The sequence below is a fragment of the Vanellus vanellus genome (assembly GCF_965231255.1).
Source record: "Vanellus vanellus genome assembly, chromosome: 2".
NCBI lineage: Eukaryota > Metazoa > Chordata > Aves > Charadriiformes > Charadriidae > Vanellus > Vanellus vanellus.
The window spans coordinates 144,308,804-144,452,982 of record NC_138906.1 but is presented as its reverse complement, the minus strand read 5'-3'; the positions used below and the strand labels follow the sequence as shown (position 1 = coordinate 144,452,982).

The 144,179-nt window shown below is 43.8% G+C and overlaps 3 protein-coding genes and 1 long non-coding RNA gene across 4 annotated transcripts; 3 read left to right on the top strand and 1 right to left on the bottom strand.

Moving 5' to 3' along the window:
• The first annotated feature begins 9,327 nt into the window (after positions 1-9,327).
• LOC309668604 lies at positions 9,328-10,994 on the top strand. Its single transcript, XR_014268856.1, has 2 exons — positions 9,328-9,411; positions 10,882-10,994. It is a non-coding gene; the product is annotated as an uncharacterized lncRNA (long non-coding RNA).
• A 37,760-nt stretch (positions 10,995-48,754) lies between these two features.
• Positions 48,755-50,432, top strand: LOC309668745 (GSK-3-binding protein-like). Its single transcript, XM_082479232.1, has one exon. The coding sequence runs from the start codon at positions 48,855-48,857 to the stop codon at positions 49,455-49,457; it is 603 nt and encodes a 200-aa protein (XP_082335358.1). The 5' UTR covers positions 48,755-48,854; the 3' UTR covers positions 49,458-50,432.
• Positions 50,433-74,374: 23,942 nt separating this feature from the next.
• On the bottom strand, positions 74,375-108,892 carry ESRP1 (epithelial splicing regulatory protein 1; the record flags this gene model as incomplete). The annotated part of the gene is made up of 14 exons (XM_082479095.1): positions 74,375-74,465; positions 85,793-85,961; positions 87,821-88,019; positions 90,048-90,266; positions 91,864-92,165; positions 93,667-93,709; positions 93,793-93,925; positions 94,016-94,126; positions 96,262-96,316; positions 96,420-96,518; positions 104,844-104,958; positions 107,464-107,577; positions 108,427-108,555; positions 108,761-108,892. 14 exons carry the CDS (start codon positions 108,890-108,892, stop codon positions 74,375-74,377), a joined length of 1,911 nt encoding a protein of 636 aa, XP_082335221.1.
• Positions 108,893-115,168: 6,276 nt separating this feature from the next.
• On the top strand, positions 115,169-143,942 carry VIRMA (vir like m6A methyltransferase associated; the record flags this gene model as incomplete). The annotated part of the gene is made up of 24 exons (XM_082479100.1): positions 115,169-115,231; positions 117,935-118,050; positions 118,293-118,379; positions 118,780-118,828; positions 119,456-119,624; positions 120,345-120,467; positions 121,009-121,293; positions 122,028-123,180; positions 124,233-124,724; positions 125,472-125,626; positions 127,032-127,114; positions 127,575-127,668; positions 127,805-128,349; positions 128,937-129,172; positions 129,948-130,200; positions 134,922-135,139; positions 136,304-136,436; positions 137,040-137,192; positions 139,647-139,807; positions 140,049-140,145; positions 141,223-141,389; positions 141,550-141,881; positions 142,692-142,835; positions 143,297-143,942. The coding sequence occupies 24 exons, from the start codon at positions 115,169-115,171 to the stop codon at positions 143,452-143,454; spliced, it is 5,466 nt and encodes a 1,821-aa protein (XP_082335226.1). The 3' UTR covers positions 143,455-143,942.
• Positions 143,943-144,179: the final 237 nt, after the last annotated feature.

Here is a 144,179-nt window from a genome sequence, read left to right as displayed (position 1 = left end):
GCTCGGCAGTATATAATCTAGGATGCATGCAAGTTGATTTCACATGGGAATTAGAGAGGATGGAAGAGATTTGTCACAAGACATTTGTGACCCTTGTTACATCAGCCTTTGGGAACACAGTATATCAGCCAAGATAAAGACTTGCCCCTCGAAATAGGTCGTTAGCATTGATAAACAAGGCTTCAAGAAAGAGGGAGTTGAGGGTCAGGGTAGTAGCCTGAAATACTGAAGTCATTTGGGACGTTGAATTACTGTATTTACCCACAAAGAGGTTCGGGGTGGAGAAAGGCAGGGCAGCCTTTTGCACTTAGCAAACGCCATGCCCCATCTGATGCCAACCATTGTGGGAGAACTTTGACCTTCTTTGAATCCTTGTTAGCCCTCAAATTGCCACTTAATTTGTACTAAGTTGATCAGTGCAGAATTTAGCCAGTCTTGTGCTCTTTTCTGTTTGATTCCCAATAGCACTGCCCTTTGGTTTCCTAATGATTTATTGATTTAATGGCTCTTGTCATACCTGATCCGATGCCCCATGGCAGTCAACATTAAATGTGTTCCCTGTGGAAGCTCTGCTGTCTGAAGGGCAGCAGACCCCTTCACTTTTACACTGCTTTATAAATGTGGGTTACTCAAAATGAGGCACAAATTAATATTTCCTCCCCATTTCTAGAGCTCGGATTAAATGCTTTTCATAGGCAGCTCCCGGTGGAATCAGATTTCTTCTTTGGTTATTCTGGTTCCTCCTTTTCCTCCCAGGGCTGAACAGTTCAGTGCTGTGTAATCCTGGGAAAACCAGGAAATGAGCTACTGGGAAGAGGGCTGGGATTCCTCTCCCCTCTCTTGAGCCACCCGAATGCCCAGCATGCCGCTACGGCTCATCATCCCAGCTCCGCCTGAGGTAATGGGACAGAGGGAGATACCTCCCACGGGCCGTTCATCCCATCCTGAGAGAGCTGGCTCCAAGAGGTGTGAGGGATCACACCCGGCAAGTGCCATCCCTGGAGCCCGAGCTGTGCCGGAGCAGCACAACTGTGGGGCTTAAAAACAGGGAAAAAGATTTAACATCAAGAAGTACAAACTGAAGGTAATGGATACATAGGATGAGCCGCGGAGAAAAGGGAGATTTTGGAATGTGGATTGGCTAGTACGTCATTAATAAAAAGGTCTACAAAACTTCTACTATCTCAGTAATTTATTTTTAAGATATTAGTTACATTTTACATATTTTTACAATATATTTTTCATTTAATATAGAATGTAAATAAATGTAAACTTTTAATATTTTTCTTTTCTTTAAGCTAATATTGGTATAATTTGACACCCTTTCATTTTTTTCCACAAAACCTCTTTTTTTTTTGTATTTTCAACTAAGCATAAGGTCAATCATAACTTTACCAACAAGCCCCAGAAAAACTTTCCAGGAAAGCTAACAGTTAAATCTGTGTGACTCCCTTTGCATCTCAAAAGTTTTCAGCAACCAGAGGCCAATACTTCCACCTCCACCTGTAGCACCCTTCATGCATTATTAACTCTCGTCCTTTTCAAAACACATCACTGCACATTTACTGTATGTAAATACAGAGTTTGATTTTTGTTTACTCCACACAGTACCGCAGAGTTAAAGAGCTTTTAAAGCGTGTGTATATTAAATATAGTATATCAGAAAATTATTTAGTTTATATTTAAAAATCTGGACCAAACCTAGAACTTTTTACAGTGTATATCATCTGTCACAATCATTATTTGCTGTGTGACCTCAGAGTTTATTTACTTGTGTAATGCAATGAATGCCACGCAAAAATTAGTTTTTGCAGTGGTTCTGCTTCTCATGACTTCTAGAGCTTTATATTTGTTTTATGTTTTGTTTTTAACTCACATTCCAGAAGTCACATGCCTGGGGAAGAATCTCAGTTATCTTTCTGTTTTGCTTTCTGTTATTTTTTTTTTTTAAAAGCAAATTCCCAACTTTCATGATTAGATGAAAGAAAGACTCTTGGAAAGACTCAAAACCATGAAGGCAAAAGTGTCTCCGATATATTACTCTCATGACTTCTAAGTTAATCCCCTGATGTGAGGTTTGTTAGTGCACGGGTGGCTCCGTGCTACGCTGTAATTTATGAAACCCGTAACTGCTGCATGAGTAAGCACAGAAACAACAATCACAGTCAGGATTTGGAGTAGAGGTGGCAGGTTGCTTTCTATGAAGGCTGCGAGGTTGTTTTAACTGGTGAAAAGGGAAAGAAGGATGCAGAAGTCAAGAAACAGAACTGATTAAGAGAATACAGGTTGGAAAGAGGCTCCTGATTTTCCTTTTGCAGTGCGTTCAGCAGATAGTAACCTTAACTTGGGGCCCGCCTCGGATTTGTGGAGAAGGACGCTCAGGGCTTGTCAGCGGGTGAAGTGCTGACCGGTACAACCACGAGGTAGTCCTGTGCGTGTTCCTACCTCACTCCAGGAAAGGTACTGGTAAAGCAGTGAGAGTCCCATTGCACATCGAAGGGGTGTTTAAATCCTCTGATCACATCTGAAGCGTCGGTAGCTGCTTTGTTATTGGAAAGAAGAAAATGAAAACAATAACATTCAAGCTGTAAATTAAAAGCCCACTGCAGATGTAGACTTCATGAGCAAAGTTATTAAGAGAATCGGTATGCATATTAGAAGTAATTAAAAACAAGCAAACAGGAAGAATGCCAGGTGAGAACACGCAGGTCGGAGGAGAATTCTCCACTCAATTACACAAGTGTGAATAAATCCACCATCATTTCCATGGGTGAAGATACAGTCATGCTGTTTATAAGTAGCTTAACCATAAGTGCTGGAAACCAAAACAACAGCATGCCATTTGCAATAACAAGAAGACAAAAACGAAATGGAAGACAAAACCAACTTGTCTGGTTGTTCTCAGCAGTGCCCTGGAAATGAGGTTATCCTCTCTGAGGATGCTGATAATTTGCTGAGGCCTTTGCAGGACTGGGACCTGTCTGATTTTTTTCTTAGTAATGTCATAATTGGTCAGTTGCTTGAAGATATTTGTCTGAGAAGCCTTCTCTAATACTGTTGCTGTTTTTTAAAATGTTGTTTGCAGTTATAGTTGCTCATACTAGTTCATTGAGGAACTTCTTCCTTTCTGAGTAGGCATAGTGGTCCCTATTTTCTCTACATAAATTCCTTACTTGTGAGTGTTCTGCAAATAATTCAGGGAATAACTTCTCATTTCATATGATGTTTGGAAGTTCTTTATGACTTGTGTTTTATAGTTCAGCTGTAAAATGCATCATTGTACTTGCTCCTCACCAGAAAATGAGAAGCTTTTAAAACCAGGTATAATCAACAACAATGCTCTTTTGATTAAAATAAGTAAAGGGTTTAGAAGTATTTTCCAGAAGTATTTTCAGTATTTTAATATCTGAAAGTTGTCCAACTAGTCAAATAAAAGTTGACTCATAGATCCCACTAAGAAAAAAAAATATCCACCTTGTTTGCCCACAGGCCAGCCAGTCCTTTAATCCTCTTCAGATTAGTTTACTTATGTGAAATCGATATTTCAAGGTGCTGCGGTACCTGCCAGAGCAAATAAGTTACTAACCAAGCTGGGCTCTATAGAGCCTCTGCATTCCATCAGGTCCCACAAGGAGCCTCGATGGGTCTGTGCTGACTGGGGGAATTAAGGCCAGGTGAAATGCCAAGCTCCTTAGCTCATCTGCTGCAGAGCACGGGTCTGCAGTGTGCCTGCTCAAGTCTTGTTATGGGAATAAACCCGACGTGCCTCTCTTACTAGGTCAGAGAGAGTCTGCAGTGTTTTGATACACAGCATGCCACGATATCGTATGCATCACAGAAGCTGAAAATGCGATTGGGTTGCAAAGGCAAACACTTGGAAGTTAAGAAATGCTGGAATTAAGGGTCCTTACTCAACTGTCGTTTGTCTCCCAGTGGCAAATGATTTATGATACAATCTCTAGCCCCACAATCGCCCACTGGTGTCTTCCCCTCCTGCGCAGCTCAGGATGAGCAGTTTGTTTATTGAGTGTGCCCAGCCCGTGTTTACTGTACACTCTTCTGCTTTGAAAACAGAGCTATTTATTCTTACGTGGGTTTTTTTTCATATGATCGTATCGCTGGAGTAGCTCAGAAAAACAGAAGATGTGTAGGGAGTCGCAGGCATTTTCCATCTGTGGATGTTTGACCTGGCAATTGCAATAACGCTGCTGAGGAGGAGGAGGGTGAGGGCTTCACCCGCGCAGGGGAGTGGGGAAAACACTCCCTCAGGTGTTTCGCCATGAAGCCCACTCAACTCACCAGCAAAACTGAAAGCCTCCTGTACAGACACTCCATCTCCATCCACAATTCCTTGCCCTGGTGTAAACCTCCTCTCCCTCCTTCCCGCAATTTATCCTGCCTGTGTCCTATAAATCAGGCCTTAAATTTTCCACAGCTCTACATTCACATTGGGCGACTTCTTCTTCACAGCTGCATTCACAGGTTGCGTTAGGGACCTAAAATCACCGTTTCCCCTTACTTCTGGCATCTAGCCCTCACTGGACCAATAGGGCTTCCCATTTGTAACTGCAGGTAAAGTCATGGCCACCTTGGGCTGGAGCACCCCAGGGAAGTCGGGTGTGATGCCTCAGCATCTTGATTGGGTACATGCTGATTTATTTTTCTCCCAGACAACATAATTGACCAGATTTCTCTAATTTTCCTATGAAACTGCAAAAAGTAGCTAAAACAAAATAACGCTGCCATGACAGACTTCTAAGTATAGAGAAATTAGGCTTCCTCAAAGAAAAAGTCACCAGTGTCTTATTTTAACACAGGCAGAATGATGTCTTTTCCTCTAGCCTCACAGCTGGACACAGCTGCGCTGATCTGCCTGAAATTTTCTGCAGTAATTCAACAGGAGACAGAGATTTGGAGTGAAAAATTTGGGTTCAAGTTTGACAAAATCACAAGCAACAGAAAACAAGGCTCCTAATGGGACATGCTGGAGACCTTAATAACAGGTCCTGTCAGCAGCTCTGCATATAATAAGCTGTGGGAATTGATGGTGTTCATTTTAAAATCATTTTCGCATTTAAATTTTGATGAGACTCATTGGTCAGATGCTGTGTGCAGGGCAGATAAAGCAAATAGTGTTGCTAAGTCATCGGCAGTCCTGCAGGAGTATTTCAGACAAAACTCCCTTTGCATTTAAGAAGAAGATGGGGTTTGTCTCCATCACAGCTGCAGATTCAGGACACATAGGTCTGACCATTTTAGTACCTTGCTGAGAACGGCCCCTGGTGCTGTCCCACATGTGATGCACTCCCGTGCTCCGTACTTGCCCTTTCAGAGATCGGTTCCCGCATGGTATAGGCTTACTCTATAGGCTCAGGCTTTCTCAGGATGCCAGTCAGTAAAGTGCTGGTTAGGCAGCCCCAGTACCCCAACTGGAGTGACTGATGGGCATTTTCAGTTGCCTGGCTGGGTAAACCCAGGCTTCTCTTCAATGGTTAGAAGAGAGTTATAAACTATTAGGAAGTGACCTCAGCTGACAACTGTATCATGTTCTTTCATTCTATTCACTTACAGCATTTACAACATCTCCCCATTATCGTTTAGACTTTTACAACTCTTAATGACTCTTTTATCAGAGCAGCAATAACCAATAAATCCCCTTTGGCATTTATTGCCCTGTCTGTAATACATAAAAGCCCCAATTTATAACATCTCATGAATGCCGAAGATTATTTTTTGAACAGCTAGTACTGTAAAACTTCTTCAAATCTCGCTACAAAAATAAATTTGCACTGATAAAGGCCCTGTTTCTGCGGTTCGCACAGCATCAGCCTTAAATGAAATTCAGCCACAGCCTGCAATAAACTCTGTGGACGGGATGCTGTATGGCACAGGAAAACCAGAAAGCCAAAATGCCTTCTGTGGGGGGAGTTGTCCCATCCAGGACCCATCTCCTGCCAGCAGCGGTTTTGTCCTTAGCTGCCAGGAGGGGTTTCATGCGGGGCACATTCAGCAGGAGGTCTGGGAGACAGGGGACACAGCTTTCATTGCCAACAGCCATCACAGACAGTACTCCTGTGGGACCTGACATAGTCCACTCAGGAGTCAGGTAACTGGAATTAGTTGGCTGGGCTTTGAAAATGGTGGAGAGAAACAGGCACCACCAGGAGAGGCTTCATCCCACCCTACATGAGATGCCCAAAAGGGACACCTCTGAGGCACACGGTCCCAGCTGCCCTCCTCCCTTCGACACAAGTGGAGCTACGCCCCTGGCTGACAACAGTCATCTAACTTCAAAACAATTAAAATTAGATGTCACGAATCTCTAGGTCTTCATTTGCAGTGATGACAACATAACTTTGAAGTTATCTCTCTGTTGTCACAGGCAGGGAGTAGACTCCAAAGGTACCTTGTTTATTCCTTGTTGTAATTTTGGCCCAACACCCAGTAATGCCCTGCACTCCCTGTAGGACACTGAATGAATTACCATTAGTACCATTTGAAAATGTGCCTTGGCTTGATTTATCTGCAGGTACAGCTCACACAACTCATCCGGGACCCTGCAGAAAGTAGCAGGATCTCCACTCGCCCCTTGCTGAAACCCTCCCCTGCGCTTCCAAACCCCAGCAATCAGAGCACAGCAAATTAGTCCTGAGGAATCACTTCAAATTGAACTGTTAATGAAGGCAACCTAAGGATACTGTGTTCCTGGCAACGGTTTCAGTTTTGCTAACTATTTCTAGACGCCAGACTTGGGCTTGATTCAAAGCCCAGTGCCGGGAAGACTTGACGTCAGCAGATTTTGGACAGGCCTGTAGATATTTCTATGTGGCGAGACTGCAACACTGTGTAAAGGTGCCCAGGCTAGGTCCAAGTGAGCTGCTGCCAGGGCTGGAGGTCAGTATTGCTGCGCTGGGGAGACACCATATCCCAGCTAATTAGCCTTGACGAGAAATTGCCTATTTTGACCTGGACAGAGAGCTCAGTTAAGGTCGCGATTTTCCTCCTGATGTGAGCTATCCCAAGCATCTCTGTGCCATGTGAAGATGATTTCAGTGGCCAGTGCAGTTGGGTCTGTGCCGGAGAGAGCAGGCATTCCCCATCTCCTCGGCCTCCCGTTCGTTGCTCTTCCCTGCTCTACTCAGGTCTGTTGCCAGGTCCTCTCACTACCCACTCTCTCATTTTTCTCCTGGCTCCTGCTGATCCTCTTCTCCTTTGCAGAACTATAAACCCAACAGGTCCCTAAAGAACTTTTCATTAATGTAATTTATTAGTTAAATCATTCCTCTGACCTATTTCCCGTTCAACTAGCATGTCTCCCCGTCCACTCAATATAATTGGTACAGCACCTGAACTCCACTGCTGGGGTTTAAATGGCCTGACATATATCACTGTGTCACAGGATATTAAGAGAAAGGTGAGAGGATTATTGGTGCGCTGCCACTGGGATCAGATTGGATTTCTTGTCCAACCACTGCAACCAACATGCAGTTGTATAAAGAGGGTTCGCGCAGGTTTGGTTTAGTCCTTACTCAAAGCTTGTCTGCCTGAAAACAACATGGGGGTTTCAGTAGGGACTGGGGGCTTGGCCATGTAAGGAAGCCCTCCTTATGTACAATGTCCTGTTGGTTTTTGGAAGGGGACAGTCTGCGCCAGCCTCTGCGGGATGGGGCTGGCAAGGAGAGCTGTGCCCACCTGCTTGATCTGGAGCTGGAGTGGCATCGATGTTCTTCCACTGCCTGGCCGTGCTGGCCCGTTGTAGGTGCCGGTACAGGCAGCCTGGCCTCGCCTGCCAGCCCCCACGTGGCCCCACGTGCTCCCATCGCTGTGATTTCTCCTTTTGCATCTTTGTTCTCTCCCCACTGATCCTCTTGTTTCTGAGTTTGAGGAAGTATTAAACACTGGGCTGCAGGTTTTCAACGGTGATTAATTTTGTTGCACAGTCTTCTCCCCCTTTGGAATTATAAAACATCAAAGGGTGTAAAACATAGCCACTGTCTTTGCTTACAGATATCCATTCTGCCTTTTTGTTCTTTTTCCTGGGACAAAAAGACTGCCAATGTCATCTGCTTTGTTCAACATCTTTGCAATTGGCTCCCATCTTTTTTGGGCTCCTTCTTCTCTCCCCTCATCTTCCCTCATCCCCCACCCCATACCAAGGGGTAACCAGGGAAACCAGGAACCATGGCAACCCAAAGCCGCACAATTTGTCTCTGAGGAAAATAAAAATATAAGCATACAAAAAGCCTTTAATGTTTATAGCAGGCAACTGGGCCCAAGTCTTGTCTTTTCCCTCCTCTTTGGAGCAAGGAAGCGATGGGCCTGCCTCCTCTTTGCTGGGGCTGCTGCTGCCGGGAGCCCCGGGTGATGCTCACCTCCTGCCACCCGCTTCACCCAGCCAAAGCCCTCTGCTCCTTGTGCCCCCCAAAGCCAATGTGGCAGCGGGGCCTCAGTTTTCATCACCCCTCAAAACCCCCATGACCGCTCCCATCTCCAAAGGGAATGCTGTTCTTGGTGGGGTACAGGAGGTTTTTGGTATAAGCTGTGGAAGCGTCGGGCAGTATTGCCCAGCCAAGAAATAATTGGCAGGTTTTGCTACTCTGAAGGAGCACAAGAGACAAACTGCTTGACTTCTAGCTTATTTCCAAAATAGAACGCTGGCTATAAGTTGCCTTCTTTAGGAGAAGAACGATGACAGTAGTAATAAATTGTACACGTTTATTTTTGAGTTTGCAGATGGGGTAATGTCGAGCGATGGTTGGGAAGAAAACAAACAAACCCTGGCAAGCAGCTATTTTTATAGGATAGTTTTGTGTTGAAATTTCTATAAGTTGGCAACAGAGTTGTCATGAGACCTTTTATCCAGATAAGACCATGCCAAAATCTTCAGGAAACATCTTGCGCGTTTAATTTTTTATTTACAAAAACAGGGGGAGGGAAGGGAACGAAGGCTCAGGGGAATGTGTGCAGACGTACAGTGTCTGCTCTGTAAGGCACCAAATACTTTTTATTCTGTGGATGTAAATGGGACTTTTTCCAAACCTGCCACTTGCTAAGTTCAAATGTGGGGTAGTTCCAAGTCAGGCCTTGCCCGGATTTGCTTGCAGGCTGGGGAGGGAGATGTCACCAGGCAGAGTAAGCAAAGCTCACAAACCTTAAGGTCCAGTCTGCGATACCTCACCTTCAAGGTCAATGAGCCTGTTGAGAGAAGACTGGCTCTCCAGTCTCTCCAAGCACAGTCGTTTGAAAGAAGAGAAGTCAAAACTCTGCCAGTCATGTTGTCCCTGCCTCCTGCCTCCCTGCCAGCACCCAAACAAGGTCTGTTCATGAGAAACATTGAGCCAAGAGGATGTCTGCTGCCTCCGTGACTGCAGCTCCAGGCCCAGTCCTCTGGGAAGTGACTTCTTTATCAAGGTTTGCTATTTGTGTTTAATGTCTAGGAAATGTCTGGACTTTCTTAGACTTCGCTCTATGTCATGAAAGTGTTGCTGTGTGCATGCATCCCTAAAATCTGCACCATGAAGAAAACATTTTAGAATTAAATGTTGGCTCATAAAGAAAAAATATTTTAGACTAAAAAAAAAAAATCTAGAGCCCTTGTTGCTGCCCCAGATAGTTTCTGGTTAATAAGACATGTCAAAATTGTGTTCATTAGAGTTGTTCTGTTGAAATCTGTCATTTAGTCTGCCTGCAGAGGGGAGGAAAGGGTTACCTACTCTGCGAGAACAGAAATCTAAGACGGGACCTTTATAACTGGCTGTGTGATGTGAACATTAGATAGTAATGTCTCAAAACTAAACTATTTAAGCAGCTCCAGTTTCTGTGATAAATTGACTTTAGCATGTTTGTAACCAAAGGGACAGTTGCTGCCCAAAGAGCCTTTCTTAATGTTTATAAGGATTAACTGGTTTTGTGTTGAGATTATTGAGATCGTCTCAATGCATTTATTTGATTTTGATTTGTTGTCTCATTTTCTTTGTAATGTTAATAACTTAGCTTTAGGAGCATCTTTTCCTTGATTGTACTCCCTTGGTTAAACTCAGTTTCTTTTAGTAAATAAGGGTCAGAGGGAAGGTCAGAAATGGATGGCAAATCTGAAAGCTTGACCACGTTCTCCAAATTTGCCCACAGTTCCCTCTCTAAAGATTCACAGTGAATTCCACAATTTTCATGCACGTGTGCAGTTGCAAGTTGCTCGCTGATGTGCCCTATGGTATTTGCTGCAAGTCCGAGCACTGAGGTAAATTTTCAAAACAGTTTGTGAGTAGCACACAGTAAGTCTTCTGAATATTTCAGAGGTTGTTTGTAGAGGTCACACCTGGGCCTGGGCAGCAGGTTGGTCTCCACTGAAGAGCTCTCGAAGGACCCTACAAAAGCACGTGCCTTATTTACATTCATGACATGGCTGCACCATGAGGTTCAAATTAAAACCCTGAGGCATCAGTCACTAATTAGCTTCTGTGCTCATTGCATGCCGGTGGAGCCCACCCTAGGCAGATGAAAGACAAGCCCTTCAGAGAATGAGGGAGAGAGAATAGAGAACAAACGTTGGGGCAAGGCAGGAAGAAGGAACATCATTTATAGCCAGGTTGAGGATGGGGAGGGGTCAGAAGCCCTGAGGGAGGAAAAAAGACTGTCTGAAATGATAAGCAACCACTAACAACCACCATAACCCTGTCCACCATGAAGGGCCATAGAGGACAGGTGAAGAAAAAGAGGAGAAGTCAAAGAGCCTTAGGAGATGCCTGTGTGCTCCGCCAAGAAGCCAAAGAGGGTCCTACTTGAGCTTGGTGCTAGGGAGTCTTGCAGTATGGCTCCATGCTAGACAACAAGGTTCACATGCAAGGCACTGCGGTAGCACTCATCCTGTCTCCTTCTTCTCAGGAGAAGAGGACTTCTTCGAGAACCTGACTTCCAGCCTTCACAATGGATCTTCAGATGAAGTTTCACAGCTCTAGCGGAACAACACCAAGAGATGATAAATTCATTTTGTGACACAGCTGCCTCTGATGGACTTGTGTTTTAGCATGATATGCATCCTCCTAAGTACCTCTGCTCTTTTTCTTCAGGATGTCTGAACTTCTTCCTTTGAGGCTCCATTTCCCTTACAACCTCCTAATTCCATTATAAAATACATCTAATCATTCCTGAAGCTGCTGATACCGCTTGCAACCAGGGATAATGTATCTGTGTTATCACAGTATCACAGTATCACAGTATGCTAGGGATTGGAAGGGACCTCAAAAGATCATCTAGTCCAATCCCCCTGTCGGAGCAGGAACACCTAGACGAGGTTGCACAGGAAGGTGTCCAGGCGAGTTTTGAATGTCTCCAGAGAAGGAGACTCCACAACCTCCCTGGGCAGCCTGTTCCAGTGCTCTGTCACCCTCACTGAGAAGAAGTTTCTTCTCAAATTTAAGTGGAACCTCTTGTGTTCCAGCTTGAATCCATTACCCCTTGTCCTATCACTGGTCGCCACTGAGAAGAGCCTGGCTCCATCCTCATGACATTCCCCCTTTATATATTTATAAACGCTAATAAGATCACCCCTCAGTCTCCTCTTCTCCAAACTAAAGAGACCCAGCTCCCTCAGTCTTTCCTCATAAGGGAGATGCTCCACTCCCTTAATCATCTTAGTTGCCCTACGCTGGACTCTCTCCAGCAGCTCTCTGTCCTTCTTGAACTGAGGGGCCCAGAACTGGACACAATATTCCAGATGCGGTCTCACCAGGGCAGAGTAGAGGGGAAGGAGGACCTCTCTCGATCTGCTAACCACCCCCCTTCTAATACAGCCCAGGATGCCATTGGCCTTCTTGGCCACAAGGGCACAGTGCTGGCTCATGGTCATCCTGCTGTCCACCAGGACCCCCAGGTCCCTTTCCTCTACACTGCTCTCTAACAGGTAGCTCCCCATCCTATACTGGAACCTGGGGTTGTTTCTGCCCAGATGTAGGACCCTACACTTTCCCTTGTTGTATTTCATTAAGTTATTCCCTGCCCAAATCTCCAGCCTGTCCAAGTCTCTCTGGATGGCAGCACAGCCCTCTGGCGTGTCAGCCACTCCTCCTAGCTTAGTGTCATCAGCAAACTTGCTGATAGTACACTCAATTCCCTCATCTAAATCATTAATGAATATATTGAATAATATGGGCCCCAGTACCGACCCTTGAGGCACTCCGCTGGTTACCGGCCTCCAACTGGACTCTGCCCCATTGACTACGACTCTCTGGCTTCTCTCCTTCAGCCAGTTCGCAGTCCACCTAATTATCCGGTCATCCAGTCCACACTTCCTCAGTTTAGCCATGAGGATGCTGTGGGAGACCGTGTCAAATGCTTTACTGAAGTCAAGGTAGACCACATCCACCGCTCTGCCATCATCCAACCACCTCGTTATTTCCTCATAAAAGGCTATGAGGTTGGTCAAGCATGACTTCCCCTTGGAAAAGCCATGCTGACTGCCCCTAATAACCCTCTTATCCTTGATATGCCTTGAGAGGGCACCAAGGATAAGCTGCTCCATCAGTTTCCCAGGGATGGAGGTGAGGCTGACCGGTCTATAGTTACCCGGGTCATCCTTCTTGCCCTTTTTGAAGACTGGAGTGACATTTGCTTTCCTCCAGTCCTCAGGCACCTCGCCCGTTTCCCAAGACTTGGTAAAGATGGTGGAGAGTGGTCCAGCAATGACTTCAGACAGCTCCTTCAGCACCCGCGGGTGCATCCCATCTGGACCCATGGATTTATGGATGTCCAGGTTGCTTAACTGGTTTCTGACCCAGTCCTCATCAACTAAGGCAAACCCATCCATTGTCTTGACTTCATCTTCACCTGGGGTCTCAGCAGAACAGGACTCCTCAGGACAGCCCCCGACAGAGTAGACAGAGACAAAGAAGGCATTCAATAGTTCTGCCTTCTCTGTATCTTCTGTCACCAGGGCACCCACCCCATTCAGTAGTGGGCCTACATTGCCTCTGGTGTTAGTTTTATCTGCCATGTATTTGAAAAAGCTCTTCCTGTTGTCTTTGACCCCTCTTGCCAGGTTTAACTCTAAGGAGGCCTTAGCTTTCCTAGTTGCCTCTCTACATCCCCTGACAGCAGCCCTGTACTCCTCCCAAGCGGTCAGCCCCTCCTTCCATGATCTATAAACTCTCTTCTTCCACTTGAGCTTGCCAAGCAGTTCCCTGTTTAGCCACACAGGTCTCCTGGCTCCCTTCCTTGACTTCCTACGTGTCGGGATGCTCTGATCTTGAGCTTGGTAGAAGCAGTCCCTGAATGCTGACCAGCTATCCTGGGCACCTTTACCTTCAAACAGCTTAGTCCACAGGATTTCCCCTAGTAATTGTTTGAAAAGGCCAAAGTTTGCCCTGCTGAAGTCCAGGGTTGCAATTCTGCTTGCTATTCTGCTTCCACCAGCCGAGATCATGAACTCCACCATCTCATGGTCGCTGCAGCCAAGGCAGCCTTCAACCTTTACTCCTTGCACCAGACCGTCCTTGTTAGTGAGGACGAGATCCAGCAGTGCACCTCTCCTAGTCGGCTCCTCCACCATTTGCATCAGAAAGTTGTCATCAATGCATTGGAGGAACCTCCTAGACTGAGGCTGGCTGGCTGTGTAGTCCTTCCAGCAAACATCCGGAAAGTTAAAATCCCCCACGACAACCAGGGCCTGTGACTGTGAGGCCACTCTCAGCTGCCCATAGAAGGCCTCATCAACTTCCTCCCCCTGATCTGGTGGCCTGTAATAGACACCCACAACAGTGTCACCCCTGCCAGCCTGTCCCTTAATCCTCACCCACAGACTCTCAACTTGCTCCTCAACTGCACGTGGACAGTACTCGGTACATTGTAGTTGCTTTCTCACGTAAAGGGCAACTCCACCACCTCGCCTGGCTGGCCTGTCTTTCCTGAAAAGGACATAGCCACCCATGACCACATTCCAGTCATGTGAGCTGTCCCACCATGTCTCTGTAATTGCCACCAGATCATAATCTCCTGACCGAACAAGAGTTTCTAACTCTTCCTGCTTATTCCCCATGCTGCGTGCATTGGTGTACAGGCATTTCAGGGAGCGGGCTGAGCACACCGATTTCACCCTATGGGTGTGGGAGTGCTGCCCCACCAATGCAAGCTCAGTAACAACCCCACCCCCCTTCGAATCTAGTTTAAAGCCCTCCAAATGAGCCCTGCTAGCTCCTGCCCCAGCATCCTTTTGCCCCTGTGAGATAAACCTTTCCCACATGTCACTGTCCAGACCGGTGTCCTATAAAACCAGCTGTTATCAAAGAAACCAAAGCCCTGCCTGTAGCACCAGTCCTGAAGCCAATCATTTATTGACTTAATTTTTCCATTCCATCCCACATCATCACGTGAAGATGGAAGGAGAGAAGAGAAAATAACTTGGGCCCCAGAGTCCTTCACCATCCGCCCCAAGGCCTTGAAATCTTGCTTCATTCCCCTCAGGCTACGGGATGCAGCTTCCTGCCCATCCATCTGGAATACCAGCAGTGGATAGTAGTCTGTCGGGTGCACCAGGGTGGGAAGTACCCTGGTGATGTCCCTGATCCGGGCTCCGGGTAGACTACACACTTCCCTGTGGTGAGGGTCAGCTCTGCATATCGGGCCCTCTGTCCCTCTCAGAAGGGAATTGCCTACTACAATTACCCTTCGTTCTTTTTTATCAGAGGTAGTCTTGAGGCGTGGAGTCAAGCGCCTCTTCCTATATGACCTTGCAGGCGGGGTTTGCACCACATCCTCACCTACATCTTCTTCAAGATCCAGGGCCTCAAACCTATTACGGAGGGGCACCTGGGGAGGCTGAGCAGGTAGAGAGGGGGGTCGCCCATGACACCTAGCTGGAACTCGCCTCCACCCCTCATGATCTTTTTGGATCCCTACCTCTGCCCGAGAGGGCAGGGGGTCCATCACCCTCTGGGGGGTATCCCCTTGGGGCCTTTCTGTTTGGCACATCAAGGAGTTGCTCCACCAGTCGATCTCCCTTTCACACTCTCTGATGGTCCTCAGTGTCTCTAGCTCCTCCTTTAGCTTTACAACCATGCTGAGCAGATCTTGCACCTGCTCACACCTCACACAGGTGGAATCCTGGTCTCCCTCACCAGGCAGCCGCAGGCTCTGACACTCCCTGCAGCCGGAGACCTGAACGGCCACGGTTCGGGGCAGTTGCTCTGTCTGTGTTGACACAGTCTTTCTGAAACAAGCTCTCTTTCTGGTGGAGACCATGATCAATGGTAGTCAGGGACACTGACAAGAAATGGGAGGGTCTAACAAGTGAGGAGTGCTAACCTCTGCACCTGACTAGACAAGCTAGCACAGCTGCTGCTGAAGCACAGTGTGACTGGTACTCACCCCTTCACAAGATGGTTGCCCTCCTCAGAGCTCGGTGAGCAGCGATCTCACCGCGGTGACGCCCTGCGTGACGCCCACCAGCTGCCCGCGTGCTGGGTGCGCAGCGGTAGCCGTATGTATCTAGGTAGATATGTATCGGTATGATATGTATTCGGTAGATATGTAACGGTAGCGTTATGTATCTAGGTAGAACCTAGGGATACACGTGTCCATCCGTTAGCTGGTGTGTATAATCCTTGACTCAAGTGTTTCTGCCACATGGAGAAGACATGGGTGTTTCCCATGCAGAAAGCTCAAATGCATGCTCCTGAGGAGGAGGAGGAGGAGGAATTCATCCCTCAATGAGAACTCCTGGAGGTTTTGTGCTGGAGCTGGAAGGCGTGAGAAATGATAAGATATTGATTAGGTCTCTTAGTCAGCGGCAGACGCACCCTCGCCACACTGCCAACTGGCCTATTCACTCTCCCACTTGTTTGTTCCCTAACTTATCTCCTTAACTCATCCCAAATCCAGCCGATACCAGAGACAGGCAAACTATGCACCACAGTCCCTTTGCCAGCCTGTGGTGCACCTTCTGTAGCCATAACTCTCACATCAAGAACACCAACACAGCAATGGACTTCTGTTTGCTAAATGGGAAGAAAAAGGAGCTGAAAATATAGGGAGTATAGTGAGAAGAAGGGATCCTGGAGAGGAAAAGTGAGTTATGAGAGCTCCTGGGAGTCAAAGAGTTTTTTTTAAAAAAGAGGGTGTTCTTTCTTGCACTTCTGCTAAAAATGTGTCACATTGGCACCAGTCCCACATTTCAGTGAAGGTGATGTACACATCATGAGTGAAGCAGCAACCTCAGTAGCAGCAAGGACATAATATGTGGTACAGTCTTTCAGCTGTCTTTCTGGATATGACAGGATTCCATCAATGCTTGGGGTTTTTGTTTTGTTTTAATGCCATGTTGATATTTCACAGTGCCTGCTTAGAGCAAAAGGACCAGCATGGTGCCCACAGGCACCCCAGTCCTGGAGATCCACGAGCATCACCATTGCAGCCAGTTCCTGCTCCTTGCTGGTTCTGAGCTCAGCCATTTGGACCCAAAGTAGACTCCTAAGCTCCTTTGCAACATTTACATTTTAACTAACGTGCTGTGAGGTTGGTGCAGCTGTAGTGGACACTGAGATAAAAAGGAACTTGGGGAAGGGTGCAGAACACTTCCCTTTTCTTCCCTGGGTAGCCTCTAGTAGTTATGAGTCAGTCACCTTTGAAAAATCAATTTCTTTCTTTCCTTGAATTTGGAAAAAGAAAACATGAGAGGCACCATGTGCTGCTGGTTGAGAGTAACACGCGGAGCAGATCTCACCTCCCAGCACATGCTGCAGGAGTCCAGTGGGAACCTGATCAGATCCAGGAAGGCCACGAAAGGAGACAGCATGGGCTTGGGTGGTACATGACAGCAGATGGAGGTGGCCATGGGGTTGATCCAGGTTTGATGTGCATGAGGGGGCTGAACCTGGGACAGAAGTGTCCTAGGTTAGATGAATAGTAGGAGAACAGGAGTTATGGAGCTGGGATCCTGCACTGGCAATGAGGATGTGGTGGGAAGATAGGGGTAGGGGACTGAGATATTTGCAAGGGAGTGGAAGGCAAAGACATAGTAAAGAAGGGTGAGATGGACAATGTGGGTGTACCTCCTCCTATGCGCATGCACACTGACTTGCAAAGAGACAGCCAGAACCCCTGCTTTTGCTCCAAGGGACCCTGAGCTTTCCTTCCCACCTTGATGTGAGGACCCCTGGTGCAGTGCCACCTCTCATGGACCCACTAGATCTCCTGGAAAGTATGTCTTTGCTGTGGTGCCCTACCTGTAATGAAGCCAGGAGAGAACTGATGTGGTCCAGGACATTGTCTTGGTGGGGACGAGTCAGGCCGTTTGCAGGCTGTTGGGTGCTAGGTGGAACCTGCTGCATGGTCACTAGTCCTGCCCACACTCACCTGCTGGTGTCACACACACATCATCAGCAAAATGCCTACTGCTAATAACACCTAATCCCAAATAACCTTAATCCCAAATAATGCCTTGCAGTCTCTACTTGCTAAGCCAAATCCAGTATCTCAGCCTTGTGCTGCCTCCAGTCCTCACTTAGGGTAGCGTCATGCACAGCCACCAAGACTTCTTCTGACTGATGGTCTCTTCTGCCTTCAGATAGGTATGAGGGGTGAGTCTCTTCTCCAGGAGGGTGACAGCCTCTGCTGGATGGGCTGCAGAGGTGCATCATCCCATAAACAAAGGAGTATTAAAGCTCTGGCTTGTGGATGTGGATTATATCTACTCTGCCTGTTTAATGTCCAGGTTAGTCTTGCTGCTTGTTGTAAATTCAGCAGCTCCAGGTTTTAATTCTCAGTGCAGTGCTCCCACCTGCTTTGTGAAGTCCCAGTAGCCTGTCTGAGAAAGGCATCCGGTGATCTCCAAAATGGCATCCTAGTGCTTACGAGGAGCTTTGCTGGTGGCTGAGGTGTTCGTTCAGCAGCACTTGCTCTCGGAAGCAAGGAGGGCTGCCAGAGCGGACCTCCCTCTTCTAATTAGCAACCCCCAGCATTTTACAGAAGGCATAGCATGGATAGTCTGTTCCTTCTGGTCTTCATTTTTCTTGCCTGGGGACAAATGCCCACGATTCTCCTTTCATGTTGGAATTTTGACAAGGACACCCTCAGCAGCATCTCTTTGAGGCAGATCCCCTTTCCTGTGGCTCTGACGATTTGGGTGCGGACATGAGGTACACATGAAAGGCCCAGCCTGAGAGTATGTGCTGCTCCTATTGCAGGTTTGGGAGCTGAACTCCTTGCAAAGCTCAGAGGCTCATGGAGAAAGATACCCACTTTCATTTTTGCCCCCCGCTGCTGCTCTCGGAGGCAGAGACATTCACCTGAGTTGAATGAGCTGGAGGACGTGTAGCAGGAAGGCTGCGGACTTTCCTGCTTACCAACTCACAAACACAGGGACGGGCTTTCGTGTCACAGGCTCTGCCTGAGCTGGCAGAAGCTGGTGCTGGCTGGGCACAGGTGAAATTTCAGCTTCACCTGCTGTTAAGGCACATGAGTTCTGCCTTATGTTTTGTGGCTTCAGAAAATGAAGGGAAATCTCTTGTTTTTCAATGTCATTCCTGGTGCAGTCAGTGGAGGTTTGAGACCCCTGATTAAAAACTGCTGGAAGGCTATTGTAGGTGTGTGATCCCGGATCCTCGACTTTACCACACTGGACTTACAGACTTTATCTTTACCTTTGTTTTTTGCTTTCTTTACATTTCCAGCCATATTAGAAAGCCCTATTTTTCCACTACCTCTACAGCTGAAGGGACATAGGAATTCCTATGCATAAATATTCAGGACACTATTTAAATAGGCAGCTATATCTTGTAGATCATTTGCTTTGCTATGTTGCAGATGTTGCATTTTGTATTGTGTAGTGTGTGTTGTGGATATGTGTTGCATAGAGGCTGGGATAGGCCCCTGCTTGTCATAGATAGCAAGATATAATCGCACTGGACCAGATTTACTTCTCTCAATTTCTCAGCAGGGCTGGATTTGTTTGTGAAAGCGGTAAACTTCAACATTATTCTCAATTACAGGGATATCTGACTTAAAGACAGAAAAGAGGGAGTTGTCAGGATGATTGTTAAAATTCAAACTCAGTCTTTATTGATAATGAGGTTGAAAGAGAAGCACTTAGGTGGCTGTAGCCCACCCTGTTCTTCATCACCCGCTCAGCTGTATTGGCAAGTTAACCAGCTGGATCCAAACTATTCTACAGCCTAGCATGAAGGAACATGCAAAACTCCAAATCCAGATTCCAATCTGTTTGCAAATGACAAGTTTATTTAGTAAAATGCCTAACTAAACCCTTGTATTCAAACTACCGTTCTACTTGGACATTCAAAATCTGGGTCCATACTGAAGCTGAGTACTGGGGCACTGAACAGCACTGCGGTATTTCCAGAAGTTGCTCAAGGAAGCTTCCTCCAGAGAGTGAACCCATTAGGTGCCAGAAGATGCTGGGAGCCACATCTGTTTGCCCAACCCCTGGTGTGAACCCCTGCTTGGCAGGATGAATTAGGACCTTAATGGCTACAGAAAGGCTTTGGAAAGAAAAGTTTGTATTTACGTAGTACATTTCATCCCAAAGGACCCTAAATCACACTGCACAAACTTTACATAAATAACAGAACTGAAATGAAGCTGCGTCAGGAATGGAGGGTGGCAGCCAGCTGGCATACGTTAGCAGGACAAAAATAAGAGAAGTGGCTATTTTTGGCCAAGGACACCAGGGCAAACCCCTCTATTGCGAAAGTGCCTTCAAAACATCAAAGTGCAGTTTTACTCTAAATAGTGATTGTGGATAAATAGATCTTTTGTAGTCAATCGACTTGTTCCCAGGCACATCTGGGGAATTCACTCTCTAAAATAAGGTTTTGCTACATTTTGTGCCTGCTAAGGCTGCAGAACTTCCTCACCCAAGATAGCACATTTCTACTCAAACTCCAGCCGTATTTGCTGTCTTGTAAGCCTTTCTTCCGCCTCCCTCACTGCTGAGGGTGGGAGACCCAGAAAAAGCTGCTCTGGCTTTCACAGCCGATCTTACCCTGAACTGGCAAGTCTAGAAATGCACATTTTCAGTCGTCAGCTGGGCGAATCTGTGAGTTGATTAGAAAGACAAATTTCCACCATGCCCGTCAAGGTAACTTTTTGGTATACAACTGGCCTTTAAATATCAGCACGGAGTGGCCAGGACAGTCGAAGGTCTTGCCCCAAAGCCGCTTGCAGAACAGCATCTCTTGGGTTTCTTTGGGCTACGCAAACACTTCACAACACTGAAAGGCACAGTTCCTTACGGCAACGCCACTGGTGAACTGCACGGTATTTTTACAGACACAATTTACTTTGGGGCCAGGGGATGGCTATACTTACAGAGCGCATCGCATCTCAGAGGACCCTGAATAACCCTTCAGGATAAGCTGCTGTGTGGCGGTTGGTGGCTCCCTGGGGGTCTCCTCCCATATCTCCACGTTGTGTCCTTGGCAGCTGGATCCTTGCATGTGAGCCATCCCCTGCTCCGGCATCCACTCTCCCGAGCTACCCCATCACACTGTCACGCCATTTAAGTGCTACTAGAGCACCCCCTGGCATGATTTTGGCTCCAGACTACAGTCCAGCCCAGTCTGGGAGATGTGAATAATAGAGGGACATTTCCCAAGAAGCAGGAGGGATGAGGAGAGTTTAGCCATGTCACTTGCCCTTAGGGCCAAGGAAGAAGCCCACAGCCATTTGATTTAGTAACATACCTGTGGCCTTTGAGAGCAGAGCACCCCTTTGGCAGCACACTGCACATTGGATGGGCAAGGAAGGAAGAAGCCAGCCAGGAGGCAGATGTCTTTCAAGGAGCCGTCCAAGCTGGGGCACAACTCTGCTGGACCTCAATTTGAGATAATTGTGGGCTGCAGCCATCCCCCCTGTCTCCTGCCCCTGGCACCAGCACTGGCACCAGTACAACCATACAGTGACTGGGTAAGGGAGCTGGTTTGTCTGAAGACTCATCATTTTTTCCCCATGGTGTTAGCTTTCAGCTGGCTCAGCTCCCTGCACTGGGTCCCTGCCAGCCCTGGTTGTGCAAGGCCAGTACAGCTATGGCTAGAGAGGAGGATGAACGCCATGGCAGCCCCATTTTAGACTGGTTTATGCTGCATTATATTATATTATTATGCACATTATAATCTCCCTCCCTGCATATGCGGGATGCAAGAGGGAGCCTGCCTGCCTCAGAGCCAGCTCCCCATCCTCTTCCCCACCTCCCTCTCCCACCACCCCGCTGCTGTCCTCCTACAGCCCGTTTGCCTGCCAGCCAGCCCACCTTTGCCAGTGCAAAACCATATAAAACTCAAAAGACCATTTCCTATTGCTAACAATTTTGAAGTGGCATTTCTCTGTCAGAACAACTGTAGGAAGTCTGAGCAGGACATACACCGCACAGTGCTATTATGAAGGCTTTGATATGGTTGATTCCCCCAGTCTTCAAATTCATCACAAAGCAGCATTAAAGGCCCTGTGGGCTCAGAGCAGGGCTGCAAGGGAGGTAGATGGCATTTCAGATGCCCAAAGTGTGGACCTCCTGGCTGCCTTCCCCGGGATCCCGAATTCATGGCTGTCTCCTACCAGCTGAGCAGAACGTCAGCCAAGCCCTCCTCATGATCTAACAGAACTACGGATCTCAGTTGGTTTCCCCCAACCTTTGTAGAAACCCGCTTTGCTTGTCCTCTCATGATTTGTTTGTCCTGCAGCACAGTGTGTACCGCAGCCCCGCGCAGCTGGACTGCAGCCAGCACGTCCCCTATGGCAGAGGCAGCTGCCTCTTCCTCACGATGGCTGTGGATTCCTGCTCTGAGATCCGAAATCATGTGGGAGGAGAGGTGGGAAGGGTTCACCATTTCATGAGTCTCCCAAAAGTGGGGCAAGGCTCCAAGGATGGCACCTGAAAGTGGGGCAGCGAGTCCTTTCCCTTAACTCGGCTGCTGTGGGGAAGGGACAAAGTCTGCCCATGACTTCTCTGGATCTACAAGATGTGTGCCTGAAGCATCCTGAGAGTGAAGAAAGAGAAAAACCAAGAAGGAAATGTTTGCTGACCTCATTTGAGCTCTGAGAAATGCGGAAATGTGCAGGACAGGAGCGTGATGCTCTGGGAGGAGCAGAGGCTGGGGAATGCGAGACAGATCTCTTCCTGATCAAAGAACCGGTGCAAAAATGGTTCGTGGAGGTGGATCCACCTTTGATGTTGTGAGCAGATTACAAAGCCATGCCACACCAGTTCCCAAGATTCCTAGATAGGGAAAGCTGGTCATACACACTGGAAGACTCTCCACAATGTGCCAAGAGCTCCCAGCTCTGTATACTGAAATCTCCCATGTCCTTTAATTTAGCCCCCTTGCCTTTGCTCTGTTTGCACAGCATTAAAGCACTGCACTTTCCAGGGGGGAAAGGGGTTTGTCTAATATTTGCCTTCATTTTAAAGCTGAATTATTTTTTTTAATGCACCAGCATTATCCAACATGTAGTCTAATATATAAAATTGATTACAACCTAGAAAAGGCCTACAAAGCTTGTGGAACGATGCTGCAGGCAAGGAGGGATGCCCCACAGGCCAGGACTTGGGCACTCAAACTGGTTATGCACAAGTTCCACAGTTTTATACATTCATCAGCATACTCAGGCACTCAGAGCAGTAATACAGAGCCTCCTGCTCTTCTCCACCCCCTGCCTCCCAACACAGGACCCTGCAGGGAAATGCACTGTGCTACTGGTGATGTTTCCCCCGAGCAGACTCGCATCCATGACGGTATGAAAAATTAATAAAGGAGTACAGAGGGTATTAACAAACACTGACATATCTCCCACGGTTAATCACATCCACCATTCTATTTAAAATTAATAAAGGCTTGCCGAGCACGCAGAACTCACACCTCATAGCAAAGGAAATGTCCTACACAGCTCAGCAGGTCATGTCACCATATCAGTGGTGCTATGTACCACAAATCATGGCAAATATTCCTAGTATTATGTCAGGCCTGTGCCCAAGGTGTTGCTCTCAGCACCAGTGTAGGAGGGCTGTCTGATGCATGCTCTGGAAATCGCCACCCTAGTGGGCGCCTGACAAGGGCTGCTAAGACAGCCTAGAAGCGTCTGAGCCTCTGCTTTCCATCTGAGGCAAGTCCCTCTTTCTTTCTGGTGCAGCGAGGGGGCAGCTGTAGCTGTGGACCGATTGCACTTAGCTCATGAAGCCCGGTTGATGTCTCCATGCAGCTTGTGACAATGGGGACCTGCTAATGTCTCCATGCAGCTTGTGATGGTGGGGAGCTGCACTACACTGCTGTCCTGTTGCTGCTCCTGCAGTCCCTAAATGGACTTTTCTGTCATCCAGATGTCCCACCAACATCTTACTCAGCCATGCAGACAGGGTGCAGACAGGACCTTATAGAAACTAAAGGAGAAACCCTGGCACAGCTAGTAACACTCTTAAGTGGGATGGCAGTCCTCTTTTTTTTTTTTCCCAGCAGTGGAGGCAGGTGACAACCTGATGAATTGCAAACACCCTAAAGACCAAGACCTCCTTAAGCTTTTCACAAGGCGTGAAGTAGAGTAGACAACCCCTAGGTGAAGTTTTGCCGGAAAGCTTTGGGGCTTGAGGTACCACCAGTGGTGTAGCACGAGATGGGACTGACCCAGGTGAGCAGGGGTGATCCTGCACTTGTGCGGTCTGCCCCATCGAGGCGAGGGCTGCACCCTGTGATGGGTACCTGGTTGTATTCATTAACTCGGAGCCTTGGCTCAGGGATAACAACAGCAAGGGCTGCGCTGCCAGCCCAGCCAGTGAAATTAGGGACCCTCACAGGTGACACTAACCACACCCCAGGATCTGGGGACTTTCACATGCTGCCCTGACAACACCTTTCAGGATGGTGGTGGCTGCCTGCTTTTGAGTGGGCAGTCTGAGCTCTCAGGTAAATCACATGTGAAAAAGTGCCTCTTCTCACCTTGAAGCAGGTCCTGTGGGGCAGTGGTGGCCCTCAGCATACTCCTCTCCCACCAGGGATGGAAAGCGCGTGATGAAGAGGGAAGACATTTGAAAGGCATTTCTTCCAGGAGAGCGCCTTGCTCAGCCATATTGAGCTCCTTCTGCTCCTCCTCTGCATCCTTGTTCTTCTGGCACTGCTGCCGGCGAGGAAGAGGAAGCCGGAAAAATGGCAGCCAAAATCGCGTGGGTGAGTTGTGCTTGGTTGGAAAACTTGCAGCTGTCCAGCACTGACATGCCAAATATCCCCACACCGATTGCCACCTACGCCCAGTTACCAGCCCAGTTACCTCAGGGAGAGCTGGTTTGTTTGTAGTGATTTGTTGGGAACTTGAACAATGCTACCACCCAAAAGGTGAATCACAGGGGTTTGATGGTGTGAACATCTGGGTGGAAATCAGTGACTTCTGGCTACACTCTGTCACCTGCCCCACCTGGTGCCATGGGAGCCATCCCGCAGCCCAGCAGCTCCACCAGGGACCGTGGGGTCCCAGCTCACTGTACGGGCTGAAATATCCTCCCTCCCTTTCTCCAAGTGGAAGGGACGACTCGGGAAGTAAAAGCTGTGTCTTCGTTTGGAGACTGCTCCTGCATACTAGTTTATATGAAGCAATTACATTGCAACACCACACTTCAAAGTGAACTCCTTTGTGTAGCCAGCTCTGAGAAGAGAAAAGAACTTCTCCCTATATCTCATCTGAGATTTGGACCCGTGCTTCTGAGGGAGCTACCAGCTCTTTTCATTTAGGCCATGGAGCTGCCTCCTTGAAAAAGGTACCAAGGCCCACTTTGATTTTCAGTTTCTAGTCTCTACACAGGGGCTGAATCAAAGTAACTTAAATCGTGGCTTTGATTCACGTTCCCAGAGCTGGCTTAAGATGTAGTTTCATGGGCTTCCTGCTATTTGTTATCATCTGCTTGCTGGAGATTCATACCTCCCTGGCAGAGCTGGTGGACCTGGATGTGTGTGCGTGCGCATCTCCGGGCTTTGATGTTCACAGCTTCCCAAGACAGTACTGAAACGCGAGCACTTGTGATCAGGAATAATGGTGAGAGCTGATGAATTAACATATGCCTTGAAATACTCTCATTCTGTTCTCCAGGATAACATGCTCAGTGTTCTGGTTTAGCAGTGTTTACACACACCCCTATCCAGTTGTTTACATCATGGTTGGTAACTACCTTCACAGAGCTGTTTGGTTGTTTCTGGGGATGATGTAATCTTTGCTTGTACTGCTTTGCCCACACAGTTTGCTGAATTGAAGGGCTTTGGAATACTTCCCCTGGTGATTTTATTTCCCTAGCTCCTTAGAAAAAGCTATAGCTATTTTCTCATCTAGCAGTGCCCAGAACTTTTGTCTCGGGGAAGAATATGGGGACAGCCAACTTCCTGCCATTAAAGAAGCCTCTCATTGTATAACTGGAGTTGAGACAGATTAATTCAATCTATGGTTGCTACAAAATAGGTTGGATCTTCAGCTGTGCTAATGCACTACTTAGTCTGAAAAAGTGAGGGGACAAAGGCTTAAACAAGTCTCTAAGCCCCCCCTTCAGCTATCTTATTTCTCAGAGGTCATGGGGGCTTCCGTTGTAGCCCCTGTGTAATGTTGCATCAGTTTAACCGAAGATGCCATGTTAGCCTGGTGTGTCCCGAAGCTTGGGTGCATCCCATCACACTCCTCTGGGGTGGGTGTACGGATGCAAGCGGGGTCATACCGGGCCCCTTGTGCATGATCTGCTTGGTGGAAGGGGACCTAGGCAGGGATAGGACAGGTTTGGTTCGAATCTGATGCCTGGCCAGGGCATGGGAGGAAGATGCAAGCATTTAACTATGGTCTGTCTCTGCCAGAGAGGCTCTTAGTTGCAGGCACTGTTGTAAAGTGAGTGGGTCACTGGAAAAGGTGACATTTTTTCCCAGTTCTGTCATTTGCTTGCTAGGTGACCTTCAGCAAATCAACCACCTACTCAATGCTATTGGTGCGGTGTCTATGCAACAGGTGTAAAACTATCTACCTCCAAAACCACTTTGAGATCCACCAGTAGGACATCTAAGGCCTCCCTTTGCTCCTTCTGCCTGAATCTTGATTTCTTTCTTATCAGCAGATAATAAATCCTGGGATAAGACAGAGCGCGTCCCCTTCTCCTCCAGCTATCCCACAGCCATGTGGCTTGGGCATGCTGCTGCGGTGTGGGAGAGGAAGGTTTGAAATCCCTGGGGCTGTGGAAGCAGCTGTGCTGACTGACAAAGGCTGACAACCCTCTCTGCTACGTTCCAGGAGTCCCCACCCCAGGGGTTTACTTAACACTTGTTCTACTCATCATCATCCCACAGTGAGCTGGCAGAACCAAACCTCCCCATGCCCCAGCTCCTCTGGGACGAAAGTCCAGCGTCCTTCCACAAGTGGCTGATGGAGGCAGGTACGTGGGAAAATGCCCAGGTTTTGCACCAAAGCAGCCAAGATGAGCACCCACGGCGAGGGCCACCAGCTCCCCTGGGAGGGACAGACCTCTGGCAGAGGGATGGGAACAGAGAGCTAGGAACCTGTGAAACTACACCTTGAACTGGCTCTGGGAATGCAAATCAAAGCCATGCTATAAGTTAAATTGGTGCAGCTTCTGTGTTCAGATGAACCCTCTAATCCTGGAGTTGCCAAAGGCCTTGAGGGACCATTATGTTAGGTAAAGGTTACTGAAGGGCAGGTTGCTTCAGCCTCTTCTTGCCCTCGGCAGGCAGGGAGAGACTGCGTGGGGATGGCAGGGATGTCTCTGGCTCCCTTGTATGAGGAGCACCTTCGGACGAACCATGGAGGCAGCTTTCTGACCCTTTTCTTCCATCAAAATGGCACAGAGGAGCTCCATGGGGACCAAAAGCTCACCTGGGCTTTTTTTAACTTTTAGAAGGATTAACACAGATTTACGTTTGAGTAATCAGGCTAATTCCAGTCTAAAGTGCAGGACAATTCCCCTCCTGGTTCCCATGAGGGTAACATCATAACCCATTATTAGCTGTGCCAGTTACAGTTATTTCCTTCCCACATTTCCTTTCAGGTGTCAGACTAGAATGCGATTGCTTTTCTTCCTGAGAGCACTATTTTTAAAACTGAAGAATTGAATGTTATTAATATAGTAGGTGTTGTACTGTGCAGCCCATTCTATAATGGGGTGTTTATAGCGCCGATGCTCTTACCCAGTCCATTCGTAATCAGAAGTAATAGTACCACTTCACCACTTGCTCTGCTTGAGGATGCTGCAATAAATCCCGATGAGGCATAGCTTGGCTGCAGCTGGCGGGTGATGTAGAAGCTTTGTGCATTTTTATTTCTTTAATGTTTATAGCTCTTTTACATTATATGAATATTGCCAGTCCCAAGGATTCAGCCGTCATGAATCAAGCTTGAAAAAATAATGAGATTGTACAAAATGTGTACATTTGAAGCGTGTTTTATGGGCCTTCGAATGCTTCAGCCTTTGTGTCATGCTGTCAGGCTTCCCTCGTTTTCCTGCCATGAGCTTACCTTAAGAAAGGAAAAAAGAAAGCTGAGATTCACATATGATCGTCTGATTCTAACAGCTGGCCCCTACCACCATCACCTGCTATTGTGAAACCGGAGATAATGTTGTATGAGCAGTCAGCACAGTCAAACAGATCCTCGTCTGGGTGACGGGCCAATGTAGCTCAGCTCAAACCACGTCAGGCAGAGCTCATACACCCCTGGTTTTCTGTGGGAATAAAAGCTTTCACCTCCAGCCACTTGCTGCCTTGAACTTCCCCGTGTGGAAGGAGGAACAAAGGGCGCATTTTTGAGGTGTTAGCAACAGAAGCCTCTGGCCAGCATGTCACGTCACATGTCTATGCCACCCTTGTCCTGTTGGCAAGGACGGTTCAGCAGCACACACCCGCCGGCCACCAGCTCATTGCCGTTGCCTGCTCCACTGGTGCAAGGGTCTATGAGGCTGCAGCATGAAGTGGGTAAGGGAATCGATCCAGGTCAAAAATAACCATGCCTCTCCCTCCCTCCCCTTCTCCCAATTTCAAAGCGTTACTTTAAACCTGGGTCTTTTTCCTGCTCCTGCTCGGCCGTTGGCACTGCAGCAGCAGCGATGACGCGGCTGAAGGGGTAGTGTGGCTGCAGAGCGTTGTGAGTGGGAGGCAACACTCTGAGTATCAAAGAAAGAGCTTTCTTTGGACCATTACAGACCGAAGGGTTGCACCCTTGTGCATGGGAAATGGAAAGACAGGAGTTAAATATCAGAGAAGGGGTGATGTGAAGGGTGATGTCTAGTGCAAGTGGGGAAGAAACTAGGAGTCGGGAGTGGTGTTTGTTGGAAAGGCAAGCTTGGCTTTCTTGCAGTGCTCAGGGAGACATGACTTTGAAGAGCTTTTTTGTAAATGAGGAAGACTGCACCTAAGAAACGCCTGACCCTGGCATCAGTTCCTCTTAAAACCCAAACATAGCCCCAAATTAAGTTCGGGACTTCACTGAAATGAATGACAACTCCAAATGGATTTGATTCTGTATTTTGCACATTTCTTAGCACCTGGGTGCAGGACTGCTCGGATCGAGACTGGTGGGCTTTGGAGCAACTACTCCAAGAGCAGACCTAACAAAAGGGTGCAGACAGGGAAGCAGCATGGGAGGAGGCAGCAGCATCCTCTTCTGTCCTTGCTTGGGTAGCATCCCTGCCTCAGTCCCAGTGGTCACCGGTTCCTTTCTGATGCCTCTTAGAGCTCCTAAGCCCAACATTTACACATTTAAAACTTCAGCTATTTTTCACTCTTTTCCTAAATTACCAATGACAGTTGTCACTGCTTTATGCTGCTCTTCTCCTGACTCCGCACCCTGTCATCTCCCCGTGCTAGCATTCTCCATTGATATGTTTTTCCATTCCTATTGCACACACCTTCATTCTTTCTGTTCCTTCTTTATCCCCATCTCCCTTAGTTTTCTTATCCCCTTATTGATTAGCCCTTTCTCCCTCCTCTATCATTTCTACTCTGATGAGCCTTTCCTGACTCAAAAACTGGATTTCTAAACAAAACACAACCAAGCAGGAAAGATAAGATTAACAGTTCTGCTACAAGTGTATTTCCCTGGATGTGATCTATAAGTGTGTGCAAGGGCTCTAATCATTACCTTGGTGTGTGCTTGTAAGACAGAGTATTACTTTCCCCCAGGCTCCATCTCCTTTATCTTTTTAAAAGTGTCCCCTAGTGACAGAGACTATATTTCCCTATCAGTATGTACAATTTCTAGCACATCTGATCGCTCCTGCAATGTAAATGCTGTGTAATCATCAAAATAATACATAAAGCCCTCATTGCCAGCAATCTTAGGATGTCTGGAGTTGTGCTGCTCATAAGCATCTCTCTCTAATGATCGCCCACTTACCTAGCACTAAGAAACTCAGCATCCTCCAGAGGTGACAAGGTGCTGTTATCCTCATACCACACATGAGCAACAGTGACATGCCACAGGGCACGTAACGCGTCCCCATGGACAGGGTGAGGGGACAACCAACGTCTGCTGAACCCTTGTGCTATGCTTTGAACATTTGGCCTCATTCTCCTTCCCTCACAGTGGTGGGAAACAGGACGTGACTTCAGAGAGGAGTGGAACCAGAGCCTCCACGGGCCAAATGATTTTATGAGTCCCCTGAACGCAGCCACAGCACTCAGTAGATTGGAAAAGGGAAAATGAGAAGGGAATAATATAAAGTCCACTCTGTTTGCTGACATCCTTTATTTCTTTTGTAAATAATGCTCTCAGCCAGTGTTTCCCAAAGGGGGATCTGGAGGGAATCACCATCTCCACATGGACTCATGTAAGAAAGGAAGCAGCTGGTCCCTGACATTTATTGCTGTGCTTCAGCTCGGAAACTTTGGTGGAAACACTGCACAAAATTATGTTTCTCTGGGTTATTTTCATCTTCCCTCATTTTGTTCAATTAAGCAATTAATACTTCAAGAAAAAAAAAATCCTCTGGGAGTTCATTTCACCCAGGATGGGGAGTGCCAGAGCATAAGTGGAGGGAAGGTTGAGATGCTGTCAGACGCAGGTTTATTCCTGTTCTTATTTTAGCTGAACCAGTTCACCCTCCCCGGTAAACAGGCGATAAGGCAGTGTGTTTATAGTGAGCATCCTGCGCGGCACAGCTGTACTACGGATTAGGTAACATCACTGACTCACCGCAGAGTTATTGGGCCACCTAGTCCCTTCCCTTGCCAGGGCACCAGTCTTCACCGTGAACACACCAATGGGCTTTGCACACACTAATTAACCTTCACAGCTTTTCTGTGAGGTTAGGTGTAATTATAAGCATTTTTTCAGATGTTGGGACTGAGAAACAAATCTTCCTCCCAGAGACATCAAGTTGTTTCCTCTGATTTTTTCTAGATGTGCTGAAAGCTCCTTTGACAGAGCCAAACCCTCTCAGGTTCAAGCAGGAATTATCATTTGGTATCACCACACCTAGGGAGTTCCTGGCCAAAATTTCAATACTTACACTGGATATTGGGCACCTAGATCCAAACCAAGCCAAAAATAAGTGAGGTTTTAGTAATTCCACTGTAAGCATGAGCTGCATGCCTAAAGGGCCCGTTGTGTTAATCCCCAGGTGTTGGACCTCCTTCTATGGTTTTGGAGAGTCGTTCTCCATTCTGGTTTAATGCAAGTGGGCTTTTAATGGAGGTACTGACCTACCCAGATGGGTAAGTCCATGGTGGGAACCAGCATGGGACTTTCTCTGCACAACTGCTAAAGCTACACAAGCATAGCATTCGTGGCCAAGCACAGGGAAGAGGAGGGCTGGATGCTCACTTTCAGCAGACATGTCCCAGGCATCCAGTGCTTTTTTCCCAGCCTGTGTTCTCAGCTGAGCTGGACACACAGGAGCCTCTATCAGCTACAGATTATTTTTTTTTCCTTTGGTGCAGATTGAAGAGACATACTTTCATATTAGTTTACATCATCCCTAGTCACAGCAGAGACAAATAGCTGCTCTTGTAGAATATCAATAATCACATAAAGCTGGGGAATAAACAAGGCAATGGGAAAAACTCTATGGGTTGCTACCCAAATGGCTTTTTGGTACCTTCTCTAAATGCCCACAGTTGGAAGCTTCATAAACAACATCAAAACTCAGATGAGTTTTTTACTCTAAACAAAATTCCGTTGAAATCATGGGGAAAAAATGCTCACTGATCACACTCACGCTGAGATTTGGGGTTGCAATAGGGGGACTAACTATTGTTCACTGAAGCCAATGGAAAGAACTGTAATAACTTGAGCCTGCAGTTTGGCTTCTGGTGCCAGTACCGCTTCGGACTGGCTAAAGCAGTTGCTGTTTACCCTGGCCCCATCAGCTGATCACGATATACGTTCCCCATCGCAGTTCACCACCTGGCTGCACAAACAACTGGGCCAGCCCGACAGAGAGGTGGCACGGGGTCCAGGATGAGCCGGGAGAAGCAGCTGCTCAATGCTGCTACTGAGAAGATGTCCCCCTTGGAAGATGCTTCCAGGTTGGTCATGCAAAGGGATTGAGCTACATCAACAGGCGCTGTGAAGAGGGTCTTTGCTCCGGCCATTTTGCTTGCATTGGCTCTAGCATTTGGAGGCTTCACTGGAGTGACTGAGCTCACTAACCTGGCAGAAAACTAGGCTGGCTGGGAAAAAAAAGAGACTAGTTTTCTACCGGGCTGTTAGACGGCTTAGCTGTCTTGTATGATCTCAACCTCAGCGATCAGATCCTTGATCTCTGTTACTTATACAAGGACACATGGTCATATCCGCGGCTCTCCCCGTGCTCGATGGAGACAATCCACGTTTATAGTGGAAATACCAGAGAGCAGAAGTCAAGAGCGTGGTGACTAATTGTATTCCTTCAGCATTACTATATTGGTATTTTGTTTATTGAGCTTTTCCATTCCAGTTCAAGATTCAACACACAAGCCTGTTCCCTGGCTTTTTCCAGGACTGCTGCCCTGTGCAGCACTTCTGCTGAGACGGCATTGTACGTCCTCCACTTGTTAATCCAAAGCTTTTATTGAGTTGAACATACCCGTCCCATGCAACACTCCCAGCAGTTTCACTTTTATATCGTTCAAAAGCAGCGTAGCCAGGGGTGGGGTTTTTTTGCTGGTTTCTCCCTTGTGACTTTGAATGCTGAGTTTCAGCCTGAAAAAATATTTACAGCTGTGTTATATAAACTAATGAAAACCAGTGTTTAAAATGAAAGTGCTGGCACGACTTTATGGAGAACAGCAGTGGAAATAACCATACGGTAATAAACAGGCTACCTGATATCGTTTATTGTTTAACTCCTTGCTTGCTTTTAGAAAACTTAGGCTTATGTTTTCAAATGCCTGAGTCCTCTGAGGCACGTGCATGTGTTGGGCTGGTAACCCAAACCTGAATCTGGGTTCCCCTGTGAACATGTAGCCTTGGAGCAGCTCAGCGAGAAATGAGCCTTCTCAAGCAGGGACTGCCCGTATTTCCATACGCTTCACAGCACAGAACACACTGTAAACAAAGCCTCAGTATCTAAGGTGAACAACAAGCAATTCTGTTTTAAAAAAATAGGGCCAGAAAACATCTGGACATTAGCAGGTTTTCCTTCTTGCAGCTCTCCATCAGGAAAACAAAAGAGAGTGAGAGATTTTATATTACTGCAGTGTTGCCTTTCTCATGTGTAGCTGTGATAGTTTCCTAGCCCGTGATTGCAATGGCACGATGAGATATTTATAACATGCTAGGAAAAATGTTTCCTTTTTAAAGCCCATCACAGTAGCATAGTAACAAGCCTTGAAATCTGTCTTTCCTTTATCCCCAAATCACTCGATGGAAATGATTTTTATATGCCGACTGTTGGTGTGCATATTAAAGCCATTTCTAAGGAAAAGCTGTAAACCAGACCGGTACGCTGCGCTATGCACACATGACTGCACAACCAGATTAGGCCACGCGGCAGTAAAAATGCCCCTGCCTGGTCGAACATGAGCTTCTGCAGTTGTTACTGCAACTGCAGCCGCTCTGGTACGGGAGCAAGGGCGGGAACAGTGCGAGTGCAGATAAGCTTTGACGGTAAATCAGCTATAACATGGTTTGGCTGCAGGCCCAAGTAATAACTAACCAGTTTTATGTTAATTATTTGCTATCCTTTTACATATAGCAACGGTTACAAGCCAGTACTAAGCATAAATGACTGCAGTGCGTGGTTGGCTTTCATAAAGTCTCTACTTTTTTGATGTACTGCATCGCTTTCTAATTGACAGTTGTGAATGATTCTGATTTTTCCTTTTGCTCTGGCTTCTTTCTTGCAGCCTCTCATGAAGCAGTATTTTAGAGTGTGTTTGTAAGGATAAACAGAGGTGCTCATTTGTTTGGATATTCCATTTCATAGTTGCTGTGCATGTTGTATGGTAATTCACCCTTACGCACTGACTGCAAAACAGTCATTCTGTCCTGAGTGCCCCAGTAAATCTGTTCCAGTTAGAATATATTTCCATATCTGGAATGTAACCACCAAGAACATGGACAGCAAAACCACAGAACCCCCTCCGTCCTCCTCCGTTCGTCCTGCCCACAAGTCCCCAGTCCCAAAATCCCAATGCATGACTCCATCGGGGAAGCCAACCCAGCTCTTTGTGGGAATGATTGAGAAACTGGTCCAGCTTTGAAAAGTCAGCACATTTTTTCCCCCAGGGTTACTTTTTTAAGCTGACATACCAAAGGGGCAGCTTGCAGCAGCACTGGCAGGGGCAGAGACAAATGCCAAAGAAAGGAATACTTGTAATTAGTAGTGCCTTGAAGCTTCCCTTAGTGGAGCCATGGTCTGAGACCTGTCTCCATCACAAAAAGATCACAGTGGGAACCCACTGGCTATGAAGTGCGCTCACTCCCTCTGCGATTCCACCAAGGGACTCTCTGCCCCCTTCGAAATCTCAACCTAAGTAGTCCTTTACGGAGACTTAAACGTGTAAACTTTTCTGAAGTGCTTGTGGAAGTGTTGCTCTAGGTTTTACCAGCTTGGTCTCCACGGGTACGAATTGTGACTCTCCGTCGTGACTTGTCCAGTCCTTCAGGGCTGGTGTACACTTGGAAGGGTGACCAGCATAGTTCTATGCTGCTGGCATCCCAGTGACCCCTGTAAGTGGGAACACACCAAAAGACATCTTTGGCCAGAAGTATGGTATTGCTGGCATGACTTTTGGGTCACTGTAGGTTTTTGCAGATGAAGATAAAATGCTACTGAATCCCAAATATACACTCCTCCTAATATTTGATGTACACCTTGCACAAGTATAAATGGCTAACAAGAGACAAAGACAAAAGAGAATTAGGCTCAAGGGACATAAGCTTTAATAAGTCTGCAGCCTTCCCTGGGAGGTAATCTGTGCAGCTGTTAAATAAAGCAAACACTATTGGAATTTCACAAATAGCACGGATTAATAACAGGAGGAACCATTTCCATTATCTGGGTGGGACACACATTGCTTCATTGATATTGCTATACAGTGCAGAGAGATTGAAAAAAAAAATGGTGCTTAAATTAAAATAAAATGCAAACAATGGAAGGCAAAAAATCGCTAAGGTTCTTCCAGACTGCTCCAGAAAGTGCTACTCTTGATAACGATGGGCAGAGCTCATTGGGGAAAAATAAAAGACGGACAAGTCAGAGGACATAAAGTTAAAAACTGAATGAAAACTGCTTTGAGTCAGGCTGACAGCTTGGTTAATAGAGTTCTATGCTAAGAAATATTAGCACGTATGTGGGTCCACCTAGGCGTTGAAGTGTTTGGGGTGTGGAGGGATGGTTGACAGCTTTGCTGCCATTACCACGGATCTGGCTCCCTGGAAGCCCGGGTTCCCCATGAACAGCAGGCACTGCTGTAGTATCAGATCGCATCCAAAGCAGGAACAGAACAGGACTTGGGAGAAATTATTCTACAAATCAAACCCTAGTGTTGGAGAAACACAGGGGCAGTGCTGAATGCTCCGAGCTCTCACAAGTTTCAATGACAGAGGAGCTCTCAGGCTCTGAAAATGAACCCCCCGGCGCATGAATGGCAGCAGCCGCCCACCGAAGAGCCCCAAATGTACTCGGAGAATTGCTGTGTCCTGACCCCACCAGCCCAACTCATGGACTGTAACAGGATTGTACCTGAGACTTTCAGCAAACTAGATCACAAGAAGCAACAGGACAGAAAATCGAGCACGTGTCGGGCTGTGGAAAGGGCAGCGCCGAGAGCTACAACTTGCATTACCATACAAATGAAATGATGACTTTGTAAAAAAAATAGGAAGAGAGTTTGGAAAGAGCCCAGCTCTCGCAGCCCTCATTTTTCTGAATGCGTTTATTTGTTTTATTCTATTTACGGCCTCTAGTTTTCGAGTGTGTCCGATTACGTTTCACCTTGGAGCTCCCCAGCCTACAAACGCCGGAGTCGGGCGCTGGCTGCCGCCCAGCTGGCCTCTGCCCTACTTACTCTCCGTACGGCAGCCAGGGCTGGAGTATCATTCCTTTTCAGGGCTGAACCACACCACCGGCTTTTGATCATTAAAGGAAATGAACTTGAAATTACATTAAAATAAGTAAATAAGACTCGCGTACAAGGGCAATAAGATCACAAAGCAGGCGGTCTCACAGGTTGGGAGACGCAGCGTGCGGTGCCGCTGATTCAGTAGTGTTCTTTGGCAGGAATATAAATGACGGCGAAAGGTGTGAGGCAGCAAAGAATAAAAACCTGAGTATTCCGCTTTCAAGGAAATTTGCAAAAGCCACTGTCTCAACAGCCAAGATTTACATGCGTCTTCTGAGGAAGAATTACTTTTCTATGGGAAAGTAATCGTCCCCTGCACTGCTGAGCTAATGATGTATAAAATAACTCTGACAAGCCCAAGTCCCACGGTGGCACTAGCCATCAGCGAAGAGAAAAGGGAATCCAAACAAACTACCGGTGACCAGAAAACAACTCGAAGCAGATCGCGAGCAATAAATCTTAACATGACATGGAAGCTGGGCTCATCTTACAAAGAGCAAAGAGTAGAGAGAGAGAATTGCTCAGGGCAGATGGCAGTGCCTTTCCCGGTGATATAAACATAGATGAATGCGTATCGTTTCTGAGTACTGTATGTGGTCCCGCCTATCTCAACAGCATAAATAACTGGAAAGAACATTACCACATTTCTAGGGACTGGCTTTTAATTCTTCTGTGGTTTACAACCGTCAGTTGTGCCTTGTTCTATTTAACATGGCTATAGCTTCAAATATTCCACATTATGGAAATTACGAAGTTCAACTGGAAACCTTTTAGCTGCCAAGATCAGAATTTGATATTAGCGGTTATCCTGCAGTAGGTGGTGGCAGAACAAACCTACTGCAACATAACAGGAGGTTACATCCCTTACATGGTTATATTTAATCTCTTCTGATGCTTATCTGAATTGTAGCTGAGTACAAGGAAATACAGATTCTGAATTCAAATTGTTGCAAGTTTGAATAGTAGTGACAACAGCCATAATAATAATAATGCATAATTATTGCATCTTCCTGTCCAAGGAACCCAGGAGAGTTTTATATTTTATATGTAGATCACCCTTTGTTCAAATATTTTCCACAAAAGTTGTTGTGTGAAGAATCCACAAAAATCAGGAAATCTGCCAGGAATACTGGAAGAACTAACTGTGAGCCTGGTCATACTGAACATATGATCACATGCATGAAATGAACAAGCTAAAAACTACAGTATGTATTATTTCTTTTATATAACTTGCTTACAATTCCTTTTGGGTTATCTGAAGCAATAGGATCGAAAAAAAAATCAGATAATAGAGTGACTTGCCAAAAAAATATCTCCATACCATTACACACGAATAAAACTTTTTTTTCTATACTATTTATGGGTACATTTGTTTGTAAACCTTTTAAAAATGTTCTTTTCCACTTTGTGAGATTTACTTACACCATTTCATAGTTCTTCTGTAGAACAAAGCTGACATCTCCAGATGGCAAATATAAACATCAAAAGATGGACTGCCACTCAAAGACACGTGGGAAACATTTGCCAAAGCTAAATACAGTCTTAGAAGAATTTCAAGAGTAGAGTAAAAAAAGTTCTTCTGGATATGCCATTAATAGTGGCACAATAGATCTAGCTGACACGCTGGAGGTGGTGAGCTGCACTCAAATACTTGCTACCCACAAAACGGCACTTATTTCAGGATTGTTATATACTCAGAAAATCGTACAGTACATCAAAGTGATGAATTACACAAACTGTGCTATAAAGTGCAGCACACATTAAGGGACATACAAGAAACATGCACATGTGCATGGCTAGGAAAGTGTATCTGGGATTCAACCTTTTTGCTGAATAAATATTTGGGAGTTTTACAGTTCTTCAGCATCTTCTTTTATGTAATCAGATAACTGCAACTACAAATTCAACTTGAGGACTGACATTTTTACATTACAATGGCTTCTTTGTTGCTCCAAGCAGCAATATATATACAACAAATCAGTTCAGAAAGAAAATGCTTTCCATCACACTTGTGTGTTTGCCTTATTATCATGATGAGAAACTATGTGCGGGAAGTTCTTTATAATTTTTTTACCAGCAGTATTAGGCTCCTTTACAGTTTGGCAGGGGTGGGAGGGGCTCTGCCAAAATCCATTACACATTTTGTCTTGACTGTAGTAAGAGAAAGTGTTCACTGTGAGCTGGACAGTTCAAACACCTAAGGATGGGGGAAAGAGTTCATTCAAAATGGTGAATAATTAGTTTGAACTTTGCCATACTCTCCAAGCAGAAACAGTTTTATAAGCAAAATATTTTATAAAGTTTTCTCAGCAGGAGAGGTCCGAAAAGCTCACTCTTCCCTTACACCAGCCTCAACAGAGATAGCTCTCTGTGGTGACTGGTCCTTGCCTCAGACACCAGTTCTGCAAGTCACATGGTTGCATCAGAATCACACCTTATTTGGAGGCTTGTCTGCACACAAACTCCCAGTGAAACACTGAGATTGCCTGTGAAGACCACACCTTCAAGCACTTCTGCCCAAGTCTAAATATAGGCACTCTTAAGGTTGGGTGTATTTTTTCCGCAACATGAACTATGGTTTCTTGTCAGCTTGGAAGAAATCAAATTTTTGTTTATTCCTAAATCATGATTAAAGCAATGGACTTTGAAGGGCTCTACAAAAACTAATGAGTCTATATTGAGCAAATCTGCACGTCTGCATTCTGCAAAGGAGCAAGCCCTAAGAACTGTTGTGCGATTGTATTAGGGTCCTCTCTCCAATGCCTGTCTGTGCTGCAAGACTGAATGATGTACAACCAAGGTGCACATGCAAGCCCCAAATAGATATAACAATGCTATGCTGCGATAGCTATGAGTTAATTTGTTCCCCCAGTAGTACATTTTCTCTGGAGAAACCTGAATCCACTATTGTAGCTGGCACACGGAGCATTTTCTTTAATAGATAAGCACAGAGGAACTGCAAGTGCTGATGAGTTCAAGGAATGTGATCCACTGAGAACCTTCCAACTGTAGTTTCATGTGAGACTGGCTCCAGCAACCACAGTGGTTAATGAAGTTCCTGCCCTATGACCTGCAGCTCACTCCTGGTCTTACGCCACAGCTCCTCACCCCTGCTGTTGTGTGAGAAGTTATGTACCTTGAGCCACAGCCCAATTTATAGTCTAGCCCTACAGAGGATGATTGCACGGGCCCATCGGAGGAGGCTGTGAACTTCAGCATGGAGGCAGGAACAATCAGCTGGGCACGGAGCGGGGCAGGCACTTCTTGAAAGAGCTGCACTGCCAAAGTCAGTGTCTCGGGGAAACTCCACCTGCAGGTTTATGATTCACTTTAGCCAAGTTTACAGCTGAGAGGAAAAGTCCCACTCCCCCTCCAGCCTGCCAGCCATGCTTTCTGTCAGCTCTTTCCCAGGGTTCTACATCAAATCGTAAATAATCCAGTGCAGGAAGCTAAACGGATACAAAACTCATTGCTTTTTTGCAGGCTTAGTTTTGCGCTGGCTGAGCCCTCTGATCAGACTGGCTGTGGCTCCAAAGAGCACCAGGGCCGGCACAAGAGATGTGTTAGAAACACAGAGAGGGGTGCAGGTGGGGAAGGGCTTTCAAAGGCAACTCGCCATTATGTTGGCTTAGCCAGGTTAGGCTATTATCAAATGGCATCTCCACGATGAGGTGCCGGCCAGACTACCCACAAGTTACACAAGTCACCTTACAACACGCCCGCGAAGGCTGGGGTACCTCAGCACAGGAAATATTCATGTGGTCACTCCCTTCTGCTCATCATTGTCAAAGGGTTTCTTATTGAGCAATGCAACACTCTTCCTCTTTTGGGATTTTGGGACTGCGCAGTTCTTCCAGAAGCATTTTATGAAAGAAGAACTATTTAGATTCACATTATCTTCAAGAAATTTCTTCGGTTTAATATCTTACCTTCTTCAATTGCAGAGGCATCAATGAGCACAGCATGGAGAGTTCAGCAGCTGAATGATGGCAGCAGTGATAATAAGAGTGCATATGGGAATCCCAGGAAAACCTTAATCATCATCATTAACATTTTATTTTCTGCAGTGCAATCCCTGCTCTGATGTACCACAATTTGCTGTACCAGACTATGCAATGCCCAGTGCTGATAAGAATCTGCATCAATATGAAGAGTAGGAAAGCCGTGTGGAAGAAAGTCATAACAAAGCTGGAACTGCCACTGGAGTTTTTAATTTTGATATTTTAAAATTATTTTTGTTCTGCTGTGTGGGAATCTTTCAGGTCAGGTATGATTTTGAGGTAGAAGGAAGATAGTCTCATATAGACAGACCATGTCTAGCTTCTCTGGTTCCTAGCTTTGTTGCTCATTTCTAAGTTGGCTTCTTCACAAACGATCTCGCAACTTCTGGTTTTAGTGCTGTTCTGCCCAATTTACTATCTCATTCAACTGAACGTTAAATGAAAGTAGTAAAACCCACCAGGCTGCAACAACAACGAATCTGGGCAAATGCAGCAGAGAGTTTTCCTCTTGCAGCTTGACATTCAGTAAGAGACACAAACTTAAAGTAGGGACCATTTTAAAATGGATCATGCAGTGAAATTTGTGAAAAGAGCATAGGAGGGAACTTTTGAAATATATGAACTCATAACACCAATGATACATAACCTGAGTGATGACTTCCTAGCTGAAGATGGTGACCTAATGTGCATTTTATAGGAAAGTTATAATGAAAGTTAATATTATTAAGTGCTTTATAAAATGGTTCATTAACTGAAAAGGGGTGTTTCTTCCTTGGACAAATTGCCTTAGAAATGTTGGCCTTCGGGGTCCTGTCTTCATTGCTAAAACAGAATTGTGCCAGCAGATCTACTTTATACAGGTTTAAATCAATTTTGCAATCAAGGTTTCTGTTTATAAGCTCTTTAGGCTTAATTTCGCTGCAAAGCTAACCTGAATTATAACTTATTCCAGTTATAACTGGAATCCTTCCTACATAATATATACAAAGTCTGGGCCTGCGGTTGCTTTTGATTTGAGGCAGTGAGTTTAACGGGAAGATATTAAAGTGTCTATCTTGTCAGCTTCTCTGTACTGTGAGCACAGTTTTGCACCATTTGAATGCTGTTGGCCTTCCAATGCTTTCCCATTCCTCCTTTCTTACTGCCAGAGGGCTCCTGCTCGCGCCTGGGCCAGAATTAATAGCGCAGCCAGCTCGCCATGCTGCTACGAACCACTAAGGTTGGCAGAAATCTCGGTCCGTGGTTTTATGGTGTGAAGTTTTTATGGGTAAAACTGACTTTCAGTGCTCCTGTCCCATCATCCTTCCTCAGCCCTGCGCTCCTCTGTCCTCACAGCATTGTTCATTTCTGCTGATCCAGCATTTTTAGAGTCCTGGAAAAGATATATTTTTAAAGAACAGCTCGCTGGCTCCCAGCGTGGCTTAACACACAGCTCTGCTAGCACAACGGCGAGGGCTGCAGCACGGGCATGGCAGCAGGCACATGCGGTCAGAAACCTTAAATCAATATTGTTACTAAACATTTCGCGGTGTGCAGCTGTGGCTGCTGCAGCAGGCACAAGAGAAGGTATAAAGACATGCTCCTCGGGGCAGAGGCTGTGAATGTCCCTTTATACACGAGCAAGGGGCTTGAAGCAGCTACCGCAAGAGCGCATAGATCACTTGTAAATCCCCCAAAAATGCAGTCAGTGCTCAGGGAGTATCAGGGAGGGCTACTTGTAATTTTCTTGACAAAAAAGCACTTGAATTGCCACCACTCGCCTCTCTGAAATACAGTCATGTCTTTCAGCACAAAGGGCGTAATGTGGGAATCAAAATGTCCAGTAGCAATGGGAGGAAGAGGAAACACAGACTGAGGCAGGAAAGTTATTGCTATTTGGCTTTAAAGTATTGAAAAGGCTTCTTCATAATCGGCAGGAATTCTTTTTTTTGCCGCTCTTAATTCAAATACTATCAAGAGGGAAGAGGGGAGAATTATTCCAAAATGCAGAATGTCTTACAGGAGAGGAGAGCACATTTCTCGATAGCAACAGTTGAGAGTCCAATAAGAACAATTCAGACCAAGTGAAAAGCAGGGGCTCCCATAGGACTTTACCTGTAAAGTTTCATTCTCCAGCTCTCCGCTCAACCCCAGCACAATGCTCTGACCCAGTGGGAAGGCAATGCTTGCACTGGGACGGCTGCAAGAGCTTCTCCCACTCACCTCCCCGCTGCCTGCTCTTCCCGCTTCAGGGGCAACTCAGCCCGCTCCTCTGCAGCTACAGGACTGCCACAAAGCCCAGCCTTGCTATAAAGGAAAATTGAAAACATGTCCGGTTTATGTGGGTGCCCTTGGCTGGGAACAGTGGCAGTTCAGCAGGAACCTGAAGAGGGGAAAAGTGAATGAGGCGGGAACCTCTCCATGTCTCCTACTGTAAGCCAGAGCTTTTTTTTTTTCTTTATCCCAAAGTCTTGAGAGCCCTACATCAGAAGGAGGTAAGCAACGTGACCTGCGATACTTACTCTAAATTATGCATGTATAATAGCACCCAAGGATCTCATGAAATCTGTTATGTTGGACATTGTATGCTGAAAGGTTTGCAAGCTAAAGGGCTGTTTTTCATTATCCACTGAGGGTGAATTTAGCTCTAAACAAAATATACAGGAAAACACGGTTGCTAATGTGATGGAAATTATTACTGTGTGATAATTTATGGATCTTGTTTGTTAACTCTGCTATTGGGAAATTCACTGTCTAAATATATTGGCTCAATTTAATAAGGGAAAATCAGGCTGACCTAATAGGTGGCTGGAATAAAAAATAAACAGACAAGGTAAAAAAAAAAAGCTTGAAATAAGCCACTTCTTCACCAATGCATGTGGATTTTTAAAAGTTAATGGGAAAAAAAAAACCACACAAAAAAAAGAATTGCAATCAAATCAAAAGGACTATGTTAGGTAAAAAAGGGGGTGGTGCAGTGGAATCAGGCTGTCACACACATAATTTTTTTAGAGAGAAGAAGTGAAAGTATTTTAAGAAGGTAGACTTACCTGTCTTGTTCTGAGGGACTAATAAGACGTTAGAAAAATGGATATGAAGTTTGTTGGTTTTAAAATCTTTTGCTAACCACAAACTCTTGCAGAGAAAAATGGCAGGGATAAAACTTCAGACTGACTAAATACCACTAATGGACATCATGGTGCTGTGCAGGACTAGAATAAGCAGGAAACCTGAGGAATTCATGATGAGTAACACCACCAAAAAAAAAAAAAAAAAGATGAGCTGTGGTCAGGGAGCAGAAAGGAGGAAATGTAACCATATCTATAACTGCAGCAGCTGCCACAAGTTGTTTCTCATCTGAGGCTCCTGTGAGGGGCAAGTCCGGGCCCTAAATTACGCAAATACCACAGTTCAGATTCAAAACAAGAAGGGGTTATCAGATCTCAGGTGGCGCCTGGTTTTCTTTTTTCTTTTTAAGTAACAGTCATCTTTTTCTAATGGCTTAGTGTCAAAAGTATGCTTGAAGGAGAGATTTCAATGAAGAAAGCTGGCAGTCGTGCCCAGGTTCCATTGATTCAGTGGAATTGGCTCTGGTCCTTGTGGGACAAGTGGTCCCTTAATTTTAGACAAGTCTACTTCAAACACAATTAGACAAGAGGCTTTTTTTTTTTTTTGGCCTACATGCTGAGTGAGACGCATTACTTGTAATCATTATATAGTAGTTTATTGATTGTGGCTTTTCAGTATTCACTGTAGATAGACTTGTTTTAACAGAACTGTCAAGAGACGTGTCTGGTTAACAAACAATTACCAATTGAAGGTAAAACAGCAAGCATGGGGATTTTGTCAGGATGTATATAAATGTGCAGGGAATTTTGATAGAACATGAACGGGATTTTCTTTCAAATCTCTGGTATTTTTCAAGAGGTGTTGCAAAAGTCTATTTTCATGGGATTTTGAGGGCAGTTCAATATTTCGTTTTCATCTCTGCTTCCTATAATTTAATATTTGAAAAGATCAGACAAATAGAAATTATTCACAGGAATTGCATATATGGAAAATCTATAAGAGCCCACACGACAGACTACACCGGCACATTGCTTATAATATAATGTTGCCATGAAAATGGATTCCGGTTATTAGGAAAGCTGGAAGTGAGTCAATTATTTGAATAAACAAAGACCTGGTTGCCCCGTAGTTTAGTGCATCCCTGAGACGTCTGCAGGCTCCTTTCCCACGCCTGCTGTCTCATTCCTAAACTAGCAGAGGCTGTTGTGCAAGGCAACCTGACAACTCCTCATAAACAGGTAGCTTAACACACTCTTCTGAGGCAATCCCTGCACACCGGGTACCTTTGCACATTTGGGGCAGGTCCAGGGAATCTGCAGCATCTTCTGTGTATCAGAGGAGGGAGAAGAGGTTTTACAGCTTGGGGAAAGGGAAGGAACGGTTTATCAGGCCACAGGAAAGTTTCTGTGGTCCCTTCAAAGGGGACATGTGTCCTGAGTGCATGGACAAGCTGGGATACAGCAGTTTGGTGTGTCAGACACTAGAAGAAGGTGCCAGCTTTAGCTTTTCCCCAAAGGCCATTTTTTTGTGTCTAAAAGTGTAAGAAACAGTGATAACTTCAGCAAAAAGAAGTAACGTGGCCTCACAACTGATGATGTAGTTCCCAGCCTTGCTAGGGAGCAGTATCCCTACATGCAAACTCTTAGGTAATTGACAGGGATAAACAGAAACAATACCTGAAAGAAACAAATCCCATACATCTGAATTCATGTTCTTGTGTTGGGGCAAAATATGCATATTTGACTTTCTTAAGGATGAAAGCCTACATTTGCAAGAGCAACTTGCCTCCATTAAGGTCTCAGACTGGGCATCCAAAACCGCGTAAAACTGTTGGCCAACAGGTTTATATTTACCCTGGGAGCCAGGGTTAGACTCACGACATTTCTGCTCATTAGTTCCCCTGTTATAATGTGTTTGGCTTTTGCAAGTTATGACACAGTAAATACATTTGTGTCACTTAGCAACCTCAGCTGTTTCTAAAGGAATGTCTTTTGTTCTTGGAAATCTATTATAAATGCAGGTTACAAAACAATTATTAGGGAATCTAAACTCGTCTTATTTGGGTGGTGCGCTGGCCTGTCCCCATTCTGCATTTAAAGTGTACTTTGCACAAGCATCCTTCATTGACACTATTGTGTTGCATATTTCATAGACACGACAGAAGTTTCTGTTGAAAATCAACGACATGAGAAATGCCTGGAAAAAGAAAGGACAAGGAAGGACTTCCTAGTCACTGGGTTCACCCAGTTCAAAGTCCTCTTACTGTTTGGTAAACAACACTATAAATACTTTACCATTGTGATGCAACACTACATAGTCTCTGTCACAAATTTATCAATCTGATTTACTTCAATACACAACGCTGAAGTCTGAGATCACAGATCATGCAGCTCTGGCATAAGAAAATGTAAACACCTGCGCAAATGAAATATTATTTGTCATTTCACATCGATTGGGTTACTGGGTTTCTGTAACAGGTTGGAACATGTGCACAATCCTGAACACATACATGTAGTGGAAGGATTGAGATTACACTGGATTGCGGACTTCAGAGGATTTAAGTGTTTTCTTTCTTTGTCCTTAATAGGTTTAAAGCTCAGAAGTCACATCCAGTTGTCCACCTTGGCAGGATCAGTACAAAAGGTAAGATATATAAATCGACCTTTATATTTTGAAAATGAAACGTATCCTCAGGAAACGCTATAAAATTATTTCAGAATTACATAGATGGCTACATAATTAATACAGTTAGTACTTGTTTATAAAGCTCAGACTTCATCCTCTGCTAGGGATATCTGAAAGTCAAGTATTACTAAAAATACCTTAAAGACTGTTCTCTAAAAATGTGAACAGATAAAGTGAGAGCACAGATGAACAATAATAATATAAAGGAACCAATTATTGTTTGCAACTGTAACATCTTGCTAATAGAATGACTTAGGCAACAATTTGCAGTGGGAATTTTGGCAATCCCAGAACAGAAGCAGACAATACAGAGAAATGTATCAGAAAAAAAACCCAAACAATTGCGGCAATGCTCATTGTCAAACTACTGCTCAGAAAAATGTTGTCGGTGGTCAGAAAAATCTTGTCAACAGTTTTGCAACTCTTCTCATCCTTTTATTTTTAAAAGAATCTGTCCCTATCTGTAATGGTTTGGGTTTGTGGGTTTTTTTTTAATTGAAATTATTGTGGTAAACTGCTAAAGTAAAAGCAGTGCTGCAGAACTCATCACCCGCAGTAGAAGACAAAGTATGATAACCAGGCTGTGATTCTCCCAATCTAAACGAGAATACCTTGCTATAACTAACTCGGGACATGGCCGAACGACCTGATGGCTACAACTGAAGAAGCCCCAGCCTCTTCCTGGCAGCTAACCCTGCTGCTTACGCTCACAAACTCTGCATTGGGGCACCTGCATGTACGACAGCCACTTTACTGCAAAACCCACTCTTGAAGTTGTTCTCATTTCTACGGACAGGCATTAGCAAACAACTGACAGTTCATAAATCACTGTAGTGATTTCTGCTGGGAACATCTGATGGTGGCTGCAGACAGTTTAGACCTGCTCCCAGAACTAACTGACTGGGGTTTAACTCCAGAAAGGACATGCTGAGATCCTCTCCACAGATGTGAGCACAATGAAAATTCACACTGAGCTCACTTTAGTGCAGTTTTTTTCCCACACAAACAAATCTTTGAGGGAGAACTTCACACCTGACATAGGATATATGGTCTTTTCCAACATTTAAGCTTTTCTCTTGCCTTTGACTCATACTATGAAGAGAGCAGTTAAGACTACCAAAGTAATGGCTGAGGTTCCCGATTCCTCTAGGAGAACATAATCTGAAACGCCCTTCTTCTGATAACTCCTTAAGATACACAAATCTACAACACTAATTTTGTTGAGGTGGTAAAACTATTAACCCTGATTAGTAGCATTCAGTAGGTTTAGCCCTGAAATCTTCAGCAGGTACTTCCTCAGTCGATTGTCAGTCTGTCATCACTGAAGTTTTGCATTAAAAAAGATCTGAGGACATCAAGATTCTGCTAATGACTGCGCTCTGAGCTCCCTATCTGTGGCACTGATCTGCCCTATCCTGCAAACTTTTCCCAGCGCTGCTGCTGGTTAGGGATGCAATGAAGCGCGATTTGTGATTATCATTGCTGGGCTCAAGAAAGCCCCAGGTGTAGATGTAATCACAGGCAGCACTGAGCTTTTGCTGGTATAGCTTATTTTGCTTTTGTGGGAGGAGAAGAAAAGGCTGGAATAAGCTGTACTGGTTTATTGCAGTTTTGCTCGTACAGAATACCAGATTACCTACTCAGAAGTGCTCTGAATATAGATCTCCCTGGGAGTTGAAGTAGATCCATCCACTGCATCTATGTAGGCCCGCCTTTATTCCACTTGAAAAGATACTGCGTAATTAGGGAACAAGGGTAGAAGTGTTTCCTTAAAAATGTTTTGGCGTGGGGAAGCAAGATCCCACTTTTTCATTACCTGTCGAACAATTCAATCTGAGTTTTAATGGCCAGTTAACAAGGTGGTGCTGAAAATAAGAAAGTACCAGTACGTTAAATATATATATGAATAAATAATATGCAATTAGGTAGGAAATGTAGTAATGGACTTGGATACCTAGGCTGGAGGTACCAGTAACCTGTTCAGGTGACAGGCACATTCACAAACACGTGCACATACGCACAGGGTCTCTCATTTTGTACAGCAAGTGAAACTAGCTCAGGAAAACACGGGCTAACAGACCAAAGGACATGCCCTCTCCTTTCCCAACCAGCCACTGATCAATCAAGGGCATGGAGCTGATGGCAGTTACGTGTGTGAACAACATCTTACTAGCGGTTCCCCGGCAGTGGTGCCCGCATGCCCAGTTACATGAACGAGCATCTTCTGGACTATGACCCCAGTGTTTTGATGTTCAGAAAATGTCGTTTAAAGCTCATCATAGAAACTTTAGCACTCGCTTAGAGGACATGCTGATGGATTCGAGGGAAGGAATGGGACAGGGACAGGAAGAGGCAGGACAGAGCCTTGCTCCGGGTGATGGAAGTAAACCGCCAGCAGGCAGAAAACCGGGTGGCGCGCCCGCACAGCCTTGCTTCACGCCTGCTAAATGGAAAATAAGACCCCAAAGGCGTTTCTACGCCGAGGAATTAAACCCCCAAATCAGGGCGCTGCCGGCTGCGGGGACACGGCCGGCGTTCCCGGCGGAAGAGCCGCGGTGGCCGGCTGCGAGGTGGCGGCGCGGCGCGGCGCGGCGGGACGGAGGGACCGGGCGCTGCCGTAGGAACCTGCTGCCACCTCGAAACCCGCCCCGTCTTGCGGGGGTTGCCGTAGAGGGAATCGCGGCGTTGCGGTCCGCTCGGGGAGGCACCAGCGCATCGCGTTAGCACTCTTTGGGGAAACGCAGGCATCGCTCCCGGTGCGGCGTTACAGAAAAGGCAGAGGCCCGTACCGCTGCCCTCCGGCCGGTGCAGCGGCTACAGAGGCACCGGCATACACTGCCCTTCAGACCGTTAACGGTTTCCCGGGGCAGTACCCGCCAAGCCGGCGGGGCTGGGGCGGACACGGTACCGACCGGAGGGGAGGGAGGCGGGCCGGGCGCCCGGAGGAAGCCCCTCGCAGGGCGGCAGGCAGCCGGCCACCCTTCCCTCTGCGCCCGGGCGTCATTCGCCCTCCTCGGTTTCCCCCCGGCCTCTCCTCCGGGTACTTGCCCTGAGGCGACAGGACGGCGAAGGGCTCTCCCCCCCGCATCGGCAGCGCCTTCCCGCGGGCCGGCGCCGCCGCCTCCCCTCAGCCGGGCCGCCCGCCCCGCCCCGCCCCCTCACACCCCTCCTGCCAATCATCCGGGCCCCGCCTCCGAGACCCGAGGTGCGGGGTTTGAAAGCGGGCCGGTCCACGCGGCGCGCAGACAGGGGGGGAGAGGCGGCGGTGCGGCCGGCCGTTGCGGGGCGGCCTCGCCCGGTTCGGCGGTCTCCCGCCGCGGCAGCACCCCTCGCGACGGCGGCGAGGGGTCGCTCCCACCCGCCGTGGAGGGGTGTCGGCGCCGGGAGCGCGTCGGTCTGTCAGTGGCGGGGATTTCCCCCCCCGCCCAGCGCAGTGGGAGGCGCCCGGGATCCCGCGTCACCCATTGTTTACAAACCAACCCCAGCGGGCCGAGCTCCAGCTTCAACCGCAGCCGCTGGAGCCGCGTGTGCTCGCGTGCGCGCGGGGCGGCGGGCGGGCGGCGGCCCCGGTCCCGGTCCCGCTGCGGCGCGGCACGGCAGGGCGCCGGACGAGATGCCGTGCCGCCCAGGCGAGCGCTTCCTGCTGCTGGAGCGCTCGGTGGCGGTGGGGCAGGCGGGCTCCAAGGAGGTGGACGCGCTGGTGGCCAAGCTGGGCGAGGTGCTGCAGCTGAGCGCTCAGCGGGCGCCGCCGCCGCTCCGCGGCCCCAAGCACCTGGGGCCGGGCAGCGCCCGCGACCGCGCCGCCCCCTACTCGCCGCGCTGCAGCGGCGGCGGCCTGCTGGCGCCGCGGGGGGCGGCCCCGCCGCAAGCCCACTCGCAACACGCCGAACCCCCGCGGCCGGACAGGAGCGGGCAGCAGCGGGTGACCAAGCAGCTGTGCGGCCGGGGCTGGCTGCGGAGCGCCGCCCGCCGGAGGAAGCAACCGCCGCCGGGACCGGGCGACGGGCCGGCGGAGGAGGAGGACCCCCACCGGCTGCTGCAGCAGCTCATCCTCTCCGGCAACCTCATCAAAGAAGCCGTCCGGCGGCTGCAGCTAGCGGCAGCGGCGGCGGCGGCGGCAGCCTCTACGGCCTCCAGCGGCAGCGCTTCGGCGGGGAGCAGCGGCGCGGACGGCGAGGCGGCCGAAGCGGCGGCGGCGGTGCAGCCCCTGCAGTAGCCGGCGGGGACGAGCGGCGGCGGCGGCGGCCGGGGCAGAGGAGCGCGGCTGGGGCGGCGGCGGCGGTGGGGCCCCCCGCCGAGCGGACTGCGGGAGCGCGGTGCTGGCTCCGCCGCGATGTAAGTCTCCCCCCCGCCGCGGCGGGGTGGCGGCGGCGACGGCTGTCCCCCCTCCCCCCCCCCCCCCACCTCTCGCTACCGGGCGGGGTTGGTGTCGGTTGGGGTGGGGCGGGTGTCGTGTCTCCCCCCGTTCCCCCCTCCAAGGTCACCCCCGGCGCCGCACCGGGCCCCGCCGCTCCCCAACCGGCGGAGGCCGTGCACGCCGCCCGCTCGAGCCGTTGTTGTTGTCGTGTCCCGTTTCCCCCCCCCCCCTTCCCCCCGCCGCCTCCTCTGCCTTCCCCGGGAGCTCCTCCTCCTCCTCGGCCCTCGGGGCAGCCCGGCCGGGGCCGCGGACCCCTCCGCCGCCGGTGCCCCGGCCACCGCGGGGCTGCTCCGCCGCCGGGCTCCGTCTCCCAGGAGCCATTTGCAATAATTCTGGCTGACCCCGGCGGGAGGTGTTTCCTTTCCCCTCCCGGGCAGGCTTGTGTTTTGTTTTGTTTTTTGTTTGGGTTTTTTTATTATTATTTTAACGTTTATTTTTTTTCCCGTTGTGACTGTATGAAGCAGTTTAAAAAAAATGTGAATATCAAAGCTGGAAGGCAGCTGGACTTATAATTGTAAAGCCTGATGAGTGAATGGAGCCTGAGACGCATTGTTCACATAAGGTAGCCGAAACAAGTTTTTTCTACCAAAAAGAGAAAAAAACAGCCCTTGAATCCACCCGTCCCCGACAAACTCAATGGCTCGACCACAAGATGCAGCTGTTGATTTTAAATATATGCACTTCGTACCGGAGTGTTTGAAATGTGTTCCTGATTTACAGGACTTACTGTCTTAATTAACCTGTCTGTATTGAATAAACGTGGTCTTGTTTTTATTTTCGGGTCTGTGTCTCATTGTTAAGGGGAAGTGAATTTTGGTTCATTAGAACAAAACTACGTGGATGATGTTCCAGTAGGCACGTTCCTCTTATCTTCTTTCAGTTGCGAGATCTCCATTTTGCAGACAAAAAAAAAAAAAAATCCCCACAACAATCCGCATAGTCTGATGCAGTGGGACACCGGTTATTAATGCACGGAGATGCAACTGAGCCCCTTTGTTTGCCAGCAGTGTTCATTCGTAAGCCGCGAGACGCCCCTTTGAGCAGCCAAGAATGTGGCTGCTGGAATTTAGAAGTCAAATCATACTGAAAGCAAAATTCGGTATCTTGTATTGGGGAAGGAACAGAGCTTGTGTTGGTTACTTGTTTGGGTTTTTTTTCTTTCTCCAGGGAGAGGGAGGGGAAAAAAAGAGACTCTAGAAAGGAGGGGAGAGAGGTCTAGGCAGCAATTAAAAAAAAAAAAAAAAAATTGTAAGACATAGAGTTTGATGCTGGTGATGATTAAATTCTAATACCTATTCTGAATAGCTTCCTTGGTGAAATCCTATGTTAGGTTTTCAGAAGTCAAAGAATGAGCTTCAAGATCAGAACTGAACACATCAGACAGACTGGAGCATAACAATCTCCCAGCCCCCACTCAGTTTGAGGTAAAAAGCTGCTCCTTTGAAGAAGGTAGCAATCCCACATGAAAGAAAATGGAAGATGTTTGCCTTTGTCCAAGAGAGCAATTTGAGCAGCTACGTTTACTTGTGTGATTAGTTCTTTCAAGAATACATTAAATCTACAAAATATTTTAGATTTCTTTCTCTGCTACCAGCTACTGATAGAAACTGATGCTGGAGGTTTTTATAATGTCTTACTGAATTCCTCATGCGCTAGGAACAGTATGTGATGTTATTATTAGCTTTATCTTGATTAATTTATAAGTAGAATGCAGTTTTTCCATATCAAAGCATGTAGAATGCAAAGGAAGAAGTTCAGTGCATTTTAGAACCTCCTTAATTACTAACATCTGAAGTCCTTTTTCTCATAACTTATGCTGCTTTTGTGGCATTTTGTACAACTTGGAAGGGATTCGGATCTGCCATTAGTTCTTATCCTCTAGTACAATAATGTAATGTGTAGGTTGTTCTTACTTCAAAGGAATTTTTATTTGAAATTTTCTTGTTTCTTTCTTCATCCAGGAAAAAAGTTCAATAGAATGTAAAAAGAAATCTTAGCTTCAAATATAACCACTAGCCAACAACTAAAAAACTAGTTGTTCTCGTATTTGTCCTTTAGATGCTCAGGGAGATAGGTATTTGCTGTGCCGATGAGTAGTTTAATTATCTTTACTAAAAGAGCTGGAGGAAACAAGCTAAAAACCCAGCATAGTCGATGGAGCCCGAGTTGTTACACAACTACGGTTAAAAGTATATGTGCGTCTGTCAGCTGAAATTCGGAAAGCTGGCATGGTCGACTTGAATTTTTCACCACTGATAATTATGCATCGATTCCGCATCCCCCTTCTTCCCCCCTCCTTCCTCCCTCCCTAAATCCTAGCCTCTGTATACTAATGAGAACAGCTAACTTTACAAGTGTCCTTTGTAGTCATTGAAAGCCTCGAGACATTCCTTTTAAGGATTTTACTAGAATAACACTTTTCAATAAACTGGCAGTTGAAGTGAGGCTTAGAAAAGATGCTAATAAATTTCACAGTGACTGGCTGGTTTTTAAGCTTCCTAAATTACTTCTAAAATAGCTTTTACTTTCTCCTTTGTGTGAGGCTGGGGGGAGATGTATATATGAAAAGGGTTATAGTGAGCTAAGTGTTATGTAGAGTGTGTGATGATTTGGTAAAAGGGTTTTTGGCACTTATTTCAGATAACTCGCATAACTCACCAACGCGTCTTCATCACTCAACGTGAACGTCCTAAGCTCATGCCAGCAATCTTTATCATCACGTCTTCCCTATAAGCCTTTAAAATAATCTTCTTCAAAATAGAGCACATGTCACGTCTTCATAAGGGAACGGATCGAACGTGGCTTATTTTGGTTTTGGAAGCCAAGTTTTACAAGATGTTCGACCAGTTGAAATATTGCCAGAAGTTTTCCATTGATTCATTGCAAATTCTCTTTTTCAAATACTGCCTTGTGCTATGCTATTGTGGGCATAAAAACCAGAAAGGAACTTTGATGTAAAAGTCACTGTCTACTTTGTTTCCCAAACAAGGATAAAAAAAGTTTGAACAGTGAAGTAAACATTTTTGTAAGGTTTAAATACCTGTGTTTTAGAGGTAGGATTTCTTGAATACATTTAGCCAGTACTGGTCCTCAGATACCAGTTGTTGGTTTCTGGAGAAACAGAAAGCAAATTTGGCCTTCGCGGTATGCTTACACCGTCTTCATTTGCAAGCAAAAATATAGTTTACTTCAGCTTTGAATTTAGAATAAAATTATATTTTCATAATAGGCATTTAGCTAGGTTTTATCTCTTTTTTCCATCTTGTGAGGAAAAAAATCATTCAAAACACAAGATCTTGCAGTGGATCACGTAAACTGTAGGCTCAAAAATAAGCCATTTGGATATTTGTAACAAGTGATATTGCAATGCATTGGGGAAGAAGTTTGTTTTTCATTATATTTATGGGGGGCTATGTTTTGGGGGTAAACTTTATTTTAAATAATTTTGTAAACAAATGCACAGAAGACTCGCAACCTCATCTTTCAATGCGCCTCACTGTGGTGTTGCATTAGCATGGCACAAGGCTGCCACGGCTTTTTCATTCGTAGTCTACGTTGCAGCTTAACTCCTCCTGCGTTTTCTCTGTATGACTGAACAAGTGTTTTCCTGACCCCTTGCCCAAAACTCAGCTTTGCAACCTTGTTATATCCTGCTCTTTCTATTCTCACGTTCCCTGAGCCCTTGAAAGTAACTCCAGAAGTCTGGCAGGCAGGATAATTTTTGTCTGCTATTCCCCTTGTGTCTCCGGTCTCCCTTTTAGCTTACTATTGTGTGTTGCACCAGCACTTAGAGACTCCTGTAAAAATTATTTGGGTATAGTAGTCGACATAATAAACATGGCAGGAAAGTAGGGGCTTTGCCCTAAGTCCTTAAAATCAGGTTTTAAAGAAGGCTTTAATGAAAATAGCAAGTGCATCTCATGGAAGGCATAAGGGAGAAGGTTGAAGGCTGGTTAATGTACAACTTAAGTTCTGGCCAGCCAGGGCAAGTCCCAGTGTCAGCGGCTTCTCCATCTCCATCTCCATCTCCATCTCCATCTCCATCTCCATCTCCATCTCCATCTCCATCTCCATCTCCATCTCCATCTCCATCTCCATCTCCATCTCCATCTCCATCTCCATCTGAAGAGCATCCCTCGTGCCCTCCTAGTGCCTGGCCCCATGATTTTCCTCTCCTCACCATGCCATCCCCCCTTGCCTAGGCCATTATTTTCAGCTTGTGGTTGTAATTTTTCACTTTTACATGTCTTTTGTCCATGTCACATTGCTCTTCCCAAGTATTAAGTAGCTCTGTTCTCCTCAGTTGCTTTTTGGTAGGTACTTTTGACTTGCTTGTTCATTTGTCTTCAAATACTGTAGCTCAGTCACTTCGTGGTAGCCAAGATCTGTTTTACTTCTTATAAACCTTGCAGTGTATGAGTTGGAGGGCAAATTACAACTGTCTGTCATCTTCAGTTTGTACAACATAGGGCAGAAATCAGAAGTGAAATCCTAGCTGCAATTAAATGAACAGATGAAGTTAACAGAAAAACTCCTCCCAACTTCTGTGGGAATTTCCTCCTGGTTTTGTTTTTGTTCGTTTTTGTTTTTGTTTTTTTTTAAGTAGCTGGAAAATACCACTTAAAGTGCTGTGATAACTACATAAATGCCTTTGCAGCAACACAAAAATGACATCAGCAAACTCGTTTCCTGAGTCAATGAGGTTGGTTCACTTTTTCTCTTCCCAAAATGATGCTTTACCTGTGTGACTAATGCCAATCACCTTTGTCAAAGCTGCAGAACTGCCCTTCTGCAATTTCCGTGACAAAAGGCAGCTGCTGGAGAAGAAGGAATTGGTGCCCTTAGAAAGAGAAAGGCTGCAGTGTGCCCAAGCTGCACTCGTGGACGCTGTAGACTCCACAACAGAGGGAGCTACAGGAAATCAGGCACCATAAATTCAGAGGCGTGCAGCATTAGCTGTTCCTTATGCAACATCCTGTATCTAAATTGTATTATTTTTGCTTCCCATGATCTAATCTGGTGGTGTCTGGTAGAGTAATACAGCCAGCTAAGGGTGCTCTTCATCGCTGTAGGCACTAGGACATCAGCAATCAAAAGAAATTGTAAAAACACCTTGTCTCTGTGTCCCTCTGGTAATCACTGACTTGGCAGGACTTTCATGGAGAGGTGCTAAAGAAAGGCTGTAAGCTCCTGACCTATATGAAGAAGTTTAATACGTCCAATTCCAACCCCAAGTACAGGTTTTATAGCAGCAACAATTGTAAAGCTAGGAAAAAAAAAAAAACCAAACCTGCTGGAGTTTTTACAGTTGGAAGCCAAGTGGTAAGTTAGAGAATAAATAGACCTGCTTTCATTTTCCTCCCAGGTAGGTATTGTCAGTCCTCATCCGAGGAACTTCACTGCTCCCCAGCACGCTATGGGGCTTGTGCCATCAGCTGCCCCTCAGAAGGTGGTCTCCAATACATTTTACAGTCCAGAGAGGTTGTAGTGTTCCAGCTCAATGGGATCACTTTTAGGAGCAGCACTGAAATAAAGACATACATTTTTCATTTGGTGGTATGTGATGAAACAGCACCAGGATGAAAATGTTTTAATTAGAGGAAATGGATCCTGGCTGGCTTAATACTAAATATTTGCTGCTCTAAGCATTTTAGCACAAGAGGTCGAGGCTTATTCAATCTGTATCACAATTGTCCTAGTTTCAAGACTTAAATCTACAGAAGCATGGGCTCCAAGTTAAGGTGCAAATGCGGGTACTTAGTGTTTTTAAATCCACGTTGTGATGCCTTTTCGTTTTTACAAGACTAGTAATTTTCCACAGGAAACCAAGCCGTGCTGAAGCAGGTGACTACATGTATGTATGTACATCCCCAGCTTCTCCTGAATGGGAAATGAGGGGGATGTCTAATCCTCTCCTGGTGATAGCAGGCAGCATTGGCAGTTGCTGTTCTGGCAATACCAGGTTGTCAGTCAGTACACAGGTATGCCCCACCGATGTGGTCTCTCATCTGTACATTGCTGTGGAAGGTAAAAAAAGCAGATATTTATACTTTTCATCTTGCTGCTCTTCTCTTCTGTTAGCTGCCACCAGGCTGCTTTGACAGCTGATTTCCTCCAAGGTGTCCGATGCAAACTTCCTCGGCTGCTTTCGGCTCTGTCTTGAACAGTGGCTGGATCCTGGGTCACAGGACACAGAAATCTTATTCCCATAAAAAAGGAGTATGTCAGCCTGGAGTGTGCCGGACTGGTAGCAGAATGGAAATAAGAGACAGAAATTCTCACCTCTGCATCTGTATAGATCTGTTCTTCTCCCCTTTTTTCTTTTAAGAGAGGCTACGGATGTCAAGTGCCTCTGAAAGTCAAATTGCCTACCTCAGCAGGGATTTGGAAGTGATCCACAGCCCCATTTTTCACTTTTCCCATTGTTTTGCTGGAGACCCTTTCGCGGCACATTTGGTTTGCGTTGATCCTGTTCTCCAGCCTGCAGTAAGACAGAGATGCTGCAGGGCTAGAGAGCAGACATGCGTAGCGTGAGTGCTGGGGATGCGCACACACGAGCGTGGGGTCAAGTGTGAGTCGCTGAAACAGTACTTGCGCACAGGATCAAAGGTGCAGATGTGTTATTGACACTAAGAATAAAAGACAGTCCTACACAAAGGACATGTGCTATTAATTAGCTTTAAAATTAAATTGTTAGGAAAAATTTTAGTATACAGCAACAAATACAGCAGAACCATTGTGCTTTTTGCCTCGTAGTCAAAGTGAAGGCAAATGTATTTTAGTGCAATACTGCATATGTCCTGTGTGTGCGTTGCCCTGATAGCTGCTCCTGAACAGGTCTTATCTTAGTAAAAGCAGATCAGACCCTATCAGAACTACCAAATTATTGAAAAAAATAGAATTTCAAATGAATTTTGGTTCATCTGCTTCCTCCTAAACAAAACAAAAATCCTTATTGTCAGGTATATATCAATGCTGAATAACTCTTTCAAGGATGTGAACTCTTTCATTAACTCTTTCATGCAGGAGTGACTTGAAGTTTGCAGCCAGCACAATACAGATCTTCCTTATGATCGCAATGGCTTTCACTTATCTATTATTAAAAGTCTCAATTCTTTTTTAAATGTGGTTGCAATGTTTTTTCTCATTCGCAAAAGTGGAGATTTTTCTCATATTTTCTAGAGTCAGAAAAGTCACCCTTTTCTTTCAGGGTGAGGAGGGAAAAATAAAGAAAAGAAAAATTCAGCTCAAAATCCGATTGTGAAAAACATTTAATGGTTTCAGATTGTATCTGCTTGGGGAAATTATATTACAAACTGATCTTCATCTTTAAGTACAATAAGCACAGACACCTAGAAGTTGAAATTGTGTTATCCAGGAGGCACTACCTTTAAGTCCATAAACTTTAGAAACTTTTAAATTGGAGAGGGGAAGTTAACCGGAATGTTAGAACTAAATAGAAAGAGCAAAGAATTTCAGTGGGCGATTCAACTTCACAAGCAGTCCAGTCCAATTTATTTGAACTCCTGTGACTCAGCAGAGGATATTCGTGGATTGACATCAAAGGTGAGCTTTCATAAGTGACAGTCCCACATAATTAAATCTTGAAAACTCTAGGGATTGTCATACTAGGTCAGCCCTGAGCTCTAGGTAGCTCAGTATCTTGGATGCTGGTCAGCTGCTTCATACCAGCTGATGCATGGTGGAAGAGCCCCAGCAGTTCTCATCCTGATGTCTGGCAGTTTGGCTCCCTCTTGGTTATGTAGCTGACTATCCCTTCTGTACTGTTGTGTTTGGGGGCTTTAGTCATGGTTACAGTTGATTTTCTTGATAGCTGTGCATGATGGTATGGCTGGTCCAGTGCTTTCAGAGCCAGGAGACCTGACCTGCTGTGGTCACAGAATCACAGAATTATCAGAGTTGGAAGGGACCTCTAGAGATCATCTAGTCCAACTCCCCTGCTAAAGCAGGATTGCCCAGAGCACATTACTCAGGACTGCATCCAGGCGGGTCTTGAAAATCTCCAGAGAAGGGGACTCCACAACCTCCCTGGGCAGCCTGTGCCAGTGCTCTGTCACCCTCACCGTAAAGAACTGTTTCCGTGTGTTTGAACGGAACTTCCTGCGTTCTAACTTGTGCCCATTACCCCTCGTCCTGTCACTGGGAACCCTTGAAAAGAGCCTGGCTCCATCCTCCTTCAACCCACCCTTTAGATACTTGTACGCCATAATAAGGTCTCCCCTCAGCCTTCTCTTCTCCAGGCTAAAGAGTCCCAGCTCTCTCAGCCTTTCCTCATAAGGCAGATGCTCCAAGCCCTTAATCATCTTAGTTGCCCTTTGCTGCAAACTTGCTGAGGATACACTCTGTCCCCTCATCCAGGTCATTAATGAATATATTAAACAATATTGGACCGAGTATTGACCCCTGGGGGACACCACTGGTTACAGGCCTCCAACTAGACTCTGTGCCGCTGATCACAACCCTCTGAGTTCTGTCCCGCAGCCAACTCTCAATCCACCTCACTGTCACCTCATCTAGCCCATACTTCCTCAGCTTCCTAATGAGGATGTCATGGGAGACAGTGTCAAAAGCCTTGCTAAAGTCAAGGTAGATGACATCCACGACTTTCCCCTCATCCAGCCAACCAGTTATAACATCACAGAAAGCTATTAGATTGGTCAAGCATGATTTACCCTTGGTAAATCCATGTTGACCACTTCCAATAACTTCCTGTTCCTCAGGTCAGTTGCCCTGTGTATGCTCAGAAGGTGGTTGGAGTGGTCAGGGAAGCAAAGGTGTCTCTGTGAGAAGCATAGAGCCTGGCCAGCCCATCTGACATGCCTGGTGACTGCCATGGCTTCCGAGTGTAATGCTGAGGGCTGACGATGAAACAGCAGGAATGGTTGTTGCCTGTGGAAGCTGCTTCTGGAGAGGGGTGTGGGACTGGAAGTTGGGCTCCATAAGAAGAGACTCCTCAGGAAAGGTTGGAGCTTACCAGGAAGAGAAACAGAAGATGACCAAGAGAAAATACTCCCCAAAGAGGTGAGATTTGAACCAACACAAGGATGTGAAGAACTCTGAGGAAAACACAATTTCAGCCACTCTAGACCAAAGGATCCACACTGAAACCCAGAGCTGTGCATGTCTCATTTCCCCTTACTAACTCCTGGAGAAGGAGATTACTAAAGATTTGAGAGCAGATTATGGAGCTCCATCATGACAGGGAAGACTGTTAGAGACCCATCTGGACAACTGTAGGTAGAAACAGGCTTCCTGATGAGGAAAAACAGTAGCATGGCAGAGAAAACTAAGACAGGCTCAAGAAGCTTCCCCTGACAGGCTACAAAAGGGTGCTGGCACATGGACACTGACCTTGGGCAGCACTGACCCAGCTCTTCCTTCTGTTCTGGCAGATTCAGCTTCTGCACCTGCCTGGGTCTCACTGGGATTTTGCCCTTTTCCTATCACCATCTGCGTCCAGGACTGTGGGTCTGCACTGGCAGGACAGACATTATCTGGGGTCTTGACGATATTTATTTCTGCATCGGTACTCCTTGACACCCCAGCTCTTGAGATCTGAGTCTTTTGTCTAATGCCACCCATAGAAGCCTCAGCCTCCTCCATCTGCCTGAGCGAGAGGGGGGAATATGGCAGTGTCTGAGTCTTATCTCCATAGTCACAGCTATAAAACAGAACTGGGAGATGTGTCCTGCCTGGTTATCGACTCGGTTATTGCAAAGCTTGTGATTTTGAAAGCAGTGAAGCTGTAGCAGTTGCACCTTCCTCTTTGAGTTACCTTTTTTTTTTTTTTGGTTTAAGTTAGTTGCTGCTGCACTTTAATTCATATGACAGTGAGAAAAATAATGTACAAAACGGTATCTATTATTGTCTTGCTGTTCTTCTGACTGTACATTCAGCAACGATGACAAAACTTTTGTCAAGACCAAAGACCTCAGCACTTATGTTGTCAGCATGGACTACCTTTGCAGTTCTGCACATGGTACTGAGAGTCTCACAGCTGAGATTCGTGGCCCCAGGCGATCCCTGTATGAACCACTACCCTCGAATAACTGCTCTTATTCAGTTGTTAACACTGTTGCTGTGTTTGATGATGTTTCTGAGCCACAGAGAAGCTGATTAAATAATTTACCACATTCTTATGTCCTGGATATAAGGACAAACGTCTTCCCCATGAGGACAGTCAGGCATTGGAACAGGTTGCCCAGAGGTTGCAGTCTCCATCATTGGCAGTTTTTAAGATCAGACTGGACAAAAAGCTGAGCAACATCGTCTGACCTCAGAGCTGTCCCTGCTTTTGACAGGCAGTTGGACTAGGGACCTCTTGAGATTCTTCTGACCTGAATTATCCTACAATCCTACAAAGTTGGCACATCCACTCGTGACAAAATATTCCGTTCTAATGCAGTGCATGGAATTCACCCACTGTTTCCCTAAATCTCAGCTAGGAATAAGGAATCTAGGGTACGTGAATGTAAAGCATATAATTTCAAAACTTTTTCCTGCTGTAGCTTCATTCACCCCGATTCACCTCGAGTACTATTCTCATTTAGAGTCCTATGGTTGACAAGACTGTTCTCCTCAGTTTCTTCTAGGTCTAGATTCGGCCCTTTCTCACTGAGATCTGTGAGGGCTCAAAAGTAGTAACAGCCATTCCCCAGCCACCAATTGCTCATCTACAGCAGGGAGAACATCCACTGCTCAGCTGATACTGCTCAGGCAGACACATGCACCTTTTCCTCCAGCACTGGAGAAGGCAGACAGAAAGGACCAGTTGTCATCCTTGTGGTTCAGGCATTCTTACTTTCCCCCCATGGCTCACATCTGGATCATCTGTTGTTACCTTTGGACTCAGGAGGGAGCAAACCAGTGCAATGCTAAGGTGTGCCCAAGGGTAAGGGTTATTCCAAAGAGAGCAAGAAAAAAGCCCTTTCCCAGATTTGAAGGACCCCATCCCTTGAGTTCTTAGGATTGTGTCCATAATGGCAGCTCTTGTCTCAGTAGACCTACTGCCTTGGGACTCGACAAGAGCTGACAACACCCTCCCTATCAGGAAGCAGTTTGTTGTGAACCAGTGACTTCTCAGAAAATGTTCTAGTCCAGTGCCCACATTGGGGGTTTCAGATCACTGTGCCTGGACAACAAAAAAACTCCAATTTTGATTGTTCAAACTGAAAAATGAATGTGAGGTCAAGTTTCTGTTTTTACAGAATTAAATTCACATCCTTTGCTTCAGATAAGCCACAAGCCTGAGACCGCCTCTCAGACATGTCTGTGATCTCCATACGCCTCTGGTCTGCAGTGCATATCATCCTGTTCTTCTTTTAGCGAAGGGCATTGGGAAATTCAGACGAGAGCCCAACATGTATGATCTTACCAAGGCAGGGCCAGCCCGGGCAGTTCAGCTATCCAGGTCTTCTGAAGCTCACAGGTTAATCTTCAGTAGTGTGTCCAAGTTGTTCAGACAGTCTTTCTGAACGTGAGCATCTCGGAACCTCACCTGGAATATCAGCTGGCTGGCTTCCACAGGGACAGCTTCTTCGAAGTGAAACAGAACATCCCCAAGCCCCAAGAAAAAAGGGTGGGAGAACACTATGGTATTTCTTAGCAGAGTCAGACATTTGTAACAGAGGCACGTACACTCCAAGAGCAGAGTGTATATGGCCAACACATCTCCAAGAGCCAACTCTGAGGAACTAACCGTTCTTTTCTAACTAAATATCAAAAATGGGAAATGAAGGATGGTTTAATCGAGCCCCTTTACATAATTTACTCTGGGATAGAAGATCATTCCGTTTTTGTTTTTTTTTTCAGAAGCGTCTCAGCACAAGGTCTCTTCTCGATCCTTAAGTCAAGAAGATTCTCTCTCTTATCTGAAATGCCATTATTTTCCCCGTTGGTCTCCGTGGGAGGTGTGACTGGTGCCTCACGCGGCCGTACAGGCGGGGAGCACAGCTGCCTGCTATGCACCACTGCAGTCCTCTCTGTTGTCTCCATCCCTGCTTTTCAGAAACTTGAAGAGCTTGTTTGGTTTTTGAACAAAACTGCTGAACTGTCTCCTGTAATGCCCTATTATCCTACCCGGCTGTAAAGTACTGCTTTTGATTTTTGCTTGGCTGGTTTGCTAGCAAACTCTGTTTGCATGTATATGTACTGCAATGGCATGCCAAGAGGCGAGCAGAGATATGTCTATCCAGCTACGTGTTTGGCAAAAAAAACCCCAATCCTTTTATCATCAAATGAGATGTCATTATAGCCACCCTCTGGCCTCTCCCTCAGCAAAATTAGGCTATTAAAAAAAAAAAAAAAAAAAAAAGCGCAGGTTTCCAGCCTGTCCTATTAGAGTTAATGAGAAAAACCCAGTGAAAGTCAGCGGTGCAGAGGCCTTAACATTTCTTAAATTGGCGGCACAATTTGCGTGGCTGACGGTGTGGTGAGTCAGCGTGGATGGGATGAGTTGATGGGTGGTTAGCAAGCACTCCACCGCTTGGCACCGATACGGCTGCCGTTATGTCATTGCTGGGGGTGTGTTAACACCTTGCCTAATCTGTCTGCTTTCTTCGAGGGGGTTATCCTCGCACCTCCCTCAAGTGAGAAATAGAGGGAGAGCGCTGACAAACTCAGCCTTTGAGTGCAGAGATTCAGGATCCGTGCCGGCAGCTCGTGGCAGCTTTGAGCCTCCCTGTCCCCATGTCGTGGGGCTGTGACAGCGCAGACGGGCGCTTCCCGTTAGATACTCACAGGCACCGAAAATAGACACTCCATTACTGTAGCACATTAGCTGACGGTAATGATAGGGCTCTGCTTACTAGTTCAGTTACATACCGGCAATCTGGCCACTTTGCATGTTTTATTTATCAGGTATTAATTGCAACTTCCACTTAGCACCCCCAGCCTAAATTGCTGCATCGTCCGTCGCAGCGATCAGACATTTATTTATTGTTGCTTTTGTTATTAGCATCAGAAAACTCAATTACAGGCGAGCAGGCATGCATACACAAACACACAGTAGTAGGTTTGTGCTGATGTTTTTAAAGATACACATCTGCTGATACTAAAAATAGGTCCTTGTCAGCAGCTTGGTAATTTTAGGCTCAATGAGAATTCATCCCCATGGTAACTGTACAGTTGTTGAATCATTTATTATTTGAGCTTCAAAATCACAACAGTGCTGGCAATTTTCATCCTCTGAACATTTTTAAGGACCTTTTGCAGTGTTGCAGTACTCCTCGCTCCACACCATCAATATTTATCAAGCAAACAGCGCTAGCCCTTGAACTGACTACCTGCTTCTCCTCGGCCGTATCGGGACTGGGATACTCGATAGCAGGATGGCAGTTTAAATAGGTTTCACTTTTGTGACAACGGCAGTCCCGCTGGCGTGGCTGCTTGGCTGGGGATGGTACGCACCAAGCCCTGCAAACTCCCGATTGGCAAAAAGAAACTTAAAACTGTGGACCTAAGCCTCGGGTTTTGTCTTGAGAGCCATAAAGCAAGATATCGCAGGTCTCTCTGTTGCAAGAGGTTTTGCAGATAAGGAGCTGGTACTTTTTAACCATGTGGGTAGATGCGGTTGACTCCAAGCTGGCAGGGGGGACACACTGCCTGGCTTCATGGAGATAAAAGCTGTTTGTACTTTCCCTCTCTTACAGATAATGCTCATTAGCCATCTTGTGCTAAAACCAAGAGGTCAGACGACTTGGCTAGCAAAGCGTAAGGTGAAACTCAGGTCCCCTGAGCCCAGGGGTCGCTCAGACTCCGTTCTCATGGAGCCTCCAGAGAGTGGGAACAGGGGAAGTTCTGCAGGATGGGGTTGGGGGGCTGTGACCACCGTCAGGCTTGAAACAACAGAAATAACTCAGCAGCAGAAATGCTTCCATAGCATACAAATTGGATTGAAATGGGGTGCCTGAGACTGATTTGGGGATGAATTTAATCACGGTCATCAACTCCCTCACCAGCTGCCCGTTTTATTTTTGTCACACCATTGCTGGCCATTAGATTTACTCGAGTGCGCAATACGGAGGGCTGTTACGCTTTAGGTATAAGAGGTTCAGTCCCTTTTAGTCTGACAAACTGGGATCTGAAAGACTGACCCAGAAACACAGACGCTATTCCCAGGTGCCAGCAGTTGTAAAGTGATACGCTTAACAGCTCTGATTCCTCCTGGGTTAAACATTATAGCTATTATATACTGTCATGACTGATGCCGTATTTTTAGCTCAAATGCACTTTCATTGTGTGAGCTTTTAAGAAGCTCTTGGACAAGGTAATCTGCAAGGCGCTTTTAAATTGCCTTTTGTCTTATTAGTTCAGTTGAGTTGAACACAGTGGAAGAAGGATGTGCAAGTGCCTCATACAGCCACCGCGCAGCTGCTTTCCACCTTAAGCAGCTTTCTGTAAATCTGTCAGTACCCAAAGTGTGTTGTGTATCACCCGTACGGGATTTGTCAGGTGATCCTGGTGTGCACTGCAGGGAGAGCCAGTGTCTGCTGTCAAGGTTTCCCTTCTTATGCAAGTGTATGACCACCGCTGATGTCAGTCCAGGTCACCTACGTGCAAAGGGACAATACAGTGCTTTCCCCAATGGCAGGAGCAGGAGAAAGTGGCCCGTCCGTGAACCAGCCCCCAGCACCAAAGTTCTCTCCCGGACAAACGGCAGCTATTCTTTATTCTTTGTTCAAGCATCTGGTTGCTCAGTCTGTTCATTTAATTAAACCAGAAATTTTCTTCCCTGCAGTTGGTTCAGCCACTATACATTTATCCCAGAGCGCATACAGAGACAGATTTGGAAGATGCTGCCTTTTTTTATTTCCAACTACCAGCCTCCATCTTCCCGGGCTGGAAAGCGTGCTCTATGGCCACGGGCTCAGCTGGCGGAGGTGATGCTGGGTCTCGCCCCGCCGCAGCCAGAACATTTCAATAGGAGAATTACTCGCCTGTAGCATCCAGAAGGCTGGTCACAGCTCACAGGTTTTATAATGAGTTGGGAGGGGGAGAAAATCACCTGCACAATAGACCAGAAGCAGCGTTTATTTCCAAACCCGTTGTGGCCAAGAGCTTGTTTAAAAGTAGGTTTTTTTGACTTGCCACGCAGTGCTGGGCAGGCGCTCAGCTCTGCCCCACAGCCTGCTGCCCGCGGAGATGCAGTGGCCGTGCCAGAGCCCCCCAAGCTCTTCCCAAACACTGTTTGCCCCTTGTCATGAAGAACGAAGACCTGAGTAATGACCTCAAATACACTGTTACTGCCCTGTGGCATACAGTTAACCACAGCACCTAGTTTTACATTGTCGTTATTTATTCATTTTTACCTTGTTATACTTTTTTGATCCTGCTTGTTGGGGGGGGAGGGGAGGAAGACAAACAGAGTGATGTTGTGTGATGCCCCAGCAACTTTGCTGACCATGGACCCCTGCAGCCCATGAGTTCCTGGGGTGGCTGTAACCCAGTGTACCCCTAGAGGTGTAACCCAGGGTACTGGCACAGTCGGAAGCCTTCATCAGGCGCCGACGAGGACGTTATTGAACCTTCAGAGCAGCCGCAATTGGTGACAGTGCACGGAAAGGAGACCTAACCCACCTGAGCCCTGGAGACCAGGCTGGGTGTGAAACTTTGGGTGCAGTCTGCTCCAACACAGGATGCATTTTTATCTGAAGTCAGAGAGAAATAATGAACATGTGATTCCATCATACTATTTTTGCAGTTGCTGTCTGTAAAATAATCAAGTGTAAAAGCCCATCTATCAGCTCTTTCTTATGAGCTTTTTCCATCCAATTTACACCGCATTTTCCATCTGAGATGTTAGTTAGTAAAAATAGTTCATCTACAATTTGTATTAGAATAGTGACAAGGGTCCTTTAACCAGGAATGGCTCCCGAGCAGTGGGGTGCTCTAGAAATGTTGTCACTCCATAACTTTGTGCTTACGTACGATTGCTTATAAGAGATATTTATTCCATGTAACATCCCTTCCCTCTCCACCCTGCAGGCAGATTTGCATGGGCTGAAACTTTTTAATAAATGGTCTGCTTTGTTCTTTGTTTGGAGCATATCATCTTGCACCCCAAGCTACACACTAGGCTCCTAAGAAACGCAGGCAAAGTGCTGCTGTGCCTTTTCAGGTGGTGTGCACGTGCCAGATGCTGCGGCTGCCTGCCAACAGCTGGCTTGGCTGGTGGCTGGGGAGCTCACAGTGCAGACATCTTCCTCCATAAGAAGGACATGGACCTGCTGGAGCATGTCCAGAGGAGGGCCACGAGGATGATCCGAGGGCTGGAGCACCTCTTCTATGAGGAGAGGCTGAGTGAGTTGGGGCTGTTCAGCCTGGAGAAGAGAAGGCTCCGGGGAGATCTTATTGCGGCCTTCCAGTACCTAATGGGGGCCTACAGGAGAGCTGGGGAAGGACTTTTTACTCAGGCATGTAGCGATAGGATGAAGGCGAATGGCTTTAAACTGGAAGAGGGCAGGTTCAGATTGAACATTAGGAAGAAGTTTTTCACTTTGAGGGTGGTAAGGCACTGGAACAGGTTGCCCAGAGAGGTTATTGAGGCTCCATCCCTGGAAGTGTTCAAGGCCAGGCTGGATGGGGCCTTGGGCAATCTGGTCTAGTGTGAAGTGTCCCTATCTATGGCAGGGGGGTTGGAACTCAATGATCTTCAAGGTCCCTTCCAATCTAAACCATTCTATGATATGATTCTACAACCTCACCCTGCCTTTGATGTAGGGGCTGAGACTGGAAGCAAAGGAGGGCCAACTGGAGTGATAAAGTTGAAAAAACCCCAAAGTTTGGGTCTCCAGGCCCTTCCTTGGGTATGATATTTCTGTGTTTCAGACATCTCATAGGCAGTGAGAACCAGCCAGGGTATGGCTTACTGGAGTTCATGTGGGCTCCTTGCTTGGTTAAAGCCACTAAATCAGTCCTCTCCCTTGAGCCCAGCCAGGCTGACGTGTGCAGCCACATATTTCACAGCAGTAACTGAAGCGGTGCGGTTGGTGTTTAATAATTTTCTTTAGCTGTTTTCCAGCTCAGTTCTGTAGCCAGCGCTTTGACCATGTGTCCTTTCAGCAGGGTTTGCTCCAACTGAAGTGTCTCATCGCAGGAGCTCCCACAGCAGACCAGGATAACACTTTCCCTGGAGAGATGCAGGTACTAAGCCAAGTAACTGCCACGCAACACACAAAAGCCACAGGAGACCATTTTTTATCACCACGCTCCATTTACGCCATGAAAACAAGTTTTTTTTCTTTGCTTCCAATTTAGCACATTGTGACCTTCCATTGGCTTCTCAAACCAAGCAGGGCAGAGGTGGCAAAAGTGGATGAAAGCAAACTTATCTTGCTCAAGCTCACTGTGATTGCCCAGACTTGTTTGCCAAGTAGCCCATCTTTGACCTGTGGTGTGTAAAAGGATCTCTTGGCTCCCTTTGCAGGTGAGAGTGGCTGTTTACACCTCCATTCAAGTGATTAATGATTAAACAACAACAAAAAAGGAGTCCATGTGGATCCACAAGCCGAACGTGCCAGCCTGAGCACACACTGAAATAACCGGCTGCTTTGAAGTGACATTGAGCCTGGCAAACACACTGGCTCCTTCCCTGCAGCGTGGGACCGGAGAGGGACAAGGGCTGGACGGGGGATGCTGGGGAGTGGGCTGTGCTTCTGGGGCAGTGCTGCGGCACTTTGGGTCTCCGCACCCCAACTTTCGCCCCCTTCCCACCCCTCCAGGACTGCCCCGCTGCCCGCCCTTCTGTCCCTGCGAGGGGCACAGCCCAGCTCTACCCCCTCCCCAGCTCCAGAGAGGCGAAGGAGGTGACCTTAGACAAAGAGCAGGACAGGACAGAGATAGGTGGGAGCATGAAAAAAGGCAGAAAGTCCATCCTCAGGGAAGTGGGTTGCAGAGGGGGAAAGCTCATCCTCACCCTCAACCCACCCTGGAGTGCTTCATTACGGAGAGAGGGCTGTTAGATTCTTCTCTCTCTTCTCATTATTTTGGCCAATCTCTACCAGCTCTGCATTTTAACAAGGTCCCTTGCTGCAAGTGTTAAGCCATTAAAAAAAATTTCATTGCCATGTGCTACTTTCTGCCAGCATTGCTTTTAGGATCTCACCACTTGTAAGATCCCAAAGTACAGCAGTCCTAGTGTTCGAAGCTGTCAGCAGTGATAAAAGCACCCTGAAAAACAATTTCTCCTTAGACAAGAGTGGTGCTGCAATTCAGACACCAGAACATACCCAGCTTTGGTTGGCAAGTTACTAATTATGGGTTAAAAACACTTTGTGTTCGCAGACTTGCGGTATTGCTTTGCAAGTTACTTTAATCAATGTATATTTATTTTCAGCTTACAACCAAAACCCACAGACTAAAATATAACTAAAGATTTAAAGTATTTGATAGTTTAAAAATTTGATGGCTTCCAGATGCATGGTGGGAAATCTGGGATGAGAATTTCAGACCCATCAAAATAAGAGTGCACTGAGCTCTCTATAGCTGCCCATGGGGAGTGCAGAAACCAGCCTTCCCCTACACCCGCCTACAGCTTTTGCTGTTGATGCGATGTTATAGTGAGATTATCCCTCGTCTTGCAAACGTGCAAGTAGAGAAATAAAAATTTAAGGGGGGAATTTTTAGGAACTCCTTTAGGCTTAAAAAAATCCTAGCCTAAGTGTGGGGCATTATTTTCATAGTAAACAAATTGTGATCCAATTCTTATTATTTTTTAAATGGTTTTAAACCAAGAAAAAGATCACAACGTTCCTCGTTAAACAGTAACATCGTGCCATGCAGGCTGGCATACTGACCACAGAAAGCACCTAAGTGTTAGACAAAAGCTTATTTTAAAAAATCATTAACATTAAACTCTTATAAAAGCTACATAAAGTGCATAAATATTCACATTTAGATTTTAATTTGGGAATTTAAAATACAAGACAACATGATTGCTGAGACTCAGTTAAAAAAAAAATAAAGAAAAAAAAAAAAAGAGAGAGAAACAGGATGAAGATGTAACAGCCTGAATACTGGATATACTTTTATCATCCGGGCAAATAAGATTGTCATTCCTTAGGTTATCCAGGCCAGTGGAGGGTATAATATGCTTCCACAGTTTAGATTTTTTTTTTTAAATATATAAACCCATTAGATTTAAAACCAGATTTTACTAAGACTGTAGTTGGTGAATTTCCTCCATGCGAGACAATAATTTTAAACCTAGTCTTTACAATATTATAATGTATATTTTCACAGTCTTTTTTTCAGATTAATTCCAGATATTACCTTCATATTACATATTATTTACACATCTGAATACGAGTGATAGATTCACATCTCAAGTTCAATCAATAATCTTAACCTCAGAGAAACTTACATTGTGGAACTGAACTTTCATCTTTACTGATGGAGTCTCAGGCTTTCCTGCTTAAATAAAGAAAATTGCCTCCAGCTGAGAACCTGCCTAACTGACGTAACTGAGATATTCAGAGATATCAAAGCTGTGAGATTTCCTAATTAACCTTGCAAAAAAAACCCTGAATACACACAAGTTTTCCGCTTTTGTTGGAATCTCGTCATTTTTAGTTTGTTTGATTTCTAAAACATACAATTGTTATAATGGGGGAACGGTATACTACTCAGCTTTAGGTTAAATGAAATTTCACATTGTAATCAATTAAAACAGACTTATTGAAAAAGAATATAAAGGATTCAGTTCTGAACTTAATAAATAGAGCCCAAAGAATCCCAAACATGAAAGAGCTTGTGAAAATTAACACAAAACCCAACTCAGATCATATATATTAATTACGATGTGCATCTACCTTTATAAAATCTGAGGCCAGGGTCCTAAGAAGAAAGTGGTGTCGTCATAGAAAACAAGGCTGGCGGGGACCTGAAGAGGACATCTTGTCCACATCCGTGCCCAACAGTGGGATCAGCTATACCAGTGTCATCTCTGATGGGTGCTTGGCCAACCAGTCCCAAAAAGATTACTGGGATGGAGACCAAGCAGCCTCCCCCGGCAGTCCAGATCAGTACTTAACTACTGCTGGTATGAGAAGGTTTGTTCTGATGTCTCCCTTAAACCCTGGCTGTAACTCCATCCCTCTCATGATCCCATCCACGATAAGAATTTATTCTTTCACTCTTCATAGTCATATTTTTTAATATGCTGTTCTCATACCTCTCCTCAGACTCCTTTTCACCAACCTGAGCAACCCAAATGCCCTCAGCGGGCCCCTGGAAGCTGTTTTTGCATCCCATCTGTTCACTCTGCACTTGGTCCACATCTTTCTGCTTTTTGTGCCAATTGTTGGCCATAACTTTTTGCTAAAGTTTTACCAGCACTGCATAGAAGACCTGGAAAACTTCAAGGGCATCCCAAACAAAATGCTTATTTGTGCAACCCAACATAAGGTTTGCCTTTGTTTTTCAAAAGCATTTAATTATTGTTGCATTCATTTTGCGATTCATTTTTCCAAACATTTTCTTCCCTATTGCTTCCCATCCACTCATTCCCTATCTGTATTTGCACAGTTGGGATAGTCCTGTGCCGTTAATATACAAAGATTCTATTCTACCATGACTCCCCAAGTGGCTTATATAGGCTAATTTTCTCTCTGCATAACCATTAATTTACAATTGTGCTCCAAAATTAAAGGCAGAACCATATTCTTGGGAAGAAAAGTTGGAAATACCATTTAAAAATATTTTGCATCAGTTAATCCTGTTCAATATACTCATGTTCACAGAACAGTGATTTAAAAGAATGCCCTGTCAAATACTTCAGACTGTAACAGTGTGAAGTTTGCCAGAAGGAAATACAAATCTAGATCACTATGGCTCTAGTGATTGTGGGAGGGTGGTACACAGCAAAGAGAAGAGCAAAGAAATAAGGGAAAAAATGAATGGGGAGGGGAACTTAAATTAGATAGCCTAATTTCCATTATCACTTGCCTTGTCTGGAAAAGTTTTTCTACTTTGCCAGCACCGCCCCCCCCCCCCCCCCGGCCCCACCTTTTTTTTTTTTCCCCCTGCCTTCGTACTTACTTTTGGAGATATCAAAAACATTTGGTCTCATTGTAACTAAATACAGATATAGGCGGAATGTAAGCACCCCATACCCAAAGTGCTTTACAAGAACTCAGTCTTAATTGTTGAGGTTTCCCAAGGGCCACCCAAGAATCATACCATGAGTTCGGTCCTAAAGTTTTGCTACTTTTTCTTCTGAGTTTAGGGAAAAGTCAGGCAAGAAAAGAAAGGGAAACAGACTCCAAAGCTGCCGGGCACCCAAGCAAGGCACCCCCTGAGCAGTCCCCCCCCAGCCCCCCCAAGTCTAACAGCCACAGAGGTGACAGATTTCCCTCATGCAACCATTGGTTAGAGAGATGGACTGAGGCCCTTCTCTGGCTGCAAAATTGTAAAATCCTGTTTTCTTCTTGAGAGAATACACAAATGATGGAGCGCAAAAGTGCAGCCCTTCACCCACAGTTGAAAGATACATCCGAGAGAGCAAATAAGGCAGAACCTGACACTGAGCTCAGCCTCTCCAGCAGACACAGGTCCCAGCTCTTGTGCTCTCCACCCTGGATGATCCATGTGTTTTAGAGTGTCTTGGACTAAAGCACATTCACAGCTCCGAGTGCCTGTCTTGGGAAGGGAACACCTTCGGGAAAGTAGCAGCTCGGCTGTGCTTTTCAGGAGGAGCCAGACAAGAAAGGAAGAGTCCATAGGATAAGTTCTTTCCTATGTCAACCTCCAGAAGTATAACCAAGCACACTTTTGTGGATGGATGTGGTTTTAAACAGTGAGAGAGGTCTTTTTGCCAAATACCCCTTATCTTGTAGGCAGTAACTTTCTCACTTGAAAGTTTTCAACTTGCAGCAGAGAAGAGTTGCTTGTGGCCAATTTCAAGAACAGATCAGCTCGTGGTCCTCAGTTCTGTAATATTTATTTTGAACATGCCAGAGAACCTATCCCATTTGCAACTTTTAGCCTCACAGCTCTCTTTATTTCAGAGTTTCTTTTCCCCCACCCTTCTTCCTTCAGTACAAATAAGTATAATTGCCGAGGAAAGATGCTGTGCTCTAGCCCGTAACTGAAGTCCAGTCCTAGGGCAGGCAGGGAGAGCACAGACTGCTAAAACACATCAGTCATTTAAATAAAAGCATGTACATCATCTGATTTCTTTGCTAAGAGTGACAGTTGTGGTGCTGGGTATACTCACTCTACTTCAGAGAGACCAAACTCCAACTACTGTCCCTGCCTGACCCTCCCTTAAAACAGACGAGGTGCTGGGTCTTGGAACAGATCACGATTCCTTCTCTAACACTTTCATATTTTAAACACCAAGCAGGGTGGATAGAGCAGGAAGCAGCAAAATAAATAGTATCCCAGGAAGGATGTTAACCACAGTTCTCGTTTTCTGACTATGCAGTGTGATCAAAGTTTAAAAATACCTACTCCTGTAAGACACTTAAAATTTAAATACCTGAGTACATATGGAAAGCATACAAGATAAGAATCAGAGACAAAGCATTTAACATACCACACTTATATTTTTACAAAGTTACAGCATTTTTTCCTCAGGTAATCCATTTCACATTCCTAATTTCTGCACTGTGTAAAATATGCCTGTATATAAAAGTTTACAGAGGCTTCTTTTGCACAGATTAGACAAATATGTACAAGACAAGAAAACAAGGGGTTTTATTATAAAACTGTCAAATGCATAATTAGAGATCTTAAAATACTTTTATTTAAAAAACAAACAACTTTAAACTGTGTGCAAAATTAGGTAAAAAATACTTTTTTAGCTATTTCAAAGAATGTAGCAGATCAGACTTAGTAGGTTCAGGCTAAACTATTTCTGTGTTAAGAGCAGCTTAATACTTTCTTTATCAAGAAGAAACCCCGGACGACTTGCGTGATTTCAGTACCCGTGCTCTCAGTGAAGGGCTTAGCGGTCTGTGTGCGCCTGTCTGAAAATTGTGCATTGACTTTAAAACAGTTAAAGGTCCATCTGCCGATTTCCAGAGTTCTGATGATTTTTCTTGAGCAGTGGTAAAACAGGGAACGTAATCAAAATCTCCATCTAGGCTCTCTGTGTTTGTTCAAAATATCAGAAAGGGTAGAGGAAATCTGCATGAGAGAGTTGTGCAGGTCACTGAACCCCACAATAAAAGCAAATCTTAATTTCTCGATTTCCAAAATATAAAATCTTTACTGAAGGATCGAAAGCTTTAGTTTTCATTACACACACAGGATTTCAGTGACGTTTTCTGTTAGAGAGAACAGTGTGTCACTAAAACTATGACAGAATTTATTCACTATTACATGAGCTTTCAGCTTTCAAGGTGAAGTTTTACAATCAACTCCATCACAGCAATACCATTACTATCCCTCAGTGCCTGCTTTGCTCCCTTCTACCTTCCCATCTCTGAGCTGACACAGGTATGCACACAGCTAAGCTGTAAAGTGGATTGGGTGAAAACAGACTGAGAGACAAACCCCATGGATTCTTCCAGCTGGATCAGCTTCCCCAGCTGAGGTCGCTCCGTGGCAACGCTCACCACAGGCAAACAGCAACTCAGGGATGGGAAGCAGTGTAGCAGAGTTTAAGCCAGGATGCTACTAAGCACCTAACTGTGGCCTCAGACTGTTAGTTATAGGATGGGGTTTATCAACTCAACTAAAAGTCAGCTTGTCAGCCAACTAGCCCAGATGGTCACTTCTGTTTCTACACATGCTGTACTTCACTTAGCAGGACTCTTAGAGCAGATGACAGCGAGGCGATGCTACCAGTGAAGATTTTGCCCAGAAGTGGAATACACTTTGGGCTAAGTTAAGAGGAAGAATGAAAAAGAGGGCATTTTTCTGTTGTTATTTTTCAGAGGGGAAGGTGAAGAAAGGAATAGAGGAAAGAAAAGGGCATAAAAGAAATCCTATCAATTCTTTGAACAGGTGTTTTTAAAACTCTAGAGATTACCAAAGCATTTTTAGAGGAAGATATAGAAATATATTTATAAGACTACTGCACATGATAAAGCACATGGTGCAGCCATCAATACACTGCTTTTCAGTTCAACTTGCATTTTTCTGCACAAATGCTTTCAGGGTGACTTCACCCTTTGACTGCTGCTAGACAGAAGATTAAGGAAGCCAAGCTTGAAAGGCTGAAGTGGCCTGATCAAAAAAGCTCACAGAAGTAAGAGTAGCTGCCCGCTATATAAACACAGTCTACTTCATTGCTGCAATTTTACATCAACACAAGGTTTAGAAATCAGATTCTGTAGTTTCTTAAGAAAGTCGCTCGTTCTGCCTAACCAACACTATATCCTAGTGCATTGCTAGGAGAGTAACATCATCTCTGCACTTTGCTCCTCAGAAAACTGACTCTGAGGAGCTTTCTGGAGGCTTTCAATGCTGATATGAAAGCTTGAAGGAGTGTGCATTTGGAGCCCCGGGAAGCACACAAAGCAGCAACCCATAACAAGACTGGAGTAGTCAAAAATCCTTTAAACGATGGCTTTAGTAGCCAAGGCCTTATATTATTGCAGTGTGACATTCCGGACATAGCAAAGTGTAGCCTTGCTCCCAGAGCAGCAAATGAAAAGTTATATTGACTATGGTGGTTATCTGAAGCAAACGCTACAACACCCCCAAGCCCATCTCCTGGGGTTCATTATCCTTACCTTCTCTAAGGAAGTCTAACTGCTGGGGCCTTTAAATGCAAATCCATTCTTTGGACACTGTCCTGGCCGGATCATTTGTGTGTACAAGTCCATCCTCTGCTGCATACTACAAACACAAGTTAAGATAGAAGCAATCAGAAGCCAAACTAGTGCAGAAGAGAGGCAGCAGCTAGCTATGCAAACTTAACCTTTCTTAAAGCCCTGGGCAGATATCAGAGTTCAGGCCACATAATTAGACATTTGTAATGCTCCCATCACCACGGCATCAAGACCGATTCAACAGAAATTACACCGGGGTAATCAGCCTCCCCTAACAGCACAACACATGGGTACACACAGGATCTTGTTGAAGAAGACAGTTCCCATGCTCTGGCAGTCACAATTGACTGGTGTCAAGAAAGTGTCCCTGGAGATCAGAGACAGACACACCTGTACAGCTGGTGCCACACATAGCTTTTCTTCTAGAGCCTTTGAGACTAACAAGTTCACTACTGGGTATATCCACATCGGCCATTTATCCCCGAAGTTGTCCTAATACTGAGGGATCCCACTGGCTTCTCTTACTTATCATACAATTTTAAAATAAAGTAAAAAAGCAAATAAACCCTGCCAAAAGCCCATACTTCTTTCTCAAAGCCACCTTAATCATTTTGCTTTACCTCCTGAGCATGGCTTCAAGCACCTACCATCTCCATCATCATTTTCATGCTGTTCCTTAGACCTAGGAGAGCCTCCCTAAACCCCATTAGAAAGATAGTTCTCAGACCACCCACACTTCTGTTCTCCAGACATACCATGGGAAAGCTTCTGCTGGGCACTATCAGCCTTTCCTTTGCTTGCCTACATCTGTGTTTAATTCCTTAACTAACATGATATTCACAGAGACTAAGTTTAGCCCAAAGGCCACTGTCCCAAGATGCCTTGTGGAGGAGTCTTCCCTCCCCATGAGTCCTACAGCGTTAGCCTATATTCAATCTCTCCAAATTAAAGCTCATCTTCTTGAGTTCCTCTGCAACTTTTAAGTCCAGTAAGTGCATTTGCCTCCAAGCATGTGTTCTCACCAAGCATGTTTTCAGTCTTGCCCTTCCCCAGTTCCCACTGTTTGCAAAGCCCTGGGATCATCTTCATACGTATGGAGGGGGATAGCTCAGTCACAGCAGGCAACAAGCAAATCCAGCAGACAAGCCATTCCTGGACACAACGTACAGGTATTTATGGTTTCCCTTCAGACAAAAGTCTTCAAGGGGCTTCACTAAGCAAATGCAATTGACTGAGGTCTAATACTACTACTTCTACAGTGAATAGCTATCCATGTCTAGAAGGAGAGCTTTTTTTTTTTTCCATAGGAACTGCTTATAATGCTTGTTTATCCTCACAATATTGTGTTCTTGAGTACCTTTGTAAGTAATTCTTCACTGGTGGCTCCACTAGATAGCAGAGATGGTCTAATGCCAAAGATGACACTTGCAATCATTTACATGAATTTTGAGCCTGTTGTCAGAGAAACATCTATGGGAAGTTGATGGTTTATGCTGCAAAGTAGCATCTTCATACAAATTTATCACAATACAATACTTCTCACTAACAGCTCCCTGCATGCCTTTTCCCATAATATTAATAATTTTACTAGTCTCTAACAAAACACTACCACAGTCAGTAGACCTATGTACTACTCAACTTCTCAAACACAAGATCCAGAGGTCACCTTACGACATTTAGGAGGCTGAAAAATAAGTCTTGCCCCTCAACGCACCATTCAGCTTTGGAGCTTATTGCCACCACACGTTGTCTGTCTACAACACCAAAGTTTTCCACGCAGCTAAAGAGCAAGGAGATGAATCCACAGCAGATAGGCCCGTTCACAGTTTGGATGCAAGCTCCAGGTCAGTGCTCTCCATCAGCTACCTGCCAAATACATCTGAGGAAGGAGCTCTCCACAGATGTCAGCAATGGTAGCAAGGCAGTATTTGCTTTTATTTACTTATATTTCATGGACGCTTTAGATACAGCATCTTTTGTGGTCAATGGCAACTGCCACAGGTTAATGGTTAGTGCCACAAAGGGACACACTCATCTTGCTTTAAAGCAATATTAATGCCATGATAATGAATGTAATTTATTCAGGAGTAATAAAAAAATACTCTAACACCCAAAGTATTCATAGTTTGTAGATGTCAGAAGCTTTGATATGCTTTGTCAGGTCTTTCATATCTTTATTCACATTGCCACAGAACTGTAGCTAGTGAATAGACCCTTGTTTTGTTTCAATTTGGCAGTTCCAACAAATATCCTTTTTGCGCTAAAGTGTCAGATAATCCATGAAAGTTTCCAGCTACTGCTAAACACACACATATGTGTATAACATTTAATAAAAAAAATTTACTCTGTTTCATTAAACGAGATGCACCCCCCTGACTATTTGCAACTGTATAGCTTTGTGGAAAGCATCATAAATATTAAATCTTTTCGCCTAGTCAGCTGAAGCTACCAGAGGGTAATTTGTGCATCTGAGATAAGAAAACAGAACACTATAAGAGAACTTAAGCTATTAGAATAGTTTGATTTTTTTTTTTTTTTTTTTTTTTTTTTTTTTTTAGAATCCTTATGAAAACCCCATTACTTCCAAAACTCATATGAAGAGCAAGGAAAGAGAATTTTTTCCAGTTTTCTTTGCAGAGTTGATTCTTACTAGGGGGAATAAAAAGCCCAACCCCCAAATCAGACCATGATGCAGCTTTCTGAGGTAAATAATTTAGTAAGACAAGACACACTTAGCTTGTATCATTGTTAAAAAAAAAAAAAAAAACAAAACCAAACAAACACACAAACGGGAAACCATCAGAAAACAGACACGCAATAAGACAGACACCTGGCTATGGCCCCTGTCTTTGGAAGGTAAGACTATTAAATTGAAGTTCCTCTGCCTGCCTGGTCCTTGCCAAGAGACAGGCCACAGAACTTGCAGTGGTGGGCCACGACAGCTTTAGCTGGGTGTCCCAGAGAACAGCTTTACCACCATCCCAGCCACTTGGCCCTACTGCTGAGCCTCCATGTGCTTTCCTCTCAGCTTTGGTAGGACAGCACTTGGTGGGGCAAAAGTGTTTCCCCTTCAGTCCTCTTCCCGCTGCACCCCTCTATTTTTATTATTATTACTTCTGCAGGGTCCTTTTCTGTTTTAAGAGAGTCAGACGTCTCTGTTTAAAACTCCAGTTTTTCAGGCTAACCCTGCTTGGCTTTGCACTGAGATGCTGCAAGCACTTGCTCATTTGTAACACTGCCTTGGAGATAAAGATAGCAGACAGCTTCAGCAACAGGTTAGGTTAAGGATGCTACCTGCTGTAACGCCCCAATACAAGATAACATGGGCTGCCCCCAGCCATTTCTGCATTCCCCCAGCCTGAGTGGTGACAACCTCCTGGAGGAACGGCAGCAAGTGACTTAGAGTGGTCATGTCTCCAGGTGGAAAAGCAGTAGATAGGAGGACACTAGTAATGAAGAGTGTCCAGGGAGGGATACAAGACAAGTAGCTATTCCAGCCTAACTTCTCTAGTTAAACAAATCCCAGGTACAAATACTTGCATGTTTTACAGGGGGTCAGAGGGGATTTCTACAGCCATTCTTAGTAGTTGCATATTGCTATATAGTGACACAGTGCAAGCCCTTAACTCTTTTTCAATCAGTCTAGTTCTTGGAACCAAACATGATATGAAGCATTTCCCAGTGCAAACCTTTTTTCCTTACGAATTCATCCTTCTTCTTTGATCTAATCAACAGCCAGATTGTATTTTTTTTTCCTCAATAAATATTTCTGAGACTGTGGTATTCTCCAAAGACTCTCAAAATAAAACACAATTAAGTTTCAGAAATCAGTTTTAGATGCAAGTTTTTACATGTTCTAAAGGTCGATATTGGCATTCAAACAACACTTACGCACCTCAAGGGATCCCAAACATTCATCACTAAAGTATCATGTAGAACCATTGAGGATCACCATCTTTCCTGTTTTGTTTCCTACTTTTTTTTCATTATATATTTGCTTAACAGACACCAAAATCCAGAAGGAAGCTGTGGTTTATATTAAAAGTGGGTTTGAGTTAGGAGCAGTCAGCATACATAATGAAGCAGGTTTTCAGACCTCTGCCAAGCATCCTGCAGGTCAATCAAGAGAACCACAGCCATACCCAGCACTATTTGCATGTAGTAACAGATATATGCATAAACACCATCTACAGGTTTCCGTTCCCTGATTTTCTATCCCTATTTTTCCTATGGCTTTGTTCTCTGTAGTCCTGAAAAAGTTTTTTGTTTGTTAAATATTAACTATTATCTGCTCTGTGACAACAGATGCTGAAGATATGCTTTCATCAGGCTACTGATTGACAGCTTCTATTAATTCCAGGACTGCAAGACAGGTCCTCTATTGCAGCTCAGTCTCAGTATGTATCCCTCACTGTACTACTCAGAGGAACACTAGTAGGGAAAGTCATGGGAGAGAAAAGAAAGGGGAGGGGTGCAGGAAGAACAGCTTGTCAGACTCATCCACTAGTGTTTCAAGGTTAAATTAGCCTCCCCCTTTGCTAGCTCTAGGAAGCCCAGCAGACCCTGAGGAGCTCTGCAGCAACCCAAAGCCAGATCCTCTGGCTGAAGCAAGCGGGAGGAACAGCAAAAAGCAGAAGGTGCACATCACCAAGCAGCCTTCAGAAAACCTCAAGGAAATTTGACAGATCACCCCAGCATCTGATTTTTTTTTTTCCAGAGACCAACAGGAATTTTCAACTACTCCTTGGGCTGGCACAGGTCGCAGGTATAATGTGCACGTATACACAAGCTTACAGCATAATGCCTATAATGTTCATTGCTGGAAAGCAGCCCAAAAGCAGAAGGAAATGCAGCTTCTGTAGAAAGCCTTTTTAGAAGTGGTTCATCATACAAAGTTTGAGAAAGGCAAAGCTAGTAAATTTTGTGGTATAATTACTGAAGTTGAAAGTTTTAACGTGGTACTTTGTTCCCCAAAACTAACAAGACATGCTATTAGCAAAAGTATTTACATAACCAGAATAATTTTCCTTTTTCAAGACTGGAATGTTTGTCCGTATTTAAAGAAAGGAAGGCCGTAAACCTTGACAAATAGCACAAGTATGAGTGCTAAATCATCAGGTCATGTGTTAATCAAATAGAAACATTTAGAACCCCATGACTGCTGTTTAATCATGGACAAATATCACAGACTATGTTCTCAACAGGGAAGGCCCTTTTTTTTTTTTTAATAAAAAAGTTTTCAGCTTTAAGGAGCCTTATTCCAAGATCAGAACAACTTTACACCTGGAAACACCAAAAGCTCCTTCAGTACAGATGTCATCCCCACTTTTAACCAGATAACCTGCTGCCCACTCCATGCATATCTAAGCCGCCTGCCTACTGCAATCAGCTTCCCGTATATAAGTTAATGATAGCACAACAACAAGCAGCAACAGGAATGGAGCCAGAAGCACTTGCTGCCACAGCAAGACTGCAATGGTCTGCCCTGGGACTTCCAGCACAACCCCATACAGGGCTGTTGCCGAGTAAAGAGAAGCAGCCAGCAATGTATTTTTGCACCTTGAATAACCTGAGATCACCTGGACATCACAGCAAATTTCTTTAAAAAGAGTCACGTGCATGGAGGACACACACGCCTTGAGGCACAACAGGAGGATCTCCTCTCCCCCCACTGAAACTGCTGTGAATAAGCAACAGGAAAAGCTATACTCAAACTGATCTCTGCAACTAGCTTGCACAATATGGTAATATCAATTAATCCCTCATACTAATCCAAATCTTTTATTAGATAGCAGAGGAAAAGTCAAAAGGTGACAGTAAGAGCTGATACTGAACATCAAATCAAAAGGAATTGGGATCTGGAAGTAGAACAACCTCCACCAGCATCCATGGTGGCATTTTCTATGGCGGGTTGAAGAAGTCTTGGACACTGCAACGAGCAACAACATTTTTTACAGACTTATCAGCCTTGAAGAAACATAGGGTGGTTTGTTTTTTTTTTTTTTTTTTTTTTTGTTTTTTTTTTTTTTTTTAATTTAACTACCTTTACTATTGTGGCACACAGGTACCTATTGATCAGAGCATTACCATTCTGCTGCTTTTCAGACACCGTGGCAGTTCTACTAATTAAAACCTACAAAAGAAGAGATAATGACAGCCTATGGAGACACGCAACAATCAGTCTTCGCTGCTAACGCACCCCTTCTCCAATGAAATATAGCAGTAGTTAAAGGCATCCTTGCTGTTTTCTAAGTGAAGGTATCTTGCCATTAAAAGTGAATCATTAAGGTTTCCCCCCAAAATAACCACCAGACAAGTTTGTGCCATTAGCTAAAGAATCGAGATTATTTTGACAAATCCATGATGGAGACCAGCTCGCTGTGAGAAAGGACAGGTGATAAAGAATCCAATTTTGCCACTTGATGTAAACATGTGAACTCTAGTTGCTGGATAGCAACTGAAAGCCACCCGTAGGCTTGTATGCTCAGTGAGCCCATTCACCGCAGATGTGATCTCATGCAATCCAAGCTGACATACTTATAAAAATTAAAAACAAAAAAAAAAAAAAAAAGAAAAAGCATACTACAGTCTAAGAGCTGCAGTCCAGAGTGTTGCTACGATGCTATGAGTACAACTAAGCTGATGAAGAGGTTTTGTTTCTGGCTGCTGCTGTTCTCCATCTGTGACAGATCTCCCAGGCTAAATACACATATGGTTGCTTCCTAACCCAGTTCTGTCAAGTGATGCTGGTTAGCCAGACACATAGATATGCAAATAAAGCTGCTGGCAGCACCTCTCAATGATATCACTCCTAATCCAGCCCACTTGTTCCCGGTTTTGCCAGTTTAAACTGGATGTGGTTTAATTGTGCTTCAATATGCATGTGATCAGTGACCAAGGCTAGAAAAAAGCCTCACTTTTTCCCCATGACAGATCAGATCCTCCACAATGACCATCAGGGAGAAAAAGCGAGGCTTTCTTCTAACCTGGGTCATTTTATTTTTGTACACATACATGCTTTTTATGTATATATGCATACATATAACATTAACATATATGTATGTTGCATATATCTATAAATACTTTTACAAGTTGATAAGTGTAAGGATGAGGAAAACGCCATACTTAATCCATAGCAGGAAGAGGCAGAAGCCGACAGATGAAAATAACAAATTACCCTGCATTTCCTTGTGCAGCAAGTATCAGAATTATGCCTTTAACTACCACACAAAAACACATTTTCATTCAATTCACTCCAATAGAGAGAGCTGTACATAGAATTATTTAGGTTAGAAAGGACCTTTAAGATCAGAATCCAACCGTTAACCTAACACTGCCAAGTCCACCACTAAACCATGTCACTAAACACCACATCTACACCTCCAGGGATGGTGACTCCACCACTTCCCTGGGCAGCCTGTTCCAGTGCTTGACAACCCTTTCGATGAAGAGTTTTTTCCCTAATATCCAATCTAAACCTACCCTGGAGCAACTTGAGGCCATTTCCTCTTCTTATTGCTTGTTACCTGGGACAAGAGACCAACCCCCACCTCACTACAACCTCCTTTCAGGTAGTTGTAGAGAGTCATAAGGTCTCCTATCAGCCTCCTTTTCTCCAGGCTAAACAACCCCAGTTCCCTCAGCTGCTCCTCATAAGACTTGTGCCCCAGACCCTTCATCAGCTTTGTTGCCCTTCTCTGAACACACTCCAGCACCTCAATGTCTTCCTTGTAGTGAGGGGCCCAAAACTGAATACAGTACTCGAGGTGGGGCCTCTCCAGCGCCGAGAACAGGGGGACTATCACTTCCCTAGTCCTGCTGGCCACACTATTCCTGATACCAGTCAGGATGCTGTTGGCCTTTGCCACCTGGGCACACTGCTGGCTCATGTTCAGCTGGCTGTTGACCAACATCCCCAGGTCCTTTTCCAACAGGCAGCTTTCCAGCCACTCTTCCCCAAGCCTGTAGCACCACATGGGGTTGATGTGACCCAAGTGTGGGACACGGCACTTGGCCTTGTTGAACTTCATGCCAATGACCTTGGCCCATCAATCCAGCCTGTCCAGATCCCTCTGAGGGGCCTTCCTACTCTCAAGCAGATCAACACTCCCACCCAACTTGGTGTCATCTGCAAACTTACTGAGGGTGCACTCAATCCCCTCGTCCAGATCATTGATAAAGATATTAAAGAGAACAAGCCCAAATACTGAGCCCTGGGGAACACCACTTGTGACTGGCCACCAACTGGATTAGACTCCATTCACCACAACTCTTTGGGCCTGGCCATTCAGCCAGTTTTTCACTCAGTGAAGCTTACGCCTGTCCAAGCCATGAGCAGCCGGTTTCACCAGGAGCAGGAGAATGCTGACACAACAGGGAGATAACTCAAACTTAGCCACTATTAGACTAGTGCAGCTGAATAAAACTACAAACACAATGGAAGAGACCCATGCTCCCAAGCAGTACCAGTATCTCTCAAAACAAATACTACTTCAAAGATGCAACCTGGCAAGTTCACCTACCCACCTCCTTTCAATAGCACAGTTTATCGTAGGACACAGAACATAAGAACACCCAGTTATTTTGAGTTCAAGGACATCCTGAGCCAGATGTGGCTTCTGTGTATTCACTAACTCACAATGAATTTCCTGCCCTTGAATTTATCTACATTGTGTGAACCCAGTTTTCATCTTCCACATCATTTTTTGGCTACAAGTCACGCCAGCATATTACCCATTGAGTAAGAATCTCCTCTTTCCACTTCACTATTCAAAATATTGTTGAGAAAAAGAACATGTTCGTGTTCCTACAATTATGGATTTTGACAGAAACTTTTGAGGTTTTAAAGGCACTGCTTAAAATCGATCAAGATGACATTAGAACTGAATAAACAGAATAAGATTTAACTTTTTTCTTTAAACTACATATCCCATATCAGTAACTTTCAAGTTTTTGTATGCTAGAAATTTCAGTAGATTGTTAGTAGTTGCTAAGTAGCACAGTTATTAATTACTTTCAATGTACACACATACAGCAACTAGTACACCTATTTATCCAGGATTAGATAAGCGAAGAAACTCCTCCCTCCCATGAATCCTATTGTTTGTTTCCCTCAAAAGCCCAGGACTAGGCAGAGACAGAGACCACTGATTTGCTGTCAGAACATGTTGCCAGATATAATTACAAGCTAAACAGATAAAGACTGACAGATCCCGAATAACTTGCTCTCCCTCCTTTTCATTGGGAGTTCACTAAAGCTTTTTTAATAGCATAGAAGGCATTCGTTTTTTTTATACCATCAGGTTTCATCACCAAAGCTATAAGAGCATTAAGACAAGTCAGAGTCTCAGGGATTTCTAATAGATACTGAAGACCAAAGCAATGTCTCCCTCTCCCCCCCCCCCCCCCCCCATCTAGGCCGATTACTGTGCAGAGAACGGAATTGGCTATTATAAAGCAACTTGACCTTGCAAAACACAAGTGGTAGAACCTTTTGGCAGCAGGTCAAAGAACTTTCCTTATTTCCATAAGTATTCACTAGTTAGATTTATGAACCATTGTCTGATCATTAGCCACTGGTTCTGTATTGCTTTTCCATGTACATGCATTTAAATGTACCACTTAGTATAGAGGATACCCCATTCTTTCCTGCTGCACATACTTAACGTTTTTTGAATTAAATTTCGGAACCAGAAAACTCCATTTAAGAGAGTTCAAATTGCTACATGAAAGGGACCTAATTACTTATGGCATCCTTTACAAAGCAAAGGAACTTCCCTGGAAAGCAGTAAAGCCTAATTTTTTTAGAAAAAAAATATCAGCTACAAAGGATCACTACTTCTATTGGAGTATATACAATTTGTCTGTACATCAGCCATTTACTCTGAATAGAAAAGCAATATCCAAACACCAGATCTCACAAAATGGAAAGCAGCCAAATAGACTCAGAGGTTTTACCTTTTTTTTTTTTTTTAAAAAAAAAAAAAAAAAAAGAGGTAGTACTTGTAATTGGCACAGAAGCGACATTGGAATGGTTTCCTAAGAACAGTATACAACTGTCAGTTAGACAAGACCATAAAAAAAAAAAAGGGGTATTTTAGGACTTGGGATTGATCAGTCTGTAACCAACACATGTGCCCACAGCCCAAGCAGCCAGTGATGGGACTCATGAGGGATCCCATTCAGCAAGAGATCTCTGTAGGGCCTGGCACTTAGCCCACAGTAGCCAGTCCATTATTACTTTAAGTACAATACGTCAAAATCACTACAAACTATTACTGCTACTGCATTCTCATGACATATACAACTATTATTGAGAAACTTGTTTTATATTGCCAGTGCAAGTTCGGAATTTTATTTTTCTTGATCTTACATTAAAGAGGCTGAGTTTGGTAACATTGTCATAACCAGAAGACAGACATTGAAGGCATTATAGAAATTAACTCACAAGTGAAGAAAATATTTTAATAAAAAAACTCAACAGGCAGCTCACAGACATACCAGTTTAGTGTAAAGTAAGAAGAAAACCTTTGTTATCTTACAGGCACTGGAGAGTCCATATTGCTCAATAACTTCATAATTAACTATTTGGACCCTTCTCCAGAGATGATAAAAAAAAAAAATATCACTGGTCAGAATCTAATAGAAGACTCGAGTTCTTTAGCAGGTTTCCCAACAGATGAGGAATGGTTTATGGCTTACAGGCAACATGGCTCTTTCCAAGTCCTCATGACTGCAGAGGGCAATGGTATCGAGAGTTTTTGTTCTGTATAAAATAGCTAATATATTCAGAAGAGCCAAAAGCGCTTCATAAGAGGTGTTTGAGGTCAGGAAGAATACATGCCTCTTTATGCTTTACATATGTATTCAATACAGATATGCTTCAACGCAGTACTTTAATAAATAGGTAAACAGAGTTTTTACCATAAAGGTCAAAAGTTACTTTATTACAAAAACAAAGAGGCAGAATTTCAGAAGTTTTTAGGGCAGACCCCAATCCACCCTTTCTAAAGAGGGGCCAAGGTCTTCTTTATGGACAAGGGAAGGAGTACTGCACACACCAGTTCTCATTAAGGGCACAAACAATGCAAATTAACAAGTTTAAGAGGCATTTTAGGTGAAAAAAAAAACACAAACAAGAACCAACCAACAAAAAAAAAAATCTCACTGTAACTGTGTGACTTATGTTAAAAAGAAAAATCATCACTACCTGAAATACTCTAAAACTTGGGAAATCCCTAGATATCCTGAAATTGTTTCCCCTGAACAAGATACCAAACAAGCTGTTCTTGGTATCACAAGTCTTTAGCACAGCAGACAATGTTCTTTTGTGAGCTTTGTGCGTTTGCTGCAAAAAGACTTCTTTGTTCCTGCTTGGTTTCTCCTCTGCTTTACCTGGGGTAGTATGCTGTGTAATTCATGAAGAGCTGAGCCCCAGCAGGGTAGTACGCCGTGGAGGGCTGGAGCGTTCGTGGGTTCAGGAGCATGGATGGCTGATACAGAGCGGCTTCTGTTGGCACAACTGCAGCAGGAGCCGGAAAGGAGTAGGAAGGGGGCGAAAGGCCTAAAGGGAACAAATGGAAAATAGATTAGGACCTTTTGAATTCCAGCATATATATGGTCTTCATTAGCTGAAGAACTCTGCAGAAAGTAAAGAGCCTTCACAAGCTTCTCATTCTCTTGCTCATCAAAGAAAATAAATCTGAGCCACCAACATGAGCTTGACAAGTGTGCCCACCCCCCCAGTCAAAAGCAAAATCAGTAATACACAGAAAGCCACCTCTTGCTCTGGGAATAGGGTCTCTTTCTAAAGAGGAAGCCAGTTTTTCTTGTCTAGGCTCAGATTTTCATGAAGTCTCTGATCAAGAAGTGCGAGACTTCTCCACTGTAAGAAGGAAACTTCTGTGCTGAAGATCCACGTAACACTCCCCAGAGCAGAGGACACCTTTTTAGCCTGATACTCCCTATCCCCAAAACAGCTCTGTCTTCAAGTAACCAACAGCAGAGCGAGAAGAGTCATGGTTTTGCAGCTTCAAGTGTTAACACCGAGTTTTAAAAAACAAAAATGCACTTTGTGGTGTTTCAACAAGATGCAAGGCCCTAAATGAATTCTCACTGATGAGAGCTCACCCTCCTCCTTTACCACTCTTTCACTTTTCTTCTCTCTTCCTCTCCCCAATGCCATAAAAGTGAACATATAAAAGCTTTAGATAACTCCAAATAGCAAAAATAGAGGCTTACTTTAAAGTGACAGCTACATTGTGGGACAGGGTAGCGAGAGCAGAAGGGGCTTATCTGAGGAATACATCACTGGCATTTGTCATTGGAAACGGGGACACTGCCACCCAAGACTTCACAATGTTTGGGATTCTGCCCAAGAACCTGTCCAAGGAGCTCTCAGGAGAAGCTTCCAACACCTGTCTGGAACTGCTGTAACACACAGGACTACATACTGCAGACCCCTGCTCAGAAGGGTACTTGCATTAAAAAAAGCCAGTCACCTGGAAAACTTACCTCCTAAGGATTAGCTGATGGTCTACTCACAGTCAAACGGAACCACACCCAAGAAGTCTGCTGCCATATTGGCAGCTCTGACTAGGATTCAGAGGACACTTAAAGCCACCGATGACAATAATACATTTGCATAGAGAGGAGAGAAAGCTCCTACTTGACTGCCTTGCCATTTACGATCTTGGAAGCAAAATATTATTTTTCCCATAGGCTCAGATCTATATGCTTAGTAAGTAGCCCTTAAGGTCTTAAAGCATTTCTCCCAAACATTTGTCTAGAAGTTCATATTCATCCTAGTAGCTCTGATGAGCATAATTTTACATGAAATACAGTTTCGGCAATTTTGAGGCCAAAACTATGTGTATTTTACTCCCACACAGGCAATTTCAATTCTGTAGGAACAACAAAATGCAAAGGAAGAGTTCAGTCAGAATGGGTTCAATAGGCAGAACACTTGTGGTTAAGTCTCAAAGGAGAACACTACCAATTGTTTCATAAATTAAGTTTTGGAAGTGAAAGGGGAAGAGCTTTTACTTGACACGTTCACCACGATGAAAGATGTAAATACGATTCAGTTTAAATGGGAAACTGTTCTTTAAGCTCTAGGCGGGGCTTACAAATTACTTTTCAGAGCCGCCGCTCACCCTGGCCAAGTTAAGTTTCAGGGAGGGGAGGGGAATTTTGCCACTGGAAAAGCAGGAGCAATTTTAAAGTAGTTCTTCAGTCATAGTAATTCACAACCAAAGGGAAAAATAATGATTGCAAGCTGCTGATGATTTTAGATGAAAAGACCTTATTTTAATATCCCCATCTGGCACTCCTTTCCAAGAACCAGAATCAGAGTCAAGAAAGCAGCTCCAACACCTACCCGCACATAGCGTAGAGTATTGGCAAGACTCATGCAAAACTTACATGGTAACTTACATGGTGGCGGGGACAAGCCATTTCGATTTAAAGTGCCCCCCATTAATACAAAGTTCATCTCCTCAGCAGAACATTGAAAGACTTCAACATATCTGTCCTTCATAGTCTTCTTATGACACTTCTGCGCAGCCAGAAAAGCTCGATCTGCAGATTTCATCTGAATAAAAGCATCTCCTGATGGACGCCCCTACAAACAAGGCAGACGCAAAGAAATGTTTCTGGAGCTCCTATGAGGTAGCAGCAGAGAAATAATTTGTGTAGTCAAATGCAGTCTCTTCAGCCATGAACACTCATTTCCAAAGTCAAGTACAGTCCAGTCATCCCTAGCACTCATCAGAACGTTTAAGTTCTCCTCTCTAAAGTTTCACCTCTATTGCTGGGGAATCCTAGTCTGCCCACTGCATCATATGGGCACTCTTCCAACTTGTGCTAACTTGATAGTGTTTATTTGTTTCAATTAGCCACATTGTAACTTGAGCCATGTTACTTCTATGTTAAAAAAAAAAAAATAAGACACCTATGGGAAAAACTACAATTCAAGGGTACTTGGGCAACAGCAGGTCTCAAAGCACCTATTTAGTAAGAATGCAGAATTGGAAGATGTAATCCACATTTGTTATCTGTGATTTTTTTTTTATTTTATTTTGTTAAGGTCAATGTGGGCTGGGATGTTTTAGAAAGGCACTAGCCTAAAGCTTAGTATGAGCTTGTGGAGAAAAAAAAAAAAAAAGAAAAAAAAAAAAAAGAGATCCTTATGTACAACCATAAATGAGTGGGATATGCAACTGGGAGGAGTTTTTTTTTTTTAGCCACATGCAGCTGCTGACTTGAAGTAGCCAAAAGTAGAGGTTGAGATCCGAAGCCAGCTCTAGCTTAAATTCTGGGCCAGTTCTAGTTTCAGGGGGAAGAACAACTTTATCACCATCCTTTATACAGTTCATGATTAGAGGACTGAAGCCAGGAATGGTGGGGGTAGGGAGAGCATGCAGATAGATAAAAATCTAGTAGTCAGGCAAAAGCAGTATCCGTGGAAAAAAAAAAAAAAAAATCTGACAGTTTTGGGCAGGGGTGGCAGAGAGCCCTCAGGACTACATATACACACCCACCCACCCATTTCTTCCTCCAGGTTCTTTTGTTACTGCTGGCAAGGGCTGATACTACTATAATTCATTACTCGTGTTTTAACATCTACATTTTTTTCTTAGCCTGCCCCAGCTCTGCACATTCCTTATAGTTTTTCTGCCTTGGCTAGGTGAAGTCCTCACAGAGACAGGAATCTCTTCTTTAGATAGAGAGGTACTGGAATAACCATAGCCCCTTCTCCCTCCCCACACCCCTGAAACACAGAAGCCCTACTCCAGGAGAAGGAACTATTTTGTAGTTTCAGCTGAGGTTTACTGTCAACTAAAACAAATTTTAGATGAACCTTTTTTATACCACAATAATCGTTGTAATCAGCACAACCACTCAGGGCATCTCCATAGAGTTAGAGGAGCTGCTGTCTCCTCCCCCTAAAGTCACAAGATTATGCAGATAAAGGCAATCACAACAGTGCACAATCCTTTGTCTAAGAAGTTTTGGTAGAAACTGCTTCCAGAAAACAATGGCAAAGATGTGACTGTTTATACATGTCAATGAGCTGTTAACCATGGTGCTTAGCTGTCACTGTTAAAAGACAGCAACCACACAGTTCAGGAAACCTGAAGCTCGGGCTGCTGACTTATGCCATAGGAAATCCTGTCTCTAGAAGGCCGCAGTCACATTTGTCCTCAAATACACCTGAGGTACATTGTTCAGCAAGGCAGGAGCAAACCACTCCTTTGAGACCTAACGTTGCCCACACTTTTGTTTTGAAGATACTCCTCACCTGGTACAAAAGGAACTATGCATGCTGTTCAGCAGGACTCTTCAGTTCAAGCCTCCTCCAGTGCAGGATCACAGCTGCTGCTCTGGGAACACCAGCCCCTCCAAGACTGTGGCCTAGCTTTAAGCACATGGGTCTCAGTAACAGAAACCACTCTAAAGCAAATCCAGCAGCAGGGTTCAAATAAGCCAACCCATCTTTTGCCAGTAGGCTTTTAGAGGAGAGCTGGAGGCCAATTAATGCCATTAGTGTCAATCCCAAAGGTATTTCCCTATTGTCGTGATCAGAAGGGCCATGTTCACATCTACAAGCAGTTGGCACAGCCTGGCTAGAAACATGGTGACTACCAACCTGGTGATTTAGTACCATGTGAACTCCATGGGTTCGAATATCTGTAGAGAACTCCCCCAAGAACTCCAGGATGTCCTCTATAGTAGCAGCATAGGGAAGACCACGCAAACGTACGCAGTCTCTGATGTTAGTGGGAGGCACAAATTGTTGAGGTAATACTGGAAGAATAGGAGGTGTCGGGAGAGGAATGAGAGGGGTGGAAGAATACCTGTTCAGCACCTGTGCAAAACAGAAAAAAACAGAGGTTGCAGAAAGCCTCCTTACTCATTCTTCAACTCAGAGGAACTGAAGGTAACACACCAATGCCATCTGTTTTCACTCTGGGCAGTATTTTAAGAAAAAAAAAAAAAAATAGTGAGCTAGATTCTGGGCTTAAGCCACAGCAGCAGTGCTTAGAATTCAGATGTTTTAGAGTAAATCTTTGGACCATTCTTTCTTGAAAAAGATAATTTTGTTTTGGAGCATTTACTTTAACTGTTATGCAACTCTCAGGATACCCCATACCTGTATTTCTACAATACTTTTATTGGGAAAAATATCACAAAACATCCTGCCATCTACAGATTCACGGTTACACTTCTACCCAAAAATATCTCCTCTGCAAGACTTCATGAGAGTGTGGGAACTAGAAGCATATTTCACTACCACACAGCCCTAACTTGAGATACAATAGTCTATCAAGTAACATAGGAGTGTTACTGAGTCACAATATCTGTAACAGGGTCATCCTTTGAGATTTCTTGTTACTAATTTTAACAGTAGAACCCCTGCCTGGTCAGGAGTTCACTAAATATTCAATCACTACCCTTTAACTTTCTCTGAGCAAGATTAAGATTCGTTTACATTTATACGGGTAACAGAAAGTTTTGCTAAACAAAACAAAAAAAACCCACACCACAAAAACACACAAACAAAAAAAAAACCAACGCCTTGAGAGCACTTGAGAAAAATACAATGACAAGAGCGAGTGTTGCAGCTATGCCTTCTTGTCATTAGTGTCACCCTTCAAAGAAGGCACTGAAATTTCAACGTATTTGGGGGATCAGAGCTGCACCATTGCTCAGTTACCATGACATGGTTATTGGTTGGCCATAATTTGTATCATTGACCAGACCTTTCAGAATCATGTTTAGAAGTAAGTTAGTGACCTCAGTGAAGCTTTACAAATCTTTGGAGACATACATACACAACCCTCTCAGACCTACTTCCTTTCCCTGAGAGCATAACTGCAATTAATGCTCCATCAAGCCATGTGAATGCAAGAGGAGGCACTCTTCAGGCCCAGTTTCAGAGTCCTACCACCCTCTGCTAGGTAGCCAGTGCTGGTAGAAGATGGCCAAGATCTGCCCTTAGAGGGAATTCATAAGGCTCTTCAGATACATTGCTCTGAAGATGACAACTGCATCAAAAGGCTCTCTTTTTCTGGGCCAGCGACTAAAGATAAGTCTTTTAGATCAAGATTTGTTGCTAACACTCCCTCTGAATAGACCATCATTGGACTTAGACAAATCCAGTATCTGCAGCGTAAAGCACTAGACCCACATCAACTTTCTCCTACAACTGCTGTTTGCAAGGTTATTGGAAGCCAAAACCCCAAATGTTTGTATATGATTGAGAACATCCATATACCGCAAGATCTTACATTAAGAGGGAGCAAAACCTCATGGAAATTCAGATAGTACTCTTTCCAGCAAGAGTCAAGAGTTAGAGAAAAGAAGCTTTCAAGTCATGGCCAAGCAGTATTTGCTTCCACTACTGTATTCCAGTGTAGGAGTTTGGATTACAAGAAGCCACTCTTTGTAAGCTTTACACCCACCTGCTGAACTTCCGCTGCAGTGCTCCTGAAGAGTTCAATGTACCTTTTTCCAAGCAATTCCTTATGCTTTTTCAGTGCATTCTGTGCATATTCCTCACAAGCAAACAACACAAAGGCATCTCCTGTTGGCCTGCTGTCAGGGTACGTGACAAACAGGACTCCCTCCTTTCCTCCTGTGACAGGGCAGTGCTGGCCAAAGAATGTCAGCACTTCTTCTGTTGTTACATTGAAAGGAAGACCTCTCATCCTGACAATCACTTGGTTTTCTTTTGACAAGAACTGCGCAACCTCATTGGAAGTGCCTTTAACAAAAAGAAGTACAGAAGCACTTAAGTCTAGGCAGCCACATAAAATCATGAGCAAGTCTGGCAAAGTTTCCTCCTCCTCCCCACAGACAGTTTTAGTGGGTAGAACAACATTCGCCTCCAAAGTCAGCAAAAAGATGTCCCACTTTGATAAACTAGAAATACGGTATAGGACACGTCCCATTAAAGTCTAACTATATTACTCCAGCATTTGGAAGAGATCCCTTCTTACTCAAAGGGAAAACACAAAGTACCATGTTCAGAGCCCAAGGAAAGCACAGCCTGTGAGCCTCCTGCATGAGCAGGATCTGTGCTACTGTGCACCTCACCTTTCTAACTAATGAGTACCTTTGGTACGCTCTGAAGCCATAATATATAGTAACCAAGTACTCAGACCATCGCGCTGGGAAAGAAAGTTGGAAGGGCATGTTGAAAACAGCTCACAAATTTCATCCTATCGTCATAAAACTGTCAAAGTCTGCCAATTCTACTTTCAGTATCTCAAGAAGATGACCACTGGTGTTCATACTTGCAACATTACCCTAACCAAAGTTAGCTGCTAACCAGCTTCACATCTTAATATGGTCCTTTCATTTACAGCTAGCTCACTCCGCAAAAAGTTTAGTGGTGCCAGACGTGCACCATTTTTCCCCCATGTCAGTGTGCAATGTCTTTACTTTGAACGATATAACTATTACCAAGCCTATCAATTAGCTATTTATTTGACAGCTTAATAGCCTCCCCCACTCCAAAACCTCAACCTCAGACATCCAGTTAGTCATTTACAATCCCCAGACCATCTCTCTGTCAGGAACCAACAAGGACCTTAAGGTAGTATTGGAGATACATAATGGCTTATTGAATCTTCACTCAAATTCTGTATGCTTGCAGTCATAAAGGGGAGGAAAAGAGACCATGTGAGTTTGTAGAGCAAGCTTTGCAGCCTTTCAATTCAAGGTTGCAAATATTTCAATATTCCCTTTAAATATGCATTCCCCCTAAATTCCCTCTTTAGTTTGAGGCAAAGATTTGATTTGAAGAAAATCAGTTCCATAAATCTCTTGTTATTTACACTGTGATATCCGTTTGCTTTTACATGCAAGTCTCCACAGCAACAGCAGTCATATTGTTTTGAGAAAACTACTGGGTTGTTTTTGGTTGTGTTTTTTTTTTTTTTTTCAGCAATCAATAACATTTAGGTCCCTTCAGTTAAGAAGGCAACCTAACAAATTAAGTTCATATGCAAGATTACCTTGCCTGATCAAATCCTTATTTGACAGGCTGCTTGAAAATGGCAAGCACGTGGAAAAGAAAGATGGACAGATAAATCATGGAACATCTTGCACTGCTGCTAGCAGAGTACATAGTAATCAACACACCAGCCAACTACTTGTTCAAATAAAGAAAGCGAAAAGCCACATCCAACAGGAGCAGTTTACAGTCAAAAGTTGCAGATGCTGATGGAACAAACCTTCCCTTCTCACTCCCTAAAAATTACCTCCTGCAATTTTAAGGAAGTCTTCACCCGTTGCCTTGTATACCTAAAGAAAGAAAACAGAACATGTGATTGGCATGTTATTTACACTCCTGTTGAGAGCAGTATTTCAAAGCCAATGTCACACACCTCAATGTATCGATTCCCCATGTGATGCTTGTGCCTTTGTAGTGCTAGATCTCTATGCTCTTCACTCACAAACCTCACAAGAGCCTCCCCATTCCTTCTACCTTGGGCATTGAGACAGAGTGCAGCACCTCCCCTGCAGGATTTAAATCAAAAGAGAGATAAACCTCTATGACTGACACGGGCAAAGTACTACAAATGTAGAGGTAAATTCTGAGCTACTAACTTGGCAATATTTAGGCCTTTGAAGAATCTTGCTATGTCCTGGTCAGATGACTGCCATGGCAATCCTCTTGCTCGGATAACAGCGTTGTCATCCACAAGTTCCATCTTGCTGCTGCAGGCACAGAAAGAGGGAGTAATGCAGAGACATCTGCCTGTAGTATCCACCATACACCACCCTCCCCACTTGTCACCTGTGCTCCAGGGACAGGCTTCTGTCCCTGCTCCACGTCTGCTGGATGGCACTGCCAGGGCAGTGTGGGCTAAGTGCCACCACCATCCAAAGCCACTGCACATGTCTCTCCTCAGGGAACACCTGCTCTGTTAAGCTGCCCCTTTCCCAGCTCCCCTCTCCTGCTTTACTGCACTTGCTCCTTGAGTTCTCATCTCTTTGAGCGTGTTTCCGATTTACTCTCCACTCCTGAGGTACCAATGGCTTGTGCTTCTCCATTGTCTGAACAGAGTTACTGGTTTAAAGTTAAACTTGCTATTCTAATCTCAGCTAAGTGGAAGTTGAAGCAGAACAGTTAGATGTAACTGAGGTTAGTGCTTATTATTTGTACTGTAACAGTGTGAAAGAGCCAGTCACAACCCAAGATCAAATCTGTTCAAGGTTATACTCGGCACACAGAGGGCTCCCGCCCAAAGATTTTAGCGTTCAGGCCATCACTGTGCCACTACAGACTAATATAACTACAGGCTACATGGGAAGCTTAGCATGGGAATAGCTCAGCCACAGAAAGCCAGGTTTAATTGGGCATTACCACAGTCTCTTTTGTTCTCTTACATGTTAGAAGTGTCACGTAGAACAAAACATAACTACCCAAGGCTGCCTTTCTGGCTATTGCAAGGACAGTTCTTTTGCACAGAAGAGACTATAGGATTGATTAAGCTGATGAAGTGTTGTTCAGCAGCAGAGGACTCCCTCATACAAAAGGGCTGTGGTATGCCCTATTATAGGAAGGCCACGTTTCTCACTTATATTTTAATTTCTCAGGTGGACTTTTGTAGGCATCTGTCCCAAACTGTTCCCTCCCACCTGCTAATTCTGTACTTCTCACTATCACAAATAAGATGGGAACCTTCCACCTCACCCCAGGATTTTGTTCTTGAAAGAGAAAAAGCTTAGAACAATGCTAAAAACCAACTTGTTAACTAATCTCACTAGATACTTTCTGCCAACGTTGCTGCATTCTTTTCTTGCTTCTTTTGGCTCAGAAGCGTGAGCATTATCTACCACTATGACAGTTCCTTAATCTGGAAGAGGGAATTAAGCACTCATGCAAGATGGGAATCTAAGTAAGGTCACTTTAACATCAGTCTCTTCTGGTACTGCAGAGGCACTATCCGGCAAATCACTGAGAAAAAACGGTATTCTCACAAGTAAATACATGATTACATTTGCCCCATCCCTGAAGGTGTTCAAGGCCAGGTTGAATGGGGCTCTGAACAACCTGGCCTAGTGGAAAGTGTTCCTGCCCATGCAGGGGGGTTCAAACTAGATGATCTTTAAGGTCCCTTCCAACTCTAACCATTCTATGATTTTAAAAAACCCAACAACAAAACAGTCAAAAGTAGATAAAGCTTTATGTTTAAAACATATTTGGAAAGAAGACAATCCACATAGCTAAGCAATTTACTGGTAGCACAGTATCTTTCTGGAAATGTTTCTTCCCTATAAAAAAAAGTAATCATTATGTGTATTCAGTAACTGTGAAGCAAATTACAGGAAGAGTATAAGAGTTAGTACCAATAGAGTTACTTCTGCAAATGCTCATGTTCTTTGTTAATAGCACAGTACACTTAACACCTATTATAGAATCACAGAATGGTTTAGGTTGGAAAGGACCTTGAAGATCACCGAGTTCCAACCCCCCCGCCATAGGCAGGGTCACCTCCCACTAGACCAGGTTGTCCAAGGCCACATCCAGCCTGGCCTTGAACACCTCCAGGGATAGGGCCTCAACAAGTTATAAGTACTTAGCAGCAGAACCCAGAACTACCAGCAGCTAACAAGCAACACTGAAGCCTAGTAAGAAAACTGACTTGCATCTGATCATAGAATATCTGTTCCCTTTCCCACTTAAAGCACCTAACTTATTCCCACAGCAGTCACAAGACAAATAAAAATAATAGGAACAGCCATTTGCAAATTAGGAATACGGAGAAGTACAGCTTATATAAGCAGTATCTTGGGGGAAAAAAAAGAAGGGGAAGGAGGTGCAGCAAGAAGAGGGAGAAGTTACTTACCAAGGCCCACTTTCAAATTTGTAGTTCACTCTTTCTGGATCTGAAAATCTGTGATCTATAAAATACAGTACAAGTTATTTTCTTTTTCCTCAGCATACAAGAGAGGCGGGAAAAAGCAAGCAAGCAATATAGAAACCTCATTCATCACAATCACTTACTGTACGGTTCAGATATTAGTGTTAAAATAATATTCCCCATATCTTCAACTTGAGAGGCTCCATAGGGAAACGCTGGACTGTTCTTGTCAAGATTTAAATCTTTATGCTGGAGTTAAGTCAATCGCCACCAAACAGATTTCTAATTGGCTTCCTGCTAGAGCAACAAGCTTTCACGTTACCCTTGATGCTAAGTCGCTTCTCAGGGGAAGATTTAATCCCTTTTCCTGCTGGGATACATTAGCTGTTCTGGCTTAGCCTCTAACTACTGCCACCTGCGGGAGTGTGAGGTCACTCCAGAAAGTGTCTGGGGACATGAGACCCCATAATAAGAACATATATATATTTAATATACTCATGCATTATGTATGTTTGACAGATACACTTTTGCATGCAGAAGAGACTGGAGTCCTGTCCTCTTCAATTAAGATCTTCTTTAATCTCTAGGGGAACATTCGGGTAAGGAGGAGAAGGAAGCCATTAACTAGAAGCTCCAGAAACAGGAGGATATACCACATGCTTTCTGAACAAGTAAATCCCAAAGTAGAATAAATATCTTAGCACTTCAAGAAAATTCCCAAATGGCACCTTGTGTAAACCTTGCCTATTAGAAGTTACAACCTGAGGGGTTTTTTTTGCTGTTACGTAGAAACGTTTTGAGAATCTGGTAAGAGTGCACCACTGTAGATAACCAAGAAACAAAACAGAGTCCCATGACCCACATCATCTTCTATCTGAAGGATTTTGGAAGATGATAGCAAGGATAAACTCTCCTGCCAATACAGAGCCTGGAAAGACCACATAGAAACTCACATTCATAAAAGGAGTCTGATTAAAGTTGTGTGAAAAAAGATGGTATGTGCAACTTAAAACAGAGCTTACTATTGGTATCTCTCCTGCTTCCTGCCATATTTGTCCCTCTCTAACACCAAGCTAGAGGCCTGTAAAGTTACTTGCAACTCTACTCCATCAATTATAAAGCAAATTTTTAAAAAGGTCTTTTCCATTCACGTCTCCTTTGATGAGCATAGGGTAAGAAAACCCAACGAGAACAAGAGGTGAAATGAAGCAGTCTAGGAATGGAATTTGCTTTTGTGATTTCTCTTACCACTTTGCATCAAGACTTCAGAGCAAAAGTGAAGGAGATTCTTACACAAGACCTATCCTGGCATGGCAGTACAGTAATGCAAGATATTCAAAACAGTCAAATGCACCAATTATTTGCCCACATCCCAAAAAACCTACATTAGACACATTTCAAATGCTCAAAAATCTGAATTTTGGTTGCTTCTTGGTCTCTTCTCTTAAAAGAAAAAAAAAAAAAAGCTTTCTCCACCTAAAGCTGAACACATTTTGAGTTGGCAGATGCCTATGTGAAGGGCAGGGCACAGAAGAACAGCTTCTGTTAGAAACAGACACCACACACCAGCTTTGTCATATCATCTCATCAACAGGAGAGGCAGCACAAATTTCATTGTGAAATAAAGTCTTCCCTATTACTTGTGGGATGACCAAAAGACACAGCTACAAAGCAGATTTTTTTTTTTTTACTTGTTTTTGAAGTTTAACTATTATCTTGTTGTGAAATTGTCATGGTTTAAGCTGGACTAGCTACTGCAACAAATAACAGATGCTCTTCCCCATCTCTCACAACAGGAAGAGAGAAAAGAGACTTATGAGTTTATAAAAGAAACTAAACTATTTCAATTAAATATTAATAAAATAATTTTAAAAATGAAATATATACAATATATGCAAAACCAGTACAGAGCTCCCAGGATGAGGATTATGTCACCAGCTGGCACTGGGAAAGTCCCAGACTGGACTCAGTGACAGACAGGAACTGCATTCTGGATCTGGATTCAGGAATTCATGGATCGAGATCAAAGGCAGACAAACAGACAGAGTCCTCCTCAGAGTTGGCCACTGAAGAGAGAGAATGACCCCTTTGATCCCTCAGCTTTTATACTGAGCATGAGGCAGATGGGATGGAATACCCTGTTGGTCAGTCTTGGGTCACCTGTCCTGTCCGCTCCTCCCCACAGGTAGGACCCCTTGATGGTTTTCCGCTTCCGACCCTCCAACAGGGCAAATAACAAAGTTGGTTGGCCTTGGGGGTTATAGCAGTAAGTATAAGCAGGAGCCTCTCTGCATACCATGCCTGGGCATAAATTAAAAACAATCAGGTCTTATCTCTCTGGGAACAAACAGTGTCTGAACAATATGCTGTTATTTCAGACAGCTCAGTTACTTAGAAGAGGCTTAGCTGCAAAGTAAAGTTACTGAACAGAAAATTGGTTCTGTTTTACCTCAAACCAGGACAGAGATGGAAATAATTTGGACTGAATTAATGAACTCTTCTTCCACAGCAAGGAAAGGAAAGCTGCTGCGCCAACACAATACACTTTGAGGCTAAATTGATTTTGAGGCTTTGTTGGTTTTAAGTGTGCATTGTAGTATGGAGGGTGAGAGGATGTTGCTTAGTTTTACAAGAACATTTGAAGTTTAAGTGAATTATCATAGTTTAAAAAAAAGAAAACTTAAACTAGTGATCCCTCCCCTCCAACTGCTTGACTAAGTAGTTTGCTAGCCTTTGCCATTGCCCTCCCTCCCAGTACCCTCTTTGGAAGAAAATAGCGAGAACATTAAATGGTTTTCCTAAAAACCGATCTAAAAATCCTGAACAAACCACATGCAACAACCCTAAAGCACAGTTTAGGAGCCTGGCAATATTTATGACAACAAGAAGCTTCTTCGTTGCAATATCTCTTCCTAAGCTGTATACTCAAACTCCGCTCCTCCCCTGCCCCCTGGGGAAGGGGGTTTGAAAAGAATAATCCACAAACAGACTCTGTTGCAGATAGGGTGCTTAATCAGCATCCCATGGGTGTTTCTGGGCACCCCATGTATCAGAGCAGAGGAGTGTTTCTCCTCCTTTTCCTGACACCTTTCCCCCTGCAGCATCTAAACTCCCCACTGTGCTCGTGCCAAGTCTCTGCTGCCCATTCAGGGAACCAGAAGCTGCTAAAGACACAGCTATTGGAACTCCGGTCCTGCCTGACCATTTTTTAACAAAGATTTTGAAAATGTTAACTTTCCTCTGTCAAAGCGAAGAGCAATTGGGCAGGAGTTTCAATAGCTGTTACGTGTACACATACGTGCACTTAGCTGTGAGACTGTGCTGTCAAAACTGAAGAGACATTTCAGTATTTCCTTTTTGCAGAGCCAAAGGTCCCTGCAAGCGATCAGCCGCTGGAGAGGGGAATGCAGCGGCGTGAAGGGAGCTGGGAACTCGAAGCGAGGCTATCGCACAAGGAAAAAAAACTAAACTACTCCCCCAACCTACGTTCATTTTCTTCAGAAAACATTTTCATTGAAAATATTGATCAACAGGACATAGTTCCTAAAAACACCCTAATGCCGACAGAAGTTGGTACCAGGTGTTCAGACACAGGGAGCCATTTGCGCCAAGGAACACTGAAATTTATATAAACACAGTGGGAGGGGAGGAAAAAAGTCATCAACATTAGCAGGAGTGAGAAATCGTTCACACCTTCCCCTCTAATTAGCTAGACACAAGTCTTTTTGGTAAGATTGGAGAACAAAATTGATAGTTTTCTGCACATGTAAGGAATATGTTAATAATATTAACTAAGTGAAAACCTGAATTCTAGTGAACAAGACTGACTACATAAAAAGGGACTCCTATGGACAAAGGCACCAGAAATTATGGACACTTGGGAAAAAGCCGTTACTAGAATAGCCTTTATAAAACCCACTCCTTGTTCTGTGAAGGGATAGGAGACCACACATGTTTGTGTACAGTGATAATTAAAGGTTGCCTCTCCCAAGCAATTGGAAAGAGTTGATTGCAGTGGATAAATCAAAGTTCACATTTAACAAAGTGTTAGAAAACAGACCTGGCTGTCAAAATCTACTATATGCAATAGCATGCACACTCATATGCTAAATGAAGCAACAGACAAAAGACACTCCCAAATAACAAGGCAGGATGGGAAAGGAGGAACTTCTTAATCTTGCTACGTAGCTGCAGCACTCAGGAAGTTAGTAAAAGGGGTGGGGGCAATATATATATCAGGGTTGCCTATATAATATGCAAGAAGTTTCAAAATAATTTCCTCAGATTCATCACCACAGCTTCACCCCCTGCCAGCGGCCTCTGACTTCTTCCCTCCCACTCTCTTCCATGTCTCAGTCTCTCAACTCCTTTCTTAACTAGGCTAAAGAAATACTGAATGACTAACTTAGCTCTGAGATGACATGACATGAACTAGTATTGTAATTGTGTTCTGCACTGATCCTCTTCCCCCTTTGTTCTGTTTAAGTCTCTTCAGGCAGAAGATCATATCTTTTTAAATACTACTTCGCATAAAGGTAATCTGATATTACCCAGTTACTGGGTACTATCACAGGAAATACCTGAAAATCTTGAATATTGCTATTTGTAATACCCAATAATGGGCTTTTTATTGCCAGAATTAAATACTATTGTTTATAACTGTACTCCACCATCATTGTTTTCAAGACACCCAGGTCAAAAAAAAACAAAAACAAAACCCAAACCAAAACAAGTTTCAGTTTCAGTATTGCAGTATCCAGACCTTATCCAGCACACCAAGCAGGCTGAAGTATGCCTGTGTTTCTACTGTCAACATCCAACAGATCCTCCTAGTAAGGAGTTATCCTCACAAACCCAGTTCAGAAGCAAGTGGAGCAAACCATGCGCTGGAGGAAGCAAGAGCTATTTGCCATTTAATGGCTTCTGCACACCCTGTCTTGAGGCAAAGGATGAGTCTCCTTCAGACCGAATGCGAACAGTCATGCAAGCTTTGTTCACTCCACCCTGAAGGCACTCACAGCGGTGAAAACTGGCTCAGCAAGCTTTGCAAATCAAGAAGTGCAGCAAGTATGGGAGGTACAGAGGGTGCAAGAACAACCCTGCTCCTTTTGTATACTTACACTTTTTTAAAAAAAAAAAAAAAAAAAAATATTTCGACAGACCTGAGTTCCTTTCTTTGCCAGAACATGATCACTTCTCAAGTTCTTTTACTCGCAATTTCTCATAATTGTCTTGCTGTCGCTACTCTTACACAATACTGACTAAAGAAAGTCTGCCAGAAGACTGCCTCCTCCACCAAAAACTGTTTTGAGACCATAAGTTCGGCAGCAGTAGCATTCAAAGATAAGCAGTTACAACTAATCTCAGTTCTTCTTCAGTCCCTCAAATTTCATGGCATTTTAAACATTTCTTTACCTTGAATTAAAAGAAATCAGTCCCTGTTTGTACATGAAACATGTAATCTCTTGGGCAGCAGCGAGGGAGGAAATGTAAAGCTTTCACCTGAGCTCTTGAATTTGGAATGGTTTCATTGCTGTACTACACAATTTCAAGTAGTTTGCTGAAACAGTAAGTCCCCAAAGTACATTCTAAAGGAAGAATAACCCAGCCAATTATTCTGTTTAATATCTCCATGCTCTTTTTCAAGATTGTGCTTGGCTTGCCTGCAAGAAATACATAGCCAAGCACCAACTATCCAGTGTGTTATATATGGCAATATATATCTTGAATGATTGTGTGGTAGGAAGTTACCTCTCCTGACAGTTCGGAGCAATAGAGTACATTCTCCATTTGCCTACAATTTGTTGTTTAATGAAACGTTACCCAGCAAAATAAAAGGTTTTAGAAGACTCCTTATAATTTAAATGGCTGTACAATAATACTCAGCTTTCCTCTAACTCTTTCATATCACAAGTTTCCTCTCACTAATCACAACCATCTGACATGCAGGCAAATGGAGATGTAAGCACATTAAGGGATGTGTCCACCCCCCCCCCCCCCCCCCAAATCATTCTACTCCTGCTCCTACCAGTTTGTAAATGCAGTTCTTCTGCATCTCTAGTCAGTACTCTACCACAAAACCAAAACCTTCTATTCCCACCAAGTGCTAATAAATCCAGCCCAGTATAGTTTGTACGGCACAAATCAGGGAAGATTCCCATCTTGCAGCCCCTTTAGCTCTGCAGTAGAAGATCTGCACTTTCTACAAGAATGAGAAGAGCTTGGTCAGATCCTGTGCACTTTACTGCAACTTCATTTCAATCTACTCCATTTGTTTGTGTCCCCTGCCACAGCATAGCCACTTCAAATCCAAGTTGCTTTTCACTTAGGCATTTTGTTTTCTTTACTACATAACTGTCTCAGGAGGAAAGTAGCTGTCCCGCTTACATGAAGAAAAAAAAATAAAAAAATCTCTGCACAAAACTGAACTAGTCTTTAGACTTAGCACCTACTTCAACACTATTTTTTTTATCCCAAGCATTAATGCACATCCGAACTCTCCAAGTGTCTCCAACTTATACAGCTTCTGACACAGAGGAGATTAAGTTGGTACATTTCAGCAAGATGAGGAGAAAGAAAATGATCATATTTGCCAATAAAAGGAAAAAAAAAATGTATTTTCCCTTTTTGGTCTCTGCATCCTTTGCCCCCAACACTGTCAAGCAATATAGGGCAGAGACAGTTAATTTCAGCCATGTTGCATAAACATAGCAAGTTTACAAATTAGAGCATCAGCAGTTACAAAACAAGACAAACCACAAAGATTAATACAAAACCAGAATAAAGTTATTTAGGTTTATATACCTTAAATAGGGTATTGGACACAGAATTCGGGGTCAAGCTGAGAGCATTTGGATAGACTGACCAAGCCTCTAGGAACTCGGAGGAAATACTATTGGCAACTGCCAAAACCACCTTCAGATGGTGCTGACCCTTCAGGGGTCAGGTAACACAGGGTGGTCTGCTCCCTTCTCCCAGCAGGCAGGGAGTACCCAACCCATTGCTGTGCCTTAGCTGACCAGTGACACTCCAGGTGGCTACAGCTGCATGACTATTTCCAGGGTGGCAAGACATACACCAGACATTCACACAAAGAGAAAGCAAACACATCTCTCCAAAACAGCCGAAGTAACTCATTGTCTCTAATTAACTTCTGCAGCTCGTGTCAAAGCATCCCTAAACAACGTATTAAGTTTTTGACCATAACTTTAAGAAGTCTCCATCATCCAGCTTCTAGACTATGCAACTTAGGCATTTATTTTGCTTTTCTACATTAAAAAAAAAAAAAAAAAGAAATCACACTCCTACACTAAGTGTACCACTTCATTTCAGAGTAGGGGGAGAAGTGATTTCTGCCCATTCATTAAGGGAGATTAATTTTAATTTGCAGATGGCAAAGCAGAGCAGACAACCTCCAGTATTCAAGCTTATGGTTAAGCACACAAAAAAAGTAAATTCACACATACATAGATATTTTATGCCCCTCAACACAGGTACAATGCCCAGGCAACACTAGTCCTGCAGTGAAAGGCCAAAATAATTCAGAAGCCACAGACTTCGAGTCTGAAAAATACCAGCTCTTAATGGCAACCACTCTATGGACACAATAAGCTAGTCAGAGGAAAAAAGTTATTAACAACAACCACCACCAATTTAAAAACATATAAAAAAACCTCTCAAATTCTTTTATCTCTTCCTGCTAGCTAGCTTTTGCAGTCACTGCTTCAATAGGTCAGTAGGGAAGTCAAGTGCTTTCCATACCTGACAGTACATTTTAGATGGGGACTGGAGCCTGCAGCAAGAGGGGAGAATGCCAGGGAAGCAAGGAGGGAGGCACAGCCAAATCATTCACAGCCCCAGTTTTAGCTCTGTTAATTGTACATGGCATGCAAACAAAACTGAGCTAAGACTAGTGAAGGGCCAGACAGGACTAGGTTACAGACCACTTAAGACTACTCAAAAAAATCAATTTTAGACATCCCTATAACTGAAAATGGAAACATGTTACCAACTGCATCATATTGTCAGCCCAGCCTCACCTTCCAAGGTGTAACACATACAACTTCCACAAGACTGAATACCACATGTGCCAACAGCATCCCTGCCTTAGGATCACTCCTGAATCAAAGATTCACTAAAAGTTCATATCAAGAATAACTGTTCCCCCTCCTAAAAAGTAAGATGGTCCTCCAACATTCACGCTTACCTAAAAATAAAAATCTAACTGATGCAACAAGCAACCTCACAACTTTAATATTATGATTCATATCAGCAATTTGAACAAACATGTCAGTTACACTAAACTGTGAAGTTTAAGAGAGACAAAACAATAAAGGCAGTAAAAAAAAAGTACAGAAATCAAGAAGAAATACAGGATTTTCCCCATGGGAGTACACATCCTCATGTTTTTATCTTTATCTTTGTGAGAAAGCTCAGTACAGCTCCGAGTCACTCATTAAAGTTATACCACCCCTAAACATGTGTTGCAAGCATTACTCACGCATCTCTGTCCTAAAATTCAGCCAAAGCTGTAACAGCAGTAGACACCATCACTGTTAAAAGGATACATTCTGTCATGGCCGCAACATCCAGTTTGCTAAGGTCAGGTGAGCCAGGGCAACACTTCTTGAACTCTTTCCGCAAGTCAAAAAAGGAGTAGAAGCATTCAGGCAGTAAGATATTCTGTAAAAGGACAAAGTAACTGCTGTCAGCTAGGGCAAGAGCTTAATCTACTTTGGTTTTGGATACCAAACTTTCTAACAATTTCCTTGTAACGGGTAGGAAACACAGCCTTTGCTACAGAGAAACTCACATAGTACATTCTTACCCACATAAGAATGTTTATAAACTTTTTTTGCTCAAGCAGCTACCCCTCTATATGGTTTAAAAAGAGAAATGTGCTTTTTCACTGCCAGAGAAACATTTGTTATTACTAGTGCCTCAAATCCAATATATATGTAGGAGAGCAAATGCCTGCTATTGCAACATTTATCATCAATTCTTGATTCCAATTTTAACTGTAAAAAGCCAGAGGGCACTCAGTTCAGTTTATAGAGCCAAGCAAGTTTTGCAAGACTAGCAGAAGATGTTTCGGTTTATAGACAAGGCTGCCTTTTCAGACACTAGTCACACTTCAAGTATTTATTCCCTTAATAAAAAACAAACAACAACAAAAAAACCAACTGTGTGCAAATGAGGGCTTGATATGGGGCAGAGGTTGTCAGTCTATGTGTGGTAACTGCTTTAATTGCAGCGTATGAAGCCAGGAGCAAGTTATGTAGCCCACTAGAAGTCAATAAAACCCTTTTTGCTCCACCACTACATCAACCACATGCTTTTAATTTTTTTGGGGGGTGGGAAGGAGAAGACATGGACAAGACTTGGGGGAAGCTGTTTAAAGCAACACAGACCCTACTCCTTCAGTTAGCTCTTCATCCCAGTGCTTCCCCACAGACACAATACTTCATATTCCACTGCCTGTTGCCTGCAGTGCCTCTCTAGACCAAAAGTAAGGGCTTTCTGTGATTAAACGACTAGTTAACATCTTGGCATTGTAACAGAATGACAGGATATGCGAAAGCACATTTAGGGAACCCAAAGAGAGAAGTTTAGGTTCCAATACAAGTTCTGCTTTGAGAACATTAGAGCTTATCTTAGCATATGGACAGGTGCATTAGGCAAATGATACTCTTTAAAGACAAACTTATGAAAATGCAGGTGTGCTTGCCAAGATTTCCTGCTCTAGTTTTAGCATGGCTATTTTTCTTCCTCAATGAGAGATCAAGTTCTGTACTTCACTGACGATCTGTTGGAACACGTGATGCCAATTCATTCTCTGAACACCATGAGCTGCTAGATTGGTTCAGACTGGGCATCTTAAAAGAAATAAATATACAGTCTCAAGAGCCTAGTGATTTCTGCCTATCTTGATTTTAGCGATCCCCACCCCAACCTCAGGATTAGAGTATTCACCAAAGGACTATTACAGGTCTCATAAGCATCTGGTTTACTTAATCTGTGTGCACAGAGCACATTTCAAATGAGTAATTCTGAACAAGACAGCAACAAAAGATTTTTATGAAAATTTGAGTCCCATCAGTGATGCTTTGCTGATATAGGAAGAGGATGTCTATCTTCTCAGAGACCAAACAAACATAATCATAGGAGTTGACCCTTTTTTTTAGCTACATAATTTAACTGCATGGAAAGATTAACTGCATAAAACACATACCCATTACAAGTGACAAGAAAGTCTGTTCCTGCATTTTCTCACATTATACCCTAAGACAAGTTATATACTTAAGGAGTGTACCATCACTATAATCATGCTCACTGTTTCTCTTCTAAACCTTCAAAGGTATAAATACTTAGAGCACCAACAAGTATTAAAACCAAATTCATCCAGTATCAGTTTTCTAAGAGCACAAACTTGCACCAGTACCCCTTCAAAGATGAAGCAGCAAATCGATGGGCAAAGAGATCAGTTGCAGAGAGAGGAGCAGAACAGCTCAGTTAGAGCAATGCATGTTTGCAGCAAACCACAAAAAAGATCTTACTAATACTGAAGCAGTTATTTCAAGAGTAGAGACGGCATATTGCTGCAACCCTATCACTAATGAAAAGTAGGCAGGACCTCATAACACTGTTAGTGATTTGGCAACTCTGAAGTTATAGAAGACTCTAGACATGGGACTAGTCATCACTCATATCCTGCCTCAAACTACTGTTCAGCTCCTTACAAATACGAGCACCGCCCTTGGAGCGTCAACTGAATACACAGAGATTGAAAGTTACTGAAGCTAAAGGTGAATGTAAAATTTCAAAAGGCAGTTTATGATTAAGGTGGTTAACTATTTGGCAATACTTCCAAATTCCCGCTTGTTAACCCATTGTAGCTCTTACAGCTGAGGAGCTACGAGTACACTATCAATGCATTGCTCCTTTCTCAGTTAAAAAAATCTTTCTTCTGATTTAACTTAAAAAGGCATCTCAGGGCTACATAAGCACAGGGCACTGTCTATGCCTCCCACACGGACAGGTTCTTTAGTCTGGTAAGCATATTAACACATGAGCAATATTTGCACTATGGTTGTGTGGAGGCACCCTCATACTAAAGAGAAGTTGATCAGTTCTTCAAGAAATCATATAAAGCACACCAAGAGTCAAACTTCAGATACAGCTACATACCTTTTTGGAAGCTTCAGGGTGCAGAACCTGCCTGATGTGCAACTGTCCATCAGTACAGAAACAGAAGGAAGTACCTACACCAATGTTCAGCTCATTGCTCACGGACTGATTAAACTGAAAGCAGGAACAACACAAGACATACATGTAAAAGATATAAGAACGGCTGCGCTAGGCAGTGTCATCAGTTGGTAACATGCTTTTCCTGGGCAGCAGGATCATGGAGCTGGAATTCCTTTTTGTACAAACCTAGTAAGGAACAAATCTACAAAAGTGAAGGACTAGCTAAACACATGATCACTGTCACGATAATTATCTTCACAAGGAAATTACCCCTTTTTCCCCCCTTCTAATGAGACGTGGCCACACAGACAGTCTACATCAGAGAAAAAAAATCCTTTTCCAGGAGCATTTGCAAGAGCACTGCAAGGAGATGTAAAGCAGAGAGCTGAGGGGAACGCTGGGGGCAAAAGAGCCTTTCAGACAGGGCACTCAAGCATATTGGAAAGGAGACAGGCTTTCAGCCCTACCCTCAACGACAAACACCTTCCTGTTTATCTAGAGGCTTCAGTACTGTCTCCTTCCCAGGACTGATGAGCTACCACAAGCCTTAACAGGGCCTGCCACCACCCAGCCTTTTCAGGAGGCACCTAAACTTGGCCTCTTCAAACACTGATTGGGGCTGACCTTCAGCTGAGGCTCAGGATCCAGCATGACAGGAGACCACTATAGGGGGATGCCTGACTCTGACCCTCCTCTCTTGGGATTCAGTCTCTCCCAAGGTGAATGAGCAAAAGGCAAGGGAGAAACCCCCACAAAGCTCACCACAGACCAGGCTGCCTGGCCCACATGTCCACTGCTCCAATGGCAGTGGTAGAGGGGATAAACAGAAGATAACACTGCCTCTACCCCACCAGGGAGCCCCCAAAAGACACCAGCACCCAGCAGCTGGTTATAGGGTGTCACCTGTCTCAATGCTTGCTCCAGTGGTGGAGCCAGTGCCAGGCTCTCCGCATCCACCTGGGTGATCTCCTGGCACTCAGCCGTCAGCTCCGGGTGGTCAGGCCGGACCAGCACGTCATGCAGGTGCCCCAGCTTGAGAGAAAGCAGAGGAGGGGCAAGTCAGCTCCCTAGGCTGGAGGTCCCCACCTACAGCACTGGCCCCTGCCCTCCACCAGAGCCTGCTCCAGCCTGGGGCACCCACCACCAGTCCAGCACTGGGGCCAACCAGCCTGTGCCCAGCATGGCGGGAGCCAAGGGGAGCAGCAGGTCGGGGTGCTCCCCCATCGGGGGAAAATACCTCCTTACTCCTCAGGTCGACCACTTTCCACAGAAGCTGGAGCAGCTCTCGCTCATCCGAGCCCAGCCTTTCCCCGTTGGTGCCCGCCGTGGTCACGAAAAGGATCACCAGGTAGTCAGGAGATGCCGTCATGGTGCCACCAGACCAGTAGAAAGGATAAAAAAAGGGGAGGAGAAAAAAAAAAAGAAAAAAAAAAAGGGGGGGGGAGGGGGGGAAAGAGAGAGAGAAAAAGCCAGAAACTTTCCCTGCCCGAGGCGCTTCCGAGCGAGCCCCGAGCGGCAGGGCCCACACCTGCAGCCTCGCTCCCCAAGGACCCGGCGCGGGGGAGGCGCACAGGCTGCCCCCTCTCCCACCCACCCCCCTTTTTCCCGGGGCGGGCGGCGGCCGCTCCCACGCCGGCTGCACCCCTGGGAAGCGCGCAATGGCTGCGAGCTTTTCTGCGCGGGGCCGCGGCCCTACCTGCCCGCCCGCCCCCCGCCCCGCCCCGGGCAGGTAGCACACACCTGGCGCCGCCTGCCCATTGGCCCTGCCGAGCGGGACGTGGCAAGCGCGGCGGGGGGTGGTTGGTGGAGTGGGGGGCCGTGATTGCGGGCGGGGCTGTGATTACGGGCGGGGGGGGGCAACGGCGGACGGGCTGTCCGGGGCCGCTCCGGGCCTCCGAGGAGCCCCCCACCTGCACCGGGCTGGGCTGCGCCGCGCCTCCCGCCGTCGGGGCGCGCTGCCCGGGAAGGCGCGACTCCTCACCGACGGGGCGGCGAAGGGGCCGCCCGCTCCTGCCGGGACATGCGGCAAGCGGGGAGGGCAGGTCGGCCTGTCGTCCGCCCGGACGGAAGGGGAGGGCAGACGGCCACACCGCCCGCAGCCGCCCCGGCGGGTCTCCGCCCTCGAAGCGGGGCGAGCGCTGCCGTCGGGGGCCGCAGCGGCCGGGCCGCCGGGAGAAGCTGCTGCCGGGGGAGCCGAGCGGGCTGCGGACGGTGGAGCCTTGTCCTCTGCCACGCCGGAGACAGCGGCACGGTACCTCCTGCACCGCCCCGGCGCGGCGGGTCTGGTTTGGCTGTCGCACCCTTCCCTCCGTGAGCTGTGGTGGTTTTGGTGCGTGTGACGGCAACCTCTCTTCTGGTGATCGTTGTTTCACTGCGAAACTTATGTTTTAAATGCATATTGCTCAAAACCTGATTTTTTTCATGACAAATAACCGAAAACGTCACTGAATGTACAATAAACAAGTAACACTAACTTTCCCCAAGGAAATCCTGTAGTACACCTAGTTCTTTAAGACCCTGGTTGTGTATTTCCAACTTCATTGTGATGATGCTTCTCTAAATTTTTACTGAGATGATGATGCACATCATGCTTTTCTCCATTGCCATTCCTTGTGCTGGTGGAGGTTCGCAGCTTGCACCACCTTTTATTAATGCGTGCACATTTGTTGGTTTGGCAGTGTTATGGTTTGAAGAACCTACAACAATTTATTGTCGTTTAGACAATGATTCTATCACCTGATGACCCCTCCCCCAGGAAGGGGAATTGGGGAAAAAACAAGGAAACCCTCGGGTTGAAATATAAAGAGATTTAATAGAGTAATACTAAATAATTAACATTAGTAATACTAAGGAACCAATATTGATCCCAATACCAATATAAAATACACAAAGATTATACTCAGCCAATTCTATCAGTAGAAGCTGTGCACTCCCAGCAGTGGACAGCAAATGTCAAACACTGCGAGCACTACGGCTCGGTAGGAAGGGAAGGCCTCAGGGGTCTGACCTGGGGGCAAGAAGTTCTCAGGATCACAGCCATCATAGAAGAGGAGAAACTCCTCAGCAAACTTTCTAATTTATATTGAATGTGATGTTCATAGTACGAAATAATCCTGTTGGCCATCTTGGGTCAAATGCTCAGGTCTTGCTTCTCATCCTTGCACCTGGCAAGCTCAAAAACACTGAGACCTTGAAACCCACACAGCACAGTTGGCTATAAAGTAAATATTTTCAAAAATTCAGACACTAGAGTCTTCTAAAAGTGTTTTTTCCTAGCATTAGAAGAGACCTTACTGAAAAGTAAAATTACTGAAAGAGAAATTAATCCTGTGTTGCTCACACCACGACAGGCAGGAAGGGAGAGGATGTGTTCCACAAGAGCTGGGGATCCTGCCAGCCTCCGACCACTCCACATAGCACCCTGCTCCCTTGTCCTGCCCTGCTGCAGTTAGGTGCAGCGCAGGTTTCTTTGCAGGGACTGCCACCAAATTCCTGCTTGATAACTTACGCACTTCAATAAGCAACCTTTGCATGACAGAGGGTGGCTGGAGTAATTTTCTCCCTTTTTGGTACAAGATTTCAAAAAATGGTATTCACTGATAGCAGATACTGCAACTTGAGAGGTGAAGACAGCAAATTAATTCCTCCAGTTTTAAAAGCAGTAGCTGAAATTGGCCATGTGAATCTGGCATCAGGAAACACCCCAGCTAATTGTGCCCCTTTTGTTGGAGGGTTACAGCACCTGGTTTTCTTTGTGCATTTGTCTCCCGTCTTTCTGATGCGTTAAGCAAAACATATGTAAAGTGGAGCACTGGAGTGTGTGTCCTCAGCAGTGGCTGCAGCTGATCAGCTGCCGTACTCGGCATCCGAGGAGCAGGGTTGGTCCTCATACAGGGAGTTTGCTTGGTGACCTTTGTCAAGCCTGGAGCAGAAGGATTCAATGGTGTAGGGAATTTCTTTGCACAGTTTCCCTTTCAGGTCTTAGTTTACTGCAACTTCTTAAAAAAAACCCCAAACCTTCATACTTTAGTAAAGAAGTTCAGAAGTACATTTTTGAAATGAGTTCACATTGGAGTGTGGTGGGCAGTGCATGGCTGGCTGGCTGGTCATCTTTCAGTGAAACTTCATAATCCATTCTAGATGGTTTCCTTCCCAATGCCTGCTTGGCTTTGAGATGCAGCCCTTGTCTTTGTGAGAACGATTTTGGGATGAGTACCTGTTCCTTTAGTTGTCATTTGTTGTGTTCTGGCTTATGCATTTATTTTTTCCTTCCCTCTTGTGCTTTATTGTCTTATCCTATCTTGTCTCTTTCCACTGGGGAGCACCAGACTCCCCACCTTATTGCTACAGCAGGATGCCATTATGTATTGTAACCCCTTTCATAGGTTAAGCTGTATCTTAAAACTATTTTTAATTCCCATTATGTCTTTTGGGTTCTTGATTAATCCGTGTTTTATTTATTTATTTATTTATTTTGGAGGCCGCTTGCTGCTAATTCCTACTGTAGTGCCATTACCTTTTCTTTTTCTTGGGTAACACATTCCCTAAAATGCCTGCATTCCAGTTCTGGTTCCCATTCCACCCTCTTTCTTTCATGCCTGCAGTATCTGGTCTGACAACATGCACCAGTCATTCAGGTTCCTGTGTTGTGTTGCCCAGGCTCCTGGCGTTTGTGTACTTCTGTTCCAGCTGCTTTTCCCTGGCCGTTCGTTATCCCCAGGCCTGGTTAAGCATAGTCTTTGCATGAAGTGTCACTTTCCAGATGACATCAGTGTTGTTACTTACAGGAATGTACTAGGGCGCTTTGGGGCATGATGACCTCTCAAGGCTCCTCCCAGCACCTCTTTGCTGTATTTCTCTCCTCTGATATTCCTTCTTGTTTCCCGCCTGCTGTCCACCTGTCTAATTTCCAGCCCCTTTGCCAATCTCAGTAACTGTTTCTCTGTCCTTTTTGTATTAGTTCTGATTTCCCACCACGTGTCCTTTTGTGCCACTTTTGGTTTCAGGACATTTCTGAAACTACTCACACCTTCCATTATGCCAAGGAACTGGTCTCAATACCACCCCCTGACCAATGGCAACAGACATATTTGCCCTCTTATTTATTTCCCCCATGTTCCTGAAGCTTCTTCCTCTCACCCATCAACCTCCTTCCTCCCAGTTTATTTTGTACAAACCTGTGACTTTGCACATCTCAGTGTCTTCAGGTTTTCCCACAACCCTGTGAGTTCTGCATCTCTCACCCTGCTTTATTCTTCTATAGGAGGGTCTTCAATTCACCCCAATACCACCTGTAACTCTGTTATCTTTTCCTGCGCAGACCTTTGGTCCATGCCAGGTCTCCCACCTGTATCGCTCTTCCACATGAGTGTTCATGTTTTCTTCCAGAATATCAACTTTTTACAACTGGAATGGGAGAATCAACTAAGCTGTATCATTTTGCTGGAATGTGTTAATCATTACCACCAACTGTTTTTTTTAAATCTAAGATAATTGCTGCTGCTAACCGAATTCTGATTTCTCCACTTTCATCAGTCACTATATATCTCTCTACCAATACCTTAACTGTTCCCAGAAATCGTGCAACTGGGTGTGACATTCAAACACTTCTGCTCTACCTTGCAGCAAAGAAACGCCACTGACTTGTAAGCCCAGCCATGTGCTGAAATCAACAACACTGCATTCACAGCCATCTGAATTTAATCCCGTAAAGCTGATTCTCCTCACATCCAGAGCCATAGCTGCTACCAGCAGCAAGGGAGTCACCGCAGATAAAAACGCAGGACTGGAATTCCCCTGCTAGTTACTGAAACTACTTGTGCTAGCTGACCTGCTTGCAATACTCTTCCAGGCTGTCACAGGAGAGAAGCCGTCTGATTGGGACTGGGTTCCTCCAGCACAATGGTACACACAACAATGCCCATGTTTGGAGTAGATCTGCAAAGCTACTCTCACATAGAGGTCTCCAAAGAGCCTATACATAACCAAAATAAGCCATGGCAAGTGTCACTAACAGCTGTAAGGCATTGTGCTACTTTAGCAAAATACATATAAAGTTTTTTGGGTTTCTACATAAAACAAAATGCATTTAACTCCAGGAGTTTAGATCTGTTTATCCATCAGGATGAGACAGGGTCCCAGCTTGGGGCAAGAATAGAAGTGGGCAAATCTGTCAGCATAGCCAAGGAGGCCCCTTGATTCTCAAATTCTGAAATGTTTCTGTGATGGGATTTGCAGTATTTTAACTACACCTGTTGAAATAGTATGAAGTTTCAGTGGATGTTTTCAGTGGATTCAGAAGCAATCCCAGTCGATGAGTCTCCCTGCACTGCCATGAAACACCTCTTCAGGTGTGCCGATAAAACTGGTTGTGGAACTGTGCATTGTGGCCCAGCTTCCCAACACATGGTGTGGGGACAGGAACTTCCTGAACTAGTTTCACCACTGAAAATTGATATATTGAACCACACCCTTGTTTAAACTGATGCAATGTTTTCTCATAAAGTCCAAACTAGAGGACTGCCACTCTTGGAGCAAATGAAACTCTCGAGCGCTGAGAGAGCAGCAAACTTAGCTACCAAAACAAAAAAGGGACTCGCCAATTCCTGGTGTGAACACAAACCAGTTTATTTCATTAAGAAGCTGTTCCAGAAACAGGATGCACGTGAATTATAACTATCACCATTAAGGAAAGCACATGTATGTGTCTGGGGCTCCAGCTGGCAGTTCAGAGATGTTACACATCCTTTTCCAGACTTCCTCTAAAGGCACACGGCAGAGTTTTGCTGTTACAGATGGAGAGCTTGTACACAAAACTTGTGTAACCACACATTGCTTGCATAAGTTCAATTCCACATCATTCTCCTGGCCACGGGCTGACTTTGGCTTCACAGCATCTCTAATGCGCGTACAACTTCGCTGCTGTTGCAGAAGGGCATTGGATGCTAAACAAGAACATCAGGAGCTGTGGAAAGGCTGCAAGGAATTGTTCTACATGTTCTTGAGAGAAGCGACCATTTCTTATGTCTGAAAAAGGTTAGTTTTAAATACTGAAAGGCTGCAAAAGAAATTTCTCAAGCGGGACTGGATTTAGTGAGTGTTGAGCCGGAGCTAAATCTTGTGAAACCAAGCAGAAGCGAGGCTTGGAGCAGGCTGCAGCAGGGCCCAGCCAAGTCCACCGCGACGCACACCCAGTTGGCTCTCCGCAAAGCAGGGGCACCGTCCCCTGCTCACAAGCTCAACCTGCAGCCACGAGTGCCGCAGCAGCGACCCCGCTCCCGCGGCCGACCCGCGGCTCTCCCCTCCGCTGCCTCAGCCGGGCAGCGGCGGCTGAGGGCAAAGCCCGGCCGGCCTCCCCACTCTCCTTCCCCGAGCCTTTGCTCTGGTCCGGCCGCGAGTGGCCCCACACCTCTCCGGGGCCCGGGAGCGGCGGGGGCGCCAGATCCGGGCCTCGCCCAGCGGCCGCCGGCCCCGGTTCTGCCTCCCCACAAGGCGGTGAGGGCGGTGCGACGCGTAACGGTCGCACCCCGCCTCGCGCCGCAGCCTCGCCCCCCCACGCCGCAGCCCCACCCACCCCCGGGCACGGCGGTGTCCCGGAAGCGCTCGCGCTGCCGCCCGGAAGCCCTTCCCCCTGGGCCGAGCCAAGATGGCGGTGGACACCGCGACCGAGCTGCTGTTTTTAGATACGTTCAAGCACCAGAGCGCGGAGGTAACGCGGTGGGGGCGTTGGGAGCCGTCGCTTCCCTCATCTTCCTTCTTTCTGGGGCCTCCCCGGGCCGCGGCGTCTGTGGGGCACGGAGCGGGGCTGGGACGAGCGGGGCTGGAGTAGGCCCTGGCGGCGGCGGCCCTCGCCTCAGCGGGCGGCTGGGCAGGAGGGAGCAGGCCGTGGTCGGTTTCCCGCCGAGGAGAGGCGAAGATCTGCGCTCGCTCCCCGTTTGCCCCCCGCCCCACCCTCTCCTCCCCCCCGAAGCCTTGCTCGGGGCGCGGTGCTGCCCCGCCGTGCGCCCAGCCCATCGCTGTCCTGGCAGCCCGGGGTGCGGCGGGCAGGGGGGCTGAGGTGAGGGTACGGCGGTGGTACCGGGGCGCGAGGATTTAAGAGGTAACAGGGAGGAGAGGTTTGCGAGAAACAGGATAAAACTGATTCGACAAGCTCATAAGGGAGTAAGTCAAGGAGAAGGCCGTACCAGCCGCCTGTGAGATGCTTAGTGCTTTTCTATAGCTAATGAGGAGGAGGGTTATTTATGTGTGTGTGTGCGCACGTGAGATGTTTCCTTAGATTTATGCAGTTTACGTGCATCGTGAATAAAATGAATATTTCAGGCTTGCTTTAGAGGTGGGAGGTCGTGCAGCTATTCCAATTCGAGGCTGTTGGAATCCTGAGCATCCTTGAAGCTGCTTGGGTTGGAGCAGGTTTGCCCAGGGCTCAGCCCATTGCGCTGTTCAGGGAGGAGGAAAGGTACCATCGGGAGAAAACGACAAGCGTAGTGTAACTTGGGAAAGATGATGTAGAATCATGGAGTATTTCAACTATGTTCATGGGCAGGCATTAGGGAAAGAAAATGAAATATTTTGAGCTGATGCTGCAATTAAAAACAAACAGGGAATTATTCTGGAGTCCTTTCTAGCTGCCAGGATCGGGGAGACCCACATATATTTTTAATTCTACTATTTAAAACAGTATTGGGGGCAGGAAATGCTAGCTACTGCTGTTGCCCTGGGTAGGAAACGCTAGCCACTCCTGTTCCCCTCCAGGACAGTATGTTCTTTTATTGAAGGGTTTTAATTGCATATAATGTTTTCTGTCACTTTCATTCTTGCCAGTGACATTTTTCAAACCTGAATCATACTGAATTTTTACTAAAAACAAAAATCAAAATGTATTTTATACGTTGCAGAAAAGCCTTCTTTATGTTATACTACTTCAGCTAAATGGATCATGAGTCTTGCCTTAGAACTTGCAGTTCTTGAAAAGTACTGCTGAGTTTTTTAATGAAATTATTTATTTGGCTTAGCTATGCCGTTTAACATGTTTAGCAGTTCTGATGTAGTTATTTTTTTTAATTTTTTGGAGGGAAGGTGGATTAGGTTCACTTGCCATCCTGCTGATATTGATGCGTAGCTGTCAGGGCATAATCCCGTATCATTTAAGCAGGAATTTTTCTTTGGGCAGTGCTGCTGGGGATGCAGCCTCCTCAGCAGCAGCCCTTCCTCCAGAGATCAGAGTCTCCCACATGATGCATATACCTTTTCTAAAGACAAAGCAAAGAGCTCCCACAGCCCTCGCTCCTCACAGGCCACAGTCACCTCGTTTCTGTTAATAAAGCTATGCTCCCTGTCATAGCAGGCTTCCTTTTGTTCTACCATCCTGCTTGTAATACATCAGCCATTAGAGTGAGATGTTTTATCTGTGTGTTAAAGGATGTATGCATAGATTGCTTATCAAATGATGGCAATATGTGCCCAAAAGCACGCACTTAAATATTATTTTTAAAACTTTACTTGTGTCCATTTCTTTGTTTGTTAGCTTTCTAAAAACTTTAATACTTTCTTGCATTATGCTGGTAATTTGGGGGTTTTGTTTGCTTTCTGATTGTGGTGAAAGTTATGTGACTTTTTATTTTTTATTTTTTGTTCAAGAAGGTCTTTATGTGCTTACAGTCGGACATACAGTTGAATTATGTTTACTATTTTGTGAGTGTACATATGATAGAGATGATGTATGAATACAATAAGACCTAATACAGTGAATCTATGGAGAGGAGACTTTCAGCATTAATTTGGTGGCTGCTACATGGGAAGTCACTGTGACTTTCCAATTACTTCCTAGTTTGCTCAAACATCTTTTAGAACTGCAGGAGCATAAAGTTTCTTTATACATGCTATTTCTGTGTTGTAAACAGAAACAATATTTGCAAAAGGTTTTCAGATGTTGTTGCAAAATTGGAGAAATAAGCACAGTACAGAATTTTTGTATAGGTCTAGCAAAACATTTATACTGTTGTTATTTCTAATATTACATTTGAACTATAACATTTGCTAGTGTTTAAAATTGAAACACTTTTTTTTCTTGAAGTTTTATTAAAAAGGAACTATATCCTCAGTTGTTCTTAATAAATTAAGTTCCAGTTTTTGCCCCTACCAACATACTTTCTGTTAGGGAAAAACTTGTTGCTGTATAAAAATTCTTGCAAATAAAGGGAACTAATTATGTAAATAAACCAGTAACACTTTCGATGAAAAAGTGTTAAATATACGAAAGGTGCCAAAAGAAAAAAATCTTTTAGTTTAAGTGTTTAACATTTTACATAATTGAATTTTATAATTATTAGGATTGCAACATTAATTTGGTTAATAAAGATTATGAGTACATTGTTTTCCATTTTTTAGACTTTCTTTATTCTTTGTTTTGTAGCAGAGTACCAATATAGATGTAGTTCGTTTTCCATGTGTGGTTTACATAAATGAAGTACGTGTCATTCCTCCAGGAGTGAGAGCTCACACAAGTTTGCCTGACAACAGAGCATATGGGTAAGTGAAATGTACTAAGTGTCTGATTCAGGAGCACCTTCATTTTTTCTTGAACTTGTATATCTCAATAGAAAAGAATAGAAAAGGTAAAATGTGTTTATGTGTCTGCTGAACTTGTAATTATTTTGGGGAATTATTTAAACAGTATAATTTAAAGGTGTGGTTTTTTTTTCCCTAGTTAGTCCTACTTATTCTGATAAGGAGCTTGAAGGGTTTAATTTTTACTTTTGTTCTGTTTCCAGAGAGACATCCCCACATACATTTCAACTGGACTTGTTTTTCAACAATGTCAGCAAGCCAAGTGCCCCTGTTTTTGATAGGCTGGGGAGGTAAGTACTTTCAAGATTAATGCGTGGCTTCATTATCTACCTTTTCTTCCTAGGATTTTTTTAGTGCAGAAAATGCTCAATAGAAAATCTGCATCTCCCATGATTTTCATGTTTGGTGTGTGTTTTTTGCTAGTTTGTGTTCTTGCCCTTTTCCTCCAATCTGTGTAGGAGGACAGGGGTTCATGCTTAAAAGAAGATTCTGTTGTTTCTAAACTTACAGAGCCTGTATATATTATTGAAAAGTATTTTGTAGAAATAAGTGATTTTGCACTCTTTTTTTTTTTTTAAGAGCATGTATTTGTGTTTTATTATTGGCTTGTGTGTTTAGTACCGCTGTGTTTCATTTTGTAGACCTGCTTTATATTAACGGAAAAATAACTTTGTATGTTTTACTTAACAGCCTTGAATATGATGAAAACACTTCAATTATTTTCAGACCCAATGCAAAGGTAATGTGATGTGATTTAAACCTCCTTTTCTGTGTGTCTTTCATTTAGGTATAAATATGGTTGCATGTGGTGCATTAGCACTGTGTAAAGCACTTACTGTGTAGGATCTCGTTCTAAAACCTGCCTGTAGTTCAGATACTCGATTACTTTAGAGTCTGCATCTATAATGGCATGAGTTGTAGAAGATTGCTTGACTGTTCCTATGGAGATTACCAACAGAACTATCCACTACTTAGGAGCAAAGATGAATCAGAATGTTGTGGCTGCAGGCCCCAGCTAAGCACATCATTTCCAGTTCTGTTTGGGTTTATTTCATTCAAATCAGTGTTTGTGTGACTCATGGTAATGTTTTTTTTTTTTCATTAATAGACTATAGTAGATTAGGCCATATATTCAAGGAATTGAATGCTTTTGGAGAAAGATTAGTTGTTGTAATGATTGATATAATCAACATTTTCTCAGTTTTCAAAATGTGGGGTGAGCAGATACTTCAATGTTTGGTTCCCCTTTCTTGATTTTATGCAGATACTGATACAGAGATATGAAAATAAAATAACTTTTCTGAAGGTGTCATGTGTTGGTTTTAAGTGCTTTTTTTTTTTTTTTTAAAAAAAAAAAACAAAACAGGTCAACACGGATGGATTGGTTTTAAGAGGGTGGTACAACTGTCTGACTTTGGCAATATATGGCTCAGTTGACAGGGTAATAAGTCATGAGAGAGAGTCACCTCCTCCACCCCCACCTCCACCCCCACCTCCCCAGCAACAGCCTGGTTTGAAAAGAAACCCAAAACATGGTAAGCCTGTGAGAAAACATAGAATTTTTTTTTTTTAAATCAACATTATAGTATCCTATCTTAAAAAAAAAAAAAGAAAGCAACAATTCTTTCATGTTTTAGATTTCAGTGGCTGTATTTTTCTAGCTTTATATGTTTGTCCTTTAGTTTTGTATTTTATTTTAGATTTATATTGAATGGTTTTAAGTAGATTCTTGTCTAGTGCTTTTTTTTTTCAGAGTAGGTTACTTGCATTGGTATTAGAATGGCCATGAATAGAATCCATGAGCAAGCTTCTGCTTCAGTTTTGGTTTTAGATTTAAAACTACAACTGTCTTGTTCAAGGTACAGCTATTGAGCTGCAAAATTTGAATGCTCTGTGTAGTAAAAAACAGTTGCAAACTGTAAAAAACAGTTGATTAAAATGCAAACTTTTTAAAAAAGTAACTCAGATATTATTGGTAGTTACAATATTGTTAGTGTCAAAGCCAAAAATGGCGATCATCCATGTTAATTTTAACACAGTATTATATTAAAAATATCAGTGGTATGAGTAAGTTTGCTTATTGATGTAGTTTTTGTTTACATCAAAAGTGACTCCAGAAAACTGCCTCACATGCAGAATACAGATTAAATAACAACTGGGAAATGAAGGTGTTCCCTAGTCAAAATAAAATTTCCTGCTTCTATTCCTGTGATTTCATTAAATGCAAATTTCTATTATTTTCACAATAAATATAGTTGATGGCGAGAAAGAAGACCAGTTCAATGGCAGCCCTCCAAGACCACAACCTAGGGGACCAAGGACACCTCCAGGCCCTCCACCTCCTGATGATGATGAAGATGAACCTATGCCAGTGTCAGGTAGAATGAGAACAGACTGTGTTTTATCTGCTGCACGTCATTGCTTAGTGGAGGCAGAATTCTGTGTTCATGCCTGGTGTGAAGTTTCCTATCTGCTGTTACTCCTGCTTGACAGATTCAGTTTTAGGAAAGTGATTTGAAAGAAAATCTGCTGCCTGTATTAAATTGTATCAATTTAAAAGTTAGTAGATGTGAGAATATCAGCTGTTGACCAATACACTGGTTGAACATGCTGCTCATATTTTATATGAATGTTTTACGTTGATTCTGGTATTTGTTGCCCTTCTCCATCCCTCTGCAGCATCTGCTGAGTTCTCTGGTCTCTGTATGGATTAAAAACGCCAAGAACTCTTTGCAAGTTTCTTTATAGTGTTAGTGAACTAAGTGATTGCTGCTTGTGTTCAGTCAAATCACCTGAAGATTTTCTTCAGGATCGTTTTTTGTATCTCCACTATGCATAATGCATAATTCTAAAACATATTATTGAGCATTGGATTTCAGAGAAGTATTCTTATTTCTTAAACTCTGTTTATATTTTTAGTTGTTGGGGAAAAAGAAGATGATGTGGACCATAGGGAGGATTACTTTGAGCCCATTTCTCCTGATCGAACATCCATTCATCAAGAAAGCCAGTATTCTGATGATGGAGAAGTGGAGGAAGATCAACCAGAAGAAGGAGAAGATGAAGATGATGTGGATGTTGAGGAGGAGGAGGATGATGATGATGATGATGGGCATACAGTAGAGAGTATTGCTGATGAGGAAGAAGAAGAGGAGGAGGAAGATGAAGATGAAGAAGAGGGTGAAGAGGAGGAAGAAGGTGAAGGTAAATGAAGTTGTAGAAAGCTAAGGAAAAAAAATCAGGTTTATGAAATTTTAATGGCAATACCGTTACGATGACTAGGTATGAAAAGAACTGGATCTTTTTCCCTTGGTCATTACACCGTTGCCTGCCTTATTTATGGTTCTGACATCTCTTGAGAAAAGTATTTTCCTGTGGAATATTTATTCCTTTATAGTAAATCTTCCTGTTACTTTCTATAAATGGAGGAAAATAGATACAGCTTTTATAGGTGAGAATGAACATTTGATCTTGTTATCTTTTTTTGTTTAAAAATGTAGAAAAATGGTGAAAGAAATTATTTCTTAATTAAAAATCAAATAGAGTTGTTTATATAATAATGTCAGTAGTCATCTTCATGTATTTCTTAAAGTTCCCACCCACGCCTGTGGAAAATTTCAGGCTAGAAGTTTTATGATAGATGCAATCATAGGAAGAAAATTGGGCAATATTCTTGTAGTACCTAGTTGTACCCTAGCTAAACTTTTTGCTTTATCCATTCTTTTGAGTGTCTCCATTATTACATAAAAAATTGTGTCAGCTTGGGCTTTCACTTGTATCTGGAGAGAGAAAGCTTTCTGTATGTTAGTGTATGATTGTTCTTTAACCAGTAATATTTCTATTACATAAATTATTACTTTTTTATTTTGAGCAGATTCTCAGCAGTTATGAACTGGTTTATCCATGATTAATTTTATTTCATAACTGAATCTTTTTAGGAGATGATGGATATGAGCAGATTTCAAGTGATGAAGATGGAATTGCTGATCTGGAACGTGAAACATTTAAGTATCCAAGCTTCGATATTGAATATACTCCTGAGGATCTGGCATCTGTGCCTCCTGTGACATATGAGCCTTTTGAAAGGGAGCTTGGACCTCTCTTATACTTCAGCTGCCCTTACAAGACTGTATTTGAAAATGAAGTTGGTAAAATAAAGGACCAAGACCCAGAAAAAGAAAATTCAGGGGCAGTGGAAGCTTCAGTTAAATTAACTGAACTCTTGGAATTATATCAAGAGGAAAGGGGTGCAAAGTGGGTCACTGCATTAGAAGAAGTTCCGAGTTTAATAGTAAAAGGATTGAGCTACCTGCAGGTGAAAGACACAAAGCAAGACTATATTACCCAGCTGGTAGACTGGACCCTGCAAGCTTTAAACCTTCAGGTAGCGCTCAAACAGCCCATTGCTTTGAATGTCCGACAACTCAAAGCTGGGACCAAATTGGTATCGTCGTTAGGAGAATGTGGGACTCAAGGAATAATGGCACTCTTGCAGGCAGGAGTTATTAATGTGTTATTTGAACTGTTGTTTGCAGATCATGTCTCATCCTCCCTTAAACTTAATGCTTTTAAAGCTTTGGATAGTGTTATTAGTATGACTGAGGGAATGGAAATGTTTCTAAGGGGTGGTGTAGATGTAGATGAAAAAAGTGGTTATCAGAAACTCCTGGAACTCATACTGTTAGATCAGACTGTAAGAGTAGTAACTGCTGGTTCTGCAATTCTCCAGAAATGTCACTTCTATGAGATTCTGTCAGATATTAAAAAGGTGGTTGATCAGTTAGCGGAGAACACTCCTTCTCTTGCTAATCACACGGAGCCAGAGCAGGACCAGGACTTGGCAGGACTTGAAAGAACCAACCCAGAATATGAGAATGATGTAGAGGCTCCTATGGACATGGATCATCTTTTGGAATCTTCTAATATAAGCGAAGGAGAGATGGAAAAACTTGTTAGTCTTCTTGAAGAAATCTTCCATTTGATGGAAACTGCCCCTCACACAATGATTCAGCCACCTGTGAAATCTTTCCCAACCATGGCACGCATTACAGGCCCTCCAGAAAGAGATGATCCTTACCCTGTCCTGTTTAGGTATGGCAATTGCAAGTTCACTTTTGACTGTGTATTTTGTCCAGCTTGATATTTTTTTAAGGATGACCTTGCTGACTAACACTTTTCTAGATGTTTCACTTTGTACTTTATTGGAGGATTCTGGATTGTGCGCTTAAAGTCTGAGAAAGTTTGATAGTTAACATACCTGTTATTTTGTTCGCTTTCAATCAACCTAGCATGCGTATAACAAGAAGTTAAACTCTTTATTATTATTGGTACTGTGCTAGCACTTCAGTCGCATTTATAGATCCTGGCCAGTTGTGTTACATGCTGTGCAAGTGCATATTTGAAAATTGTTACAGACTTAGAATGTTTTTCCTTTGTTGTCTTGGAACGCATCTTTGCATATGGATGAAACAAGTCTGGAATACCTCTCTCTGTATGCTGTGCTGTGCTGACAAGATATAAGCCAGCCCTGGTTAGAAGTTATGCAGATGGGTCGGCGTAGCTCTCTGTTTCGCAGCACAGGCAGAGGAGTTGAGACCTGCCTGCCTTCAGCCATTTAAAGGATCTGATAGGTTATTTCTCTGTTAGCAAGTTTATAGAAAGTATTTCTCTGAATGCTAACAGGTTTCTTTGATAGTAGTGGTGTAGGTCATGGCTGAATATAAGTATATACATGCGAAGAGTCTCCAGATCATCTCTTACGTATGCTATAATGGTTGATTTCTTAGCACATTTAAAAGATTTAGTGTAGCATTGATGATGATTCAGATAGAGGAGATTTAATAAAATATAAAGTGTTGTTTTGTTTGTGGATAAGGTAAGGTTTGGGGTTTTTTTTGAGATCAGAATTTTATATTTAGGGATTTATTTTCTGTAAATATTATAGCAATTATGTTTTGTAAGATTAAAATTTTGTACTACTTCATAATTAGTTAGTATTTCTCATTGTCCACAAAGCAATAAGTACCGAAGTTAGGAGGCATGTAATTTTGTGAAATGTTATTATGCAGTGCTGACAGATGATTGTAATGTACCGATAGAATTATTTTCCTGGTTTGTGTTTGTTTTTTTATTTTTTTGTATAGGTATCTTCATAGTCACCATTTCTTGGAATGCATTACTTTGCTACTGTCTATTCCAGTGACTGGTGCACATCCAGGTGTGCTTCAAGCTATACGAGATATATTGCGTTTCCTGGCACAGTCACAGAAGGGTCTTCTTTTCTTTATTTCTGAGTACGAAGCAACAAACTTGTTGATTAGAGCACTTTGTCAGTTTTCTGATCCGGATCAAGAGGAAGGTCTCCAATCAGATGGTGCCAATGAGGATACTTTTGCCCTGTGGCTCCTGCATTCAACACAGACGTTACAGTGCATTTCAGAATTATTCTGCCACTTTCAACGGTGCACAACCAGTGAGGAGACTGACCATTCAGATCTGCTGGGAACACTTCACAACCTGTACTTGATTACTTTTAACCCTGTAGGAAGATCTGCAGTGGCTCATGTATTCAGTCTGGAGAAAAATCTCCAAAGCCTTATTACTTTAATGGAATACTATTCCAAAGAAGCTTTAGGGTAATTTATGCATTTATTTATATCCTTTAGGTTTTTTTAAAAGTATCTATCTTTTATAAATAATTCAGTAAATCTAAAGTATTTTTTTCTTTTAGATCGTGATGTATTTGTTTAAAAACAAACCAACTTTTAAGTAGAAGAATGTAATAGCAAATCAGCCTTGTCATTTGTAATCAAGTATTTAATACCCAGAATCTGCATAGGTCATCCACAAAGGTGTTGTAATATAGGTCAGACTTTTGGCTATATGAAAAAAATCAGTAAGTAGGCAGTTTTTATTCAAGCATACAATTTGACCGTGAAACAAGCAAAAGATTTGACTGGGGAAACTGGTCACTGCACACTTCTCTGGGGTGGGAATCTCTCAGTTCTTTAAATTCTGACAAGTGTTAAAACCAGTCATTGTTTTCTCTGGACAGGCAGTTTTACTACTTTAGGTAGCAGTGCTTTTAAAACAAGATTTGTAAAATGGATGAAGTTATGGAAAAAGATTTCTGTGCTGCTTGATTCACTCTCATCTTTTGTGGATGCGGAAATAAATATGAATTCAATATAAAAGAAAACTTTCATGTTTCAGAAAGCATAGGAGAAGATTGGGTGGGCTTTTTGGTTGATAATTATGTGGGGCAATCCTTGGTGAAGGTAGAAGTTCTGTAGGTAGAATTTTAGAGGGTCAAAGAATGCAAATCTAACAGATAACCAGTTGTATTAGCTGAAATCAAAAGAAAATCCGTATTGTTGTTTCAGAGACTCAAAGTCTAAGAAGTCTGTTGCTTATAATTATGCCTGCATCCTTGTTTTGCTGGTGGTTCAATCTTCCAGTGATGTCCAAATGCTGGAACAGCACTCGGCGCCTTTGCTGAAGCTTTGTAAAGCAGATGAAAATAACACCAAATTGCAAGGTACAGTATGTGTCATTATCAACTGAATTGTTTGAATGCATAGAAGAAACCTTTTATATGTGGGTAATTGGTGCTTCACAATCATCTGGTTTGGATAATGTATATAATGAAATTCCTTCTCCAGCTGCATCTGATTAGTTGAGTCACTGAGATAATGTGTAATTTTTTTTTTCTGTTAATGAGAGTTAAATAGGAAATTCTTTATAGTTAAATTACTTTTCAAGTAATACTAACTACCATGAATTTTGGATAATTACAGGAAGTTTGAAATTATTTCTGTGTTGAAAATAGGAGGGCAAATTTTAGTAAAAATGGACTAACTAGTCAGTGAGCTGACTCTTATTTTTGTTGTTCCCTTTAGTGGTGTAGCCTTATAGGGTCTTTATGTACTATTAAATAATCCTGGGAGTGTTTTCTGGCACCTAGGCCAACTGGTATGGTATAGTCTGTGTTACCCTGTTACTAAATCTTTTGACCTCCTAACTGTGTCTCGGTGTGTTCCCTGGCTTGTGTTGACTCACGGATCGAGTCCAGGTCATTTGGAAAAAGCCTTCTGGGGATGATTCTGACACCTGAACGTTGAAACTCTGATGTCCAGACTTGTGCTCTGCGCTGCTTAACTGACTCATGTAGACATACCAATAATTTCTACCAAAACTTAAATGCACTGAAAGAAATCAGAATTGTTCAAAGTTTTAGTTTAAATCCCTCCTCTGCCGTGCTTTTATTTCTTTGTTCCTCACCTGATCATCAGACAGTTTCATGAGAAGCGGGGCTAATTTATTAAACAAAATCATGATGTCAGTCTGAGAATAGGTGTCAATTCATACCCAGTCAACTGTTGAACCTTAACTGTTTTCAGGAGCAATGGGTTTTAAAACTTTAAATATCTTGTCCCCAAAAAATGGGACTTCAGATCATTCTGGACTAAGAGAAAGGCTATTAATGTGTAAGGACTTCCAGAGTGAGCATGTGTTACTGGTGCAGAGATTGGCTCCATTTGGGCATTTAATAGTGTGGTATTCCTGTTACGTACATTAAGGGTAATGTCCTTTGGTCCTTGGTCTTGATGGCTTTTTCTTTAGCTGACAGTGGGACCCTTAGTGTGTTTTATAAAATATCTTTAATTACCAATAATACAGATAATAAGATTAAAAATATTTGAGTGTTCGGTTTGACTTGAGCCAAATTTTGTCCTTGTACGTGAGGTGTATTGCCTGTTCTGAAGTCTTGTTTTTGTTGATGCTTTTCAGCTGGCTATGGCTGCAATGTATGCCTCGCAAATTTCACACTTGGCCAGTACCTGTTTTGTAAATTAAGTACATTCTTATTGAAAAAAGATTTATTTTCATAAATGCACTGACAAGTTACTTGATTAAGTCTTTTTTTTTTTTTTTTTCCCCAGAGCTCAGCAAGTGGCTTGAACCTTTGAAAAATCTTAGATTTGAAATAAATTGTATTCCAAATCTCATTGAATATATCAAACAGGTTAGTAAAATATAGATAGATGCTATCTTTTAGTTGTGCTCTATAACCTTAGACCTTTTGTAATTTGATATTTTATCTTAGGTGTGTACTAAGATATGATATTTTAAAATATATACTATTATCCAAAATAGATGTTTTTATTAAAGCTTATGATCTAGGGCAGTTCTTGCACTCAGTTATATTTATTGAAAGGTAACTACATGATGCAAAGATCCAACTACTTAAATCTTTTAGCTTCCCATAAAACCACAATGCAACATTGAGCCTCCTTTTTTTGCCTCTGCCATAGTTGTGACTGCTTTCCAAAAGGTGGAATAATTGAACTTAAATTTGGTGGAATACTTATAGTAACTAAATACAGAGTTTGAATGCTAAGTACTTGTTGAGTACTTGTGGTAAAGTCCTTCCTTGTAATATGTTTTTTTTTCTTTTTCTTTTTTTTCTTTTTTTCCCCTAAAAGAATATTGACAGTTTGATGACCCCAGATGGAGTTGGTCTTCCTACTGCACTTCGCGTTCTTTGTCATGTTGCTTGTCCACCGCCTCTGGTAGAAGGTATAGTTGATGTAGTTGTACCGCTTAACATAGCAATCTTAGTTTTCTGAGTCTTCTACTTAAGCATGTCTAAAATGTAATTGTGATTGCCCAGGAGAAATTAGACATACAGAAGTGTTATTTCTTTTCCATACAGGTCAACAGAAAGACCTTAAATGGAATCTTGCAGTTATTCAGCTCTTTTCTTCTGAGGGAATGGACACTTTCATCCGGGTATTACAGAAGCTGAACAGCGTACTTATTCAGCCTTGGCGACTGCATGTCAACATGGGCACCACACTTCACAGAGTTACTACTATTTCTATGGCCCGCTGTACACTTACTCTCCTTAAAACAATGCTAACAGAGCTCCTGAGGGGTGGATCTTTTGAATTCAAAGACATGCGTGTGCCATCAGCACTTGTTTCTTTACACATGCTCCTGTGTTCTATTCCTCTCTCAGGCCGCTTAGATAGCGATGAACAAAAAATTCAGAATGATATTGTTGATATCTTACTGACTTTTACACAAGGTGTTAATGAAAAACTTACCATTTCTGAAGAAACTTTGGCAAACAATACTTGGTCTTTAATGCTGAAGGAAGTTCTCTCTTCAATTTTGAGAATTCCTGAAGGCTTTTTCTCTGGACTTATACTGCTTTCAGAATTGTTGCCTCTTCCACTGCCCATGCAGACAACTCAGGTATAATTTAAATTTATTTAGTTTTTTAAAGACTTTAAATTATGTATAACACTTAGACCATTTTTGTAGTTGTGGAAACAATGCATATATGAAAGGATGACTTAAAGTTTCTGTAAAACAGCATTTGTATTCATACGTTCTTTGAAGATACATCTCTTTCATCAGGATCAAACTTGTCCTTATTTGGAGCATCTTTTTAATTTAGTGGTCATATGTTGTTCTTTTGTCCCTTGTGAAATTAACTAGACTCCCATTCCGTTACTTAAATGATTAGCTATGAAGCCTTTGAATTTAACCCCTAATGCCAAACTCTTGGTATGTTAAGGCTGTCCTTTCTTTTGGCATGGATCTTGAATTTGTGATCTTTAATAAGTAGTCATAAAAGGCGTGTGATAACCCATGCTCCTGAAGGAATACCTAATTTGCTGGAATCATGCCCTGTCATTCAGTGATAATAATGAAAATGGCATTGCATGTTTTTGAGGAGGACAGTATTACTACTTAGTCTTTGTTTATACCTTGTGGTCGAATTCAGGTTTTATGATAAAAGTGGAAAGGAAAAACTTCCTGTCTTTCTGTTCCTGCAGGTAATTGAACCACATGATATTTCAGTGGCACTCAACACCAGGAAGCTGTGGAGTATGCATCTTCATGTTCAAGCCAAACTGATACAAGAGATAGTTCGATCTTTCTCTGGTTCATCTTGCCAGCCTATTCAGCATATGTTGAGACGTATTTGTGTTCAGTTGTGTGACTTGGCTTCGCCTACTGCTCTTCTTATCATGAGGACTGTATTGGATCTGATTGTAGAAGACCTACAAAGGTATCTTTGTTTTCTATTGCAAAGATTTCTTTGCAATGAAAAAAAATGAACTATTAAATTCACCTTGGTTCTGTGCAGTGGATTTAGCAGGAGGAAAATACTTTGAGAAATACTACTTATCCATTAGGAACTGGATGAATTCTGAGTCCAGTGCTATATACTGTGTCCTGATAATGCTTAATTTTGCCAAGGAACCACCTCATATTTTTAAATTTTGATGTATTCAGTTTCCGATTGTATGTTTATGGTAAGTGTTTTAAGAAGATTTTCTTCAGGCTATTCCTACAAAGCCTTATCTCATCTGTGAAGTGCTTCTAAAGGACCTATCTGATATAAATAAGAAAAGTAGGCCAGTGAAATTTGCTATACTGGGATTTGCATACTAACAGGAAAATGTGTAGATGTTTGTAAGCTGGAGGAAGTTGAATACTACAAATTCAGAGGGTTTTGAAATAGAATACTGTTTATTTAAAAACATAATTATCAACATAGAATTAGATATTGTTTGTTTTAAAGCATATTGATCCATATACAAGTAGATGCCCTGTAGTATGTTAAATGGATAGTAGATTAGTTAATTTATGATGCAACCAGAAGTCATTTAGTGAAAGTTGAGCCGTTTTCAAAAAGTAAATGAAAGTGTAAGTTTATGTACATAAATTAGGTGTTTTTTAAAAAAAAAAAAGCGGAATCATGTGACTCCTGTAATGGTTGTTTTTATAGTTTTTTAAGTCACATTAAAACAGGTTTTTTAAAGTGCATTCTTATTTTTCAGCAACACAGAAGATAAAGAGAAACAGTACACTGGACAGACCACTCGATTGCTTGCTTTATTGGATGCCCTGGCTTCACATAAAGCTTGTAAATTGGCTATTTTACATCTTATCAGTGGAACTACTAAAGGTGATGAAAAGTATGCAGAGATTTTCCATGAGCTCTTGGCTTTGATGCGATCAGCTGGGGACAATGTCACTCATCAACAGTGCGCTGAATATGTAACTTCCCTTTTGCAGTCCCTCTGTGATCAGGTATTTTCAATATTTAATGCATAATGTATATTGATAATTGTAGGAGACAAATTAAATGAGGTTATTTCTTAGGTGCTTGCTTTTTTCCAAAAGGAAAAAAAAAGCCATCAACATTGTTAAAACACAAACAGAAAACGTGTGTGTGTGGCTGCTTTGGCAGACTTGCTGTCATTTTGCCCTTGAATGTAAATCTTTTCATTTTATGATATCTTTTTTGCATTATGTGCACTATTGTGGTATCTCATTAGAGACCAAAACCTGAATGGCACAAAGATTGACTGTCCCCTCAGCTGAGAGACGGATGACATTTCTCCCTATGGGCCTCTGGCAAAACTTGAGTTGTCACTATTCACCTTTTACCCAGTTGAAAAAATATGTATCTCTTAGCTGCCTAACTAAAACCTCTTAAAAATGTATTCCAAATACAAAGATATATATGATACACTACTACCATAAACTCCATTAAAAAAAAACAAACGTAAGTTGCCAGAGCAAGGTAAGAAATGTTATCTAAAAACTGATTCATAGACTAGCCCTGGTAGTTTCTCATTAGTTGCATGATAAATTTGCACATCATTATTTGACTTACTAGTTGCATGTTATTTATTTGCTTTATTGCTTACACACTTATGCAAAGGACATTTGGGCATTGTTGGTCAGTAGACATTAATCAGCCATTTGCATATAAACAAGAACTCTTTGCCCATGCAAATTCATTGTGAAAGTCTATCTTGTTTTATTTTATGTAAAATGTGGAGGGGACAGTATATCTTAAACTTTCTAGGTGGTCTGCAGCCCAGCCTCTTAACTTTTGTAGAACCATAGAATGGTTGGAATGGCCTGTGTGGCACCAGGCCTGCTGGCAGCAGATGGGGGTTGGCTCACTCAAAGGGGGAGAAGGGTTTTTCACCCCAAAATTAGCAGGGCTTATTAACAAGGCTTTAAACTAGATTCGATGGAGGAAAGGGGTATTACCGGGTTTGCCCGTGACCAACCAAGGGATGTTGTACCAAGGATAGAGGAACGGGGTGCTGGTGAGGGCCTGCAGCCATTCGCTCCAAAATGTGCTGGCTACGCTGCAGCATGCTCAAAGACTTACATAGAAAAACCAGGAGCTCCTGGACCAACAGGAGCCAATGGGGAGGCACCATTAATACACAGCATAGGAATGCCACTTGGAGAGCAGTGCAAAGTAATTAAAGCTGCTCCAGCCAAATCAGGCGCAATGAAGGCACGGCTGAAGTGCCTCTATGCAAACGCATGGAGCATGGGGAACAAACAGGAGGAGTAGAGATGTGTACATGCCTCCAAGGCTACAATCTCATTGGCATCATAGAAACTTGGTGGGATGACTCCTGTGACTGGAGTGTTGCCATGAAGGGCTACAGGCTCTTCAGGAGAGACAGGCAAGGGAAATGAGGAGGTGGTATTGCCTTATATGTCAAAGAGCAGCTGGAATGCATGGAGCTCAGCCTAGGCATGGATAAAGAGTCAACTGATAGCCTATGGTTCAGGATTAAAGGGAAATTGGGAGCAGGGGGACATTACAGTGGGGGTCTGCTACAGGCCACCTGACCAAGAAGACTGAGTGGATGAAGCCCTCTATAGACAGATAGGGGCAGCATCACGCTCACAGACCCTGGTTCTCATGGGTGACTTCAACCACCCTGACATCTATTGGAAGGGTAACACAGCCAGGCATAGGCAATCCAGGAGGTTCTTGGATTGCATTGAAGACAACTTCCTTCTCCAAGTGGTTGAGGAGCTGACGAGGAGAGGAGCTATGCTGGACCTTGTTTTTACCAACAAGGAGGGGCTGGTAGACAGTGTCAAACTCAAGGGTATCCTGGGCAGTAGTGACCATGAAATGGTCGAGTTTGAGATCCTCGAGGCAGCAAGGAAGGTGCGTAGCAGGGTGACCACACTGTACTTTGGGAGAGCTGACTTTGGCCTCTTGAAGAATCTGCTTGGTGCGGTGCCATGGGATGAAGTGCTGGAGGGAAGGGGGGTCCAAGAAAGTTAGTTAATATTCAAGGACCACCTCCTTCAAGCTCAGGAGCAATGCATCCCTACGAAGAGGAAGGCAAGCAGAAAAGCCAGGAGGCCTGCATGGATGAACAAGGAGCTCCTGGACATGACCAAAAGGAAAAAGGAAGCCTATAGGGAGTGGAAACTGGGGCGAGTAGCCTGGGAGGTATATAGAGGAATAGTTTGAGCAGCCAGGGATCGGGTTAGACAAGCTAAAGCCCAGATAGAACTAAATCTGGCCAGGGACATTAAGACAAAAAATCCTTCTTTAAGTATGCCAGCGAGAAAAGAAAGACTAGGGAAACTGTGGGCCCTCTCTGGAAGGAAAAACAAGAACTGGTTACCCGGGACAGAGACAGAGCTGAGGTACTCAATGACTTTTTTGCCTCAGTCTTCACTGGCAAGGGGTCTAGCCACATGGCCCAAGTCGCAGAATGCAAAGACAGGGACTGGGAGAATGAAGAACTGCCCACTGTAGGTGAAGATCAAGTATGAGACCACCTGAGGAATCTGAAGGTGCACAAGTCCATGGGACCTGATGAGATACATCCACAGGTCCTGAGGGAGCTAGCAGATGAGGTCGCTAAGCCACTAACCATCATATTTGAGAAGTTGCGGTGGTCTGGCGAGGTTCCTGCCGCTTGGAAAAGGGGAAACATAACCCCTATTTTCAAAAAGGGAAATAAGGAAGACCCAGGGAACTACAGGCCAGTCAGTCTCGCCTCTGTGCCTGGCAAGATCATGGAGCAAATCCTCCTGGAAACTCTGCTGAGGCACATAGAAAACAAGGAGGTGATTGATGACAGCCAACATGGCTTCACCAAGGGAATGTCATGCCTGACAAATTTGGTGGCCTTCTACAAAGGGGTTACAGTGACAGTGGATGAGGGAAGACCAACTGATGTCATCTACTTGGATTTGTGCAAAGCGTTTGACACTGTCCCACATGATATCCTGGTCTCTAAATGGGAGAGACATGGATTCGATAAATGGACCACTCGGTGGGTAAAGAACTGGCTGGATGATCGCACTCAGAGTTGCAGTCAACGGCTCGATGTCCAAGTGGAGAGCAGTGAGGACTGGTGTTCCTCAGGGGTCAGTACTGGGACCTGTACTGTTCAACATCTTTGCTGGCGACACGGACAGTGGGGTTGAGTGCACCCTCAGCAAGTTTGCCAATGATACCAAGCTCTTTGGCGAGGTAGACACACTGGAGGGGAGGGATGCCATCCAGAGGGACCTGGACAGGCTGGAGAGGTGGGCCCAAGCCAACCTCATGCAGTTCAACAAGGCTAAGTGCAGGGTCTTACATCTGGGTCGGGGCAATCCCAAGCACAAATACAGGCTTGGTGGGGAATGGCTGGAGAGCAGCCCTGAGGAGAAGGGCCTTGGTGTGCTGATTGCTGAGAAGCTCAACATGATCCAGCAGTGTGCGATCGCAGCCCAGAAGGCCAACCGTATCCTGGGCTGCATCAGAAGTGTGGCCAGCAGGTCGAGCGAGGTGATTCTGCTCATCTACTCCACTCTTGTGAGACCCCACCTGAAGTACTGCATCCAGCTCTGGAGTCCCCAACATAAGAAGGACATGGACCTGCTGGAGCATGTCCAGAGGAGAGCCACGAGGATGATCCGAGGGCTGGAGCAGCTCTCCCATGAGGAGAGGCTGAAAGAGTTGGGGCTGTGCATCCTGGAGAAGAGAAGGCTCTGGGGAGATCTTATTGCGTCCTTCCAGTACCTAAAGGCGGCCTACAGGAGAGCTGGGGAAGGACTTTTTACTCGGGCATGTAGCAATAGGACGAGGGGGAATGGCTTTAAACTGGAAGAGGGCAGGTTCAGATTGAACATCAGGAAGAAGTTTTTCACTTTGAGGGTGGTGAGGCACTGGCACAGGTTGCCCAGAGAGGTTGTTGAGGCCCCATCCCTGGAGGTGTTAAAGGCCAGACTGGATGTGGCCTTGGGCAACCTGGTCTAGTGGAGGTGTCCCTGCCTATGGCAGGGGGGTTGGAACTAGATGATCTTTAAGGTCCTTTCCAACCTAAACCATTCTATGATTCTATGAATATCTTAAGTTGGAAGGGACCCATAAGCATCATTGAATCCAACTCTCTGCTCCTAGCAGGACTACCTAAAACTAAGTGTTTTTTTAAGATGTCTGACTAAGAGCATCATCCAGAGGCTCCCTGAACTGTGTCAGGTTTGGTGCCATGACCCCTTCCCTGGGGAGCCTGTTCCAGTGACTTACCACTCTCTCAGTGAAGAACCTTTTCCTAGTGTCCAACCTGAACTTCCCCTGGCCTTCTCTTCTCCGAGCTGAACAAGCCACGTGACCTCAGCCGCTCCTCATGTTTTGGTGAATGTTTTGAGATTAAGGGGCAGTTTGACTACCTTGGCAAGAAACTGTATGTGTATTATCCAATGACTGTTTGGCTTTTAGTTGTGGCTTTGCTATCACATTTCACCCTTTGAAGCTTTAATGTTTTTAAATATCAATAATGGTTTGTAACCCTTAACAGAACCAAAATAAAAAGGATACTCTGGATTAGTATTTCACTGGTCAGTAATAACTGAAATACTGGAATAAGATGATAAAGGGGTAGTCAAAGAACCTAGTGCTTCTGACTTAATGTATGGTTTACACTTATTGCTGGTATACAGAATGCGTTTTTTACTATGTGTATAATAATTTTTTATAGGATATTGCACTCATTTTACCAAGTTCGTCAGAAGGCTCTGTGTCTGAATCAGAGCAGCTTTCCAACTCCTTACCAAGCAAAGAGCTGATGCCCTTAATTTGTGACTGCCTGATGGAAACATTAACTAATTCTGAGAGCAGTTACACTTGTCTGCTGACGTGTATCCGAACAATGATGTTCCTCACAGAGCATGACTATGGCTTCTACCACTTAAAGAGGTATGGTATTTTAAGATATCGCAGACAACTTAAAATTAGACAAATGTGAAAAAGACAATGTGAAATAATTTCCTACTTATCTAGTAGGAAACGTTGAGGATAAGGCACCTGAACTTTCATTTCCCTTTGGGGCTTCAGTGTTTTACTCAGTGTTTTGGTCTTCCCTCACTTGAGATTTTACCTCTGAATCGTTTCTGCAGCATGCACACAGGAGCACTTTCTTTTAAGAAACAAACAAAGCCTTGAAAAAAGGTTTTTACACTCTCATTTCCTTACTCCAAGGCTGGAGGATTAGAATGAAGTATAGTGCTCATGTCCTTCCCTTTTGAGTCACTCAGTAGTTACAGGTCATCTGGGACATTGGAGAACTGTCTGTCATTCCCTCTATTTTGAGGGGGTTCAGTTTGTACTTCCCCAGGGTATTCTGACCTCCAGGCAATTAAGGCTTTTTAAATAAGGATTTTTTTTTTTTTTTCTAACTACTCTTGATTACTCCACTCCCTTTGGAACAGAATATATATGTTCATTGGACTGTATTGTGAGAAAAAGGTAGTACTTGGAGCCTTGTCAGTAAAAGGTTGTTCAAAACACTCTTCTCAGCAGTGCTACGGAGCTGTGCTGCTCAGACTGCAAGAAGCTATACAACCCACAAATAAAAAATAATCAGGGTAAAGGTGCTGTTGTTTCTATGATCCTGTATGTCTAGCTGTCAGCTTCAGTGCACAGGCTTGCTATTTCTGTGTTGATGGTTACCTTTCTGGTTTGTTTCTGCAGTTAAGCATCATGGGATGCAGTGAAATTGTAACAGCAAGCGTGATCCTGCTTTATACATAAGGTCCTTGTGCAAGCAAATATTTCTGTACTGCTATCCCTTTTCCACCAAAGATAAAAATGTAATTTCTTGTGAGTTTTGGAGGTATTGCTATAGTATGTATAGCTGTGTACGTGCAGTCTGAAATATCTGCAGACAGCACTGGTGAGAAAAACAATCTAGTACAGAGAAAATAATGAAGCTCCAGCTTCGTAATCAAAACTCAACTTGATAATTGTAAAATTTACCAAATTTATTTTGCATATATATTGTCTTCTTACAACAAGTTACAGTGGAGTGATCACAATGTATGCACTAATAATGTATTTTCTCTTTTTTCATTATGAAAACAGCTCTCTAAGAAAACACAGCAATGCTTTGTACACTGTATTGAAGCGAGTAATAACTAGTTTTAGCAAAGACACAGGTGAACTGGCCTCTTCTTTTTTGGATTTTATGCGACAGATTCTAAACTCTGATACACTGGTAAGTGAATGTGTATTGAATCTTCAGACAAACCCAGCTGCATTTCTGTGAAATCTGCAGTGTGAGACATGTTCAGTAACAATTATTTCAGAAAGCAGTTGACTATGCAGATTGCTGTGTAAAGCTTTTCCATCAGTAGTGTTAGTGCCATCTTTAGTTTTTAATGAAATCTGTGAAAGCTGGGCAGAATATATGTTTAGTAAATAAGAGGGTTTTTCCAGTAGGAAGAACAGCATGTTGATTCATACTGATTTCCTAAGTGAATAGCATGCTATTGTGTCCAGGTTTTAGATTCATGGGCATCCTGTTAGAGAGCTGCTGTATTGATATGTAGTATAGAAAGAAATCTAAAATATTTGTTAATTCTGTGATACAAACCTCAGCTTATATAGGAAAGGATTGCATTCATCTTGATGTAGCATCCAGACTTGCCTATTGAAGTGTAATTCATTAAAATATTTTGCATAATATATTTTTAAATTGAAAGATTACTCTTGTTTTGCTAGATTTGCTGTAATGTATGTTTGAATTCTAAGGGGTTTGCAGTCCAGAAGTAAAATGAATATTTATGTGTACTTATTTCCCACTTGTCAAATATTTCAGGGATGTTGTGGAGATGATGGAAGCCTTATGGAAACAGATGGATCTCATCCAGGCAGAACACTGGGTCTAACTACTGCAGAATTAAAACATCTACTGCAAAACAAAGAAGAAACCCCAGAAAACCTGCTGCTTGATCTGGAGAAACATGTTATGGTAAAAGAATTTAAATAATCAAGTTGATGTTGCGGTCTTGTATCTGAACGTGTTTTTAAAACGGAATAGACTATCCCACCTTTATGAGAACGGTGCGCAATTCGGTGGCATACCTTGCGGAATTGGTAGTAACTGTTGCCATTGTTTTAATACCGATGTCCAAAAATCATCTATTCCGATGCACGATGGATTCTGACTTTGTTGTATTGTGGTAATGCTAAGAAGTTTCAGGTAGGGTTGGGATCCCCTTGTGCTGGGAGTATTTGCACACCATAAGAGCATACGCAGCTAACTGTGTGAAAGGCAGCGAATGCATACAATAGAGAGCGCTGGGTAGTGGTGAAGCATATTGTTAATCTAGTAAACAACCGGAACTACTGCTTAGCAGTGGCTCAGTGTTACTGGTGACCAGTAACAAGTGGAATACCCAGGAGTCAATACTGGGGCTGATACTGTTGTATCAATCGTTGAGGTCTCTGATGAAAACATCCATCTTCAGCAAATTTGTGGATGACAGTAAGGTGGGGGAGTGACTAATGTGACAAACAGCAAAGCCTCAATCCAGAGGGACCTTGTTATGATTTGAGAAACCTGTAACAATTTATTGTCATTTAGACAATCATTCTATCACTCAATGACCCCTCCCCACCCAGGAAGGGGAATTAGGAAAAAACAAGGAAACCCGGGGGTTGAAATATAAAGAGATTTAACAGAATAAAATTAGATAATTAGCATTAATAGCACTAAAGAACCAATATTGATCCCGATACCCATACAAAATACACAAGGATTATACTCGGCCACCTATATCAGTAGGAAGCTGTGCACTCCCAGCAGTGGACAGCAAATGTCAGACATTGCAAGCGCTACAGCATCAAGGGGAAGGGAAGGCCTCAGAGGTCTGGCACTGGGGCAAGAAGTTCTCAGGCTGGCAGCCTTCAAGGGAGAGACTTCTCAGCAAACTTTTAAATTTATAGTGAGTGTGATGTTCATGGTACGAAATAATCCTCTTGACCAGCTTGGGTCAAATGCTCAGGTCTCGCTTCTCATCCCTGTACCTGGCAAGCTCGAAAACACTGAGACCTTGAAACTCACACACCACAGCTGGCTATAAAGTAAATATTTTCACAAATTCAGACACTAGAGTCTTCTAAAAGTGCAGCGCTCCCAAGTGTTAGAAGAGAAATTAGTCCTGTGTCGTTCAAACCAGGACAGACCTCAGTAAACCTTTTAGGATTGATTTAGCAGAAAGCTCACGTGGTTTGTTAGGAAAAATGCAAAGTTCTGCAGTGAGAGCAGGTTAACCTCATGCCTTGATGCAGGCTGGGCTGAAAAGGGCTAGGTGATTATGGTGGATGTTAGGTTGAACATGAGCCAACAGTGCATGGTCACTAAAAACAAGGCAGACCATGTTCTGAGCTATCCCCAAGGAAGCAAGGAACCTTACTGTCTCCCTCCGTGGGATGCTGATGAGTTCTCATGTAGAGTGCTGTGGTCATCTTTGGCTGGCTTTGCCCTCTTAGCAGTTCTAGAGAGATCTAGGGGAAACTGAAGAGCGTTCTACCAAGGCCCTAAGGGACCTAGAGCACATGTGCTATAGAGAGAGGAGGAGGAAGCTGGGCTTGGTTAGCGCGGTGAAGAGGGCTAAGGAACTATCTTGGAGCTACTTACAGCTGTCTGGGGGGATAGTAACAAAGGTGGTGGAATCAAACTCATTTTGGTAATTCCAGATGATAAAACAAGGGACAATGGTCCCAAATTGTGGATTCAGAGGTTCAGGTTGACACTAGGAAAAAAAAAAAAATTAAATCACTGAGAGAGAAGTGCAGCACTGGAACAGGTTGCTCACTCAGAGTGGCTGTGGGCTCTCTGTCACTGGAGCTTTTTTTCAGACACGGCTAGATAAAGTTATGCCTGACCTGATCTGACTTTGATAATAGTCCTGCTTCAAGCAGGGGGTAATCAGACTAGAAGACATGAAGAATTCAATGCATCCAACGTTTCTGTGATTCTAATTGCAAATTGAACTGTAATATTCAAACTTAATCCCACATAATTGATGGCAGCCACCCTTCCCTAGCCACCTACATCTGTGGTAAAAGATTAAGAGCCACAATTGTGCTGAAGGAGAAATAGCAGACACTTAGGACATGGCAATGGTCTAGCAGAGAGCTTGTTAACTAAAACCTGGGGTAATGACCTCTTTGGGACTATGTTATGGAGGTTATTGCATCAACTGGAAATGCAGGCTAGAATGTGCATGTGGTGACACGGTTTGTTTTATAGCATAGTGAGGAGCTCTCTGCTGTTGTTTGTGTACTCAGGTGTCTTAGTTTCACTATTTGTGGATGGATAGACTGTTTTATGTAGTACCCTCCCCTTTTTTTAATTAACAAAAGCATATTTCCTCTCTGAGGAGGGGGAAAAATTCTGACTTGTGCTATGTTGACTTAGGATCGTTCTAAGGAAGATGATGGCCTTGAATCCTTACTGGATAACATCGTTGGAGTGAGGCAGATGTTGGAATCGGCGGGTGATTCTTGTCCGCTGAGTGACCAAGATGTAGAGCCTATTCTTTGTGCACCAGACTCTCTTCAGAATTTGTTTAACAACAGGTAAAATGGTTAAGTGTGTGAACATACTACTTTTGATTTACTTAAGAAAATGCGATAATTTATGCATGAGTGTATTACAAACAGTGTCTAAACAGCACTGTTGTCACTACCACCTACTAGTCCCTGTGTATTTAATTTCATGCAAGTGTGAAGCATTCACCCTAGGTTCTATAATACTGCATATGCTTGCAGTTGGTTGTAGTTCATAACTAAATAGGCATTTGGCATTGTTTTGTTGCAGGACTACGTATGTGTTGGCAGATGTGATGGATGATCAGCTGAAGTCCATGTGGTTCTCACCCTTTCAGGCTGAAGAAATAGACACTGATCTGGATATGGTAAAAGGCTTCATTAACATAATTGAAGTGGATTTAAAAATGAGGGGTCACCTGAGCTAGTAGCATCAGAAATTTGTATAGCCAAATGGTTTGTTTTCCTGAGCTCACCCTTATAAATTGACCCAGATATAGGGACTGGCATTTGTTAAAGGTTGTTATCAAATGCCTTCAGGTTCATTTGGAAGTAGCCACAAAATTGACACCTTCTGCAGTGCTCTAATGCAGAAGTCCTCTCCTTTAGAGGAACAGTTGTTGTGTCAGTCCTAACTTGCTTTTGCATTGCTGCTGGGGCTTTTCAGCAGCTTGTGTTAAAGGTAGACAAAGAATGTGATTTATTTTCTTTTCCTTGCTTTTCTTTTGTCATTGTAGTAATATCCAAAGAGCCTGATAGCTACACTTTTAAAAAAAAAAATAAAAAATCTTTGCTCTGATGTGAAAGAAATGGAAAAAATGGCAGTAGTAAATGAAACTACTTGCACAAAAACTTTTCACAGTATTTGAAATTTGAATTTTATAATCTAAACTTTAAATGTAATTTTGAAAAATATACAATAAAATTCTTTTTTTTTTAACTAAGCAATTGGCAGTGTCTTAACCTCTTATGTGAGAAGTAATCAGTTTCCGTTGACTTCATTGCCTTCACTCTTTTTCAGTTTTACTCTTCTTTTAATTTATATGCAGATATTTGTGTTTTAATTTCTTAAGCAAAACCAAAACTGTTGTTTCCGGTATTAAAGCAGCATTAATAAATTATTAGGACTGAAGCTTAAGCAAAAGAGTGCCTCGCTGTAGGTCATCTAGTGACAAGACAGGTGTTCACACTTGAAAGCTATGCCCTTGACTTTGTTGAGATTCAGAACCATTAAGACAATTTTTCTGCAGCTGTGCTGCTTTTTTGTTTTGTTACTGCTGCTTTTTGTTTTAAGCGCCCCTACTGCATTAAAAGGTAGAGGATGGGGCTTTTTTGCTCCAGTAGAAGGACCCTAGCTGAGTCTCATCTGTCCTGGTGCAGCATGTTTTCTTCTTCAGAAGTGCTAGTAATGGTTGTTGTGATAAAACTAAACTCTGTCGTTGCAGGTAAAAGTTGACTTAATTGAACTGTCAGAGAAGGGCTGCAGTGACTTTGACTTGCAAGCTGAATTGGAGAGGTCATTTTTGTCAGAACCATCGTCTCCTGGCCGCACAAAAACCACCAAAGGGTTCAAACTTGGCAAGCACAAGCATGAGACCTTCATAACTTCAAGGTAAGATGAGTTAATGAGTAAATGGTGTGTTCAGCACGGATTCATATATTCTGAAAATGTCAAATACCTTTCAGTTTGCATCTTCAGTATGGAGAATGCCTGACCTTCAGTATGACTACATTTTTACGTTAACTAAATAAATTATGGTTTGTCATGACAGTGGAAAATCTGAGTACATAGAACCTGCAAAGAGAGCTCATGTTGTGCCGCCACCAAGAGGAAGAGGCAGGGGAGGATTTGGACAAGGAATTCGACCACATGATATCTTCCGTCAGAGGAAACAGAATACGAGCAGGCCACCTTCCATGCATGTGGATGATTTTGTTGCTGCAGAGAGCAAAGAAGTGGTTGCTCCAGATGGGATACCACCAGCCAAAAGGCCACCAAAAGTGTCACAGAAGATTTCTTCACGTGGTGGGTTCTCAGGGAACCGTGGAGGACGAGGAGCTTTTCACAGTCAGAACAGGTTCTTTACACCACCTGCTTCAAAAGGTATGTTGTTTCCTGTATTAGAATAGGAATAAATGAGTGCTAAAAATGCTTCAGTAATACTAACCCAGTTTACTAGCAGGTAATCATCCTGGTGTGAGATGTTCCTGAAGCAGTGTTGTTGAAATAAGTTGTTGAACATGAGAAAAGGTTCTCTCAAATGTCGTGGAATTGAAACAAGGCTGCAAGCTCCTGTTTTGCCTGCCTCTCCCTCTCTTTTACAAAAGGAGTTAGCTGGTTTCTTTTAGCAACTGTTGGATTGCTTCAGAGATGCAGTCAGAAAAATAAAAAGCCCTCTGTACCATTTGCGACATGGTAGTTCCTGAAATCAAGCATCACAGTATACCTCTGGGTTTAAATGAGGCCTTTGAATGAAAGGATGGAAGATTCTGACAAGAATAAGATGCAATTTTCAGTGAACCTGGAGATCTTTAGCTAGAGTGTTTCTTTCATATATAGACACAATTGTATTGAAACAGAAAATACTTCAATTTAGTAAAGTTAGAAATACTAGGTTTTACTTTACCACCAAACCTTAAAGTATAGGAGTCTATCTTAATACACTAGATAACGTGAATTCTTTTAAACTTGAGTTCATGCCTGAAAAATAGGTATTTTCCTCCTGATTCTGTGTATAATCCAGTAACGTGTAGACTTTGAGTTAGAATACTGAGGGTATGTTGATGCAGAGTAACTTTATCTATTTGAACTATGTAAATATTATGTTTACCACCCTGAGTATTGTGAAGATTGAAATGAAAACAACAAAAAAAAGGTGATGTTTGCTCAAGTGTTTTTTCTATCCCTATCTAGGAAATTACAGTCGTCGTGAAGGCGCTCGAGGCTCAAGTTGGAGTGCACAGAGTACGCCCAGGGGAACCTACAATGACAGTAGAGGTGGTCAAAGCAATTTTAACAGGGGTCCACTGCCACCACTGAGACCATTAAGTTCAGCAGGTACATGGTATTCATATGGGCATCGAACTATAGAGAATTCCTTGAATTTCATTTTTGCTTTACAAATGAAACCATGCAAGGATGCTGCAAACACCTTGAAATTCAGCAAATGTTTTAAGCATATATGAACAGTTGTCACTGAGACTGTGTCAAATACATGCTTTCATACGAACTGCCTGTAATCCATAAAACTTGCTGAATTGAACACTTGATCGCAGAATCTTAATTTTGCATTCAGATTTTTGCAATTCAGTTGTCTTCGAACCTACATGGTAATTATAGAGCCAATCAAAGCAAAAATGCTTGCCTAAAAGAAAAGTGAAAATTAAAAGGAGAAAACAGACCCCGTTTGTGTCTCATCTTGTTTTTGTTTCTTATGCTTTCACAGCAGCTACTCCGCCTAGGGCTTTTTTTTTTTTTTTTTTTTTTTTCCAACTGAGTATACTTTTCTTTGCTTTAAGGCTACCGACCGAGTCCTCGCGATCGTGCTTCCAGAGGCCGGGGAGGAATTGGACCGTCTTGGACAAGTGCTAATAGTAGTAGCAGTGGTGGCTCAAGAGGAAAGTTTGTTAGTGGAGGCAGTGGAAGAGGTCGTCATGTACGTTCCTTCACACGATAAAATGAGACCTAATGGAACAGCCCAACCATGTGGACTTCTGTGAAGATGACAAAGAAAAGCGGCGGCATTAAAGGACCAATTCAGAGTTACTGGTATCTGGAGGACACCAAGAGAATATTTTTGTCTGAAGAAAAGTTTTTGTTTGATACAAGACTTGACATTTCAATAAAATTCAAGACTTTTTGTGTACACTTGTAAATTTTTTGTTCCTTTTGAAAGAATGTTTTTCTTGTGGACTTCAGTAGACAATACTCAGTAAAGAACCTCTTTGAGTTAAGACTTGAAGGACTTCTAAAATATTCATTGTGCCAAAAGAAAGGTACAGGTGTTTTGTGTGTGACTTATTACTGCAAGAAAATTAAAAAAATATATACGTGTAAGGCAATTTTAGTTTTTTTTTTCTCTCAGGTTTAGCACCATTAGCCCTTTTATTTGTTTTTAGCCAGTCTGAATTATTAATGCGTGAGGTCCATCTGACAGCAGTTGCAGTGGCAGGTGATAGAAGATTGACTGAAATGAATTAATCTGTGAAAGAATACAACTGTAAATGTAATTTATGTAGGTTTTGTTGTACATCTTTGGTAACGCGATTAGACACTTAAATTATCCCACACCTGTTAAAATTCGTAGAAAATCTGTTGTTGACTTCAGGGAGGATAAGTGAACATTCTAGCATTTCCTTTACAACTCCAGCTTGCGCATTAGGAGCACAAGAGTTATTTCAT

What these genes read in the sequence shown, in the direction of transcription:
- LOC309668745 (XM_082479232.1), top strand. Translation starts at nt 48,855, where the DNA reads ATGCCGTGCCGCCCAGGCGAGCGCTTCCTGCTGCTGGAGCGCTCGGTG.